General features: G+C 50.3%; 1 protein-coding gene across 4 annotated transcripts; it reads left to right on the top strand.

Moving 5' to 3' along the window:
• Positions 1-37,945: 37,945 nt before the first annotated feature.
• STK35 (serine/threonine kinase 35) lies at positions 37,946-102,859 on the top strand. Of its 4 annotated transcripts, XR_003967661.1 has the most exons (6): positions 37,946-38,275; positions 38,866-39,463; positions 51,929-52,678; positions 77,591-79,638; positions 89,910-89,913; positions 102,849-102,859. XR_003967661.1 is itself a non-coding variant. In XM_030309919.1 (4 exons), exons 1-3 carry the CDS (start codon positions 37,970-37,972, stop codon positions 52,639-52,641), a joined length of 1,617 nt encoding a protein of 538 aa, XP_030165779.1. In that variant the 5' UTR covers positions 37,946-37,969; the 3' UTR covers positions 52,642-52,678; positions 77,591-82,127. The 4 variants fall into 4 exon arrangements, 3 of the variants coding, with proteins under 3 accessions (XP_030165779.1, XP_030165780.1, XP_030165781.1); XM_030309919.1 differs by lacking the exons at positions 89,910-89,913; positions 102,849-102,859 and having other exon boundaries at positions 77,591-82,127; XM_030309920.1 differs by lacking the exons at positions 77,591-79,638; positions 89,910-89,913; positions 102,849-102,859 and adding an exon at positions 52,846-55,380.
• The last annotated feature ends 39,954 nt before the right edge of the window (positions 102,860-142,813 follow it).

The raw sequence follows: 142,813 nt of genomic DNA on the forward strand, positions 1-142,813 counted from the left end.
TTATTTATTTTTTAATGTTTATTTATTTTGAGAGAGAGAGACAGAGCATGAGTGGGGAAGGGGTAGAGAGAGAGGGAGACACAGATCCGAAGCGGGCTCCAGGCTCCGACCTGTCAGCACAGAGCCCGATGCGGGGCTCGAACTCAAGAACCACAAGATCATGAACTGAGTCGAAGTGGGACACTTAACTGACTGAGCCACCCAGGCGCCCCCCCCCCTTTATTTTTGTTTCATATACAAGTTTTTGAAACTTAATTTTTCAGTTGGGCCTTCAGGTGACAATATTCAGTGGGACTGTGACAGAATTGGGGGACAACTAATACAGCTTAGCAATGGATACACTGCCTGTTGGGATGGTGCCTCTCCTCTTTTGGGAGAGAGGGTGAGAACTTCTTCACGTGTAATAAGGATAGCTATATCTTATCAGATGGAAAGTTTAATCCCATTGGGGATTTCTGGGATGCAGTATAGAGCCCACCTCTCAGGGTTATCCCCTCCTCCCCCTGTCGCCCAAGGGTCAACACAGACTCTCTCTGCACAAACTCCCACCAGTCAGTGGTTGAAAGCTGCAGGGGACTGTTAATGTTCCACTGTTAGCCTGCCAGGCCAATGGCAACGGGTAACGCCCAGGCAAAGAAATGCAGGTGCCGGCTGTGGGAAGGGGCGGTAAGGACAGGTGGATGCAGGTGAGGCCCTGAAAATGTCTGCTTCCCTGCGGTTTCCTTCCATCCAACACAGGGAAGAGAATTCCTGCCTCGCAAGGTCGTTTCTGTGCCGCTGACTTGCAAACTCTGGGAGTTACTATCCATGTCTTGGGAGTTACTATCCAAGTCCTTGGACGTGACTATCCAGGACTATCAATCCCTGAATTGCTGGGAAAGCTGAGAGAGACGGCGTAGAGAGAGCAGCTGACAAAGAGGCCGTCCTCAACACGAGTCTCTTCCCTCTCCCTTTTCATTTTAGTCATCGCTTCCCTGTATCCAGGATTTACTCTGGGCCAGGCACTGTGCTTGGTGCTACACGCTTCTGACATCCAGGTGTCAACCATCCTATACAGAAGAGGAAACAGAAGCTCAGAGGGTTTGAGTCACTTTCTCCAGGTCACTGTGCACATGAGAACCACGACTGTCTGACTCCAGCGCCCTAGCTCTTAGCCTCGTGATGCACTGAGCTGCCGGGGGCTGATTTCTGACATGCTAGCCCATGTGCTTATTTAGGAGCCTGGGTGCTGGATGCCTCAGCCAGCATCTGCCCTTGCCAGACGCGACCCAGATTAGCTCTGCTTCTCTTCCTTCGTAATTGGTGTCCCACCAAGACAGCTCAGGTGGGTGGGAGAAATTCTTCTTTCTCCCTGCCTCGGGCTTTGTCCCCTTCTGCCCACACATGGCCCAGAGGCATCACATGGCCTCACCTTTTGAGGGCCTCCTTGGGGGAAATTAATTTTGAGTCCGGGCTTCCAGGCTTGCGTGGGCAGGCTCTACGTTCTGTCAACTGGTTCGTCTGAGCACAGAAGAAATAGACATGCTACCTACTTTGTGTCCTGCCGCTTTGGAAGGCCCAAGCTGTAGCTGCTAACCCTCTCCTCATTGGGTTTGGAGCCTAGCGGAGGAGGCCGAGCGTGTGCCTAGGGTACCGGCAAAGTAAGGTGCCGAAAAGGGATCGGAGATAAGTGCAAACCAATGCAGTGAGCAGGAAGAGTGGTTCCCATATATCTGCCGTGTGTTTCTGACAGCGTGGGTTGGCTCGTCGAACCCCAGGCCCCGCTTTGTGCATACTTTATCACATACCAGAGGCTGGCAAACCCACGTCTACAGCCTGGGTCCTTGACTAACCTGTCTCCCAAAACTGGACGCGCTGTTTGGACGCTAGAATTGACGTGGAATTTGGATTTCCACTCCCGGCACTACCCAGCACGTTCTTGGAGCATTCGGGTTTTTTTCTTGCAGCAGTGACAGCAGGGGTCCAGTGACCGGGGCTTCACTTTGGGTTGTTGAGAGGAAGGTCATGGGACATCCGTTTTGTTGCCTTCAATCAAGGCAGAGGCACTGTGGCCCTGGAACCCAGAGTGGTGGCAGTTTTCTGATCTACGCATCTTGGCGGAGGCAACGTGGCCTTGGAGCCAGGAACTGAAACAGAGACTTCCCGAACCTTCATCTTCCTGGTCGTAGAAGCTCCTGTGGCGGACCGATCCTCCTAATACATTCTGGGAGACGTGCCTGGAAGTTCTGCCTACATCTGGGAGGCAGAAATGAGGCAGAAGGCACATGTTGTCTCTCTGTATGAGTGGGCAGACACATGTCAGGCTAGTGGGCAGACGCTAGTCGGCAGATGACCACAGAGGCTTCTGCAGAAGCCTCTGGACATTCTCTTACAACTGTGGGACGTACAGGCAACTGGGGAGTTACAGGCAATAAGTCTCATCCTGGGAGGGGCTCTGGAAAACACATACGTCACCCCATTTGATTTTCACAACAACCCTGTGAAGAAGAGGCTGTTCATAATCCCACTTGATTAAGTAGAGGTTAAATAATCGCCCTAGGTCACAAGTCTATGTGACTGCAAAGCTCACGTTCACCATTCCCTACCCTTGACATCCTGCCCTGGACACCTCCATCCTTCATTTGCAAAGCAGAGGGGGCAGAAGGTACAGGAAAGGGGAGAGTGGGCAGGAAGGGCAGAGAGATCTCCCAGAGCCAGGCCGTGGTCAAAGCACAAACTATCCTTGGAATGTCAGAAAGTGTTTTCAGAGGGGCGCCTGGGTGGCTCAGTCAGTTAGGCATCTGACTTCAGCTCAGGTCATGATCTCGAGGTCTGTGAGCTTGAGCCCCGCGTCGGGCTCTGTGCTGATGGCTCAGAGCCTGGAGCCTGCTTCGGATTCTGTGTCTCCCCCTCTCTCTGCCCCTCCCCCACTCATGCTCTGCCTCTCTCTCTCTCTCTGTCAAAAATAAATAAACTTTTTTTTTGTTAAAAAAAGTGTTTTTGGAAAGTCCTTCCTAGCCTGAGGTACGTTCTTCTACGGCACTTTCTTCATTGGAAAAATCCAGTGCTTTGAGGATGGAACTGAACATGTGGGAACAGCCTATGGCCACTGGGTGTCACATCGGAGGCAGATCAAGCTAGGGGAACACCATCAGAGGTCAGAGCCAGCCCTGCTCACACAGAGACGGGCCCCAGAGAGCAGTCAACACTGTGAGGACTATGGCAGCTCCAATGGAGGAGCCTAGCGGATGAGTTCCATAGGCACTCATTAGTTGTGCAACCTTGGGGAAGTCACTTTGCCCCTCTGGACTCGGCTTTCTCATCAGCCGTCTGCCTGAGAGGCAGAACGCTACAGTGGTTAGCATCACTGGCTTTCAGGTCAGACAACTGAGCCCCCGCCTCTACCACTACTTGTGTGGTTTCTCGGTACCTGTTTCCACATCCGTGAAGTGAGGATAAGAGCACCTATGGAACGGGGTCACTGGGACAATTAAATGAATTGGCATAGGAAAAGGATTTTGAGCTGCGCTAGGCAGATAGTAAGCACTGAATAAACGTTAACTGTTGTTTTTCTTACCTTAGAGAGAAGCGTGAGGACAAAAGCAGACAGTATGGGTGTAAGGTCTCACATAGCATTTGCCTTAGAAGATCAGCCCGGAAAGTGGTGGAATTCTGGTTATCTAACACTGCATTAAAAAAACCATTCCGAAACGTCATGGCTTAAAATGACAACGATCGGTTACTTTGCTCACAATTCTGCAATTTGGGCAGGGCTCAGCAAGGTTGGCTCATCTCTGCTCCACACAGCCTCAGCTGGGGAGGGGCAGTGGGGGGCTGGCGGATTCACCTCCAAGATGGCTCACTCCTGCGGGCACCCAGTTGGTGCTAGCTGATGGCTAAGCGTTCCACGGGGCTATAGACCAATGGCCTATATTATCTCTACGGGTGCTTCTCCATAGGGCTGCTTGGGCTTCCTCACAGCATGGCAGCTGGGTTCTAAGAGCAAGTGTTCCAAGAGACGGAATGGGGAGCTTCCAGCCTCTAAAGGTGTTGGCCTGAAAATGGGCACAACTTCACTTCTCCTGTGTTCTATGAGTCAAGCACTCCCTGAGCCTGCCCCGTCTCAAGGGGAGGAAGATAGACTCCTCCTCTTGAATGGAAAGAATGTCAAAGAATTTGCAGCCATCTTTCATCTACTACAGAGAGTTTGTGTTTTCATTCCACGGACTGGCCTCAGGTCCACAAACACAGACATACGTGGTAAGCTCTTCTTCCCCACACCACACCCCAACCGGGAAGTGGATGATCAAAGGGGGACAGAGGGAACCCCTCCAGACTGGGTAAGTCCAATCTGTTGTTCCAGATTCAGGGGGAGAGGGTCCCGCATCTCCCAAGATCCCTGGGTCAAGCACCCGCTGTTCATCCCCAGGGTCCCTGCTTCCCCCTCCCCGGAGCCGGTCAGGGAACCCATGGTTGCCTTCAGGGCCGTAAAGTCAGAATGGTGAGGCGCACAGGCTGCGGAGCCTTTGGGTAGCTTCTTAAGCTCCCTCAGCCTTAAGTATCTCATCCAGAAAATGGGTATGATATGCCGTACATCACAAAGTCAATCTGAGGATTAGCTGAGGACCCAGCAGGCTCATTTTTTTTTTTAATATGGCATATTTTTCACTTCAGAAACAGATTTCTTCTTTCTGTCCAGCTCCCCACCCTACTAGGTTGTGGTGAGTAGGCAGGAGTCAGAAGCCTTTAAATAACCAGTTAAAAGTAGGCCTTCCTAAGATAGAAAATGCGTATAGATATAAAATGCAGATATAGATATATAGGATAGTACAGAGAGAGAGTGTGATGTCAACCCTATGAAAAGATAGAAGCCAAAGGAAATTTACCAAAACGGTAACCGTGGTTGACTCTGGAAGATGAGACCATAGGTGATTTGTTTCCAGCTTCTCCTTTATAACTTTTCTTGTGGGCCTCCCCGTATCTTCCCAGTTTATGTGTTACTTTTGTAATAAAGACATACACATAAAATGAAGAAATAGATGATAGCACCCTTCCCACGTACCTCCCCCCACCCCACACACACACACACATCCTCCCACACAAAACTTGTCTTTCTGTAGAGCAGGCTTTGCACAGGATGATGCTATCAGACCTTTGGGCTGACAATTCTTTCTTGAGCTGAAGTAAACCACGCATCACAGGACACTTAGCCTCCCTGCCCCTCGCCCACGTAACTGCCAGTAAAGCTGCCCCATGTCGACTAAGAACGCCTCGCGTGATGCAGGAAAATTTACTTTAAACTACTTCAAAAAGTAGGTAAAACAATTATGGGGAGAAAAACACAACAATCGAGAAATCTAGATGATGGGTATATGTGCGTTTGTTGAATTACTCTCACTTTCCTGCTTGGAAATTTTCATAATCAAGGGGCACCCGGGTGGCTCGGTCGGTGAAGCCTCGGACTCGTGGTTTCGGCTCAGGTCATGACCACACTGGTTTGTGAGTTCGAGCCCCGAGCAGGACTCTGCACTGACAACACAGAGTCTGCTTGGGATTTCCTCTCTCCCTCTCTCTCTGCCCCTCCCCTGCTCGCTCACGGGCACGCTCTCTTTCTCTTTGCCTCTCTCTCAGAATAAATAAATTTTTTGAAAAAAAGAAAATTTTCATCATCAACAAGTGGGAGGAAACACCCCACCCACTTCCAAATGCCCCCGACCGGTGTGGTACCGCCCCTTGTTGAAAAACCTAGGACTTCATTTTATATCAGCCTCTTCTTCAATGTTGTGTCGAGTTACAAATTGAAAACCCCTACAGCGATGCTCTTTTGGTCTTCAAATGTTTCCTCTTTGATGATATCTAGATGTAGGAGAATTGTCCTCCTGGCGACAGGAAGAAGTGGCTCTTATCCTGTCCTTTGGGGCCCTGCTGGTTCCATGAGGGGCCCCTCGCCCTGCCTGGTCAGTGGCGTCCTGATGGCATGAGCTGAAACTCGTGATCTGTTCCCACTGGCACGGATTCAATGTCTCCACCTCTCTCCTGGGCACCTGAGCGGCTCAGAGTCTCAGCCTGCCACCTGGCCCCTCTTCAGGCTCACTATTTTTCGTGCTTCTTCCCCACTCCTCCCTGGGGGCACAGAGGGGACCTCTGGGTCTCTCTCCCGTGCTGTGCATACCCTGAGATGATTCCTAACACAGGCGACAACACCAGGATGGCAGTAACAGGGGAGCCCCACCATCCACCCATACCTTACTTGTACAGATTTCATGCACACGCTCCTTTCAATCACAAACCCTTCCCGACTATCTACTCTGCGCCAGGCACGATGCTAAGGGTCTGGGCCCCTCACCCCACTATATATACACACCAGGGGTCTGCTGATACGTGAAAAGGCAAACGGATCATGCAGCAGCCATCCAAGTGAATATCAAGCAGCTGTTACAAAGAATAAAATGAACTGATATGTACCGATAAGGAAAGATATCCAAGAAACGTCGTTCAAAGAAAAGGCAAGTTTTAACATAATAGGTGGGGTAGGCTATGAGCCCTTTTCCACGAAAAAAAAAATGTCTAATAATGAGAACTGAAAGCAAGACACTTTTCTGTCCCTGCATTAAATACTACTGCGACCAAGTCATAATTTAGCTGCTTGCTCTAGGAAGTACCTGCTCTCGGAAGATAAGACAGAACCAACAAAACGCTTTACTTATCGAAACAAAAGTTGCTCATCTGGACTCGCTCCAAGTCCCTTGCCTCCCTGGGCCCACCCGTCCAAAGCTCTGAGGTCATAAATTTTGCCCAGTCTTTTAACCAGTCACCTGCCTTATATGACCCACCTTAAAATCGCCCAGCACAGCCTTGGACCCCTGGTCAGGATCCTTCCTTCGTGTCATCACATTCAGAGGCCACCAGAACTCCCTCAAAGTGGTGTTCTCCCTTTCTGCAGGAAGTTTCCCACACTCAGCTTTGTTTAATCAACACGTTTTCCTGGTGGGCTTTTAGGGAATCAATGATCAAGGATTATAATAATATGTGCTGGGAACTGAACTGATTGTTTTATACACTAACCTTCCTCTTTGAGCTGGTTAATATCATTGTTCCCATTTTACAGATGAAGAAAGTGAGAATTAGAATTTGAACAACCTGCCCGATACTACGCAGGGAAAAAGTGGCAGAAAAGAACTCACGAAGCCTGACTCCAGAGCCTGAGAGTTTAAAAAAAAAAAAAAATTTTTTAATGTTTTATTATATTTATTTTTGAGACAGAGAGAGACAGAGCATGAACAGGGGAGGGGCAGAGAGAGAGGGAGACAGAATCCGAAACAGGGTCCAGGCTCTGAGCTGTCGGCACAGAGCCCGACGCGGGGCTCGAACTCATGGACCGTGAGATCATGACCTGAGCCGAAGTCAGACGCTTAACCGACTGAGGCACCCAGGCGCCCCAGAGCCTGAGAGTTTAACCCCCTAACGTGACCTCTGTTCTAGCTAGTATGACTACCTAACAAGTTACTCAAACTCCCAGTGGCTTAAAACTTCTTTTATCTTGCTTACGATTCTTCAGTTTGGGCAGGGCTTGGGAGAGATGCGTCCCTCTGCTTCATGCAGTGTCGGCTGGAAGCTGGAATCGTCTGGAAGCGCATTCTTTCACTTATCTGGCAATTAATGCTGACTATCAGCCGGGACCTCAGCTGGGCAATGAGCCACGACACTTGCACGAGGCCTCTTCATGTGACCACGGCTTTTCTGCATAATGTGATGGCTGGGTTCCCAGAGTGAGCATCCCAGGAAACAGAGATCTCCAGGTAAAGCCGTATTGCCTTTTATAACCTAGCCTTGGAAGTCACGTAGCATTACTTCTGCCATATTCTCTCTGTCAAGGTAATCACAGAGCCCTCTCCAGATTCTAGGGGAAGGGAGATAGATTCACCTAGCGATAGGGAGTGGCAGGGTCTGCAAGAGCATACGGGACCAGAAATATTGATGTGGTCATTTTTGGAAACACAGTCTTCCGCAGACCCACCTATTCAATGTGCATGGGCGTGAGACCTGAAAGATTATGTCACAAGTTGTTGGCTATGGTTATTTCGGAGCTAACAGGGCACTTTAAAAAATTTCCTCTGATGTTTGGATTTTCATGACAGGTGTGTAAAACACTATGACAACATATTTTTCAAAGACTGGTGTCCAATCTCAAGAGGTTTATGCTGAAGGTGAGCATACGGAACATTACCTGTTTCTTCTCCCGTATCCGTTTTCTGCCTTTTGCTTCTCTGCTTTGTGCCCCAAGAGGGTGCCCTCTACACACTGTATCACCTGGATTCCTTTGCCCTCTGTTCTGGTTGGTTGATCCAATGGAAGGGCCAATGGGAGCTGAAGTCAGAGGGTGAGGGGAGAATGGAGGGGGTATTTACTCTCCCCTCCCCATCTACCCATGGTTCTCATGATGGCTTTGTTCCCTTATAGCCCAGAATATCTGTTGGGCAGCTCCTCTTCCATAGCTACAGATCCCACTGGGTTCCAGCAACCTTTCCTTTGTCTCCATTCTTCAGAGATAATGGCTTGCCTCTGTGGCTAATCCCTGGGACGCTTCATCATCCCTTATGGGTTTCCTTAATCCCTCCAGTCCTCTATAATCATCTCTTTATTCATCTCTCCTCAGTTAAGCCCTTTAAGTGCGCCCTCTGTTCCCTACCAAGCCTCTGACTGATTCAGTAAGGCACTGATGGAGATATACACGCAAACAATGACATTACAGTGTCCCGACTGCTTTGAAAGGTGTATGTAGGAAAAGAATATCTAGGTTTAAAAATTTTTTTTCAATGTTTATTTATTTTTGAGAGAGAGAGAGAGAGAGAGAGAGAGAGAGAGAGAGAGATGGAGCATGAGCAGGTGAGAGGCAGAGAGAGAGGGAGACACAGAATCCCAGGCAGACTCCAGGCTCCGAGCTGTCAGCACAGAGCCCAAAGTGGGGCTTGAACTCACGAACTGAGTGAGTTCTGAGCCACCCAGGCGCCCCCAAAATCTCTAGGTTTAAAATTTTTTTAATGGTTTTTTTTTTTTTTTTTTGAGGGGGGAAGGGGCGGAGAGAGAGGGAGACACAGAATCCAAAGCAGGCTCCAGGCTCCAAGCTGTCAGCACAGAGCCCGACGCAGGGTTCGAACTTGTCCACCGCAGGGCTCGAACTTGTCCACCGCAGGGCTCGAACTTGTCCACCGCAGGGCTCGAACTTGTCCACCGCGAGATCATGACCTGAGCCGAAGTCGGATGCTTAACTGACTGAGCCACCCACGTGCCCCCAAAACATCTCGGTTTTAAATGGAAGAATCAGAGAAGCCTTCCCAAAGAAAATGATACTTAAACTGAAACAAAGAAAGATGAGTCCGTGTTGGCCAGTTTGTGAAACAGAGAAGAACTTTCCAGCCTCGTGAGCTTCCATGGATAAGAAGACTGGCCACCAAAGGTTAGGTGACTTACTCGTGGCCACACAGGGAATAGCACTGACTCAAGCCTTCTGCTTAATCCATCACACTACAGGACAAGTTTATATTAGTTATATTAGTTGAGATGTTTGGGGCTGCAAATAGCCAGGGGAAAAAAAAATTACTTAAGCAGCAAGGAAAATATTTGTATAATACATTTATATAATCTTGTTATATAACAACAAGAAGACTAAGGCAAGGTAACTCCGGGGTTGATTAAATAAAATCAGATGTTCAACAAAGTCATCCACAAGATCTCAATAGAGAACTAAACCATGGATTGGAAGACTGAATATTGTTAAGTCAATCCTGCTTAAATTGATTTATAGAGTTAATACAATCATAATCAAATTCCCACGAAGTTTATGTGCGGAAATCATCAAGCTAATTCTACAATTTGTATGAAAACAAAAAGGAGCAGCTTAGACCATCTTGAAGAAAAACATACACTACCAGATATCAATACTTAACATCAAGTTATAGTAGGGGCGCCTGGATGGTTCAGTCGGTTAAGCGTCCAGCTTTGGCTCAGGTCATGATCCCGCAGCTCGTGAGTTTGAGCCCCACGTTGGGCTCTTTGCTGTCAGCGCAGAGCCTGCTTTGAATCCTCTGTCTCCCTCTCTCTCTGCCCCACCCCCACCCCCTGCTCGCACACACGCGTGCACACGGTATCTCCACCAAAAATAAACATTAAAAAATGATAAATTAGTTTTAAAAAACATCAAGCCATAGTAATTAAGTCAGTGTGGTATTGGCACAAGGATAAACAAATAGACCAGTGGAACAGAATAGAGAGTCCAAAAATGGAACCAAACATGTATGTTCATTTGATTTGATTGAAATCGGACATCCATATGAAAAATAATCTGTACAGGGGGAGAAATGAATCTTTACCTCACACCATATATATAACAAGGAATGTGATGTGGATCACAGACCTAAATGTAAAAGTTAAAAAGAATCAGGCTTCTCACGGAAAATATTAAAAATAGAAACTATTAAAAAATACTTTCACGGGGCGCCTGGGTGGCTCAGTTGGTTAAGCGTCTGACTTCGGCTCAGGTCATGATCTCGTGGTCCGCGAGTTCGAGCCCCGCGTCAGGCTCTGTGCTGACAGCTCAGAGCCTGGAGCCTGTTTCAGATTCTGTGTTTCCCTCTCTCTCTGACCCTCCCCTGTTCATGCTGTCTCTCCCTGTCTCAAAAATAAAATAAACATTAAAAAAAAATTAAAAAAAATACTTTCATGAACTAAGGGTAAACAAATATCTCTGAAACTGAGCATATGCACACACAAAAAAAACCACTATCCTGATTTGGACTTCATTAAATGTAAGAATGTACATTCATCAAAAGACATTATAAAGGAAGGGAAGAGGCAGTCTACAGACCGGGAGAAGAGATTTGCATTTCACGTATCTGACAAAGAACTTCCACCCAAAACATAAATGAACACCTACAAGTCAATAAGTAAAAGACAAAACAACTCACTTTTAGGAAGGGAAAGAGACTTGAACGGGCACCTCTTAGAAGGGGAAATGACCAAAAGGCACTTGAAAAGCTCATCAAAGAAATGCAAACTAAAACTATAAGATACCACTACTCCCCCCACTGGCAACATCAAGTGTTGAGGAGCTTCTAGAACACTTCTGGTGGGAGTATAGGTTGGTTAAACCTCTTTGGAAACTGTCAGTATCTACTAACTAAATAAAGTGTTATTTATCTTATCACTTAGCGGTTTCACTCCTAGGTATACACACAAGAGAAATGCGGACACCCATCCACCAAAGATGGGCACAGAGAATGTTTACCGCACCTTTTTTCCCCATTAATAGCCAAAAACTAGAAATAGCTAAAATGTCCATCTGCAGGAAATGGATAAACAAAACTATGGTACCATTGGAACACTAGACAGTGATTTTTTTTCTAAAGATAAACTACAGATGTACATAAAAACATGAATGGATGTCAAAGAAAACATGCTGGGCAAAAGAAGCCAAACACAAAATAGTATGTACTGTGTGAATCCATTTATATGAACTTCAGTTAAAATAATTGAATAATTTATGGAGCTAGGAATCAGAACAGTGGGTGTTGGATATTGCCCAGCAAGGAGCATGACAGAACCCTCTGGAGTGCTGGAAATGTTCTGCATCTTGATCCAGTGGTGGTTACTTGTATACGTACATAAAAATTTGCCAAGCTGTACGCTTAAGGCTTATGCACTGTATTGTATGGGAATTACACTTCCGGTTTAAAAACACGCTACCAGGGATTTTCACTCTGACATCCTCTGGGCGTGGACTTTGTCCCCATATGATCAATCACAAGATTGTGGCTCCAATGTCAAGGCATCACACAGAGTCAAGAATATGGCTGAGGGAAGAGGAGACCCTCTTTTTTTTTGGTCTCTTTGGAAAGTAAAGAAACATTTCCCAGAAACACACACCATGCCCTCAGCAGGTGCCTCCTCACATCTTATTGGTCACTATTGGATCACATGCCCTGGCTTCACCCAATCACTGGCAAGGGGACTGTCCTGATCAGAGTTTCCCTTCCTCCTGGTCACATGGGAAGAAAAAGAGGAACCCTCAGTGGGTTAGTGACAAATTCTAAGCTCATAGCAATCGATTCTTGAACAGGGAACTTCCCCGCCCCACAGAAGTTACCTCACAGGGATAAAGCAGCATTTCAGCCCTTACAACTTCGTGTTTCGTCTTCTTTTAAACGTTTCCCCCCAAGACGTATATATCCTCATTGGTAGTCTGTGTAAGTGATTAGTTCGTTGTAAAAGTTCAACAAGTAAGTGAAAACCAGCTGTAATTAATTCTCCCCGACCCCACACCGTGATAATCACTAGTACGAGTTTGGTCCATGCTCTTCCAGACATTTTTTTTTCACGTATATGTCATTTTACAAATTTATATGATTTTTTGAACCTAAAGAAACAGAAGCCCACCATATTTGTCAAACACTATCGTCCATCAGTGCAACAAACGCTTTCCATCATTTTCTCTGCAACAGGCCTGATTATTCTTCAGGTGTCCAGTGGCGAAGTGCTTCAGGGAAAATAGCCCCTTCCCTGGTCCCAGGAGATGAATTATTAGCGCGAAAGAATGGTTCTGATCCCTGCTGCCCACCATAAATACTTAGTGGATTAAAAGATACGTGTGAAGCCTGGGTCCCACCCCCAGCGAGATACCACAGACTGGGTTTGCTGTGGACTCGGGCACCCAGACCTGGCAGGGATTGCTAATAGTCACTTTGGGTTGAGATCTGCTGGTCTCAACTCTTGGTGATATGCCCATTCCCCCCCGTGGGCGTTGATTGGCTTAAGAATGAGGCACATGGCCCAGTTCTCGCCACGACCAATGAGGGGAAACTGATGGATGTTCTGGGAAAGTTTCCTTAGTCTCAGAGAAAGGCATCCTAAGGTCTTCTCTGCCTCTATACATTGCCATTCCTGGCACGACGGTAGTCACCCGGGGACCAGGACGGGGAGCAGACTCAGAGGATGAGCCAATGGCCTGGAGGTGGCCAAGTGGAAACAGGGAAAGAGCTTGCGTCCTTGAAGATGTCATCGTGTTGCCACATCGGAACTTCTTGAGTGAGATGATAAGACTTCCTTCAAGTTTTTCAGCACTTTTTGAGTCACATACAGCCAAAAGCTTCTTCCTGGCGAGCGCAACCGTTCTTTATAACCTGCTTTTCAACTTAGTTGGCTTTTGGTTTTGAGTTTTATTACAGTTGTGCGTTTGTTGCTGGTTTGCTCCCAGGCCCCCATTCTGGTTGCTGAGGAAGATCCACTGCCGGAGGCGAGGACTGGAAGCTGGCGAGGCAGTTGAGAGGCTCCAGCCTGGGACCTGAAAAGTAGCTACTCTCCCCAGGTTTGGGAGTAGCCGGGGGGGGGGGGGGGCAAAGTGGGGAGATGCTTGAAGGGGGGTTGGCTGAGCTCAGCTTCAGCAGCGAGGGGTCCAGGGGCTGTGCCACATGTGGTCAATCGGGGTCAGGAGCCCCTGCAAGGATCAGCAGGTCAGCAGATCCCAAGCCCTGGGGGCAGAATGGGTAGAACGGGAACAGGGGACCAGGGAGCCCGTGGAGGTTGCAATTGGCCATCAGGCAGCCGGGTCCCCTACCCAGTCCTGGCATATCCCACTTCACTTCACTAACCGGGTCCTAAAACACAGATGGCCTTAACAAAAATACCAAAAGGGAACCTAATCCCATTATATTAAATAGGAAAGATTAAACACACATTAATTCAAAACCCTCAACCAATTTCCTGAAATTTTACTGAGGTAAAAACTCAGTAAAATGTATGCATGCATGTATGTGTTTTCTGGATATACATATACACATATGCATATATATACATACACACACAGATATTTTTTTAAACCATCCTGTTAGGAGCTGGACAGTCTGGGTCGCTTGGTTGAGTTTTCAGCACTTGTACGTGAGTGTCTCATCTATCTGTTTTATTTGGAATATTACATATGAAACTTTTTTCTCCCAAATAATTTTGTTTCAAATGTCCTAATGAATTTTAGGATCTAAATATAAATGTTTTCCTGGGGCGCCTGAGTGGCTCAGTCGGTTAGGCGTCCAACTTAGGCTCAGGTCATGATCTCGCGGTTTGTGAGTTCGAGCCCCGCGTCGGGCTCCGTGCCGACAGCTCGGAGCCTAGAGCCTGCTTCGGATTCTGTGTCTCTCCATCTCTCCTCCCCTCCCCTGCTCACGCTCTGTGTCTCTCTGTCTCTCAGTGATAAATAAACATGGAAAAAATTCAAATATAAATGTTCTCCCATATAAATATTTGCCCCCCAAAAGCATTGTTACCGACAGACACATCCATGCTATCGATCACAGTCATTCTAGTGGGAGAACATTCCACAGGACACGCCTGAATACTGTGGACGCTCCTCCTTACAGCTGACCCCATCTTTGGCAACAGTCCCACAGTAAACATGCCATTGTGGGTGCCATAATTGACAGGAACTGTCCTCTCTTGTCGCACATTTAGAATGTTTCCCATTTTTCACAACCGTAAACAAAGCTGCATGAAAGCGTCTTTGTACAAACCTCCTTACCCACTCGTCCAATTACCTCTTGGAGATCAATTAAATCCTTGAAATGAAATTGCTGGGCCGAAGGTGCTGCACATGTAAAATTTTTGATACACGCCGCCAAATCGCCCTCCAAGAAAGGTTGCACCGACTCCGTCGCTGGAACAATGAACATGCATCACTGGCCCACCTCGCCGGAGAGGAGAACGGGTGGCTTTGTTAACACAGCCTTTGGAAGCGGAGAGCTTCGTCATTCAGGTACCAATTACATTTGGAAATGAGATGAGCACGTGGCATCTCCCCCATTCATCTCTCTGGGAGTTTCAAGGCTCCGCTCCCGGGCAGATGAAACAGTGAAACAAAACCGGTGAGAGGAAGTCAGTGTGGAGCCAGGACATTTACCCTGATGAGTGTTTTCATTTAGGACTGACTTCCAGGGCTTGCTTCGCTCTGACTGGAAGGAGCAACCGCTGGTGACGCTTCCTTCCTAAACCAGGCACACTGAGCCCATCAGCCGGCTTCTTAAAAGCCAATCGAGGGGCGCCCGGGTGGCTCAGTCGGTTAAGCATCCGACTTTGGCTCAGGTCATGATCTCACAGTTCATGGGTTCACGCCCTGCACCCGGGTCTGAGCTGACAGTGCGGAGCCTGCTTGGGATTCTCGGTCTCTCCCTCTCTCTCCCCTTCCCTCTCTCCCTCTCTCTCTGCCGCTCCGTCACTCGCTCTCTCTCTCAAAATAAAAAAATCAAGCAAATCACGATGCCCCACCCGAAACATGCTCTGGAGAATGATGCCCGACCTACCCACACAATTGCAGCCCTTCACTGCATGATAATAATGATAACATCAACCACAGCGTAAAAGTTAGCACTTACACTCCAGGGCGTTACTGTTTAATGGGTTTCAGTTGGGATGATAAGAAAGTTCTGGAGACGGGATGGTTGGTGATGGTTGTACAACAATGTGCATGTACCTAATGCCTCTGACTTGGACACTATAGGATGGTTAAAACGATAAATTTTATGTTATGTATATTTTACTACATTGGAAAAAAAATGTAAAAAAAAAAAATCCCCGACTTCCCGTTTCCGGTCCAGCACCGAAGACACTTGGAAGTCATCACTCTGTCCCGACAGCAAGGACAAAGCTAAACAAACCGAAAAATCAACAATTCTTCTTAAATCTGTAAGAGACATGAGGTCCCAGGGGACACTCCTGCCCCCAAATTGCACCGACAGGCAGATCCAGAGAATCACAACTTGCCGAAGCAGAGAAACTTCTATGGGAACCAGTGCCAGGGTAGGAAAACCTGAGCGATAATCGACAACTTGCAGCGGGTGTGAATAAGACTGAGAGATAAAACCTCCAGGGGCGCTGAGTCACGGGGAGCCCCGAGACTCTTTACAAGTTTTTCCTCCAGCAGCTTGACCAGGTTCTCAGGGTGAATATTGGAATTTCAGTGACTATGGAAGGAAAATCCCGTCAAGCCTCTGCCAGGGCAAGTAGGAAATACGCCAAAGCATTCTGTTCTTCCTCCCAATGCCTGACCTCAGGAGAAACTATTTCTTCCAGAGCTTTACCTACTGGGTTTTATCAGAGCCTAACTGACCCAGGGGAAGGAAATATCCAGCTCCAGCAACTGTCTAGCCATCGTGTCCCCTCTCTGGGAGGGAAAAACTGAGAAATGCTTGTCAAGTCCACAGCCCAGAGACACAGACTCATTTACAAGACTGAGACCTCATCACGGGACAATAGCATGCTGGCCCTCCCTACGTTTTATCACCACATCACTAAAGGTCTATTTACCCGGGTTTCTTTTATCCAGTAGGGCTTTCAAAACAAACAAACAAACAAATCACAAGGCATACTAAAAGGCAAAAACACAGTTCAAAGAGACAGAGAAAACAGGAGAACCAGACTCAGAGATAGCAGGATGTTGAAGTGATCAGACTGGGAATTTAAAATAACCGTGATTAAAAAATAAGTAAAATAAAACATGATTAATATACTAAAAGCGCTCATGGAAAAAGTAAACATCATGCAAGAACAGATGGGCAATATAAGCAGAGACGTGGACATTCTAACAAAGAACGGAAAGAGAAAGGTTAGAGTTTAAAAACCCTGTAACAGAAAGGAAGTCTGCCTCCCTTCAAGACACATAACACGAGGGGTTATGTGAACAACTATAGCATAGGGGTTCAGATGCGGGGTGGCCCCCAGATAATAATTCTATTCAACACATCATGTGTTCACACTCTTCTCCTGGTAGATATTAGTATCTGGTGCTGAACCAGAGGGGTCAGGTGTTGCCCTGACCTCGCCTGCCCTTTACCAAGTTCAGGTTCAAGTTCACAGGATTCAGAAGAGCCTCAGTAAACCCAGCCCTAGTAGGTAACCTAAGGACAGAGACAAAAAGAGTTTTAGGGATTGCCCTGTCTTCCCCTTTTTCTTTTTCCAGTCAGCTCACTCTGCCTTCTGCTGAGCTTTGAAGTATAATTCAAAGGCCAGAGCTGATTTACTCCCAAGCACCTGCCCAGCCCAGCTCCCGGCCCAATTAACAAGCACTTTATCCTGAGACTGGGCAAGTGGGTGCTGCTGGGATATTATTACTCGGTTCTCCAGCCAGCCTGGGCTTCTGCATCCAGGGGCAGCAGATGTATTCCTCTAAAGGAGGTGAGGAAGGCGTACAGAGGCCCAGGGAAGCACCAAGGGGGTCACCCAACCCAGACAGGAGGTTGGGGGTCAGGGAAGACTTCCTGGAAACCCAGTATTTCAGATGAGTCTGGAAGGAGGGGCGGGAATTAACCCTATTGACAAGGAACAGATGCTCCCCAAAGTGTCTGTGTATGCAGAGCCTGGAGGTGTGAGAAGGCAAAATAAATACACTTAGGAAACAAGCCCAGGGTGAGAGCTTAGAAATCCAGTCGGTAAGCGGCTCATCTCTTCTCGCACCTCAGACTCCCCCCCCCTGGAGAACCTGATGCGTTCTAGCCCCGTTGTGAGCTCAAATATACACGGACGCAGAAACTGGCACCCAGCGGCAGCAGGGATCCCAGGTTCAGGATCAGTTCCTTAGGTCAACCCCGGTCTGTAGCAGTTACCCAAACAGCCCCCAGAGAAGGCCAGCAACCCCCTGCCTCTGCAACATTGTTTTCTTTCCTCTCTGTCGTCCAGCGGACACTTAGTGACTCATAATCTTTATTTCAAAGGGAGGCAAGGAAAAGCCGACTGAAAGCTTCCCGAGCTTGGAGGCGGTTTGACAACTGATGTGTTTCGCTGTAGGGCAAACGAGTGCCCAGCCAGACTTCGAGAGGAGGCCCAAATGTCATGACTGCAGGTCTTTTCTTTGGGGCAGTTGGGTTTCTTCATAAAAGGAAGCTCCAAGCCACTGCTTGGGGCAAGGGAGCCGCAGGGGGTGTTGCTTAATGAGCCTCAACGCAAATATTCTGAAGCCCTTTTTTAGGCAACCCCTGTGTCTAAATTCAGCACCCCCCTCTCTTCCCATATGCTGGGACTGTGGTCCCGAAATCTGGAACCTCTCTGGTTAAAGTCCTCCAGAGACTAAACCCCTGGTATCCTCCGAGGAGAGAAGCACCTGACGACATGGGTTCCAAGTGCCCCACGACAAAGAATTTCAGTCCGTCCTCTTCGTTTTTGGCAACCCGATTTCCCTCCACTTCCTGCAGGACTTGCTTCTCTGGCAATTCTAGAGCCTTCCAGGATTCCGGGGTGAATCGGCTGCTCCTTTACATGTGTTCCTCCTTCGGCAGGATGGTTGACCCTCCTCCACTCTGCCAAACCTTTTGCCCTCCGACAGCCCGGTTACTGTCTTCCTATTGTGTTTCACGCTTAGAGGTGTCTCCTGATCTCATCAAAGATGTAGAGGGTGTTTGCTTATTCTTCTTAACGTCTGAAGTGGAGCTGATGAGCGGAGAACAAGAGAGAAAGAAAACCCGGCCACCCTTGAATATACTTAACGCTACTGACCTGCACACTCGCAAATGGTAAACAGACGATGCACGCACTGTCATGTGGTTTTCACTGCCACGAAAAGCAAAACAAAACTGAGCCATCTTCAAACCCGAAGTCTCCCCGCTGAGTTTTCTATGGATTCTGAAAACCAAACACAACAAGCCATCTCCTTGAAACCCTATTTACCTGCTGCACGCGGATATTTTGATTCTGTCTACACAATCGATGGAGACAGTTACTGGGAATACCCACGGCAGTGGTCCTCAAAGTGTGGTTCCCCAGGCCAGCAGCCCTGGCGTTACCTGGAAGCTTGCCAGAAATGCACATTCCCAGGTCCTACCCCAGAACTACTGACTCAGAAGGTCTGCAATGTGTGTTTTGAGGCCCTCCATGACTAAATATTGCCTATCAGCTTTGTGACAGCTGACATATAAAGTTTGAGAACCACTCACTTCAGCAATATGGGGGGAGGGGGGCGGGAAAGAATGAAAGCAAGTACAGGCTGGGGCGCCTGGGTGGCTCAGTCGGTTAAGTGCCTGACTCTTGATTTCGGCTCAGGTCATGATCTCACGGCTCGGGGGTTCCAGTCCCGTGTGGGGCTCTGTGTCAGGCATGGAGTCTGTTTAAGATTCTCTCTCCCTCTCTCTCTGCATCTTCCCCCACTTGTGCTCACACTCCCTCTCAAAAACTAACAATAATAATAAGTAAAAAGGGAATTAAAGAATAAAAGAGAAATCAAGTATAGGCTGAACATCAAAGGAAGGGTCTAACTTCGTAACACAGATAAAATGTAAAGGAAATCATGAACTAGGGAGAGAAAGTAATTCACTGAGTGCCTCCCATGTGTCACATACCGTGCTTTCCAGTTTCCATACTTTTTTTTTTAATTTTTTTTAACATTTTTTATTTATTTTTGAGACAGAGAAAGACAGAGCATGAACACGGGAGGGGCAGAGAGAGAGGGAGACACAGAATCGGAAGCAGGCTCCAGGCTCTGAGCCATCAGCCCAGAGCCCGACGCGGGGCTCGAACTCACGGACCGCGAGATCGTGACCTGAGCCGAAGTCGGACGCTCAACCGACTGAGCCACCCAGGCGCCCCATCCAGTTTCCATACTTATTTAATCCTTACAGTTTCCTTAAAAAGAAAGGATTATTCACCCCATTTTACAGATAAGAAAACTGAGGCTTGGGAAAAGTAAGTAACTTAGCTGACTAAGAAGGATCTCAAACAAGGTCTGCCTGACTCCATTGGCCCTTCTCTCTGTTTTCCTCAACACCGAGAATATTGCTGGCTATGGAAGACAGAAATGAAAACAAGGTTTCTCCTCTGCTTGGTAAAATCCCATTCACCCTCCAAAGCAGAACCAAATTTCACCTCCTCTGGGAAGTCTTTAAGAACTGCCTCACTGGGGCACCTGGGTGGCTCAGTGGGCTAAGCATCCAACTTCGGCTCAGGACGTGATGTCGTGGTTCGTGAGTTCGAGCCCGGCATCCGGCTCTCTGCTGTTAGTGTGGACCCAGCTTTGGTCCTCTCCTCTCTCTCTACCTGCCTCTCTCTCTGTATTACCCCCCTCCTGCTCACACTTTCATTCCTTCTCTCTCTCTCTCAAAAATAAACATAATCACTACAAGAAAAAAAAAGAAAAAAAAAGACTAACTGCCTTGCTCAAAGTTAACCTTCCTGTAGCATTTTGCACATACCTATCTTGAGTACCTCCTACGCCTTATTATCGAAGTTCTGAAATCTTTTGTCCCAGGATCCCTTAGAATTTATTGATTCAGAGGCAAATGAATCTCGAACTAAACCCCACAGTTTGCACAAAAATTTTTCATCAAAAAAGGATTAGATGTAAAATGTAACACTTTTAGGGAAAAAAAACACACCTTTTCGGGAAAAAAAAAAAAAAAAACTTACAAAAATCTTTGTGACCTAGGGCTGGGTGAAAAGTTCTTAGAAAAAGCATGAGTCATCAAAATGATAATAATAATACATCGGACCATGCAAAATGAAAACCTTCTGCTCCGTGAAAGGCCCCATAAAGAGGACAAAAGCACGGGGAGAAAATATGTGCAAACCACGTACATAAAGAACTCTCCGCACCCAAGAGTGAGCACAAACAATCTGATCAGAAAATGGGCAGCAAACATGAACAGACACTGCACTGAAAAGGATATACAGATGGCAAGTAAGCACATAAAAATATTTTCAACATCATTAGCCATCAGGAAATGCCAATTCAGATCGCAGTGAGATTATCACTACGCAACTATCACAATGGCCAAGATAAAGCACAGTGATAACACCAAATGCTGGTGGAGATGAGGAGAAACCAGATCCCTCATAAACTGCTGGTAGGAATGTCAAACGGTACAGCCACTCAGCAAAAAAAAAAAAAAAAAAAAAAAAAAAAAAAAAAAAAAAAAAAAAAAAAAGTATGGTGACTTCGTACAAAACGAAACGTGCTTACTGTACTACCCAGCAATTGCATTGGGGGGCATTTACCCCAGAGAAGTAAAAGCTTCTGTTCACTCGGAAACCTGTACATGAATGTTCATGGCAACTTTATCTGCAACAGCCAGAAGTCAGAAACCATCCAAATGTCCTTCCAGAAGGGGAACGAGGCAAAACCATCATGTATCCACGGCATCGAGCACTCAGCCATAGTACAAGGGGGCACCATTGATATTCACAACCCCTCAGCTGGACCTCAAGGGACTTATGCTGAGTGAAAACGCCAATCTCAAAAGGTTACACGATATATATTCCACTTACAGAACATCCTTGAAATAACAAGATTACAGAGAGGGAGACAGGGGTCAGGGAGGGGAGGGGGAAGGAGGGGGCTGTGGGTCCAAGTAGGTAGTAGGGGAGACGCCTGTGACGGAATTGTTCTACATCTTGACTGTGGTTTGGGTCACACAAATCTCTGCATGGGGTAAAGTGGCGTCGATTTAAGCGCACACGCTCGTAAAACTGATGCAATCCGGATCAGGAAGCTGGATTGTATCACTGCCGATCTTACACAGGATGTTAACCATTGGGAGAAACTGGGTGAAGAGCACCCAGGCTCTCTCTGTACTTTCTCACAACCCCACGTGAACCTCCCATGGTCTCAAAGTGAAAGTTTAAAAACATATATGGTCCGCAAAGGGATTTTGTTGACGTGAGCCATGTTAACTGGCATTTACTATATTAGACACTAAAATGGAGATTTTTCTTGTTTTTTTTTTTTTTAATTTTTTAATGTTTATTTATTTTCGAGAGAGAAACAGAGCACGAGCGGGGGAGGGGCAGACAGTGAGGGAGACGCAGAATCAGAAGCGGGCTCCAGGCTCTGAGCGATCAGCACAGAGCCCGACGCGGGGCTCAAACCCACGAACCATGAGATCATGACCTGAGCCAAAGTCAGACGCTTAACCGACTGAGCCACCCAGACGCCCCTAACTTATCTTCAAAACAATAATAAGCCCATCTCGTGTTAATGTAGACAACCCACTTTTCACGAAACACAAGCATAGTTTTCGAAACATAGCGAGAAGAGTGACCTTGTTTTGCAAATTTACAAATTCTCTTTCATGTCTGCTTCACAGACAACTGATTCTCCTGTCTGCTTCTGCATTAAAATATGTTGTGATAACACACTTCATGCAGCCCTTGGAAAAGTCCACCTTACCCACGTGAAAAATTGCGAGTGAAAAAGGACATACGGCATCTTAGTGTTATGATGAAAATAGTTTGGGCCTCATGGACCCCCTTAAAGGGTCTCAGGGGCCCCCCAGGTATCCTGGGGCCACACTTTGGAAATTCTTGTATTATCGCGATCATTCTTTGCCACATCCACACCGGTGCTTAGTGAGTGAGGACAGGGAGACTATCTCTGTCGTCTTTGTATTCCAAGCACCTTATACCGTGCCTGGCAAAAGGATGGTACCCAATAAATATTTGATGAACCACTGGAATATTAACAGCTTGTCAGCCCTTGGAGAGAGAGAGAGAGAGAGAGAGAGAGAGAGAGAGCAAGAGAGAATGAGCGAGATCACCAATCTGCTTGACAATATGTGCTTTAGACTTTTCAGTTCTGAGTCAGAATAAAGGTCAGACTGTTCTAGCAGAGCTCGGTCCCAAAGAACAAACATTGTTCTGAGAAACCAGGAGCCTCCTGGGGCATGAAACATGGGTTTGCAAGGACTGAGTGGCCTTTGGAAAAAGGTCTCGCTGTGTCAGAACTTCTCACAAGTCTTGACCTTGAAGCCTTGCCACACCACCCCGAGTAAACCTGGGGAGATGGGGGCTTTGTGGGTTGTGCCGAGACATAACGAATTCTCTTCTCCCGCTCTGTTATCCTCCTACCCCTCAGTCCCTAGGTCATCCCTGGAGCACCCACGGGTGACCAGTCTGTCCACTTGGTCCACAGCCACCCGTTCTAACCACGGCTCCAGGTTACAAGTTGGTTCTCATTTCTCATCCCAAGAATTCACCAGAGCATAGAGCAGGGAGCCTAGAAAGACGCAGAAGCGGACTTCGAGTCGCCACTGAGAAAGGTTCGTTAGAATCCACTCTGTGTCAGACACTGAGCCAGGCATGTGGGCTCTTCCGCCATGACCAGGCTCATGCCCCGCCCCCAGCAGGAAGTCCTGCTCTGGTGGGGAGATAGCTTGGCTCCATGTGAGGAGGCACCAGGGCTCTGAAGCGGAGACAGAAATCCTCTCTCCTAGGATCAGGGACAGGAGGTACATTTGCTTTTGCCTTAAAAGGAAGGAGAGGGCTGTTGTCAGGCAGAGGAAGGGTCAGCACACCTAAAGGTGGCGTGTTAGGGAAGTTGTGTTGACACAGACCTCAAGGAACAGTGGGCTAAATAAAATGGAAGTTTCTTTCTTTCTTTTGTCACAGTCGGGGCTTAGATGGTCTAGGGCCCCGATGGTGACCCCCACAGCATCAGGGGGCCAGGAACTCCAGCCAGTGGATTTCCAAGGGGAAGCAGAAGGGAAGACAAGTTCTTTCCTAAGGAGGGCACGCGTAGGAAGTCGCTCACCTCCGGCTTCACCTCTGCTCACCTCCCGCTGGGCCAGAGCACAGTTGCAAGGGAGGCTGGGAAATGCGATTTCAAAACGCCACCTCCCATTGCTCTATAGAGACCAGGGGACAACTGGAGGTCTCTGCCCCAGGCACAGAGGGGAGAAAGTGCAGGGAGGTTCGAGGAGCCAGGAGCTAGGTGTGTTTTGAAGTTGCGGGCTGGAAAAACGAGAGATGGGTTGGGGGCCTCCGGTGAAGAAGGGCCACTTCATTCTGGAAGTCGGTGGGGCCCAAACTTGAGCACACCCATCAGCATCACCAGACGGCCTGTTGAAGCCCAAATCCTGAGCCGCCCCCCCCCCAGTGTCTGATTCAGCAAATCTGCCCCGGGGGGGGGGGGCACAAATGCACATTGCTAATCACTTCCCCCGGTGCTACAGGAACTGAGAAATGTGGGGTCGCAGAAAGTTTTAAAGAGAAGAACGAGACGACAAGATCTGTACTTCAGAAGGCTGTTTCTGTCCAGGGATAGAGAACGAGCTGTACTGGAGCCTCCCCAGAGCACTAGGACTTCTCACCCTCTTGTTCCTGCGTGTTCCTGAGAAATTTCACTCAAGAAAAACCGGGATGATAAAGAGCCTGCAAAGCAGACTTCACAGAACGCCAGTGCTCATGGGTCACTCCCTACTTCCTGGCAGGGCTGATGGCATCGGTACCAACCCGGACCGACCCGCTCTTGGCATTGAGGGCAGGAGCCTGGATAGGGGTGAGGGTAGGCAAGTGCCTTTCCTCCCTGGCCCTGGGTTTCTTCACCAATAATACTCATGAGGAGCATTCACCTATCCGGGGTGCCGATGACTGTCAGGTGGCACAGATCAAAAAGTTGGCCAATGTCCTGAGGCTGTGGGGACTCACAGACCCATGGCACCGTAGCTTGGAGAGTAAAATGGCATGCCCCCCGAAAGGCAACTTGACAATCAAGCCAGAATGTAAGATGCCCATGCCCTTTGATCCAAGAGCTACATTTTCAGCAAATAAGCCCATAGATATGCTCACGTTTATGTGCAAAAGACAGGTTGTTCAACACCCATTGTTTGTACTGGCCAGAGGCGGGAAACAACCTAGATGTCATCCAGAGAGGGCTGGTTAAATAAACCATGGTGCATTCACAAATGGAATAATGGACAGCCCTTCAAAATAATAAGTTAGGTCTATACGAGCCAGTTTACCTGTCAGAGATTGATGATGGTGATGATGATAATCATGGATAAATATATATAGGCATGTGTGTGTATCTCTCAATATATATGTATATTTCATATATATATAAATATATATATATATATATATGAGAGAAAGGGAGATACACACACGCACACACACACACACACAGATACAGGAAGAGGCTATATGTAATATATATATATATGAGAGAAAGGGAGATACACGCACACACACACACACACACAGATACAGGAAGAGGCAAAATACTGCCATGATATCCTGCATTTAAAAAATATACACGTGTAAAGAAGAAAAGAGCACATCTATATACACACACACATATACATATATATATATATGCTTACCTATCTCTGGAAGGATTTGGAGAAACAGCTTGCCTGTTCAAGACAGGAATTGGAACGGAGGTCAAGGGTGAGAAAGAAACTTACTTTTCACTGCAACATTTTTTTGTCTGTTTTTTCAACCCTCAGTATGCATTATTTATTTAAATAAATAAACATACAAACAATGCCATATGCTTTACATACTTTATCGAACTGAATAACCTAGAAGGGAAGTACTCTTACTATTTCCAAGGCACAAGGACGTTCACTCATTTGGGGGAAGGATGGGGGTGGGGAGGTGGCAGAAGGAGCCTTGATCTGTAGGGTTTGCCAGTTCCCATGGGGTAACTTCTCCCACCGTGGCTAATTTCAAGCTGCCAATGGGACAGCACCGACCAGAGCTGGGAAGACACACACGCACACGATCAGCTCTAATGGGCCTGGAGGAACCAGTTCCAGCACACGTCTGTCGGAGATCTTGCCAAGGAAGGCACCCATGGCTTCCCGCTTCACACCTGAAAGGGCTGCTTTTCAAGAGCAAAACAAATGTAAGTAAAATACACCACTTCAGGACCTAAGGGCAGCTTCCGGGGGTCTTGAGACATAGATGCTGGAGCATTTATTTGTAGTGTAAATAGCCTGGCTTGTTCTGCAACGGATTTGAAACAGACACCCCAAAATTAAAATTAAGCATCTGGGTTTTATAGTTGCAAATTGCTCTGCCATTCCCTTTATGAAATACTGCCACAGCCATACCAGCAGAAGGCAATAAAAGAATAATAAATTAATCAGTGTTAGCATTCTGTCAACACAGCCCCACAGACTTACCAGGGCCAGCAATCTACATTAGGAAGTTGGCGTAGAAACTTTCCCAGGGCTTTAATGGCAGAGGTGGGGGCGAGAGGTCCAGACAGACTTGGATTTGCGTGGTGTCCTGGCTTTGCCGTCTGCTAGGCACCTTGGGTAAGTCACCTTACCTTCTGACTCCCGGTTTGCACATGGGCTACGTGAGGACAGTGGCATCACAGATTTGAGCAGACACGTTCACCACGTTTAATAGATGAGGTTAACACGTGGTATATACTTAGAGATGAGGCAGGGTGTTCCTCCCTAAAAAATCACCCCACAGCATAAAGTGAGAGCTGTCTTCTATTTAGGATCTTATGAAGGCTCATAGAATGTTCCATGTTCCCTAGACTCTCAATTACTTGCTTTTAAACAACAAAGTATTCTTCCAGGAAGACCCATTTATAGAAGTCACCTGATGAAAGAAGTTTTTAAAAAAAAAAAAAAAAAAGCAAACAGGGCGCATGGGTGCCTCAGTCTGTTAAGTGACTTTGGCTCAGGTCATGATCTCACGGTCTGTGGGTTCAAGCCCAGCATCGCGCTCTGTGCTGACAGCTCAGAGCCTAGAGCCAGCTTTGGATTCTGTGTCTCCTTCTCTCTCTGCCCCTCCCCTCACTCACGCTCTGTCTCTCAAAAATGAATAAACATTAAAAAAAATTAAAAACAATTTTTGATACATTATACTGCGGTTGGCCTGATACCCCCTATAATGAAGCAAGCCTTATAAAATGACTTTGAAAGCAATAAATTAAACGTTAAGATGCTGTGATTGCAAACAGAAACCAATAGAACAAACAGAAAAACAATAGTGTCCTAAGATTAAGTGAATCAGGACTTCGAGATTAAAATCTTTCAGCAAGAGAATCAATAAAGGCTCAAAAAGTGCTGCATCACAGACAATTTAAATAGGAGGGAAATTTATGCGATCCAGGAAGCAATCCAGGCGATTCAGAAACCATCCCCAGCAATAATAAAGATCCTGAAATATAAGACGCACAGAAAGAGATGGAATAAAATCATTTTGTAGCTGTAATCATCAAGGCGGGGTGTGGTACTGGCACAAAAACAGACACATAGACTGATGGAATAGAATGGAGACCCCAGAATTGGACCCACAAATGTATGGCCAACTAATCTTTGACAAAGCAGGAAAGAGGATCCAATGGAAAAAAGTCTCTTTAGCAAATGGTGCTGGGAGAACTGGACAGCAACATGCAGAATGAAACTAGACCACTTTCTTACACCATACACAAAAATAACCTCAAAATGGTTGGAAGACCTAAATGTGAGACAGGAAACCATCAAAACCCAAGAGGAGAAAACAGGAAACAACCTCTTTGACCTCAGCCCCAACAATTTCTTGCTCAACACGTCTCCAAAGGCAAGGGAATTAAAAGCAAAAATGAACTATTGGGACCTCATCAAGATAAAAAGCTTCTACACTGCAAAGGAAACAATCAACAAAACTAAAAGGCAACCAACGGAATGGGAGAAGATATTTGCAAATGACATATCAGATAAAGGGTTAGTATCCAAAATCAATAAAGAATTTACCAAACTCAACACCCGAAAAACAAATAATCCAGTGAAGAAATGGCCAGAAGACATGAATAGACACTTCTCCAAAGAAGACATCCAGGTGGCCAGCAGACACATGAAAAGATGCTCAACGTCACCCCTCATCAGGGAAATACAAATCAAAACACACTGAGATACCACCTCACACCTGTCAGAATGGCTAAAATTAACAACTCAGGAAACAACAGATGCTGGTGAGGATGTGGAGAAATGGGAACCCTCCTGCACTGTTGGTGGGAATGCAAACTGGTGCAGCCATTCTGGAAAACAGTATGGAGGTTCCTCAAAAAATGAAAAATAGAACGACCCTACGACCCAGCAATAGCACTACGAGGAATTTGTCCAAGGGATATAGGAGTGCTGACGCATAGGGGCACGTGTACCCCAGCGTTTACAGCAGCGCTTTCAACAATAACCAAATTATGGAAAGAGCCTAAATGTCCATCAACTGACGAATGGATAAAGAAGTTGTGGTTTATATATACAACAGAATACTAGTTGGCAATGAGAAAGAATGAAATCTGGCCATTTGCAGCAATGTGGATGGAACTGGAGGGTCTATGCTAAGTGAAAGAAACCGGGCAGAGAAAGATAGATATCATATGTTTTCACTCATATGTGGAACTTGAGAAACCTAACAGAAGACCATGGGGGAAGGGAAGGGGAAAAAGTAATTACAAACGGAGAGAGAGGGAGGCAAGTCATAAGATACTCTTAAATACAGAGAACAAACTGAGGGTTGATGGGGGCATAGGGGAGAGGGGAAAATGGGTGATGGGCATTGAGGAGGGCACTTGTTGGGATGAGCACTGGGTGTTGCATGTAAGTGATGAATGATTCACTTTGGGGGGAATCTAGCCCCAAAATCAAGAGCACACTGTATACACTGTATGTTAGCCAACTTGAGAGTAAATTATATTTAAAAAAAAAATCATTGTGTAAAATGTGAGAGTGGAAAAAAACCCAGTACGTCTCAATTAACATATTATTTCTTAATATATATTTAAATATTATTTAAATAATATATTAATAAACTTAAAAGTACGTGTATACCTAAAATGATAAGTTAAATATCCTACATGGACATTTGATTATTTCATCTACAGCCTTAAGAATTTATGTATTCAAGGAGCACCTGGGTGGTTCAGTGGGGTTATTTAGCGTCTGGCTCCTGATTTCAGCTCAGGTCATGAGCTCACAGCTCGTGGGATCAAGCCCTGTGTTAGGCTCTGTGCTGACAGCACAGAGCCTGCTTGGAATTGCCTCTCTCCCTCCCTTTCTGCCCCTCCCCCACTCATGCCCACGTGCACACTTGCTCTCTCTCGAAATAAATAAATAAACTTAAAAAAAAGGAATTTGTATATTCAAGTTGACCCCCCAAATACTTTCTTTTTTGCAATCTTCTCGTTGTGAAAAATGGGAGGGTCGCCTTATATTTACAACTACTAAATACTGAGGTAAGAATGTGCAAGCACTTAAAACTCAACATAGCTCTGTGTGATCTGCAACAAGAAATATTACGGTTGTTAATACTATTTTTATTCTGAATGTTCCACCACCAGCTGGGATCTTTGGCGGTGCTCCTCAAAGCACTCACCTGGACTGAAATTCCCCAAGCTACTTCCTAGCTGTGTGATCTTGGGCAAGTTGCCTAACCTCTCTGTGCCTCATCCGTAAACTAGAGATCATAAGAGTATCTCCCGTGGTTAGAACTTCAACCAATCGGTATATGTAAGAAGTGTTTGAACCAGTACCTGGTAAGTGTTTCTTAAATGTTAGTTGTTACCATGACGTTCAGCAACGGAGAACTCTATTGATGAACATGGCAGCTTTCTTCACAATGCAGCGAGATTTCATCATCAACAGGGAACCCGTCTTGCTCATCAGGATTCCCAACTCACACACAGGCAGAGCTGTAGACCGGAATGGGTGGAACCACTCTGGAAAACAGGACAAAGATTCCTCAAAAAATTCAATATAGACCTACCATAGGATTCAGCAGTTCCATTTCTGTGTGTTGATCTGAAGAAAATGGAAACACTAACCGGAAAAGATACGTGCACCCCTAGGTTCATGGCAGCATTATTTACAACAGCCACAAGATAGAAACAACCTAAACGTCCGTCAGTGGATAAACTGATAAAGAGAATGTGATACATGTATAGGAATATCACTCAGTCGTAAAAAAGAAGGAGATCTTGCCATTTGTGGCAACGGGGATGGACTTTGAGGGCATTATGGGAAGTGAAAGAGGCCAGACTAAGACAAATACTGTATAATCTCACTTATATGCAGACCCTACGAAAAGAAACAAAACAAAACAAAAACAAAAACAAAAAAATATTCCAACAACCCAAGCTCTCAGATACAGAGGACAAATTAGTGGTCACTTTCAGAAGCAGGGGGTGGGGGAAACGGGTAAAGGGGGTCAAAGGTACAATTTGAAGTTAGAAAATAACATGGGGATGTAATATACAGGATGGTGACTATAGTTAATGATAGTCTGTTGCATATTTGAAAGTCGGTAAGAAAGGAGATCTTCAAAGTTCTCATCACAGGGGCGCCTGCGTGGCTCAGTCGGTTAAGTGACCCACTCTTGATTTCAGCTCAGCGATCAACTCTTGATTTGATCTCGTGGTTCGTGAGTTCTAGCCTTGAGTGGGGTTCCTCCTCCTCACTGACAGTGCAGAGACTGCTTGGGATTCTCTCTCTCCCCCCTGCATCTCTCTCTCTCTCTCTCTCTCTCTCTCTCATAATAAGTAAACTTAAAACTGTTATTTAAAAAAAGTTCTCATGGGGCGCCTGGGTGGCTCAGTCGGTTAAGCGGCCGACTTCGGCTCAGGTCATGATCTCGCGGTCCGTGAGTTCGAGCCCCACGTCGGGCTCTGGGCTGACAGCTCAGAGCCTGGAGCCTGTTTCAGATTCTGTGTCTCCCTCTTTCTCTGACCCTCCCCTGTTCATGATCTCTCTCTCTCTCTGTCTCAAAAATAAATAAATGTTAAAAAAAAATTTTAAGAAGTTCTCATCACAAGAAAAATAATTGTGTAACCATGCGTGGTGATAGATATTAACTAGACTTACTGAGGTGATCATTTCATAATACACGCAAATAGTGAATCCTTATGTTGTACCCCTGAAACTAATATGTTATGTGTCAGTTACACCTCCATTAAAGAAGAAAAAAAAAAAAAAAGCCTAGACTGGATATTTCTTTACGTCCCTACAGTGAGTTCTTCACAACAGGAACTGAATTTTATTCATCTCAGTCCCCAAATGACAAACAGTAGGTGCTTAATCAGTATTCATTGAGCAAGTGAGAATGAGGTGCAGTCTACGTTACTGCACATTATTTTTCACTGAATTGTATTGTTTTTTTTCACATCTATAAAAAAGTACTTAAAAATTAATCCCAAAAAGGCATACATTAAAAGTTCAAATCATACAAAAATGTTGAGAGTAGAAGGACCACCTGGAGAGAATGCTTCTCGGCATCTAGAGTATTCTTTATCAAAATGTTTCCTTTATGTATGCATAATCTAACATGTAAGTACCAAGGCTATATCATGTACTGGTTTAAGACCACGAGCTTTGGAATCAGATATGCTGGGGTTTAAAATCAGGCTTTACCTTGGGGCACCTGGGTGGCTCAGTCAGTTAAGCGTCTGACTACAGCTCAGGTCATGATCTCACAGCTTGTGAGTTCAAGCCCAGCATCGGGCTCTATGCTGACAGCTCGGAGACTGGAGACTGCTTCGGAGTCTGTGTCTCCCTCTCTCTCTCTGCCCCTCCTCTGTGCGTTCTCTCTCTCTCTCTCAAAAAATAAATAAACATTTAAAAAAAATTTTTTTAAAAATCAAGCTCCACCTTTTTAGTGGCATGGTCTTGAGAAAGTCACATAACCTCCCCATGCCTCATGTTCTATGGAAAATGAAGATAATGAAACCTACCCTATAGGCTTATAGGCTATAAGTCTAAATAGAGCACTTAGGACAGCAACAAATACAGAGAAACAACTCGGTGAAGGTTAGCGATTACGTACGTACATATATTTAAACAAAATTTGAAATCACACTATAGATCCTAGTTTACATTTGCTTTTTTTAATGTAACAATATGTTGCAAACACTTGTTCTGTGGTAGTACATACGGGAGCCAATTCCTTCTTTCTGATGCCTACATTATATTCAAATGTGTATATAAGTAATCTCCTGTCTCTGCCACCTGAGTATTTCTAATATTTTACCATTACAAACAACCACAATAAAAATCCCCATTGCCTATATATTGCTTTATCCTTGGGTATTTCTATAGGATAAGTTCTAGAAATGGGATCGCTGGATCCAAGTATATGAATTTTTAACTATATTAATAAACAATGAGTTATCAAATTGCCTTCCCCAAAGGCTGTATCCTTTACACTTTGATCGACGAGTGTACTTTGTTGCCTTGTGCCTGTGGATGTTTTAACCGGGTTCCCCCAACCATTTACTTGGACCGTCCCAGTAGTTAACCAGAATCAGGGACTTCGCCCTGTTACTTCTGCGTTATATTCCCTCATCTTTCCAAAAATCATAAACAACTCCTAAGAACCTAGCAACCAGTGTTCTGCGGACACACAGCCTGACAAAGAATGTTTACGCTATTCTCAGATGGGAGAAGAGAAAAGGTTGGAATTTCTGAGCCTCCTCTGCGGCCAATAGGAAGACCATTCGAAATTACAACAATCCATTAAGTTTGGGAAACAGGTGCCTCTAACTGCTTCCATCTTTATTTTCCGTGACTCGGACCCTCTTTGTCGAGTCGTACTGGAGATGCGATGTCTCCAGTGCAGCGTCCCCAGGGTGTGATTTGAGTACCTAACTTACTTGTAGCTCTTCTGATGCTTTTAGGTAATACCAGGACGACAGGTGGATGTCAGAGCCAGAAGCTGAACAGCGCCACCAAGCTGACAGGCTGCTTCAGTGGTAGCTAAATTCCATGCCCATGTTTATTTTTAATTTCATTTTAATCCAAGCAGTAAATATATATAATGTTGAAGAGTTAGTTGCTACTGCAAACTGGACCCTACTACAAGGCTTATAAGAAGAACCTCCCGTGCTACCCCCAGTCACAGCCATGAAGCAATAACTCATTCTGTAGTTATCTCTTCAAACCTGATTATGGGGTCACTTCCAAGATCTTTTCATTTTAGGCTTTTTGTATTGATCTGCAGCTACGGAGAAAAAGAATTTCGTTTTCCTCTCTCTCGCTCTCTCTCACTCTCTCTTTCTCTACACACACACACACACACACACACACACACACCCCCTCTCCAATTTTCCCCAAATAATTACATCATAATTTTTGGTTAAATCAATGTGCTGTTTTCACATTATAATGACAATGTAATATTATCTCCAGCTAAGTGTTGATGCTTATGATAATTACAACGTTTTTCTTATGAATCGCTTTTGTTTTCTTGGCTTTAATAATCACTGTGTGTCTTATTTGCTTAGTTTTCTCTATAATAGCTCCAATCCATCTCCAACTTCTTTGCCAGAACTCCAATCCTTTATAATTGTCTCAGCTTTGTGCTCAGTCTAGGGGCAGCGTAATGTAATGTGGTTCTTCACGTGTGGTCCCTGGACCAGCAACAGGAACAGCATCACCTGGGACCTAGCTAGAGATGCAAATTACCAAGCCCTACCCAAGACTTACTGATGAGCCACCACTCTGGGGCTGGGGCCCAGCAATCTGGTTTTTTGACCAGCCCTCCACCTCCAAGGGATGCCGACGCGCACTCACGCTCGAGAGCACCAGGACAACGGTTACGAGTTCGGATACCCAAACCCAAGGCCACTGGGGTTCGGATCCCAACTGTTGCACCCGTTTGTGATGGAACAGCTTCCAGGGCCCAATCTTCCCATCCATAAAATGGGGACAAAGCGTCCCTCCCACATAGCTGGGCAGCATAACCGGCTTCAGCATTGCTTTTTTCCTTTTGAGATGGAGCGCAAGCAGGGAGGGGCAGAGAGAGAGAGAGAGAGAGAGAGAATCCCAAACAGGCTCCGTGCTTTTGTCAGCACAGAACCCCATGTGGGGCTTGAACTCACGAACTGTGAGATCATGACCTGAGCCCTACCCTCCCTCTGCTTCCCCCTTCCCTCCTAGCCCACCAGAGCCAGCTCTCCCCCTTCCCCACCATTCCTTCCACACCCCTCCACTCCACCCAACTCTCCCCTCCAGGCCCAGAGCTCTCCACTGTCCCAGGGAGTCACCCCTAGGGTGGCCCCTGGGGTGTTCTCCTCCCCCTGAAATACTACAGGATGGGCAGGAGCATCAGCACTCTGCCTCCTCCCCCTGGACATCTGTGACCATCTGTGAGAGTAACCATCTGTGAGAGCCTCAGCTCTCCCCTCCCGCTCCCTCGCTTTCCTTGAGGTTCCGTATATCACAAAGGCTCAATAAATCCCAAGTCCTCATAGGGCCCATGCATCCCTGCCTCACGACCCACCTACCACATCTCTCTCTTTCCATTTCCGGCTTCTCCGGTTCCCTGCGCTCCAGCCACGCCGGCCTCCTTTGCACCCGCTGTTTCCCTCGGACACAAATGCTCTTCCAATAGATACGCATTTGGTGGATTCTATCAGGTCTCCGCTCAACGGTCACCTCCTTAGAGAGGGTTTCCCAAGCCGCCATTCGACAATAGCACCTGCTTGGGGCGCCTGGGTAGCTCAGCCGGTTGAGCCTCTGACTTCGGCTCAGGTCATGATCTCCCGGTTCATGGGTTCGAGCCCTGCATCGGGCTCTGTGCTGACAGCTCGGAGCCTGGAGCCTGCCTTGGGTTGTCTCCCTCTTTCTCTGTCCCTCCCCTGCTTGCACTCTCTCTCTCTTCCGCTCTCAAAAATAAATAAAACATTCAAATAAACAAACAAACAAAAATAAAAAGGCTCAGTTGGGAAACTAGCTGGAAGAAAGACTCCATTGGCCTTGTTCAGCTTCTGGGGCCAGGAACAGCACGAACAGGGCCAGCCCTGCCTCAGCACTACACAGCCTTCGGTCCTGAGAAGTGCTAAGTAAGGACACTGGTGTTCATGGCCTGGCGGGATTTGGGTTTGTGTATTCACCTTTTAAACCAATTTCATTGCCATACAATTTACATCCCATAAAAGTCCATCACCCAGAAAATTCCCTTGCGCCCCTCAGCAGTCCAACTCCCACCCACCCCGAGGATAACCACCGATAGGTTTTCTGCTGCAGGGGATCAGCGTTGCTTGCCTGTATATTTAATGGAATCATCTAGTGTACTCTTTTTAACTCATTTTTTTTTACGGCTTTAATGAGGTTAAGCTGTAAAACTGATGTACAAAAAACCGCACTTATTCAAAGTGTACAATTTGAAGTGATGTTAACATATCCCTCCCCTGAAACTACCACCAGATAACTTCTTTTTTTAATTTTTTAATGTTTATTTATTTTTTAAAACGTTTATTCATTTTTTTAAATTTTCTTAACTTTTTTTTTTAACGTTTATTTATTATTGAGAGACAGAGCATGAGCATGAGCAGGGGAGGGGCTGAGAGACAGGGAGACAGAATCTGAAGCAGGCTCCAGGCTCTGAGCTGTCAGCACAGAGCCCGACGCGGGGCTCAAACTCACAAACCGCGAGATCATGACCTGAGCTGAGGTCGGATGCTTAACCGACTGAGCCACCCAGGCGCCCCCATTTATTCATTTTTTGATAGAGACAGAGCGTGAGTGGGGGAGGGGCAGAGAGAGAGGGACACACAGAATCCGAAGCAGGCTCCAGGCTCTGAACTGACAATACAGAGCTTGACGCGGGGCTCGAACTCACAGACAGCGAGATCATAACCCGAGCTGAAGTGGAAAAGTTAACCAACTGAGCCACCCAGGTGCCTCTACCACAAGATAATTTCAAGATAATAAACATATCCATCACCCCCAAAACTTTCCTCGTGTACCTCCCTCCCCACCCCAACTACTAATCTGCTGTCACTGTATATTAGTTTGCATTTTCAAGAACCGTATACAGAATCATGCAGTATGTATTCTTTTGTGCCTGGCATCTTTCATTCAGCATAATTACTCTAATTCATGCATGTTCTTATATCAATACTTCAGGCCTCCCCACCGCCCCACCCCCACCCCCAGCAGCATCTCATGGTATAGGAAGACCACAGTCTAGTTATCCATTCACTTACTGATGAACATTAGAGTGTTTTCTAGTTTGGGACTCTTATGGCAAAAGCCACTATAAACATTTTTATGAAAGTGCATTTGTGAACATAAACTCTCGTGTATCTTGGGTAAATGCCTAGGCATGAAGTTGCTGGGCCATCGGGTAGATCTGTATTCAACTTCCTAAGAAATTGCCAAACTTTTTTTCCCCCAAAGTGGTCGTACCACTTTACACACTCACCAACTGGCTAAAGTTGAACATCAAGCTTGTTCCTTCCTGCCTTTGGGCTTCTATACTTTTTCCTTCTTCCTTAAATGCCTTACCACTAGTTTTTAGCATGGCTGACTTCAGGTCTGCCCCCTAAATTCATACGTTGAACTTTGATATTAGTTGATACTAATATCACTAATATTGCGACAAACCAATGTCCTGTGCCTTCTGATGTGACACACTCAGGACACAACTTTCTTTCAGTGGCATTCCTGCCAAAAATGCATAATCTGAATCTAATCATGAGAACATATCAGACAAATACAAATTAAGGACATCTACAAAACAACTCCGTACTCTTCAAAAATGTCAAAGTCGGGGCGCCTGGGTGGCGCAGTCGGTTAAGCGTCCGACTTCAGCCAGGTCACGATCTCGCGGTCCGTGAGTTCGAGCCCCGCGTCGGGCTCTGGGCTGATGGCTCAGAGCCTGGAGCCTGCTTCCGATTCTGTGTCTCCCTCTCTCTCTGCCCCTCCCCCGTTCATGCTCTGTCTCTCTCTGTCCCAAAAATAAATAAATGTTGAAAAAAAAAAATTTAAAAAAAAAAAAAAATGTCAAAGTCATGAAAGACAAAGAAAGGCTGAATAATTGACTGCTTCTCCAGATTAAAGGAAACTAGAAAGAGGGGACAACTAAAGGAAACCTGTGATCCTGAATTGGATCCGGGGGAATGGCTACATTATTGGGCCAGTTGGCAAAATTTAAATATTAAAGGGGTGTTAAAAGAATCATACCATTGTTGAAATTCCTGATTTTGATAATTATACAGAGATTACGCAAGAGAATGTCCATGTTTCTAGGAAATATACACAGAAGTATGTGGGAGAAAGAGGCATAATGTCTGAAACCCACTCTAAAATGATTTGTGGGGAAAAAAAGTGTATGTGCATATTATACACACATACACAGGAGAGAATATGGTAATGCAAATGTAGCAAAATATAACAATTTGTTATTCTGGTTAAAAGTATATGAGAATTCTTTACTATTCTTGCAATTTACATGTAAATTTGAGATCCCCCCCCCCACACACACACACACAATTAGTCTTTTCGATGGATGCCCACATTATCAGAAGTGGCCTATTCCCAAACCCAAGGCACTCTTTCACATTCTCCATCATACTTACCAATGTCAAAAATTATTCTATTGTTTAGTTAATAATATCTAACATTTACTGCGTGTAAGGCCCTGTCCTGTTGTTTTAACTGTATAACTACAGTGATTCCTCCAACTACGGTTCCTCCCATCTTACAGATGAGAACTAAAGACACAAGAAAGTTAATTAACTTGCACAAGGTCACCCATATCGTTTGTCTCCTCCAGGGGCCTAGAACCTCAACTAAGGTAGAGATTGACTTGTTCACTGCTCTTTCCGCAGCGACTTACAACAGTGCCTAGCACATTACAGGAGTTTAATTAGTACAGGTTCAGCTTAAAAATAACGAGCACCTACTAGGCACTGGAGTACAAACCAGTGAACAAACTAGCACTTTCAGCCTTGCATCCTATTAGCCACCTTATATATATTTTGCTACTCTTAATATATGCATTTAAATTATATATATTTCATTTGGCGCTATCAACACTGGCAAGGTAAGGTCCAATCACCCATTTTGCAGAACAGAAAACTGAGGCACGGAACGGGCCCATGATTTACCCAGAATCAAGGGGCTATGGGGGGCAGGGTGTGGATTCCAACCCAGGCCGGGCGGTTCCCAGGCACTACCTATGAATCAATCAAACCGACCAATCCAATCAACCAATCAGTATTTATTAGGCGCCTACTGCGCGCAGCCCCACTTCACCAAGCGAGGGCGAGGAGGGAGGGGGCTGCGGCGCGCAGTCGGCCGCGGAGGCCAGGAGGACGCAGCGGATCGCGGAATTTGGCGCCTATTTTTTGTCGGCTGGGTGTTCTCGCCTGTGATTGGGCCCCGGCGCGGCGTGCCCGGTGCGCCTGGCTGCGGCTGCTCTGTCGACCTTGGCAAGACCCAGGCGACGCGGTACTCGACCGGCCTCCCGGGGGATGGGCCACCAAGAGCCCCCGCTGGCCCGAGTACGGGCGGGAGGTGCGGCTTATATAAACAGGTTATGTAAAGGGCTCAGCTGGCGCGAACACGTGGAGAGCCGCGGGAGCCCGGACACCCGGTTCTCCCCCGCCAGCGCCGCTGCCACCCCCCGCGCGGCAGCAGGCTTCGGAGCACACTCGGCCCGGGCCGCCGCCTCTGGCGCCGCTCTGTACAGGAGGCAGCCCTGGCCGGGAGCGGACCATCCCCAGCCCGGGACGCCAGGGGGGAAACGGGCCGCCCGGAAGTGGAGGGGCGCCGGCCAGGTAAGGGCGCAGTCTGCGGAGTCACAGCAAGCGCCGAGGCTGGAGCCACCCCCATCACCTCGGGCGCTTGGGGAGGGCAATCGGGCCCCCAGTTTGGCGGGCTCAGGGACGCGGAATTTTTAACCCAACCCGCCGCCCTAGGGGACTTGGGTCGGTCCGCCGGGCTCAGCTCTGGCTTAATTCAATGGACTGTTTACACCCGGGAGAACCTAAAGCGGGATGCGGGGAGGGGTATCCCAGAGGAGACCAGGCAGGGAAGAAGATTTCCACAGTCAGAATTGCTTCTTAAGGCAATTTTCTTAAATTGTAAAGACTGCTGGTCCTTGTTTTTTCTGTTTTTAGGCGACAGTTTAGCTGAGAAGACGGGGATGTTTTGCTTTTCTTTCCGGTTCCCCCTCTGAGCCACAGTCTAGTGGTTTCGTCTTTCCCGCTTTCCCCTCCCCTCCCCTGTTCAGTCATCAGCGGCAGCTTCCGTCTTAAAGGGGCCGCGGCGGCCGGAGGAGGAGAAGGAGGAGGTGGGACGCCCTGCGGCCTGCGCTCCTAGCCTCCCTGCTTCGGCCTAGTTGGTTAACCAATCCTTTCGTCCGCAGGTCACAATCCAAGGTCCCGCTCCTCCACGTCCCGGGGCCGGACGGAGGGATGAGGCAGGGGGGACCCGGGCAGCGCCGTTGCTGCTCCCCCCGCCGCCCGCAGCCATGGAAACGGGGGAGGAGGACGGCGCCCGCAGAGGTACACAAAGCCCCGAGCGGAAAAGGCGAAGCCCTGTGCCGCGGGCGCCCAGCGCGAAGCTGAGGCCGGCAGCGGCCCAGGCCATGGATCCGGTGGCAGCCGAGGCCCCGGGCGAGGCCTACCTGGCGCGGCGGCGGCCAGAGGGCGGCGGCGGGTCGGCGCGGCCGCGGTACAGCCTGTTGGCAGAGATCGGGCGCGGCAGCTACGGCGTGGTTTACGAGGCAGTGGCCGGGCGCAGCGGGGCCCGGGTGGCGGTCAAGAAGATCCGCTGCGACGCCCCCGAGAACGTGGAGCTGGCGCTGGCCGAATTCTGGGCCCTGACCAGCCTCAAACGGCGCCACCAGAACGTCGTGCAGTTTGAGGAGTGCGTCCTGCAGCGCAACGGGCTAGCCCAGCGCATGAGCCACGGCAACAAGAGCTCGCAGCTTTACCTGCGCCTGGTGGAGACCTCGCTCAAAGGTAGGAGCGCCGCCGGCTGTCCCGCCCCCATGGGGCCTGGACCCGCTCCCCTGGATGGCTCGGCCCCGGCTGACCCCTAGACCCGTAGGCCCTGGTCCTGGTCCTGTCACCCTGGGCCCAGACACACCCTCCTTCCCAGGGCCCAGGCATTTGGGCCCTCTTCTCCTCTCAGGACCCGGGATCAGCCCCTGGTGCACACGTTAGCTGGTATTGTCGTAAAAAGGGCCCCTTAAGTGCTAACTATTATCTTAGTGCTCAATAAAGGCGAACTGTTATTAAACTTATAGCACTTGGAAGTTCCACAGGGCCAGAAGGGGATTGGGTTCAGAGTTGGTGCAAGAACTTCACAGCCCCCTCTCTAGGGCCTCTTCTCTTTCCCTCCCAAAGCAAACAAAAAGAACTTTACTGGACCCACCCACACCTCCTCCCTGTCTGGTTCCAAATGTCCTGACACCCTCCAGCTCCACCCCCAAACTCTTAACTTTCTAGTGTTCCATTTTCCTTGGGGACCCCCCAGCCCATCCCAGGACAGTCAAACACACTGGTGGGTTTCCCTGGCTAAGTCCTCTGGGTCCTGCAGAATAATAACCCCCTTGGAGGGCCTAGAGCTGTCACCTAACTTGTAACACCTTTTTCTTCCTTTCCTCTGTTTTACATACTTAATCTTTTTCTTAACTCCCTAAGACTGGCTGTCTGGGGTATTTTTCTTCATAGTGAAGATGGAGCCCCAGGGAGGCAAGGGAACTTTGCCGTCATGGGAGGGCTAATCCTAATTTTTGGGTTTTAGCTGCTGTTAGGGCGTGAGTTCATGCTGAGTGTTCAGGTTCAGACTACAAGTAGCCAAGGATCTCTTCAGAGGAGAGAGCAGCTGGGCTAGAAAGGTCTTAGGAGACCTTCTCAAGGGAGAGGTCACCGATCTGGGTCCTAGCTAGGTGCTAGACTTTGGGTAATTTTAAAGGTAAACCCTTTCCTCTTTCTATAAATGAAGAAACTAAGGATTAGAGGTGAACAAATAGAAGTTGATGAGGTTAATCAGCTTGTACAGGAAAGTTGGGTTTCTTCACAGTTTTTCAGAGCTTAAGTGACAGTGAACCCAGATGTGTCTCGATTCAAGGCCTAGATTCTTTGAAATGGGTAAAGATGCCTCACTTCCCCAGAGAAAAAGGTGGAAGTGACCTTTAAGAATGGGTAGGATTTGGGGTGGGGCTGGATAGGGCATTTTATTTGAAGCTTTTGCCTGATTTTAATCTCCTACAGCCCATCCCAAGAGAACTCTGTCCCATTTCGGTTGTTTGACAGTGGGTTGAGGGACATGATCCGTATCACCTGGGGTCCTATTTTTCAAAACAGGTTTTCACTTTTTATGCCCAGCCCTGCCTCCCACCTTAAAAAGCCCACCCTGTCTCCCCAGGGTAAAGACATTTGTTTTGAAAAGACTTTCCAGGAGATTTGAGCTCACCTGTGTTCTGCTCCCTCTTCGCTTCCGTTCTGAGGCTGTCTTCTCCCCTGCCTTGGGATGTGGGATTTCACACTTGGCCAGTGGTCCCCTTCTACCCTCAGTTCCGCGACGCCAATCTCGAAGTTTCCACCTGGGTGTGGAGTCTTGACTTCCTCTCCTTGCCTATAGATACTGTTCGAATTCTCTCGCATGTCGGATTTGTCAAAACTCCATGGTAAACGGCCGCAGCCTAGTCTGGTGGTTAATACCATAGGCTTTGGCGTTAGGCTCGCTTTCAGTCCTGGCTTGTCTGAACTCACTACATGAGACCTACAACAAGTTGTTTAAAACCTGTGGGGAGCATTCCTCTATCCGGAAGATAAGTGTGCCTATGTCCTGAAGCTTGCGGTGCACTCTGGGAATGTCCCTAAGTGCTCAGGTCAGGAGGAACTAGCAGCCTCAGCAAGTTCAGTCCACACTTTGAATTCTCTGTCATCATCCCTCTTGAGATTCACTGTGTTCAGGTTCAAGTTTCTGAAAAACTTGTCTGACCATGGAACCCATCCTGTTGTCTGCCTTGACCGTAACACCAGGTGGAGGGAAAAACTGGTATTTTCTACCTCTTTGTGTGAATTAAAACCGGTCTAGAGAAAGGAAATTAATTTTGCTTTAGGGCACACACTTTAATTGTCCCTTTCAGTTGTAGGGAGTCTTCTATAAAGTGTGGGAGCCTCTACTGTGGGTCGGGTAACCCTCTGGGCTCAGAGCAATAAAGGAAATGTAGACAACCTAGCTGTTGAAACTAACATTGACATTTACATGTCAAATGTAAATTTAGCAAGCTGTAAATAGGCATTGTTTTCTGCTATTAGTATTAAAGTAAAGAACAAAAAGGCCCACTTTACTCTAGGTTAAGCTTTCCTTGCCTTCAGCTTCCAAAATTTGCAGTCTTAAACTGCCCTGGGGCGCTGCAGTATGCTGTTATCACTCAGAAATGTCCGAGCTGGAAGGAATCTTACAGATAATCTGGTTCAACCCTGTCATTAAACAAACTTCTGCGGTCACCTTTTGCCCAGTCTCCTGCAATTTAGACTAATTTTGAAATAGGCCAAAAAAGTGTTAATCTGATTTTAAAGCCTCAATTGAACCAAATCTACATAATTTTACTTAGTCCCCATAGTAGCATTTCTGGGGATTGCGGGGGGGGGGGGGGGGGGGGGGGGGAAGGACAATCTTTGCCCCCAAAGCAACCTAAATTGGGAAAGTTTGAGGACCTGTAGAAGACTTTAAGTGCTAATCAGGGTCACCTGAGGAAAAGGTAAGTTGGTTAACGAGGGCTTTCTACAGAGTGTTGCACAGGATTAACAGGAATGATAATCTAGAGTTAGCCAGGAGTTGGCTGAGAAGGTAGGCTTGAAAGAAGGATGCGTAGGACCGTGTAGATAGGTAAAGAAAGGGGATTTATTTCACAGTTGGGCCAAATAGAGAATAGTTTGGGTTTTTTCCCCCTTCAGTATCTGCTGTCTAGTGAATACACGGTAGGCATCTCTACAGTCTTAATCATTTGACCTATAAATCCAATGTCGAAAAGAGAAACTTAATGTAGTTCTTGGTTCTGTCCAACTTTTTTTGGTAGCTTCTGTGTCTTATGTCGTTCCCTTCTCTCTGAACATGGACCAAACAAGTCTCTGTGTTAAGTAGAGAACAGAAGTTTCAGAGTCCGTGGACGGAAACAAGCCTAGAAATGAGGATTTGCCCCCCTACAGAGTTAGTGGTAGCATTCAAACCAGCCTCCCAGGCTTTTGTAAACCAGATTAACAATCCTGTAAATTATTTGGCTGATGAGTTGATGTCTTTGTTTAGCTTTTTTAGTACTTTTCACAAAAAACAGGAGTTAAAACATCAACAGCTTGCTTTTATCCCCTGTTCCCATTGCCAAAGGACCCTGTCCCAAATGCACCTAAAACTAAGTTCAAGGTAGCTGCCGCTTAGGAGACGGCAGACAAGTCTAAGACTTAAGACTCACTGTCAACCTAAACTCAAATTCTGGCACACTCTAATGCACATGCTGATCCTTCTGACAAACAGCAACAAATGATGTATATATAAATATATTTATATATATAAATTTATATATATAACATATGTAAATAAATATATTTATATATATAACATGTAAATAAATATATTTATATATAAATTTAATATATATAATTTATATATGTAAATAAATTTATATTTATAGATAAATATATATATATATATATTTATATATATAACATATAATCTCCAGGACGAACCCAAGGCTTGTTAAACCAAGTAAGTTTGGAAAAGCTGGGGGTCTGGCTTATGCCATCTTGGTAAGACACAAGTTCTGCTTCACCAACTTTCATGTTTACTGTATCAAGAGATCTTTAGGTGGCTTCACAGGGGTGGGAATCTAGGTCCTTGGGAAGTCTTGTCTGTGCATCTATGCCCAGTGGTGACGGTGAGTCAGGCACTGCATTGGGAGAGGCTTTGCAAAGTTCCCTCCACGGGGCGTGCAGAAGACACAGGCCCAAGTGACCGCAGTTCAAGGTCGTGAGTGATGGGTAGCCTAGCAAACGGCAGAGGTTCCCTCTGGAGTGGGGAGACACGGGGGAAACAGAGAAGGTAGACTAGAGTAAGTAAGTTGAGGCCAGAGTTCCTGTGGGATGGGAAACCAGGGTCTTAGCTGCCCCCGCCCCAGCCTGTTGAGTGCCTAGGAAAACCTTAGGCCAGACCCCTAGAAAGCAACTCTGAATTCTCTACTGTAGAAGTGAGTCCTGCAGTTACCCCTGTTTTACCAGTGGGGAGACTGAAGTTTGTGAACTTGAGCGGTGTAAAGCAGCCAAGCAAATAACCAAGCACGGGCGTTAGGGCTCGACTCCATTCTCCCGACCAGCTGTGCCGCGCTCTTGGGACAGGTGGCTTAAGTTCTGGGTGCGCTTCTGTTTTTCTTGGTGGTTAAATGGGCATAATCACATTTTACTCTGAAACTAATGGCTACTGTTTGTTTTTAATTATGTACTAATCAGTACTTGGCACTGCTGACTTCTGGGGCCTCCCCTGTGTCTCAGCTGCCAGGGACCCTGTTACCTCCCTTCTGGTCTGCTCGTGAACGTCCGGAGACAACCACGCAGACTTCTCTCACTACTGACTGCCTTCTGTGTGCACTGGGAATTGTAGATATCGGCCTCGGGAGACGGGAACAGCCCTTGCTTAATCGAGAGTTTTGGCTAATTGAGTTGCACTGGGTAGGCTTTTTATAGTGGAAATTCCTAAGAATTGCTCAACCCCCTATAAAACATCCGTTCACTTTCAACTCCGATTTGGCCTTTGGTAGAGTCCTTAGCGACTCCAGAATTCTGGACCCTTACCTAGTTGTCTTTAATGTACATATTCTGGGGGCGCCTGGGTGGCGCAGTCGGTTAAGCGTCCGACTTCAGCCAGGTCACGATCTCGCGGTCCGTGGGTTCGAGCCCCGCATCAGGCTCTGGGCTGATGGCTCGGAGCCTGGAGCCTGTTTCCGATTCTGTGTCTCCCTCTCTCTCTGCCCCTCCCCCGTTCATGCTCTGTCTCTCTCTGTCCCTAAAATAAATAAACGTTGAAAAAAAAAAAATTAAAAAAAAATGTACATATTCTGCATGCTTCCTACTGGAACTTTCCTTGCTGTTGTTGTAAGCCTCTCACAGTTCTCATCTGGCTTCATTTCGCCCAATTACTGAGCACCTACTGTGTGTGAGGCACACCGTGAGGAGGCCAGAGACTTGGTTTCCTTCTGCCTTGAGTGCCCAGTCTAATGGAGGAGATAAACAGAGCACAGCAGAGGTTACCTCAGGATGGCCTGTGAGAGGGGCTCTAGATGAGTGGCGGCCAGGAAGGTGGACTGTGTTTAGGGGAGGGAAGGAGGAGCTGTGAAAGGGTAAACAGAAGCAATCTTGGCAAGAGGTGAGGCGTGGGGAAGCGGTAAGGCCCTCACGGGTGGAGAGAGGAAGGAGTTGGCCGCCAAGGGTTATTTCCCACTCCCTGCCTGGCTGGTGGAGTCTGCATTCTAACAAGACCCCTCTAATGTTCTAGAACTAAGAGCTGGCCTCAGTATTTTCATGCTCCTTGTCTCCTTTAATCCTCCCACTTGCAAGTGTGTGTGTGTTTGTAGCCGCGTCTCCTACGTGGAAAGATCCGGATCTGGGAAGGTCAAGTAACTCGTCCAGTACTATCAGCGAAGGGTCAGCTGTAGATTTACATCCAGATGCTCTTTCCAATCTCCGCATCCTTGACACGCTGCCTTATGACTGTCAGAGGGCCACCAGTGGTGTCCAGACACAAGAACATAATTAATGCCCAGTAGTTGTCTGTTCTGGCATCCGGGTACCGTGCAGAATGCTTCCTGTGTCACAGTTAAGCCTTCCAATAGCCTCAGGAGGTAGAGGTCTCCCAGTTGATGGAAATGAAACCAACTCATAGGGTCTTACAACACTCGCCCAGAGGTCACATAGCCATGTAAGTGGAAGAGTGGGGGCGTCGACCCTGGGCCTGGCTGGCTCCACAGCCCTTGTCCTTTTCTGTTAGGCCTGCGGCTTCTTGGGTTCTTGGCCTCTTGGCCTCTGTAGGATGCTGTGTCTTGTCTTGGCAGCCACCATCAGGGGTTGATTGTCCAGAGCACAATGACATTTGACTAATCTTGTGAAGTACTTTGAACACACCCTGTGTGTTGATACTGGACCCAGCCTCCTTATAGTAACCTGACACAGCCCAAGGTCATTGAGACTGGGAGTTCATCTTTCTCGATTTTTTTTTTTTCCTAACCCTTTTTCTTAGAAAAAATTATAACTTTTTATTTTTAAAATTTTGTATTAAACTTGGCATCCGACGTGGTATGTGACCTCCTCTTTTGACTTATTTAAGTAAATTAGAAGTATAACACGACCCTTGAAAGCATTCAGCCAAGCGGCAATACCATAATTATCCACTAACCCTTCTTGGGCTCTTTCCAGTCGTTCACTTTTTTTTTTTTTTAACGTTTATTCATTTTTTGAGAGATGTGGGGGCGGGGGGGAGGAGGTGGGGGGGACACAGAATCCGAAGCAGGCTCCAGGCTCTGAGCTGTCAGCACAGAGCCCAAAGTGGGGCTCGAACCCACGGATCGCGAGATCACGCCCTGAACCGAAGTGGGACGCACGCAACCGGCTGGGCCACCCCTGGCGCCCCATCCAGTCCTTCACTTTTACTTTGTTGTATCAAATACCAGTTCTGGTGCTTTGGGCGCTTGCTGTGCCCTTCTTGTTGCTGTCGGCCATAGGATTTTTTTTTTTTTTTTTTTTGTCTTTTTGGTATTCTTAGAATAAATTCCTAGAGTGATCACGATTTTTTTATGTCACATGGATGGAGCATCTTGAAGACTTGTCAAAATCCTAATTAGTGCTCCGCTGAAAATTGCGTGGTTGGTCTATCAACACTAGGGACTTGGTGAACGTTAAACTCCTTGGGGGCATACGTTCCTGAACTTAACAGGGACCTTGCGCCACAGGGGGTGTAGAACGGCTAGGGGTTCCATTCAGCTCGGACCCCGGAGCCTGCTTCGGATTCTGTGTCTGTCTGTCTCTCTCTTTCTCTCTTTCTCTCTCTGCCCCTCCCCCACGTGTACTCTTTCTCTCTCCCTCAAAACTGAACTTAAAAAGGAATCCAGGCTGTAGAGACTGGGCCCTGCCTCTTACTAGCTGTGAGACCACAGGCAAGTAATGTAATCGTGAGCCTTAGTGTCCTCACCCAGAAATGGGGATACAGTTATGGTCTAAGTAGATAGGGGTTTGGAGTAAGAAGAGGGTTGGCCAGGGCTCTCTCTCAGTTCTTCCTTTCCATCACAGAGGACAGGTGATGTTCCTAAGTTCTGTTGATTCTAAACCTCCCGAGACCTCCCCCTCTCCCCCTCCGTGCCCTTCTCTCCCCTCCCCTGCCATCTTGGCGGTCAGAAACCAGCTTCAACAGTCGCGTGTGGTAGGGTTGTCAGCAGCCTGTACGTCTTAACGTAAACGGTATGTCTCCAAATCAGTGACTTAAGATTCAGGAAGCAGTATATCCTTCTAAAATATGCCAACAACTTTTATGGCCTGTTTCTTTTTTTTTTTTTTTTTTTTTAATGTTTTTATTTATTTTTGAGACAGAGCATGAACAGGGGAGAGGGGCAGAGAGAGAAGGAGACACAGAATCCAAAGCAGGCTCCAGGCTCCGAGCTGTCAGCACAGAGCCTGACGCGGGGCTCGAACTCACGGACTGTGAGAGCATGACCTGAGCCGAAGTCGGTTGCCCGACCGACTGAGCCACCCAGGCGCCCCTTTATTGCCTGTTTCTTAGAGCCGAAGTTCAAATCCTTCAGTCGGCCAGACACCGGTTCTTCGGACCCAACTCAGGCATCCTTCCCAGCCTCATTGCTGCCCACCTCCTCCTCCGTTTTCTGCGTTGACCCCCAGATTCCTTGGGTCCCTCTCTGCAAGCTCACACCCGCCCTGTGCGATGTGTTCGTTCTGCATCCTTGGAGACCCAGCTCAGGGGTCACTCTTGAGTGATTGCAGCCTGCCTTTCTTCTCTCCTAACCACCCTTCCCGCTTCGCTTCCTCGGGCACAACTGTGGCCTATTCCTTGCTCTCTTAGCTGCGGTTGGTCATTCCGCGTCGAAAGACCAGAATCCCTTGCGAGGGCAGAGACCACTGGTTATCTCGGGGCTGGTGTCTGACCAGCAGTGTGTGCCCAGGAAATGTTTAAATGGAATGAACTAGAGCAAGGAGATCCAACTTCTGGAGGCAGCTTTGGGTAGAGGCTTCTAAATCCCTGGGGATTTTGTATCCCTTTCTAGGAGGTTGCTGCTGTCCCAAAGCTCACGCTGACTTACCCTTATGCTGAGCCTACTGGCCTCAAGTCTCTGAACAAAGCAGGCCCCATTTTTGTTGGGAGATGCCAACAGTACCTATTCCCCTGAGTAATGAGATAGGAGACACCTGCTTGACTTTTTTTTCCCCCTCCCATTTTCTCTGTCTTCCTGTGAGCTGTGGCTTAGCATACGTTTTGACGTAGAGTTTATGTGGTGGTCTCCTGGCTGTTGGCCTTGAGGGGAAGGTAACCAAACTACCCTGAAAGTGGGCCTGTCTCGCTTTAATCAAGCTGCATTTCTTGGGACCCAGGCGACAGCCTTGGGTGGTGGAAGGAGTTGGCAATGGAGGTTCACATCTTACCCAACCAGTCATTTCGGGGATCTTGGGCAAGTTACTTAACCTTCCTCTTAGTTTCCCCACCTTATTAAACAGTGTCCGGAGAGATGAGACTGCTCCCACGTTGACGTTTAAATGGTGCCTGGGACCCAGAGGCCAGTGGCCTCTCCCAAGTCCTGAACAGTTCCAGGTACCAGTCTTTTCTCCCGCCTTGGGGAAGCTAAATTTTTAACTCCTCACCTTACAGAACTGTCAGGCTGCACCAAAGGAATTATAAAATTTACTTTCGTTTCTATCCATTCAAAGAGCTGTAAGCTTCATGTGGGGTTTCTACTAGACGGCGCATGTGTATTCCACTTATACATCTTGAAATTGGGGATAAGCATGGGGTGGCTTGGTGACCGCTGGGCCCGCCGGGAGATGGACGGGCGCCGAAGCTCCCTTGGATCACCTGACCTTCATGAGCCCCCTGCTGACTGGTGGACCCCAGCAATGTGTCTCCGGGAATCCGTGCTTGGTAATCCCTGGAGGTTTGAGCCTTTTTCCTTCCCGGTGTGCAGTCACCTTGGTAAATTACAAGGCTAGGGCGGTGGCCGGTGGGAAGAAGGAAGTTACTGGGGGATCAGGCAGGCATCCAGTCGGTTGGCATTCAGGCAGGACCCAAAGGTACGCATTCAGATGCACCTGCAGAGATCTGGGAAGAAGGGAGGTCTTATAGGGAGAGAGCACCTCAAAACCGTCTGGTCTGGCTAGAACATGGGTTTGGCTCGTAAGAACCTGAGCAACACGACAGAATCTTCCACTTTTCATTTTCTGATTCCAGGGTCCTAACATGTGGGAGCTTCACTCTGGTCTACAGCACCGGGGTTGTTGGAATCGGTGGCTTCCTCGGACTTGGCTGAGGCCCAGGAGGGATGTTACTGATGGTTAGGATGTCCTTTCCCCAAAGTATCTTAGGCTCTGCGAAGTGTATTTTTTGCCTGAGACTTAACTCCCAGGAATATGTGGTGTAGGTGTCCCTCTCGTTTGGCAGATGAGGCAGAGGCTCAGAGGGGTTCGGCCATCTCTCCCAACCTTTGCCCACGGTTCTAGCCATCTTTCCATGGTATCTCCGGCCCTCCTTGTTTTCCATTGAACTAATGAACCACCTAGTTAACCAGTGGGCAGAGCTGGTGTCTAAACCAGACTCCTCATCTTCTAAGTCTCCCCTCCTAACCTTTCCCATTTCTTTGCCCGGCCTTGCATCTCCACAAAAATGCATCAAGTGCCCTGTCCCCTCCCTCCTCCCTCTTGCTGTGAGGTAGGTAGGGGCTCAGGTAGGCAGTCTTCCCGGAGGAAAGGACTGGAATTCTCACATGCCTCTCTTATGTTTATGAGTAGGTAGCTGGGGATTCCTGCGTGAAAACACATGCTGTGGTTTTCTTACGAAAGGAGCCCACGACCCCGTGCCTGTGCAGGGAAATGGCTTCTTGCGTCTGGGACAAGTAGCCGCCTTCCCCAGTTTTCCATTCTGTCATGCTCGCTGATGCTGTCTGTGTCTGATTCTGAGACTGCTTCGTCCTGACCTCTCATCCAGCAGCCCCCCCTGTAGCACCTTCTGGGCTTCAATCATTCCCCCCAGTGCTAGCTCTTCAGTCCTGGGGCCCGTCTACCCCCCTCTCCTCCCCCCCATTCCCTGCTTAGGGCACTTACGTACCCTTCTCCTCCCCGCCCCCCCCCCCCCCCCCCCCCGCCCCGGGTTCTTCCAACCTGGACCTACAGTGTAGTCTGTTTTGCCGACTTGTTTTCTTTTGCCTTTAGTTGCCGTGGTTACCAACTTTGTATATAAAGTAATCACCATTCCCCACCCTCTATTTCCCCACTTTCAGTGAAAAAGTTTCACTGTTTTCTGATGGTCGCCCTTGCCGAGGGAATTTGATGGCTTTTTAATCGCTTCCTTTCTGGCTGTACCACCAGTAAACCTCTCTTGCCCTCCTTTTTATGAGTCTTTACTCTGGAGTCTGGATTGATTTGGGCTTCAGATCACTGCATCATCTTGCAGTGTTTTCAGATAAAGAACCTCAGCCCATCAGAGCCAGTGACCTAGAAAGAGGATGAGGAGGTGGGAACAAGCTAATTTAAAAAAATAATAATAACAACAACACCCATCTGCCCTAAACTGGTTCTACCTGTATTGCTTTGATTGTGAGTAATCTAAACAAATTATATAATTACAGGGGAAGTGTGGTCTGACAGATCGTGGTCAGAAACCTAGAGCTTTTTCCTTGTTCATCTATCGGTCTTGCCTCACCCTAGAGCACCCAGAGTGGCGGCTTCTGGAGGACTCTGCCTTGGTGGAGGCTGCGTGAAGAGGTGTGACTCTTGCTTTCTGGGGGAGTGGGGACACTGGTAGGGATCTGAGGACTGTCTTCGGGCATTGGCTCAATCATGAATGACCCATATGCCCACCCCCGGTGGGCCCAGCCTTTTCATCAGCAACATAAGCCATCTGCCTCTTTAGACTCTGGGGGCAGTTCCAGTCCTCAAGTAACTTCCACCAAAGGACTCCATGGGCCATTAATTGCTTTATAAAGAACATTGGGATTTGTCCGTAGATGCCAGTCACCAACTTTCCTGGAGTTTCTTTGGGTCCAAAGGAAAGACTTCTGGAAAGGCAGAGCCGGAGTTTCCGGCCGACACAGTTTGATTCTAACCCCTTCGTCTACTTTGGACCCCACTGTTCCTCCAGACTTCCTGTTTACGCCTCTGGTCCGTTTGTTCCTGTGTTCCATTATCCATCCCGTCTCGCAGCCTAGAATTCTCTTGCTTATCCCCACTGATCTGCCTGTCCTTTAGGTGTAACTCCAGTCTTCCGCCTCCCTCCTGACTCCCAGGTCTGGCAACTCCCACCCACCCTTCCCTGTTCATAAAAGTTGACTTCAATGCAGATGCTTAAGATACTTGCCGTTCTAGATACCTGTTATGTCCCTGAAGCTAAACTTTATGGAGACAGGGGCCTGTTATATAACTAGCTTGTGCTGGGCAGATGTGGGTGAGCAGGAAACTCTGGTTGGAGTATGCCTCTGAAATAAAATTGTGGTGCCATTCTAAGTGCATTGACAAGAGACTCACTGGTTATAGGAGAGCGGGGTGGGGGGAAAGGTCCTTCGCTTGGAGTGGATGAACAGACCGTTGATGGCCTCCGTGCACACTTGCCCTTGTCTGGCCTGCAGCCCCGCAAGCTGTGGGGGCGTGCTGCTGTCTGGAGGCACGGTAATGAGATACCATGGCTTCCTAGTCACGCATTTGAGTCCCTGGACTCTTAAGTCTCTGTGAGCCTCAGATTCTTCATCTTGTAAGATGGGGCTGTTTCCTCCCACCTCCTGGGCAGTGGTAAATACCGAATTGAATGGCAGGTGCCGGTATAGGTATTCTGCGAGTGATTACATGTGGCCGTTTACAGGTGAAGCAGCGGAAGCAAACTTGGACAAGTGGACCGAGGGCAGTTGCCTCCTGGTTATTCATCCAACCAGCCAGCAGTAAGCCCCTTGGTACCCAGGCGCCGGGTGATTCCAGAGCCAGGTGTCTAACACCCGCCCCTGCAGCCCGTGCCGCTCCTACCTTGTTGACCCTGATTTCCTCCTGCGTGCTTAGAGATGGGCCTGCTTGTGCGGTGTTGGCTCAGTGCCAGTTTGGCGGGTCCTCCTGGACCAGAGCGTTGTCACCCGTGTCACTCTTCCCTTCCCGAGCCGCGTGCCTGTCGCCTTACTGGTGACGCGAATGTGTCCATGGCACTCAAGTTCTTTCCGGTCTTCTTTGATTTAGGAGAAAGGATCCTGGGTTATGCTGAGGAGCCCTGCTATCTCTGGTTTGTCATGGAGTTCTGTGAAGGTGGAGACCTGAATCAGTACGTCCTGTCCCGGAGGCCGGACCCAGCTACCAACAAAAGCTTCATGCTACAGCTCACGAGCGCCATTGCCTTCCTGCACAAAAACCACATCGTGCACAGGGACCTAAAGCCAGACAACATCCTCATCACGGAGCGGTCTGGCACCCCCATCCTCAAGGTGGCAGACTTTGGACTAAGCAAGGTCTGTGCTGGGTTAGCCCCCCGAGGAAAAGAGGGCCATCAAGACCACAAAAATGTGAATGTGAATAAATACTGGCTGTCCTCAGCCTGCGGCTCCGACTTCTACATGGCCCCCGAAGTCTGGGAGGGACACTACACAGCCAAGGCCGACATCTTTGCCCTGGGCATTATCATCTGGGCAATGATAGAAAGAATCACTTTTATTGACTCTGAGACCAAGAAGGAGCTCCTGGGGACCTATATCAAACAGGGGACCGAAATCGTCCCTGTTGGCGAGGCGCTGCTAGAAAACCCAAAGATGGAGTTGCACATCCCCCAGAAACGCAGGACTTCCATGTCTGAGGGGATCAAGCAGCTCTTGAAAGATATGTTAGCTGCTAACCCACAGGACCGGCCTGATGCCTTTGAACTTGAAACCAGAATGGACCAGGTCACATGTGCTGCTTAAAATTCAGGGCAAAGCATCTTGAGTGTTTTGAAACTAGGTGAGTGTACTCTTTTTGCTCTGCATGCACGCTTCCTGGACTGGTTCCTTCATCCTGGGCCCTTGAGGGAGCCCCGTGGAGTTGGGGGGGGGGAGGGGCAGATTGTAGGGTGAAAGGCCACAAAGTGCTTGTGATCAGAGACCCCCCCCTGCCCCCACCCCCCACAGGTCACGAGGAGGAGATCTGTGGGGTGGAGGAAGAAAGAGCCCGAAAGTCTAGCGAGGTTTTCCGAGTGGACGTTGCATTTGCGCGGCGTCTCGAGGTTTTTAGAAATCCCTTTTCCTCATCCATTGATCAATAAATGTACAAAAGAGGTACGGACAGTTTTTTTCAGAGAATACACGCTACCCCTGATGGTATCCCTCCTGGTCACACGTGCAATTCTGCACGGTTTAGAGCGTGCTATATTTAGGCACCGCTTTGTTTCCTGCCCTTTCGGTGCTAATCTGAGCATTTCCCCATGTGATCCTTTGAAAGTACAGTTTTCCAACATTGGCATTCCGTTACATGTGCCATAACGTAACCTTTCTCCTGCTTTAGACATCTGATGGGTTTTCTCCATTTTAGATCCTGTAAATGACGTGCGAGTGAATAGTCTTATGCGGAAGTCTTCGCTTATTTAAGGAGATTGATTCGGGCTTTCGTTTGAGTGCTGTGCTGGGCCCTGGGGTAGCAGTGGTCAGCAAATTCAGAAAATGGCCCCATCCCCATGAATTCTGCAGCTTAGTTGGGGAGAGAAACATTGATCGGTAGTTGCTTTCCCACAAAGGAGAACTGATAGGAAGGGAAATGAGCCTTTTAGGGGAGTTGGGGAATTGGGGGTCAAGGGAGCATTGCAGGGAAAAGGACTAGCCTCTGCAGAGGACCTGAAGACAGGCAGCCTTGCGCCTTTGAGTACCTCCCCTGGTTTGGGGTCGCAGAGACAGCAGACCGGTGGTAACCAGAGAGACTGTGACCTGCCAGGAGAGCAGACGGAGCTGAGGTGGCAAATCCCAGAGTGCCAGCAGTGGCAGTGGGAGTTCACCTGGACCAGAGTCTGAGGTGTGAGCGAGGGAAATGAAATCAGAAATCAGGTGGCACCAGGGACCCTGGAATTTGGCCTTGACTTAGTAGGCATCTGGGAGCCACCCGCGGAGCAGAGCAGCGCAGCAATTAAGAACTTCCGGCACGTGCGAGTTGAGTTGAACTGGGGCCTGGGAGACCAGACGGACCAATTAGTTTATTCCCACCATGAGGGATGTCGTTGAACCTGAAATTGAGTAGCCGTGAGGATGGAACGGTGCCTGGGTCTTCAGGGCAGGCGGTTGGCAGGACAGCTGGCCGGATGTGGAAGCACAAGGAGCTCCTAAATTTGGGGAGATTCGTGGCAGCAGACACAAGTGCTGGCTGGTGGATTGGTCAGATGTGAATTAAGCTCACTTCGTCCAGCCTAGTTTTGTAGGAAGGGAAAAGAACGTCAACCGCCAGATGTGCCAGGGGGACACAGTAGCATTTTGCTTCACCTTTGCGACTCCGCAGGGGGTTAAGTCATTTCTCCACCGTCCTAATTTAAGTTGCAGGTGTATTTCTCCCTCACTCCTACCTTCTTTTTCTTACGAGGGCAGGTTGGAAACGAGCTCCTCTTAAATTCGCTGCATCCTTGAGATGAGGCGATGAGGGGTGGTGCTAATCCCAGGGGTCACATTGGGCACAGAGCCGTCGGTCACCCGGGTTGGTTCTTAGTCCCTTCCTCCCCCTTCATCACCCTCAGAGTGCTAGTTGGTGGCGGTGAGTGCCGAGTTGAGCCTGGTCACATCTGTAGTGTTCTTGAACTTCTGGATTGAGTCACTGGGTTAATCCTTTCCAAAACCCCTGAGCACTTTCCAGATGCCAGGCCAGTTCATCCCCACTGCCCACCGAGAAAGAGTGCTCCCTAAAGCTCAGTAGGAGACAGTGCCGGGTCAGAGCCCAGAAAGGGTTGGCTAGACCAGGTTTCGTTGTATTTCACGCCGTCACATCTCCTCCCTTCCACTTATAAAAAAGCTCTTAGAATTCAAGTTTGCCCTGGAGTAAGATGACGGTTGTCATTGGAAGAGAGACCTGAATGTGGGTTAGAATCATGGGGTTGTCGCAACTGATTGAGATCGGGGCTCCATTTGCACAGCCACGGTTGGGATTTGTGCTATTTTGCAGGGCACAGTTTTAGCTCCTATAGGGGTGATTCCTTCAGGTAGGAGAAATAGATGACCTTGACATAAGATAAGATGGGGCATGTAGCCCTGCAAAGTGCCCCAGGCTCTGACTGCTAGTGAGGACAATAGTTGTGAGCTGTATCTGGCCAGTTCAGGGATCGGAGGCTTGAGTTGGGATGAACTATTGTGCAGCCTCCCCCTGCTCCCCACTTAGGTTTTATAGACAGAGAAGCTAATTCCACATATTCAACATACTATTGGGAAACTATTTGCCCGGAACTCTTTGGCACCAAAGATACGTCAGTAGATAAACTAGACAAATATTCTCAGCAGTCGTGGAGCTTATATTCTGTTGGGGAGATGGACTTATAAGTGATATGTTCGAAAATACTCAGTACTCTGGGGGCCTTAGAGCAGGACAAGGGACATCAGACTACTGAGAGGTGGAGGGCGGAGGTGTACTTTTCAGTGGAAGAGATCGGGGTGGGTCTCTCAAGACAGTGACATTTGAGTAAAGGTTAGGAGTGGAGGGAGTGAGTCATGAGGATTTCTGGGGGGGGGGAAGCATCCCAGACAGGGAGCAGTCAGTATAAAGGCTCAGAAGCTGGTCAGAGCAGGGAGGGAAATGTATGAAAAGAAGCAAGAAAGGTGACTGGGAGTCAACTAGGGTAGGCCTTGGAGGCCATTGTAAGGATTTGGGGTTTTGTGCCTGGGTAAGATGGGAAGTCCTGGGTATGTCCTTCAGCTGTGTGAGAACTGATCTTTTGAAAGGATCATTGTGGCTGCTGCCCTGAAAGGATAGGGGATAAGATAAGAGGCTACTGTAGCAACCCAGCTGTGAGAGGGAATGGTGGCTTGGAACCATGGAGCCAGGGAGGGGAGATTGGATTGGGGATGAGTTTTGGAGTCAGCCAACAATTTCCTGCTGGAGCGAATGGTACGAGAGAAAGGGATCCAGGATGACTTAGAGGTTTCTGGTCTTGGAAGCCTTTGGAAGGATGGAGTTGCCACCAAATGAGATGGGAGGGGCATCGAGAGGAACAGGTTTGGCTGGGGAAAGTTAGGCTTTGCTGTCGTGTGAAAGTTTGGAATGCCTAAGTGGAATCCAGGCACAGAGGCGGGACAGGTAGCTAGAGGAGTCTGGGGTTCACGGGTGAGATCTGGTCCAGAGATGACAAATTTAGAGACTGCCAAGGCACCGCAGCGGGCATAGTGATTTCCAAGAGGGACTGAGCTCTGGGCCATCCCACAGTGAGGTTGGGGAGAAGGAAAGGAGCCAGAGAGGAGACCTGGGTCTGGTGTCCTGGAAGCCGGATGAAGACGAGACATCAGGAGGGGGAAGTAATCAGCTGTGGTCCTTGTGGCGGTGAGTTGAGGGAGAGGAGGACCGAGGATTGACCTTGGGCTTCAGCGATCAGGAAGACATTAGCGCTCACCAGCAATTTTGGTGGCGCATAATGGGGAGAACCCCTGATGAGGGTGGGTTTGAGAGGAAATGAAAGGAGAGGAGTTGGAGACAGTGAGAGAATAGACCATTGATTCTCCCAAGTTTTTGGTTTAAAGGCTCGGTTATACTCATGAAATTGAGGACTCCAAAGAGGTCCTGGTTTGGGTTCTATCTGTGGATACTGGCAGAATTAACAATTAAAACTGAGAAGCGTTTTAAGTGTTCTTTTCAAATGAATAAAAATCAGCTACGCTTTAATGTAAGCATCATAGTTGATGAAAAATATTTAAAAAAAAAATTTAGTAGAGTGGCCGTGCTTTCTATCTATTCTTACAAGTGTTTTTACCATCTGCCTTAACAGTCAGCTGGGTTCTCCTGTCTGCTTCTGATGTTTAACCTGGTGCCACGTCCCTCATCACATAACCTCCAGAAAACTCCACGGTACATGCAAGAGAGGAGGAAAGTAAAAAGGCAAACGTGTCTCGGTGTTACTAAGAAAAGGGTTGGCTTCATGGAGTCCCGCACTCCAGACCACACTTTGGAGAACCGGGGGTGTAGATGTCTCTCCCTGAGGAATTTTGTGTGGAGGGCAGCTGGAGACCTAGAAAGAAGGAATTATTCAAGGTCCCAAATGAAGACAGGGAACTTGTGTGTCCTTAGTCCTTGCCAGCTTTCCCATTAGACCTGTTGTCGTGTGTCAAACTCCCACCACGTGTAGGCAACACTCTTGTGCCCGGTACCAGCATGATGGAGAACCGCCTCCGTAATCTGGGGTTGTAGATTTCAGAGTAATGTCCAAGTCAGGGTCCCCCTGGCTCTAGCTCTCTGCAGCACTGAACACATGCACTTGGGGTTGACAACACAGGGCTCCTCTGAAAAGAGCCTGGTGGACCATCTGGGACCAAGTGGTTCCGTTTTTGTGGTTGCCTGGCTGTGGGACCTCAGGCAAGTTATTTTACCTCTCTGGATTTTATCCTCCATTAAATGGGGTAGATCATAATTACCTTATTGAGGTTTTACTGTCCATAAAATGAGATAGATATTTCTTGTTGAGGTGGCTGGAATCACAAGAGGTTGTCCAAGCGCCCTGTGTAAACTGTGTAAGTGCAATGCTAAATTTTAGATACACACTTTGGCTCGAGGCGAAAGTATTGTCTTCTGTTCCTCTCTGAAGACCATGGTTTTTAGTAGCCTCGCCTCAGAGGATTACCAGATTGCTTTTTCTTTCTTTTTTTTTTTTTTTTTTTTAAACAAAGCTGGGCTCAGAGGCAACTCTGTCCAATTGCTTGTTCCAGAAAACTTCTCTATTTTTAAAGATTACTCAATGGTGGGTCTTATCGCTCCCTTATTTGTCATTTTTTAAAGATGTTTAATAATTCCTAACGTTTCCTCCCAGCTGGCCACAAACCTTACCCAAAGTGGGTAAGCCAGACTGGTGTTCTGCGTGCCACCGCCCATGTTACCAAGGGAGGGTGCTGCAAGATGAGGGAATCCACATTTGTGTCCAAGTTTGCTGTCTCCTATACAAGCCTCGGTTACTAGGGCCGGACGAAGCCAGGGCCCTTGAGTGACATTTACTTGGAGCCGGTGGCTCAGGCCTGCTGAAGGAAATCAGATGTTGCTGTGACCTGAAGGGTCATAGAAAATACTCTTTGTTCCATATGTGATCTTGGTAGCTGCCTAACATCGGAGAAAAAAGAATCCGGCTTAAGTTATTGTTGAAGTAATAAAGGATATATTTATCCTTGGCCTGTGGTCCAAAGACGTGGCTCTGGGCTCGCATGCTGGATGACCTGAGTTGACCCCTTGACCCGGGCTTCAGATTTTTCTTGTTTTGTGAGATTTGAGAGGACGGTCCCCCAACCTCTGGCGGGGCCCCTCACGGTCTTCTGCAGATTCCCAACCTTTTCCAGATCATCTAACAGGCAACGGCATGTTCGTTCGCATCGGAGCTATAGAAATCTCTTCAGATCATTTGTTTGCTTTTGGCAGAATCCTACCCAAATTCTGTCCCATTCTGAGTGTCCAGTTAATCAAAAGTGATGCTGGAGACTAAAAGATGGGAAAGAAATGCTTAACGTGGTTCGTTTTAAACAGCTGAATTTCCAGAACAGGATCCCTGGAGGGTAAATTAAAACACAGGTTGTCGGGGAAATTGGGAACCTGGGACAGATAGGCATTTGGGTCCCCTCTCAGTTGAGGGTGACTTCCTGCCCCAGCTGTGAATCCAGGAGCACATAAGCCCTGCCCTTCCCTCACAGGACTGCAGGCCCTGTGGGAAGCACACACATGAAACTGAGCTTCCCGGCCATGGGACCCCCACCTGGAGACCCTGTGCATGTGAGGTTAAGGTTAAAGGAGTAGGTTTTGAAGGAGGGCGACAGTTCCAAAGGTGGCCAGGATGGGGGTAGTCACTGGCCATCCGTGGGCCAAGTTTTTTTTTTTTTTTTTTGTTTTTTTTAATTTTTTTTTTTTTTTAATTTTTTTTTTTTTTTAACGTTATTTTATTTTTGAGACAGAGAGACAGAGCATGAACGGGCGAGGGGCAGAGAGAGAGGGAGACACAGAACCGGAAACAGGCTCCAGGCTCCAAGCCATCAGCCCAGAGCCCGACGCGGGGCTCGAACTCACGGAGCGCGAGATCGTGACCTGAGCTGAAGTCGGACGCTTAACCGACTGCGCCACCCAGGCGCCCCCCAAGTGTTTTTGACCATTATTTCATTTATTTCTTTTCATGTGACTTCCCAAAGGTCACCGCTGGTCTGGAGCTGAGTCTAGACTTAAACCCAGGTCTAAGTCCCTGGTGTCAGCCGATATGGGGTATTGCCTCATTGAATCATCTATGGAAATCATGGGTCTTTGCATTTTTCTTTTTTTTAATGTTTATTTTTGAGAGAGAGACAATGCAAGTGGGGGAGGGGCAGAGAGAGAGGGAGACACAGAATCGGAAGCAGGCTCCAGGCTCTGAGCTGTCAGCACAGAGCCGGACACGGGGCTCGAACTCACAAACGGCGAGATCGTGACCTGAGCCGAAGCCGGCTGCTTAACCAACTGAGCCACCCAGGCGCCCTGAAATCATGGGTCTTTGTAATTGTGTTCGGCAAACGGTTGAGCACCAAGTGAAGGCTGAGATGAGTAATATGGGTACTCCAGGAGCACCTAGTAGGTTTCTAGTTGGGAGCTAGTTTCTTCTCCAGGAAAGCACTGCATGCTGGTGAACAGCTAGGTAGCCCAAAGAGGGATAAGAAGGACACTTTGTCCGTGAAGCCTTAGCTGCTGAGGGGACTGGAGTCCGTTTGATTCCTCCCACCCCAGAGGCTCATCCCACTTAGTCTCTGGTGGAGCCTTGACCCTTCCAAAGAGAGGGTGGGAGGAGGGAAACGCCATCCTTGCCCTAAGTAGATGACCTAGATCCTTAAAGAGTGGGGGGTCTTATTTAAAATTGAGAGCTCAGGGGTGCCTGGGTGGCTCAGTCGGTTAAGCGTCCGACTTCAGCTCAGGTCATGATCTCACGGTCTGGGAGTTCGAGCCTCGCGTCAGACTCTGTGCTGACAGCTCAGGACCTGGAGCCTGCTTCGGAGTCTGTGTCTCCCTCTCTCTCTCTACCCCTCCCCTGCTCATGCTCTGTCTCTCTCTGTCTCAAAAATAAAAAAAATAAAAACATTAAAATTGAGAGCTCACTGGAAGGGGAATAGATTGAGTGGGTGTTTATCAATCCTTTGATCCAAGGAGATCTGTAGTCTTGAGCCCCTCTTGAGTCCCCGTCTGTAAAATGGAAATCTCCCCGCTCACACTCCACGGGACTGCGGGGCTGCGTAAGAGTGCAGGGGTCAGGAGCAAAGATCCAGAAGGTTCGCTTCTCCTTTCCCCTGGAAATTAAAGCTCAGCCTTCACTGTGAGGACCTGGCAGCCCTGGGTACCCGCTTATAGGGAGGCCGCAGGGCCTGGTCCGTCCACTCATGTTTTCTGGAGGCTCCCCCGGGTCACAAAGGCTGGTGTTTGTGAGACCAGACAGTTCCCTGGGAGGGGCTGGCTTCTGCCCCTGCTGTCGCCATCCCTGCTCCGGCTCCAGCTGTATCAACGGGAGGAAGCTAAGCTGAGCCGTGGGTTATGTCATGGGGCTGGTGGCCCCCAGGGATAATCTGTCCCTTGAAGCTCCTCAGGACATCAAAGCCTCAGTGAGGGGACAGGCCTGCCCCAGGGCTGTTGTTCCTCACATTCTGCTCCTCCCTGGCATCCTTGGCTCCTCTGAGCCCAGACGCATCCCTTTGGGCAGCGCACAGCAAAATCGCTTTTGTAATCATCCAGCTGTAAGCGGGCCTGCCTGATGGTTGGGGTCCTTCCAAGTCCCATTTCCTGCCCACCCCCCCCCCCCCCCGCCCCGCACTCCAGGACACAGGCACTCCTACCCACGATCGTAGCCCCTGGTTATCAAAACCTGCTCTGAGGGGCCCCTGACTGGTGTTGAGCAGAGGTTTTGTCCTTTCTCCTCACCTCGGAATTAAATACTTCCCACATCTTTTGTATAGTGGACACTCCGTATATAATCGGCCCATAGCACCTGCGTACCTGTCCCGGGGCGGCCGTCCTTCTGCAGTTGAGGAAGCAGAGAACCACTTTTACTAAGTGCTGAGAGCCAGGATTTGAAGCAGGGTGTCCGACCGGAGGTTTCCCTGCTCCATTCGGCTTCCTGTAGCCTCTTCAAAAGCGGCTTTCGATGGGTTGACGTTTTCAGGCAGATGACAGGGTCCCTCTCCAAGCAGCACCGCACCGGTGACCCCTAAGGCATTCGTGCACGGTGCCGCCCGTGGGCAGCGTTCAGTCTGAAAGCCGATCTCGGCCGCCACCCGCCCCTTCGGGTGACCTCACCTGTGTGCGGATTCCTCCTGTGTCACACCGCCGCGGCCTCCAACGTGGGCAGGGGGAGGCGAGGCTGGGAGACGGGAGGCACCCACCTAACCAGGGGTCGGGGAGCGGGAGGCAGAGGCCACATGAGCAGGCAGAAGTGAGAATTAGCCAAAGGTTGGACCGTGGGAGACCCGAAGCCCACTGCCGCTGATGGCCGCCAGGAGGGCGCTTGCGCTGAGGGAGTGCCGGAACCGTCTGTGGCACCAGTGTGCTGAAGGGGCTCCGACGTGACCCGAAGCAACCTGTTGCCCGTTCCATCTGCCAGGTATCCTGGTGGAAACCCGTCCCAAGTAAAAGCGGAAGTAGCCTGGGCAGTTGAGGCTCTGGACCCAAAGCAAAATGGCAGTAGTTGTTGGGTTTCTCCCCGACGAAACTTCCAGTGCATTTAGTAAATCTTGACTAAAGCAGAGGATGTCATCATTTGGTGCCTCTCAATGGGGCCTCGTCACATATGGTGTTGATCGTATGGCCTCCAGTGTTGCCCCCTGGCGGTTGACCCGTGTGGCAGCGTGGATGAGACACGGGTGCTTAGTTGTGGTCGCTGTGGCTCCGGAGAGCTACAGGAAGCCTGGAGAGAGTGGAGGGAGGGCTTCCCGGAGGAGGTGGTACCTTGAGCTAGTTCCCGAAGGCAAGTTCAGAGGCATCTTGTAAACGAGTAGGTCACAGCTCAGGGCTTGCCAGAAACTCGCCTTAGCTTTACCGAGGCTTTGTTGGGTACAGGACCCAGCTGGCGAGGAGAGAGGATACGGTTCTGGTAGCGAAACCCCAACCAGAGATGCGCTGTGGACCCAGGACCTGGGGAGAACGCCCAGGGTGCTGTCTTGATAAACTAGGGCAGCAACATACAGTATCACAGCCCTTCCTTTCATTTCCACTAGTGAGTCCTCTGTGGTATTACCGAATCAAAGGAAATGGAGACCTCCTCCAGCATTTCTGGGATTCAGAGGCATGGCAGGCCTTAAAACTGCCAGCCAAGTTTAAAATAAATCAATACCATAAAATACTGCAATGAATTTCCCAACTTTAAAGGAATTTCACTTTCAGTTAGAGGTGCCAGGGGAAAGCTATAACTCAGCCTGCATCATACACAGGTCAGATTTCTGTGTTTTGTTTCTTTGTAAAAGAAAATGATGTCTAGGGACTCGGGAGGAATGGATTAGAGCCACCCAGGCACACCATAGGGCATAGTGAGGAAGATGAAAATGCCTCTATTTTTCCAGGCTGCAAAAAAAAGGAGCCTGGAAGGCACCTGAGCAGGTAACCTCCCGCGTGGTAAACCTTGGCTCTTCGTCATTCCAAGGCCTGGTCGGTACTGTAGCAGTGATGGAGAGCAGGTCAGCTTTGGTATATGATGTGGGATTTTGGCATCGGCCAGCTGCTCCAACGGGAAAGTCACAGCGATGGACTCGTTCCAGTGGACTCGTTCTGCGTTTACGTCCATCCTTCTGGAAAAAGGAAACCCCGAAATCTCACGGACAGCACCCTTTAGGTTTTGTTGTTGCTGTTGTTGTTGTCTTTTCCTTTCTGCTTTTTTCAGACATGTCTCAGACATGTCCTTCCAGAAGGCTCTGGTCTAGGGCACATCTGAGGCCTGGGCTGGAAGTATGATGCAGTCAGATCTTGGCAGAGTACGTGGGCCTTCGCGGCCCAGCCCAGCCTCGCGCAGACATAAGGAGAACTGGAAGTCACAAGTAAAGACTCATTTGTTGTTAGTAACCAGATTGCATACTCGGTTTGACGAATGTTTGGAAGGAACCCTTGGTTCGCATGGGGCAACAGAAATGAGGGTGAGTATACCACACCCCAGACAAACAACAGAGTGGCTTTTACCTTCTAGAAAAAAAAAAAATTGTTTGGGAGGTTAGGCCAGTTGCCTAAGCTGAAATCCAGATGTCCCCGCTGATGGGATCCAGACATCCACCCCTCTCCCCTGCCCCTCAGATGCTCAGGGCAGGGGCACCAACCAGGTGTAGCACGAGGAACCTCGGCAGAGCACCTCGCTCCAGCCCAGTGTTTTGGAAGCCCTGTGGCGGTAGGACAGCTGTTCTGGAACTCTGGCGTCCTGCCCACTCTTAGAGTGTCCTGGAGTTGGGCGTAAGCTGGTGGTGCCGTAGGCAGACCCAGATGTGAGTCTTCAGGGTCTGCAGCCTGATTACGTGGCCTTGGGTAGGCTTTAACGAGGGTCCGAAAGATTGCTTCCATTGTAGCAGTGGCAGGAACTGTGAATGACCTAAGTAAGAAGTCTCCTACTTGATAGATCGAGATTCTATCCCGTGGACTTGAAGATATTGACAAGCTGTTGCCACACTCCTCCCCCCCTCCCCTCACGAGCTCCCACACCCCAGCACACACGGCATTAGTGACCAGTCTTCTCAAAGTGTGGTCCCGAGGCTGGCGGGATCCCCTGGGAACTTGTTAGAATGCGGATCTCTGGCCCCACTTCGGTCCTATGGAGCTGGAAGCCAGGGAGCGGTATTGGGCAAGCCCTCTGGGTGAAGTTGATGCCCGCTCAGGATTGCGAGCGGGCCGCACAAAAGAGGGCTACGGCACGGCCTGCCTACCTTGCCGTCTGTTGCACCTTGCCTCTTAACCTTTTGCCCTCAAAAAGCTTAGATTTAGGCTTAAGCACTAGGAGGAGGGACCCCACCGGGTCCTGATCCCGTCTCTGCCTTCCATAATTACCTAGCATTGGGACTTCAGGCAAGTCACTTCTCTGTGGGCCATGGTTTCCTCATCCAGAAAACCAGGGCAGCTGAAGGACCGCTGGCGGCCCCCCTCTCCCGCTCCCTCAGCCCTGGCGCACTCGTGGGCTCCAAGGTGGAGGAGTTTCCAGGACTCAAGACTCCTGATTCTTTGTCGGTTTCTCCCTCTGTGCAAGTGTCCTTAGGATGAGGTTGAGTTCCTGCAGCCACCTGCTCCTGGGAGGAGAAAGGAAATAATTGAACTTCTCCATGGGCTTCCGTGGCCCTGGGAGACTAGACTGCTGAGCCATAATAATACAGTGGGCCTCTTGGGAGGATCCCCAGCAAGTACCGCCAGGGGAATACGGCGCCCTGTGAGGTCTCTGTGGTAGGACGGGCGATCGCTCTTCCAGAAAGGGGGGGAATTTGAGAGGCAGCTGGACCGAGGGAATGGGGGAGCAACAATATGCAGGTGGGGCTTAGATGTCTAAGTGGAGTCTTAGACGTGGCTTTGAATCCGGACTCGAAACCTTCACTTGTTCATCCCCCAGGCGCGCATGGAGCCCCTGCTCTGTGCCCAGCTTGGGCCATGGAGATGAAGCTAATCCCTGACCTCAGTCCGGCTAAACCTCCGGCACCTCTCTGAGCCTTGGAGCCCTCGTTTATAAGATGGCCTGCTAGCACGTCCCCTATAGGGTTTGCATGTGGATTAAAAGGAAAATTAATATACAGCTAGCCTAGGAATGCTAGGCATGCGTTAGCCACTCCATAGCTGTTGGGTTCTGTTGTCTTTCCATACTAATTCTTGGCCACGCCAGTAACAGCTAGAAGCAGTCTCAGAATGTGTGTGCGTTCATGTGCTTCCCACCTGCGCCCACCAATAAAAAGAAAACACACACCCCAGAGGGGCTCTTTAATTTCTTTTAAGTTTGCTTATTTTGAGAGGGAGAGGGAGGTGGGGGGGGGGGGCAGAGAGAGCGAGAATCCCCAGCAGGCCCTGTGCTGTCAGCGCATGGGCTCGATGTGGGGGCTCGATCTCACGAACCGTGAGATCATGACCTGAGTCGAAGTCAAGAGTCAGACGCTCAACCAACTGAGCCACCCAGGCGCCCCCCCCCCCCCCCGTTAAATTTCTTGATAGCCTGTAGGTGTTGCAGTATATTGGGGACAGCTCAGATCTGGTCCCCACCCTCCAGGTACTTGGACCATGGTTTGAGAGACAGGTCAGGTCCCTAGGGAAAACTAGAGCTACGATTTCAAGCATGTACGGGTAGAGGAAATAGCAGAAGATAGGGGACCTGCCCGAGGCGGTCTGAGAAAGTCTTGTAGAGGAGGTGACATTGAAACTGAGACCTGAGAAATGAGGTGTCTGCCAGGCAGGGGGGCAATGAATCGGTAGGGGCAGGTGGAGGAGACAGGAGCCTGATCTGTGAGGCTCTGGAGGTGGTAAGTCCCTGCACCAGTAACCATCGGTTTCCGTGTTTACAGGAGCACTGTGGCTCTGTGGCCAGGGTTGGAGAGGGCAAGTCCAGACCCGGGTGGGACAGGGTGGGCAACTGGGAAGTCGAGTTTCCCAAGTTAGGGTGGATGGTGCATGGGACGGGGAAGAGTGAATTCGGGGTGCATTTGGAAATCGCCGGAGGCTTGCAGGTGGACCGAATGAGGGAGACGAAGGTAGGGGTGGCTCCGTGAATCTCTGGGCTGGGGGTCAGAGCCATGTACGAGACCATGAACCCTGCAGGAGGAGAGGGGCTCTGGGGGGTGGAAAATACACAGATATATCTTGGAGCTGTGGCCATAAACCCATCCTCTCTCCTCTAGACAGGCAACTGGTAAGTTGTATGTGATTTTCTGGGTCTTTTTTGAGGTGCCATTGGATCCCAAATTTGGGGCTAAACACGGGATACCTTCTTGAGCCCCGAGAGCCCCCCTGAGACCCGAGGCTGCCTTCGCAGCCCTCGTTTGATTACCGTGCCTTCCTGTGATCTGTTCTTTTGTAATCAGCTTCTCATTAGGTGACTGATGTGTCTGGCTCTTCTGTCTTGATTTGCATATGCACTCTGCTATAATTATGTCCCAAGAACATAGCGTTTTGTTGTTTTTTGTATTTACTTTTGCTTTTTCAGAGCTGAAAACCTGTGCAGCGTCCTGTCACATGGGCAGGCTGCTGGTTCTGCCAGAGAGCAGCTTTCTAGCGCTGGCATCTCGCTCTTTGTGGGTGTGTGTGTGTGTGTGTGTGTGTGTGTGTGTGTGTGGTTATATAACATCAGGACCATGATTGCTGGCTATAAAATTGATTTTGAGAGCTACTTTAATTTGTAAACTGGGAACTACTTTCTATTTTGGGTTAAGGACAGGAGTACAGGGGGAGAAGGTGCGGGGGAGTCCTCTGCTCTTGGTTGCCTTTGGGCATGTCTGTGCAAGAACCAAGAGCTGCGGGGCGGCCCCATGGCCTGAACTTGACACGGGGAAAGGGGCTTCAAAGTCAGTCCTTCAGCTGTCCCCAGACGCCTTGGTTTTCAAGGCATGTGGGCACAGGGTAGAAGCTGGCCCTGCCTGTTCACATCTCTTTCCCTGGAACCGTCCGTTTCTTTACTCCTTTACAGATGCTTCCTGAGAGCTTTTGCAGCTAGCTGGTGGCCTTGCATTTGCTGTATTTGTTTCTGCGTAGGAACAGGCCTGGTACAGCCTGGAGTCTTTATTATTATCGTAAGGCGTGAGGGCAGGGGATGGGGGGCTCTGTCTCTCTCTCTCTCTTTCTGTCTCTCTCTCTCTCTCTTTCTGTCTCTCTCTCTCTCTTTCTGTCTCACTCACTCACTCGCTTACTGAGCACATGCCGTTGGCCAAACTTCGTACTCTCCCACTATGTTTATTATCTTGTTAAAACCTCATGTGCATCCTGGGTATGGCGTCCTTTCCACTCCAGAGACAGGAAGTGACTTGCCCCACTGGCCACGTGGCTAGCAAATGCCACCTCCAGGGCTAGAGGTGTCCCTGCTCTTTTCCACCCGCTTCTGAAGACAGGTCACGTTAGCAAGTCTAGCGGCCCGGTGCTCAGTGCTCCTGGGAGCTCAGCAGAGGTAGCACTGGCTTTTGGTTGAGAAAGTGGGTAATGGCAACACGTGGGACCTGTGACTTAAGGTAGCCATTGAAGAAAGGAGGGCCGACGGGTGTTCTCAGCAAGGGACACCGCATGAGAACATTGAGAATCTGTCAAGAGCGGGTCTTTGGGTTGGTTCACACAGCGGTGCAGTGGGAGAGCGAAATAGCGTGAGGTTGCCGAGAGCCTTGAATGTCAACCTAAGGAGGGTGACCTTCGCCCTGGAGAAAAGGTGGGGGTGGGTGGCAGTGGTTGTATACAAGGCTGTATTATTCTCGGCAGATGAGCCAGTCCGCACAGGGGGAGGGAGGAGATGCCACACCCGACCGTGCCAGCCTCCAGAAGGTGCGAGACGGCACAGCCCTTTCCTGAGCCCGTGAAGGGCGATGGGGCCACACCCGGGGAAGCCATCGGGAGCCCGGCGCTTCCACACTGGTGCCAGGAAGGCACCTGCTTGGGGATCTGGTATGCTGATAAATCTAGGTTTGAATTGCAGCCCTCCCGCTTCCTAGCTGGGTGACTTTGGTCAAGCCCCCTAACTTCTCTGGGTCCCCACTTCCCATCTGCTCAGTGGTACCCGTTGGACACGGCCATTCACCGTCCGCTGTTGCGAAGACTCCATGCACGAGAAGCAGGAAGGGCCCGACGCAAGTCGTAGCACACGGGGAGAGCTCGGTTAACCGGCAGCTCGGTGCGTTGGCCTTCGATCCGCCTGTTTGTTTTCGCCAAATCCGTACGGGCTAATCATTCGTTTTCACGTGGCTTTCCGCTAGCGATCCGCAGGGCTCTTCTTTTCGCTGAGAGAGCGCCAGGCCCCTTAGCAAGTGGCCCCAGTGAGTTCCCCTGGGCACGCCGGGCCTCGTTCCACCTGGTGGCTGTAGCCAGAAATCCATATGGTCTCCTTTTGCCCAGACCACTGTGGGCATGACCTCGTCGGAGTCTTGCCTTTTATAACCACCAACTGTCCCATCACCATATGGAAGAACCACCTCTTCCCTTTAGCTGTGCCCGCACCTTAGATCTCCTCCTGGCAGGGGGCCAGCGAGGAGAATTCTCCCCGGAGCCCTTTGTCTGTTCATCACAGCAGCCACAGCTGCACCTCAGTCTCTTCGGGGACCGATTGAGGCCCTTGGCAGCGATCGTTTCATCCCCACGCTTAATCAGTTGAGGAGGGGAATTAGTCAGGGTGTCCCTGTAGCCGACTGCCAATTACCAGGGCTGTTTCTGCAGACAGAAAGTTCCCCCTTAGTTCATCTGGAGCGCCAGCCGGTACCTGTCTACCAGGTCACGTGCTCCCCGGCTCCTGAGGGTCTCCCGAGGTGACTTCCCAAGGCCAGGAAGACCGGCTTTAAGTGGGTCTGCATCCTCAGATTGGACCCAGGTGGGGGTGATGCGGGGTACAGTCCTGTGGTTGCTGGTCACCAGAGAACCTTCCAGATGTCCGACTCTTGGGTCTTGCCAGTACTTCCTTTTGAGAGGGGCGCCTGGGTGGCTCAGTCGGTTGAGCGTCCGACTTCGGCTCAGGTCATGATCTCGTGGTTTGTGAGTTCGAGCCCCGCGTCGGGTTCTGTGCCGACAGCTAAGAGCCTGGAGCCTTCTTTGGATTCTGTGTCTCCCTCTCTCTGTCCCTCCCCTGCTCATGCTCTGTCTCTGTCTCAAAAATAAATAAAATATTTTTAAAAAATTAAAATACTTCCTTTTGGGCATCTGGCAAGCTTTGGGGCCGTGCACTTGGAGGAATGGGAAGGTTTGAAACACTATTAGGCAAGTCCACAGCGGTGACGACAGGAACACTGCTGTAATCCGTCCCGGGCTCGGAGTCTGCAAGCTTCCGTGGTACCTGCTGGCTGCGTCGTATGCGGAAACGCTCCCTGCCCTGGACGACCTGGCTGACATCCTGGGGATGAGGCTGCCATCTGTTTGCAGCCGCTCGCCATCTTGGCTCCAAGCTCCGCCTGCTCCCCTTTCGCTCAGCAAACCAGGCCCTGCCAGCTGTTGCCGCGACAGTGTGTGTCCTCACTGTGGTAAGTGGGCCACCGATCGAGCTCAGCTGACTCGGCACAGAGCCTGTCTCCTCCCCACGGCCTTTGTCCGCTCTAAGAGTCTCAGGTTTGGGGCTCCTGGGTGGCTCAGTCGGGTAAGCGACTGACTTTTCGGCTCAGGTCATGATCTCACGGTTGGTGGGTTCGAGCCCCGCGTCGGGCTCTGTGCTGACAGCTCGGAGCCTGGAGCCGGCTTCGGATTCTGTGTCTCCTCTCTCTGCCCCTCCCATGCTCGTGCTCTGTCTCTGTCTGTCTCTCAATTATAAATAAACATTAAGAAAATTAAAAAAAGAGGAGTCTGTGGTTTGCCTTGAACATCTGCAGGGAGGGGATCTTCCCCAGCCCACCTGGAGGAAGGGCTCTGGCCCAGTAAAGCCGGAGCCTGCCCCCCAGCAGCGCGCCCCGCAGCCCTGAGCCCCGGCCTGGCTTGTCGTGCTCACCTGTGCGGTGGGGAACCCCAATAAGCCCTCCAGCATTGCTTTCTGCTCAGAGTTTTTGCTCTGATAGATAGGGAGCCCGCAGAGGTGCCCATGGTTCTCAAGATTCCTTGCGTCACGGGCCCTTCTCTGAATCTGAGTGTTGGAGCTGTCCCTCCAGAAAAAGGCCCAGGACCGACACGCACTGTGATACTTCATGTGGCTTCAGGGCATTTGCAGTCCCCGTGCATCCTTGGAGTTCCGAGGACCCCAGATTTAGAACCCCTGCCCTGCTCCCAAGCGCCCTGGTGGCCCAGGAAGAAATGAGGTCCTCGGCAAAGAGCAGGAAAAGCTAGATGACCGGAAACGGGTTCCCAAGGCCAGGCGAGGTCCTGTATCATTTTTCCACATTTTACCTTAGTGTCTCTTAGCGGATTGCAGCACAGGAGTAAATTCCTGTAGTTGGGTTTGTGCCCGTTACAGCCTGGGTGACGGTTTGCCTTTCAGAATTCCTGGGGCTGCTTCCTCCGGACATGCAGGAGTGGGTAAAGAGGATGCCGAAGACAGGGCAGGTGGCCTCTGAGACAGAGGTGGGCCGCTGGCTGCAGGAGAGCTGGTGTTTGGTTCCTCGGGAGGGGGGGAGGCTGCCCTGCCCCTCTCCGCCCTGCCACCACCTGTTGCAACAACCCGCGTGCTTCGAGTGTAGAGTGTGGGTGTCCGCCCTGCCCGACAGGACCCCGGCCGGCTCACCGCCACCCCCTCCCTGGCCGGCTAAGGCGCGTCGTTGAGCATTGTTGCATTTTCCAGGTGGCCACCCCTGGATTTCAGGCTTCCCTCTCTAGACTGAACAGAAGGGCAGTAAGGGAGGGGATGGGGGAGAGGGCCGAAATCGGCCGGGGAGCCCCCCGGTCCTGTAAGGGGTAGGCGATGTCATGTCGGGGAAACCCGTCATCCCCGTGCGCCTGGTCTCTCCACCCAGCTCGGAAGGTATGTGGGGGCGGCATGGTGTGGCCCGCTTGCACAAGCAGCATCCCAGCTCCTGCCTTGCCACCTGCTGGAGCCTGGACAAGTGGCCCGGTTTTCCAAGGTGAAGGCGAGCATCTCTCTTGACCCAGCTTGGTGGGGGACATTAAGTGGGACCCCCACTACAGGCAGGGATTTCAGAACCATATTTTCACGTTAAGATCTTGTCACGCTGAATGATTCTGTGGAGTTTGTAAATTAATTCTCTTACTGCCTCGTGTGAACTCCCAGTTCCTGTCCGTCAGCCAGGATTGGACTCCTTCTGGGCTTGGCAGCCCGAGAGGCTCAGGAGAAGCACAGGACGGTCCTGTCCTTTAAGGCAGCTTGGGGTTAGCGGTGGAAAGAGGGGAGCACAACGGCTTGGCTCGTGGGGGTCTGTGGTCCCTCTGTGTCTGCTCGCCGGAGCGCAGGGACTGGGGCCTCCGGGAGGAAGCATGTGGAAAAGGCCTGGAAGGGTGAGTGTGGTCTCGGGACAGCGAGGGGGCAGGTCGAGGGCCAGGGGAAGACGCAGCCAGACCAGCACTTGCTGAGGCCCCAAGCAGAAAGGAGGCTGTCCCCTCGAGAGAGGGCTGACTTGAAGCCAAGTCGCCTTGCCAGGCATTTTTGCCTCAGCTGGTGGTGCCGTGAGGTTTTGGTTTGGGGTGTGGTCTCACGCGGCCATCCCCTCACGTCCGTGACCTCCCGCACCCCCCACCGTGCCCGTGTACCCATGCGGGCACGTCCACATTGTAAGTTGAGAAAACCGAGGCTCCGGGGCCCCGACTAGTAATGGGAAAAGGTGGGGTGTCCATTTTAGATCTTCTCCCTCGAAGCCCAGACCCTCGACACAGCACCAGCCTTTTGCCACTCTGTAACAGTATGCTCCACGAATGGTCTATCTTCTCCCCACGTTTGGCACCTGCTTCTAAACTTGGCGCCTCCGTTGGGCCTCCGGGTCGGGGCTCAGAGACCGTAACGCATGCCAGGACCCCTCCCGTGTGCTGTGCCATGGGCCGCTCGTGGCAAGGTTTTCCCTAGTGGAACAGCCCCGCTCCGAGCCCCACGGTTGCTAACAAAGCCTTAGATAAATGGTACGTCAGAAAGCTTCGCTCCTGGCCTCGGTCCCTCTGCCAGTGAGGGGACAGACGGTGTTGCCGTGGCCGCTGAAGTGGGGCGGGCATGTCGATTGCTGAATAGGAGAAAAGCCAGCGGCTCTGGTGTATTAAACAAGTGAGGAATGACTTGGTTTGAAGCTGATCCTACTTGGGAGGGGACTGCCCCTCTGTGACCCTGCTGTCCTCTTGCCTCTGGTGCCTCCGCGGCATATGATAGGCTGAAAACGAATCCCTGAGCCTTGGTTTGCCCATCTGTAAAGTGGAGACGGTTCCTACACGGCCCCTCGCTGGGGGCAAAGGAAACATTACTGATGAGGCCTTGCGTGGTGTGTAGCTGTCAGAGGCATCATTAACTCCATGGTGACACCACCACCCCGGACTGCGGGGAGAGCTTGGGTAAGAGTTGAGTTCTTAACACTGCAACTTGAGTTTGTGCTGTGTTTAGTGTATGGGCCTGCCAACCAGATGGTTTCCTTTTCTGTTGAACAGATGAGAGGAGGGGCGCCTGGGTGGCTCAGTCGGTTAAGTGTCCAATCTCACGGTCCGTGGGTTCGAGCCCCGCTTTGGGCTCAGTGCTGACAACTCAGAGCCCGGAGCCTGCTTTGGGTTCTGTGTCTCCCTCTCTCTCTCTGCCCCTCGCCCACTCGCACTCTGTGTGTCTGTCTCTCTGTCTCTCTCTCTCTCTCTCAAAAAATAAACATTAAAACTCCATCTTGAGGCCTGAGCAGGTTGAAGGGTGCCAAGGGTACCTTTGCCCGCTGACACTCCTTGAGGCAGGGGCTCGCTTTCAGAGAAGGTGCTTGGAAAGCGCCCCTCTCCTCCACTACTCCATCCGCTGCCTTCATGTTACATCTCCATATGGAACTTATGGGGCAGAAAGTTCCTGAATTAAGCCCCATCTCTGGATAAGCTGTACAGTTGGGTCTGAGAACCGCAGTGACTGTTAACACAGCTAACAACACGGTAGCCCGTCCCGGTGTCCCGCCCGGTGGCGAGTGCTGGGACGGGCAGTTCCCTTGAATCCTCGCGGCAGACCCTGAAAGGGTAAACCCCATCAGCCAGTAAGGAAAAAGGAGGCTCAGATGATTAAAAATGGCTGGTAAGCGGCAGAGGCAGGATTTGAACCCAGGACCGCCCACCTCGGCCTGTGCTGTTTCCCCGATAGAGCATTTGAGTGAAAATACAGAGTTAAAACGTAGGCGTGGCTCCTGGAGGCTTTTAAATCCTGCGGCTCCCAGACCTGCGCATTTTGAAGGACCCCCATGCAGTTTGAAAGGAGGAGGTGGAGTATAGGAGTTGGGGGATCACCAACCAGTCCCAACTGGTTCCATCAAAACATGACCTTTTGACATCAACAGAGTAGGAAGGCCGCACCTTTGGAGTACTGGACAGGCCCCTCTTCACCCGGGTGTTCCGCGTCTGCATCCTGGGGAGCAGGGCGGGGGGGACGTGGGAGCCCATCCATCCTGCACCGTCATCCTCGCTGCCACCACGCTCCCCCCGCCCCCACTTCCGTTGTCCAAACTGCTGGTGGCATTAATGGGAGCACTTTGCTCCCCGGTCTCCTTGATCAGACCAGACAACCGCTTTGCTGGCAGAGGAACACCGCATCCCGTGATGGGCTCTGGACCCCAGGCCTGTGCAGCGGTACCTGAGCCAGGCCGTCCGTGAACCCTTTCCTGGGTGACCGTGTCCATAAATGAAGGGATTACATGGGTTTTAAGCTCCACGTAAGCGCTCCAGGAAGGGATTTCCCGTGACCGTGACATGCTATGGGCAGGAGGGGGGGGGGGGCGGCCGACCTAGGCCCAAACCCTTTCCCCTCCTGCCCCCCTCGCCGTGCAGTCCTTGTTCTCTGAGCTTCTCTGGAACCGGGTGACGATAGGTCCTGCGTCACCGGGTGGTTGGCTGAGGGCTCCGCGAGGGGACACGCTGGGTGGCAGCGTAAGAGAGCTGAACACCGCCCTTGATAGGTTGTTCCCTATAAAACCCGTAGAATGCATGTTAGTGCCCGTGAGTGATTGCTGTTACGATAAGTACAGGGAAATAAGGTTGGATGTGCTGAGGGGCCCTCATCCGAGAGCCGAAATAAGAAAGCGCAGGATTTGCCAACACGCCTTCCCGGATCACCGGCCCCTCTCTCCCCGACCCAGGACCATCGCAGACTCGGGCTGTCGGAAGCCACCGGCCAGGCAGCTCTGGGAGCACCAAGTGCGGACCGTCAGAGCGGAAAGATTGGGCAGGGACACTGGGGAAGTTTGGATTCGGTGCCGCGTCTGCTGCTCAGCAGCTCTGTGGCGGGGGGTGAACTGTGGCCTCTCTCTGGGCCTGTTCCCTTGTTAAAATGGGGCAGTCATCCTCACCGAGTGAGATGGCCAGGGAGGCGAACAGCGCAGTGTGCTGCTGATGTCATCTGTAGGTTAATCACACACGACTCTTCGTTGTGCCCCAGCCTCCTCCCAAGAGGGCTCTGTGGTCAGAGGTAAGCTTTCCACTGGGAGGGATGAGGCAGCCCCTGGGTGAAGCTGAGAACGGAAGGGGCAGTCAGGGATCTGGGTCTGACGTCTGCTGGGATGAAGCCCGGGGGCCCATTCGTTGTTCCAGCAGGTGCCCGGGAGGGTCCGCTGCTGCTTTAACCCGGAACTGGGTGGTCTGAGCCATTCCCACTCGTGACTGCAGATCCTGTGTTCTGATGTGGCCGCTGCCATTGGCTCCATAAGAGGGTCGGAGGACCTTCTGTCATGGGAGATGGGAGAGAAACCCAAAACCAAGGTCCTCTTCCTGGAAGACAGCCCTCTTACTTTCATTGTCCCTGCCCCCGCCCCACCTCCCCACCGCCACCCCAGAGAAGAAGCAGACCCTGACCTCTAGGCCGTCCTGGGACCTCCTACCCGGAGGACCAGACCCAGTGCCAAAGCAGGGGGAGGGGGGAGGAGCCGGTGGGAAATGTCCGCCTGGCTTCCTGGCAAGGGACCCGGTGATCACAGCGGTCCTTACACGCTGGTGTCTCGGGAGCGCTTGCGGAGAGCTGTGCTGTTGGTTTGACCTTCCATGGGCACACTCTGGTTCTGCTCGTTCAGTGTATACAAGGGAGTCCCGGGTTCTGAATCTCTCCGCCTCCTCGACCACTGCTTTGCTGCTGCCGTGGGCCACCTCTCTGCTGATGGGCATCCCTTCGAGCAGGTTGTCCTCAGCTTGCGTCCTGCCAGGGGAGGGAGGAAGGCAGGGTTGAAACTGGTCGTCACTGGTCCCAAAGATTATCTTAGGAGATCACACATGAGCCTACAATTTCCCGGGCTTTTCTTGTCCTATTTTACAAGGACTCAGGATGTCCTGGATGGTGAGATTCCCCCCAAGCCCTCCGAAAAGTGCCTTTATAATGCACTCTCCACTTGACTCATCTACAGACCCCGGGAGCCCCCTCCCTCGCCTTGAACTAGAGGAGGAATTGCACGGTCTAACCGCACCTGACAGATGTGGCAATTTCTCGCCGTGCACTGTGTGTGGAAGAGCCCAGAAAAGAGCCTGGGTCTGGCGTCTTGGGCTGCTCCTCCCCAACCTTCCTTGGGGGCTGCCCGCTTTTCTTATCTGTTAGAGTGCGAGATTTTTCCCATCACAAAGTAAAGCATGAAAACGCGACGTGTCCTCTCTCCTACGTGGGGGTAGAAGAAAACACACCTGTGACAAGTACCACGTTTCGACGTATTTCGTGCCAATTTCCATCCACTTGGAGGTTTTTGGTTGTTGCACAGCGATGGCCGTACCGTCTGCCACGGAACTTCGTAACCTGCTTCTTTCTTAACCCTGGGAAGTATGTTCAAAACCCCACGCAGCCTCATTTCCTCTGTAATTATATCACTGAGTAGATGGATCATTGGCTTCAATCTTTCATTTTTGGATTTGTGTGTTGTTGCGTCAAAATTTAAATAACACTCCAGTGAACATCTTTATTCGTAAAGCCCTTTTCATGTTTTAAGATGATCCGTTAAACTAGGTCTAGAAGTGGAATTTTGGGGTCTAGAGGTCTTACACCCATCTGAAGCTCTGAGAACACGTGGCCAGATGGCTTTCCAGAAGGCGCCGGTGCACTTCTCCAGCAGGGACTCCCCTGCTCCCCTCACCCACAGCTAGGAGCAGTTCTGGTGGTCACAGGACTACAGCCTGCTCAGATCTCACACATTCGCGATTTCTGGCCAGCGACGAGGACAGGTTCACGGAGTAAGTCAGTCCCCACCGTGGGCAAGGTAGTTTTCAGTCATTACTCAAGTCAGACCTTAAAGAAGCACCCCCCCACCCCCATTTTGCCCAGGAGGAAACAGGCTGACAGGAAGCAAATTGTCTAAAACTGCCGGACCCCACGGCCTCTCGTGAGGACTAGCCAGGCATCTCCCCGGGACCTGAGGACGACAGGCCTGTGTGGTCGGGCTGCACGGGCAACGAGAGACGGTGGGCAGGTCGCTGGGCGGGGAGGGCAGACCTTTCAGGCCGGACGGAGCGTATCCAACAGTGAGGCCCGTGGGGGGGGATTTGGAGGGATTTCAAGCGTGCCGTGGAAGACTTGTGTGATTCAGTTGTTCAGGGTGAGAGCAGGCACTCCAAAACCCCGAGATGAGGCCGTGTGCCACACAGATGGAGCGTTGCTGCCCTGGGTGCCCGGCCTGCCTAGGACAGGGTTCTGCTTAGCTCAGACGGGGACGGCCGGGCTGGAGCCAGGGGCTGGCCCAAGGCTAATCTCCGTAGGCTCTTGTATTCTCAGCCTCCAAGAAAACAGGTCCCTGAAAGGCTGGTGGCTGGTTTTGCTCCCGAGACCTGGCACCAAGGCCGTTCCCAAACAACAGCTAATCATAATAGGGCCAGGCGCAGTTTCTTTCTTTCTTTTCTTTTTTAATGTTTATCTTTGAAGGAGAGAGAGGGGACGCAGAGAGAGAGGGAGAGACAGAACCCGAAGCAGGCTCCGGGCTCCGAGCTGTCAGCACAGAACCCGACGCGGGGCCCGAACCCACAAACCGCGAGATCATGACCTGAGCCGAAGTCGGACACTCAACCGACTGAGCCACCCAGGCGCCCCAGGCACTGTTTCTAATGTCACGTGTATTCGTTCATTTGGTCCTCATCATAGCCTGCGATTTGGTACAGGCGATGGGACCACAGGGCGGAGGACGTAAATCTACCCCATGGTCAAGTGGCAGGACCTGTTCACCACTGCAGGTTCTGGCTCCAGAACCTCATTCTTAAACCACGGCCCCGAGTCACCCCTGTTCGTCCGTGGCTGTGGGATGCTGTATCCTCTGGAGACCTGAGAGCTTCGGCTACAGGTTCTCAGACCTCATACAGGTTCTCAGGGACCCGAACCTCACTTGTCTGTGAGATAGGGTAAGTCAACTCGAGAGCATGGCCACGAGGCACAATCAGGGCGAGGAGGACAGTGGGCCAGGGCCTGCAGGGACAGACAGCTGGGGTCCCGTGGCAACTCTTCCTAATAGCATAGGGAAGGAGTTCGTGATCGGAGTTGTAGCTGCAGCCCACAAGCCTGGGTTCCCGGCCAGGGCCTGCCCCTCGGTCAGTGCGTGATGTCAGTCATGTAATTTAACCTGTGCCTCATTTTCCCTCTGTGAGAAAGAATAATGTGTCTCGGGGCGCCGGGGTGGCTCAGCGGGTTGAGCGTCTGACTTGGGCTCAGGTCATGATCTCGCAGTTGACGAATTCGAGCCCCGCATCCGGCCCTGTGCTGACAGCTCAGAGCCTGGAGCCTGCTTCGGATTCTGTGTCTCCCCATCTCTGCCCCTCCCCCACTCGTTCTCGGTCTCAAAAATAAATAAACATTTAAAAAAAATTAAAAAGAAAGAAAGAATAATGTGTCCCTACAGCAGGGTGGGTTTATAGCATAACTAGATTTACTCCCTAGCAGGGGGAGAATATAGGAACCTCCCCGGCCCCCAGCACATGACAGGTCCTGCCGTCCTGTGGTCGGATGCTGGAGCCTAAATCCCCAGCCTTGGGTCCACTCATCCCCTGCCTTCTGTCCTCCAGGTTGATCCTCGGGACCCACAGTCTCATCACGTCTCACACAGAGGACGGCAGAGCATGCAGGCGGCGGCTTGGTCGGTTGGCGATCTCCCAACAGCTGGATCTCCGACAATGTGAAGCTTTTGTTTGGGATTTCCCCCCTCCTTTTAGTTTCGCTTCATTTTTTTTTTTTTTAATCTTATTTCATTTTTTGTCCTTTTTTTTTCTTTTTTCTTTTTTTCTTTTTTTTTTTTTAATTTAAACGATTAAGACTTCAGAAGAGCAAGAAACTAATGCTGTGGAGAAACGACACGGACAAAGCATATGTGTAAATTTCATTTTTAATTTTTATAAGGGGTTAGGGAGCTATTTTGTTTTGTTCCTTTATTTTCCCTCTGTCTTCTTGGTTTTACCCATCCCCCGGTTCTGCTTCCAACACCTCACTTCCTCAGAGCGGGGCGGGGGGTCGGTCCCACCGCGGGGGCGTGAAGACAGGAGGCGGCCTGCGGGCTGTCCTTCCGTGTCCCCCACCAGACGCGGGCACTGCCGTGCTGCTCCTCGCTCGCCCTCGGGCCTTAGAAATGATCAGAGGCGAAGAACCACCTGGAAGAGGAAGACAGGGTTTGGCCAGGAGAACTCAAGAAAGTCCAAACTGCGGGTTTGTTCTCTTTCGGCTTCTGGAAACTCTGGGCCACGCCAGGACACGCAGTGGTGGGAGTCCGCGGGCGGCGGGGGCAGGTGGGGAGATGGAGGTAACTCCCCCCCTCTCCTCCCTCCCCCAGCTTCCTAGTGGTTGAGTGTCAGCCCCGCCCAGCTCGACAAGCCTACCTTTCTGTTATCGGGTCTCCCTCCCTGAGGAAGACCCCCCCCCCCCCCAGGAAAAAACTATTGTGCCAAACCTCTACCTGGGACACGGCCGGGTCTTCCGCAGGCAGCTGTCACTCCTGTGAGGTCAGCACCCGTCACCTCCTGCCTCCTGGATCGTCCCCCCTTCCCACATGTGCCCGCCAAACGTCCCCGTTGTCACAGAGACTGCCTGAGTCCCTGAGATCCCGTTGTGACCATTGCCATAAGAACAGGGTGTCCTGAACTGCCTGCCACTGTCCTCTCCCCGTGAAGGGTGTGCCCCGCGTGTGGGCCTGTGGTATCACGGCCGGAGACCGGGTCAGGTGCCGTCTTCCTCACCCCTAGGGACTTACTGTTAGGTGTCCCCACTCAGCGTAAGCGTGTCTGGTGAGGAAAGAAGGGACCTGCCGAGAGCAGAGAAGGGGACAGGGTAGACCCCCTGCAGCTGTCAGGTGCCCGTTTGTGACCTGCCACCTTAAAGCTTCCCCAGCGCCACCCCGTGGACCTCACCACCAGTGTCTGCTCGGGCTGTGGTCTGTCTGGCCGCCCATGCTCTCTGGCAGTGCTCTCGCAGCTCCCTCCTCTCGGGCTTCTGAACCCTGGCAGGGGCATGGGGACTGGCCTTGTGTGGTCCCTGTCACCCAGAAGCTGCTGGGGCCACTTCAGAGGCTTTTCACCCCCTAACGGCCAAGCAGGAAAGGGTGTTGGGGGAAGGGGAAAGGAATTGTCTCACGTTTGTTTTCTGTTCTCTCTAAACCAGCATAGGATCGATAGGGGGAGGTAGTTGGAGGGCATTCGGGTTGGTGTGTGACCAAGGTGGGGGTCCCCCCCCCGACCCCAAAGCAGCCATCCTTTGGCCCCGGGAGTTTGGGAGAGACCCACACGACGCCACCCCCCAGACTGCAACCCGCAACACATTTCGTACTGCTCCCCACGGCCCCCCCCCTCCCCGAGCAGGTGGTTGGCAGCTGGGAGCAGGGCTGCAGGTGCGAGCCGGGCCCTTCCCTTCCTGGTGAGACCCGTTGTGCCCACCTGCCTCCTCTCGGGCGCCTCGGGGTTGAGCAGCGCAGTGTCCCTAATTACAGCACACTCCCCTTCTCTGCCTGTCGCCCAGCCCCCACTTCCCCTCGGGGGGCTGCTGTCTCTGTGTGTGAACGGATGGGAAAAACAGTCCCCGAACTCGACCCCAGCCCTCCCTGCCTGCGGCCCCTGCCCTCAAGTCCCTGGTGAAGGCTCAGGCCTAACAAGGTATTTACCTTTTGCTCGACTTTTCCCCCTCTCTCCCCAGGTCCCTTCCCTCCATCTGGGCGAGGTCTCGGAGCTGCCGCGGTCCCCCTTTGTTACTTCTCTTGGCATCAGAGTAGCCCCTGTAGGTCCCAGGGTGTCTGTGCCCTTGGACAAGGCGGGTGGCCTGGTAGGGATAGCCGGCTTCTGCGTGCCCTTCCCTCGCAGAACTCAGCTGATCCTTGCTTGGTGGCGGGGCCTCCTTCCCTGGCTCAGGATGGCCCGCTCGTTAGCCCCAAGTGCCTGCCTCTCCACCCCGAAGAGAGCGCCGGCTCTGCCCGCGGCCAGTGGACCAGCTTAGGGTTGGACCCGAGGAGCCCCATCCTCTTCCTCGGCCACCTTCCCCCTCTTCCCCCCTCCCCCACCCGTCAGCTTCCTGCCTTTTCATCCTCTCCACCTGCGCAGCAGCTCAGGGGCACCTCATTCTCCATGCCACCGCCTTCGGAAGGCCCGTCCAACTTCTAGGAGTTTCCAGACCTTAAAATAGCAGTCATTCTCTTCTTGGATCTGTGAAAAGGTTAGCCCGGAGGACGGAGCTTCTGGGCCTGAGCCCTGTGGGTGTGGGGCTCAGTTCCCCCCTCGGCTCGAGGACTCAGCAAGACAGATCATAGTGCCTTATTCCACTGCCCTCCCTTGACCAGACCTGCTGGCTCCGCCTGAAGCCCGCGGCATCCCTCTCCCTGTCCGTGTCCATGTCGTGCCCGTCTGTCACACTCTCATTCCTGCCCACAGAGAGCCACGAAGGAAGGGTCCCCCTGCTCCCTCGCCCCATCCCACCCCGAGGGTTGCGGCCAGGCATAGGGTGTCCTTTAGCTGAGGACAAAAGAACCACCGACTGGACTCTGGCTCTCACCCCCCCAGCAGGTCCCCTCCCTCTTACCTCTAGCCAGGAGGATGCCGCCATCTGTTCGCTCAAGACCGGCTCCGTCTGACCCCTTTCTGGGCACCGGGGACTGAGGACCAGGCCTTAGCCTCCTCTCTTCCCAGAGGCATCAGGACAGGAGGGTGGGAATTCTTTCCTCCCACCTGGACGTGGCTTGCCCCCGACGGCTGCCCTTCCGAGGAAGTGTGTTCAATGTTTACTTGAGAAATACCCTGTTTACAGCTGGAGGAGAAACGTGCCCAACGCTGGCGGAGATCTGCCTCCTGACGGGGCCTGGCCTCCTTTACGGCACTGCCAGGGGTGGTCCCAGAGCAAATGAGGGCAGAGACGGCCGGGCGCGCACCCTGACCCCGCGGTGCTAAGACTACCCACTCACCACCTTCCTCGCAGCCTTCTTGCCCCCTGGACATTCCCCACCTCGACCATTCCCTTCCTCCAAGGTTCTCTGCTCCTTGACATATCAGCTGGCTCCTAGAAAACCAGTGTTAGGTTATTTTTTGCTTGAGTCTAAGAAAAGGTAGAGCTGGCATGGTGGGAACGTTCTTTCTATGCTGTCACAGTTCACCTTTTTAGAAGACGGATCTTAATAGGCTGGATGTCTGGGTTTCAGCCTCAGAGTCTCTTGTGGAAAGTTGGAACCGCAGGAGTTGGGCCTCTACCCCGTAAGGAGGGGACCCCCCAACTCTCTGCCCTCAGCTTGCCCCTTGCTGCCTGGGCTTCCGGCCCTGCCCCCGAAGTGCGCCTCTCACCTTCGATCCTGCTCGCGCCCCCCTTCCCCCCAAAACACATCCGGGGACTCCTGGGCGATTGCTTCCCCCAACTCCTCTCCCCTTCTTTGGCCTGTCCGGTGGCCCCCAGACAGACACAGCACTACTGGAGTCACCTAGGAACCGGTCAGCCTGACCACAGCCAAGCTTGGGGCTGAGGCCAGGCCTTTGGGACGCTGGGCCGGTCTCTGCTCCTGCCCGCCGGGCTTGGTGGGCAGGGACTCGACTCCTGTCTAGAGCGATGCCCTCAGAAGGGAAAGCAGGAGGGATATGAGGGTTTCCTCCACGGCCACCCATGGAGAAGTGAATCCAGCTGCCGTCGGTTGCCCCAGGGGGGAGGGGGTCCCCACTTTCCGCGAGAGGCCACAAGAGGAAAGGAATGTTCAGGAACATTGTAAAGAAATCCTTCGTGCCCCAGGGACGTCTTTCAGCAGAGCAGGGGAGCATTTGCGGGCGATTTCACATTCATGTGGGGCTGACTTGGGGGTGAGGGAGGCACGAAGTAGCCCAGGCACAAAGTTAGCTTCGAATACTAGTTGATAAATCTATTTTTCTTTATTTTCTTGTTTTGCACAGAAGCTGGTAATCTAGGACCTACGTGTGAACAACTTTATATGACTATTTTTTGTACTTGGTTTACTCGGGTTGGTATGATACATTATATTTAAGTTCCTTGAACACTGTGGATCCCCCTAATGTGTATGAATGACTGAGGCTTTGTAAATTAAGGGACGTTTGTGTGAATAAAGTTATTTGATGGGGTCAAAGAAGCCATACGTGATTTGGAAACGAGTGCTTTGTGGTTTTGTTGCCACCTGTTTGGGGGAGGGAGAGGCCAGCCTGTGCGGTGGCTCCCCGGGCCCGGGGTCGGGGTCGGGGTGGGTGTGGGGGGCGGGGCACAGCACCAGACAAGAAAGAAGACCTTGGCCGCTGGGTGAGAAATCTCCCTGGTGGCCTGTGAGCGGGCTTCCCACCCCACCCCATCCAGCCTGGCCAGCCCGCCACAGGGGTTCCAGGGGATTCCAGGGCCGCGGCCAGTGTTACCAGGCCCTCAAACGCCCTTCCAGCCCCCAACACTGCTTCCACAAAGTTCTGTCCTCGGGATTTCCTTTTTTTTTAATGTTTCTTTTTGAGAGAGCGGGAGAGAGACTGAGCTTGAGCAGGGGAGGGGCAGAGAGAGAGGGAGACAGAATCCGAAGCAGGCTCCAGGCTCTGAGCTGTCAGCACAGAGCCCGGTGTGGGGCTCGAACTCCTCTGAGCCGTGAGGTCATGACCTGAGCCGAAGTCGGACGCTGAACCGACTGAGCCACCCAGGTACTCCGGCCCTCAGGATTTTTAATGTAGAGATAAGGAGGGTCTTGCAGGGGGAAGGGGACAGGGGACTGTCCTTGAAAAGCTCTGGGGGGGTGGGGGGGGGAGGTGTGCTGACAGAGGAGCACAGAACACCTCTGCGAGCTGAGGGGGTACCACACGCGTCCGGAGAGCAGAGGGCTCTCTCCGAGCTAGGCCGCACTGGTTGGCCATAGAGCCGCTCTCCCTTTGCCTGGCCAACAGCAGCCAGTTAATTCCACGGGACTGGCGTTAATTAAAAGCCAGGTGCTTCGGGGCGCCTGGGTGGCTCAGTCGGTTGAGCGTCCGACTTCCGCCCAGGTCATGATCTCGAGGTTCGCGAGTTCGAGCCCCGCATCGGGCTCTGGGCTGACAGCTCAGCGCCTGGAGCCCGCTTCCGATTCTGTGTCTCCCTCTCTCTGCCCCTCCCCCTACTCACACTCTCTCAAAAGTAAATAAACATTAAAAAAAAAAAAAAAAGGCAGGTGCTTCAGTCGCCACCTTGGTGGCAGATTCGGGGTGTGTGCCCCTCTGCTGACGAGGACACTGAGGCCCAGAATAATCCAGACTGCTGGCTGAGTGCCTGGCGCACCGGGGAAGAAGGGAACTAATGCCACTTGGCGGGCAGGAACGGGTGATTTCGTCTGGCCGCACAAGTGAGGTCCGCAAGCAATATGGAGGTGATGATCGCTACCTCCAGGGCACCCGAGACTAAATAGGAACCTCGTACTGGGCCCGGCACTTAGGCTCCCAGCAAATGCTTCTATAGTTCCCTCTTCCCAGGGAGACAGGTTTGGGATTTTCCCGGAGTCGGCCGACTGATAAGGTACCATGCGGCCTCCAGAAAGCTTATCAATCCGTACGGGCCGGTGGTGGTGTTCGTGGGGCCCACGACTCGGCCTCCGACTCGGGACGGAGGGACCTTGTTGACCCAGGAATACTAAAAGTGCTGGAGGCTGAGTCAGGCTTCTGGAATGTGCGCTAGAGGAACAGATAAGTCAGGCTTCCTGCCTGATCTGAGAGTGGGCACGCTGCATTCCAGGCCCAGGCTTTGGTGTCTGAGAGGCTGCGGGGGGGGGGGGGGGGGGGGGGGGGGGGGGGGGACAGAGCTTCCTGCAAAGGATCCTTCCGTGCTTAGCCTGCAAGCTTCGGAGAAGAACGACCCGCAAGTTCTTTCTAATAACTTGGTCGAGATAATTCACCCTTCTGAAGCGCACGAGCCCGTGGCTTCTCATATATCCAGAGCTGCGCAACTTTCGCACCGGCCGATTCCGGAACGTTGTCATCACCTCAGGAAAGACATCACACCCGTTAGCAATCACTTCTCATGCCCCGTCCCAAACGTGAGCCCCCAGCCCTGGGCAACCGCTGATCTACCTTTCGTCGGTGAATTTGCCTATTCTGGACATTCCGTGTGAGTGGAATCAGACACCCGGTGGCCTTTTGTGCCTGGCTCCTGTCACTTCCCAGTGTTTGCAGGGCCCGTCCGTGTCCTAGCGTGCATCCGGGCTTCATCCCCGCTTACTGTGGAATCGTGTTCTGTGGTCGGGGAAACGTCGCGTTCTAGAATGTACCCCTTCGTCCTCGATGGCCATCGGATTGCTTCCGTCCGGGGGCTCTTAAGAATACTGCCGCCGTGAACGTTCGTGGACAAGGCTTTGTGCAGACCCAAGGTTTTAATTCCCCTGGGCACACGCGTATCTCGCAGAACTGGTGGGGCCTGTGGGGCCTGTGCAATTGTTGAGGAACTACCAAACTGTTTTCCAAAGAGGCTGCGCTATCTTACGTTCCCGCCAAGGACGCGCAAGGGTTCTGCTCTCCCCATACCCTGGCCCCCACTCGTAACCCTCCTTTTTTTATTGTGCTTCTCCTAGCGTGGTAAAGACGTCTACGCCCTTGTGCGATTTGTTGACGGCAGACAAGGGGAGAAGAGCAAATAGGTAGTTCGGTCCTGACCCAGCAAATACGAGGTGCCTAGCAGAGTTCAAAGAACGCAGGCTGACTCTGTTTACTGGCTCCCTTGACCTTGAGGCAGATGACCTTTCTGCAGAGGAGTAACTATCCCCTGCATAGGGTAGTTGGCAAGACTAAAGTTTTGTCCAGCAAGCTACATGGTGGGCACTCCTCAGGGCGCCTCCTTGGCCCTGTGTCCCCGGCACCGGGGCTAACTAGGGCAGGGCTCACAAACGAAGAGGCTCCCGGGGCTCCCAGTGTGTCTGCGTCACTGGCCACACGAGCAGAGAGAGGCGTGTCCCCCCCGGTTCCCCCGCGGGGCCTCACTGACCTTCCCCTCCAGACCTGAACCTGATGGGTCCTGACGGCAAGGCGCTCCAGGGCCAGAGGAAGCAGGGCGCAGAGAAGCCGGACCGGGAAAGAGGGGAGCTCCGGGGGCCGTGGAGCCAGGCCACGGAGACCCACTGAAGGCAGGAGGCCACGCTCGTCCAACCTGCCCGGCCTGGGCCCTGAGCCTGCGAGGCCCGGACAAACCCACCGCAGCGGCACGGCACCCTCGCCCTTCGCTGGTCTTTCCGCTTGAAGAGTTGCAGCACCTCCCTGGCTTGGGAGGTCCCTGCACCACGTCCCACCCAGAGGAGCCCAAGGAGGGTCTATGGCATTTGAGACCGAGCCCTCAACCCAGCCCCCAACACCACAGATTTCCTTTTAAAGCATCAAAACGGGCCAACGCGCAAAACTCTCTGTAGTTCTCCATTGCCCGTAGGATATTGCCCAGACCCTCTCCTTGGCCTATATAAGGCGCTTCTCCACCTCCTCCCCTTACTCCTCAGACCTGCTTGCTGCCCAGCACCTCCCACCCCCAGGCTCTACCCTCTGGCGGGCTGGGCTTGATTGCTGTCCTTTAAGTGCACACACACACACACACACACACACACACGGGACATTTCCACCTCAGGGCCTTTGCACCTGCTGTCCCCTCTGCCTGCAGCACATTATTACCTCCTCGCTTCATATCGGTCTCTGCTCACACACCTGAGAGACCTTCCCTGGCCTCCTTATTTAAAGAAACACCTCACCACTGTCACCATCTCTTTAACATGCTCTCTGTTTCTGGGTAGCCCTGTCACTAGGAGGAAGCTTTCGTATAGCATGCATATATACATCACCCATGCAAGTGTGTGTGTATATGTAAATCATCTCTCCTGAAACAGTGCCTGACACGGCCCATAGTAGGCCTTCAATACATATTTAGTAGGTAGATGGATGAGATCAGATTGCATCAGTACGAACACAGCCCCAGGGGAAGGAACCTGCTTGGGCGCCTACAGTGGGGGCGAGCGTCTGTGAGCAGGGCCGACGGTGGACAGCATGGCCTATAACCGATGGAACCAGTTCAGGGATGTGTCCCTGGATCCAGACCCAGCAAGGTCTCCTGCCGGCTGTGTGGGGTGTGGCAAGTTCTCCTCTCCGGGGCCGAATTGTACGGTAGATGCTAGGAATCGGACAGAAGCGTCTGGATCACTGCTTTAACACGTACAGGCTCGTGACCTTGGCGTGTTACTCTCTGAGCCTGTTCTTACCTAGAAGATGGCAGCGACACCTGTACCCACTTGATAGGTGTTTCTGAGAATTAATGAGATAATGCGTATGTCATCCATAGCGTGGTGCCTGACGTGAAATAAAGTATCCGTAAATGGTATCTATCGATACTATTTTTTACTGTTCTTTACTTTTGAGAGAACGTGCGGGAGCCTTGAAGGAGGGGCAGGGAGAGAGCGAGAGAGAAGGAGACAGAGGATCTGAAGCGGGCTCTGCGATGACAGCAGAGAGCCCCCCCTGTGGGCTCGAGCTCAAGAACTGCGAGATGGTGACCTGAGCTGAAGTCAGACGCCTAACCGGCTGAGCCACCCAGGCGCCCCTTGATAATATTTTTTGGAGGGGCAAAAAAACATCCTTTTTAACGTGCTTCTCCAAAGAAAGAAAGCACTCAGAGTACAGATATTGTTAAGGAATGTTGTGTGTCTCATACCCCCTCCGTGTCCCAGTGCCCACTAAAGGCCCTGAGAAGGTCCGTATGAGCCCAGCTTCTCAAGCTTCGCCGATGCCCCCACATCGAACACCTACTAACGTCTCCTGACGTCAGGGTTCTGGAGAGCTAAACAAGACCATTTCTGCAGCTCTCAGATCCTAATTCCCCATCAGGGGACTTTAGCCACCCCATCCGGTTTCCCATGGGGCGGGAGTGACTTCCCTCTGCAAAAGCCTCCAATAATTGCCTCTGCTTGGTCTGCTGGTTCCTTGAGGGCAGATCGGAGTATGAGGAATTTAATAACCACGGTCCGGGCCCCCTGCCAAAATGCTGTAGGGCCCTGGCCCGGACGGCTCGAATGTGGTGAGAACACAGAGAGCAGTGGCCCCAGCCAGCAGACCGGGCCACTGCCAAAGCCCTCTCGCTCCTGGTGCCCGTCTGGCCGGAGCCCAGGCACTCTGCGGCCAGTGTTGATCCAGCACAGATCTAGCACTCCGCTGGGAGGCACCTGCAGTTTGGGGGATACGCCCGCAGGCCCCCCGGTGAGACCGCCTGGGGTCAAGTTGCTTTACCTCTTCAGGACTCAGTTTCCTCCTATGAAAAGCGGGCGTCGTAACCACACCGTGGCTGTGAGGACTCGGTGTGGCTGCCTGAACAGGTGACCCCAAGCAGCAGCCGCCAAAGCAGGAGAGAAGCTGGGTCTCTCTGTCCCGTGAAGGAAAGGGTGAGGCGGCAATCCAAGCGCTGTCGCGCTGGCCACGCGGTGAAGTCACGGGGGATCCCCTCTCCTCCTGCCTTCCCGTCCTGACCTCTTCAGCAAGTGCCTCACCCTCAAGGTCACTTCCCAGCCCAAGATGGCTGCGGGAGCGTCCTGTTCTCATCCCGGGCAACGTCAAGGAGGGAGGGAGGAAGAGAGCTTGCCCCCTCCTTCCGTGGAAACTTCCCTGAAGTCCCACACCACCCCCCCTTCTGCTTGAACTGCACTGGCTGGAGCTTAGCATGCCCACCTCCGGTGCCAAGGAGGCTGGGAAACAGAGGCGGCCGCCGTCTTGTTACTGAGGTTGAGGGAGGCTGATGCTAAGGAAGGTCAAGTATTACCATTCTGCGGACCTGGGTTCAAAAGAAAAGAGATAACCAAATTAGCCAGCGGGCGTCTAGGGAGGCTCAGGCAGAGCTGGGGTGACGGCCATGTGGTGCCACCAGCACAACTGCCCGATGCGGAAAGCTGTAGCCTTGCGTTCTTGTCTGCCGGCCTGTCATTTCTTCAGCGCGTGTGTATGGAGCGCCACCCTCTAGGGCTGGGGACCCAGGGGAGACGGGCGGAGAGCCAGTGTTTCTTTTAAAGGCGATGGAGAGCGGGCTCTGAAATCCAGGGCCTGGGTTAGAGTCCCACGTCTGCCACTTCCTGTGTGTTGCTGGACAATGTCCTTAACCTCTCTGGGCTTTGTCGTCTTCACCTTTAAGATGGAGAAGACGAGAAACACCATCACAGGGTGATTCGGAGAGCTAAAGGAATGAATACAAATAAAAGGCTTGGAACCCTGCCAAAAAAATCCCTCCGATCTCTTCAATGGACCCAGCAAGCCTGTCCATACCTTCTCCACTTCCTTCCTGCCCTCACTGACCATTCACTGAGCACGTTCTCGGCTGCTCCCTGGAGATTCAGAGATGAGATGCATCCAGACCTGTCCGTATTCCTTCGCCGCAGGGATGTTTCCTGAGCCCCTACGGTGTGCCAAGCTCTGTGTCACAAGCAGACCGTCCCGAAGGGAACGGGGCAGAGGTGTGGCGTCGGGGCAGGACCCGCAGAGGGCATACGGTGGGCACCCTGGCTCAGACACGGACCTAGGAGACCCGGGGTCTGGCCCCGGCTCCGTTGGTGGGGCGCCACCTGTGGACGCCTGTGTCCCGTGACTCTGGACGGGCAGCCCAGCCGGGCCTTGTGGACAGGGCCTGGGAGAGGAGGCTACCGATTCCAGCACAGAAAAGTCGTCCTTTATTTTCCTGGGTCATCGAATGAGCAGTAATCAGGGAACAAAAGGTGATTAGCCCTGGATGCCTGCGAAGTCCAGCCAGTTCTCTGCTCTCAGGGCCCCAAGCTCGCCTCCCGGGACAGTTCCTGTGACCCCTCGCCTACCCCTGCCTATTCTTGAGACCCTCCCACCCCAGCCAGCTTGGGAGAGTGGTGAAGATCATGAGTTCTGCCCACTCATATCAGGTTTGGTTTTTGTTGTTGCTTTGGTTTTTTTTGTTTGTTTGTTTTTTTAATTTTTTTTTTCAACGTTTATTTATTTTTTGGGGGACAGAGAGAGACAGAGCATGAACAGGGGAGGGGCAGAGAGAGAGGGAGACACAGAATCTGAAACAGGCTCCAGGCTCTGAGCCATCAGCCCAGAGCCCGACGCGGGGCTCGAACTCACGGACCGCGAGATCGTGACCTGGCTGAAGTCGGACGCTTAACCGACTGCGCCACCCAGGCGCCCCTGTTGTTGTTTTTTTTAAGTTTCTTGTCATTTATTTTGAAAGAGAGCAAGAGAGCAAGGGGGGGGAGGGGCAGAGAGACAGACGGAGGGGGACAGAATCCCAGGCAGGCCCCGCACTGTCAGGACAAGAGCCCAACCCTGGACTCGAACTCACGAACCATGAGATCGTAGCCTGGGCCGAAACCTAAGAGTCAGACGCTTCACCGAGCCACCCAGGCGCACCCCCGCCCGGCAACCCGTATCAGTTAATTCACAGCCCCTCGGTTCCGATGGCTCCTTCCATAAATACTCTACAGTGAGCAACAAAATTCCTTTAAGTATTTCTCCTGCAAAGTGAGCATGATTTTAAGATCTCAGCAGAGGACTCCAGGGGGCCGTTGTAGAAGGAAAAGAAAGGCCTCTTGCAATTTCAGCTTGGGAGGTGGGGCTGGGGGTCCTGCGGTGGATTCTTACCTGACATAGAACCAGAAGGTGATCCGCCTGTGCCTTGCGGCCTCAGCCCGGTGATAACCTTTCTACAGCCCTCCTGTAACCAAAGCCCCTCCGTGACCCACACACAGTCGCCTGTGGCCTGGAGAGTCTCCCAGACACAACAGTGCTCTCTCTCCAAGCCCATGTGCGGCCCAGGGAGTCTGGAGGTCACCCGCCCGGCCGGCGCCCAGTCTCCCGCTGTCCTTGGCAGTTGGCTGAAGGCCTGCTCCCCCCTACACATACCCTCTGGAGCGTGGCCTGTGGCTTCCCCCCAGAAATCCCAGACCGGCTCCAGCCTGGTGAGGCATCGCACGTTCCCGCTACCTGGTGATGGCCCTATGCCTTTTCCAACAAGGTCTAAACCCCGCCATCCTCCCTTGGGCATTTGTGAAAAAAACCTACAGCCAACATCACCCCTCAAGTTGAAAGACAGGATCCTTTCCCTCTTACATCAGGAACAAGAAGGGATGTCCCCTCTTGGCATTCCACCTTTTCTGGAGTTTCCGGCCAGTGCCAGCAGACAAGAACTACAACTCAAGACGAGGCACGAGATGAGAAAGAGGTAAAACCATGTCACGATCAGCACACGACATCACCATCTCTGGAGCACATCTGAGGGAATCCATGAAAAAAAACCCACTAGAGCTGATCGAGTTTGGCGGGGTTCCGGGACACGAGATCAATACACAACAGTCAACTGTATTTGTACATGCCAGCGATGAATAATCGAGGATTGAAACAGGAACAAAAAAAAAGAAAAATAGCATTTACGGTATCATCAGAAAGTCCGAACTACTTAGGGATCGATCTGACAAAGGATACGAAAGACTTGGGCAGTGAAAACGACAAAGCACTGTCAAGGGAAATGAAGGAAAGCCTAAATAAGCGGAGGGACATAAGTCAGTGCTCATTATTCGCAGATTCCACGTTTGCGAATTCACGCGCTCGCGAAGACGTACTCGTGCCCGCCAAATCAATAATGGCGGTGCTGTCGCAGTGAACTCCCAGACACGCGCAGGGCAGCAAAACACTTGAGGAGCCCGATGCACATTCCTAGCTGAGGTCAGACAAGGCAATGCTCTCTGCCTTCTCGTCCCTGCTGGCAAGTGAGCCAGGGTCCTTTCCGTAATCTCTTTAGGGGTATGCTCTTCACGTTTGTACTTTTTGTTCGTGATTTAGAAACGGCCACCGAGTGCTATCTGAAGGTCCTTTGTGCAAGAAGGCTGTGACGTGCCTTGCTGAGAAAATGTGCGTGTTAAACTTCACTCGGGCGTGAGCAATAGCGCTGTTGGCTGAGAGTTCAATGGTCATAAATCAACCACAGATGTTACCTAAGTTCCCTTGAGACAGAAACACACATAAAACAAGGCTGTTTATCGATCAATTGGCAAAAATGGGACCGGAGGCTCCAGGGAGCTAACGTCATATTTCCCCAGGAAGCCACGGTTCGGTATCCACTAATTCAGCATTCACGGAGACTTTTTAGACCGTGACTACTGTGAATAATGAGAGTCCACCGGACTTTGTTCGGGAATGAGAAAACTCAATGTTAAGATGGCAGTTCTCCCCAGATCGATCTATGGATTGATTCAGTGTAATCCCAACCAACATGCTAGCAAGCTTCTCTGTAAACATTGACAAGCTGATTTTAAAATTCATGTGGAAATGAAAAGGACCTAAAATGGTCAAAAACAGATCTGAAAGGGGGCACCTGGCTGGCTCAGTCAGAAGAACATGTGACTCGATCTCAGGGTTGTGAGTTTAAGCCCCATGCGGGGTGCAGAGATTACTGAAATAAATAAACTGAAAAAAAAAAAAACAGATATGAAAAAAAAAAAAAAACTTAGAAGACTAACACCGACGGCTTTTAAGAATTATTATGAAGTAAGGGGTGCCTGGGTGGCTCAGTCGGTTAGGCGGCCGACTTCGGCTCAGGTCACGATCTCGCGGTCCGTGAGTTCGAGCCCCGCGTCGGGCTCTGGGCTGATGGCTCAGAGCCTGGAGCCTGCTTCTGATTCTGTGTCTCCCTCTCTCTCTGCCCCTCCCCCGTTCATGCTCTGTCTCTCTCTGTCTCAAAAATAAATTTAAAAAGTTAAAAAAAATTAAAAAAAAAAAAGAATTATTATGAAGTTATAGTGATCACAACAGTATGACATAAATGCAGACATATAGATCACAAGACAGAACAGGGTCCAAAAATAGACCCACACAGGAGCGCCTGGGTGGCTCTGTGGGTTAAGCGACTGACTCTTGATTTCAGTTCAGGTCATGATCTCATGGTTTGTGGGTTCGAGCCCAGAGTCAGGCTCTGCACTGACAGTGTGGAGCCTGCTTGGGATTCTCTCTCCACCCCCTTCTCTCCCCCTCCCTGCTCTCTCTCTCTCTCTCTCTCTCTCAAAATAAATAAATAAACTTAAAAAAAATAGACTCACACATTCGGACAACTGATTTTCAACAGTTACAAAGGCAATGCAGTGGAGAAAGTACTGCCTTTTTTTTTTTCCTTTTTTAAATTTGTTTTGAGAGAGAGAGAGATAGAGAACAAGCAGGCGAGGGGCAGAGAGAGAGAAGGAGACGGAATCCCAAGCAGGCTCTGTGCTGTCAGCGCAAAGCCCCATGCAGGGCTCGAACTCACCAACAGCAAGATCATGCCCTGAGCCGGACGCTTAACCGACGCAGGAGAAAATCTTTGTGGTCCGTGGTTGGGCAGGAATCTCTTAGATCTGCCACTGAAAACACAATCCATAGAAGAAGAAGCACTACATCCAAACGTGACACTCCCGCAGCTCCAGGGACACTTCGTAGAACGTGAAGACAGCACACAAACTGGGAGAAAGTCTTTACCCAGATGTCATCAAGGACTCGCATCCGGGATATTTAAAGAACTCTCACAACCGAAGAACAAGAAAGCAACCCAGCACAAAACTGGCCAAAGATTTGAGTAGGCGTGTAACAAGCGAGAGCAAACATAGGGTGAATAGCGCGTGAAAAGGCGCTCAACATCCCTGCTCGCTGAGGGAAGTTGGAGTATTTCAAGTTTTCAACATGCGAACGTGACACTTAACACTGCAGTGAGATGTCACTGCACACCGAATAGAATGGCTGCAATTCTGTTCATTTACGCTGACCACGACAGTCTAGGGGGGGACATATATGCAGGAACCAGAGCTCAGACACTGCTTGGCAGGAATACGAAATGGTAGGACCACCTTGGGAACACGTTGATGGTTTCTTCAAGATTAAATGCACACCTCCCAGATGATTAAGCCATCCCACTCCTAGGTGTTTATGCAAGAGGAAGAGAAGTATATGCTTTTGCAAAGATTTACACGAATGTTCATAGCAGCTTTATTTGTAAGAGTCCCCAGCTGGAAACCGCTAGAATGTCGATCACCATAGCGACACGTGGGCACATTGCGATATATCCATCCGACGGAACGGATGCCACACAAGGGATGAAGTCTGGGGACCCACGGGAACAGGGAAGGAGCCCGGCGATGACACTGAGTGGAAGGAACTAACGTGAAGGAGCACAGAAGGGTGCTTCCATTTCTAAAATGCTCTAGAAACTGCAAGCTCATTGACATGACTGAAAGCAGATCAGTGGTGGCCTGGGGACGGTGAAGGGCTGGAGGGGAAGGTGACCAGATGAAGACGGAAAGGCACGAGGAAGCATTTGGAGTGTTCGCTCCCTTGAACACGGTCATGATTTCATGGGTGTAGACATATGTCAAAACGTATTAATTGTACACTTTAAATACATGCAATCTATTCTATGTCAGCTATGCCTCAATAAAGTTGTTCGTAAAAAAATTGTTGGGGGACATAAAGAGTCAGCTTGAAGGGACTTCCACCGGCCAAACTCAGGACATCAAAAAGAACAGGGATCATCACAGATTTTTAAACCCATTGAATAGTAACGATGATAAAAGAATCTATTGGGGCGCCTGGGTGGCTCAGTCGGTTAAGCGTCCGACTTCAGCTCAGGTCACGATCTCGCGGTCCATGAGTCCGAGCCCCGCGTCAGGCTCTGGGCTGACAGCTCAGAGCCTGGAGCCTGCTTCCGATTCTGTGTCTCTCTCTCTCTCTCTGCCCCTCACCCGTTCATGCTCTGTCTCTTTCTCAAAAATAAATAAACGTTAAAAAAAAATTAAAAAAAAAAAGAATCTATTAAGTGCATCGTAATACTACAAGAAGGTGGGGGAAGACTTTCCTTTACCGAACAATATAGAAAGGTTAATAGAACTAGAAAATTCTCCACATTGCAGCCCCCCCCCCAAGGCCCTCATGGATTCAGGCAAGGTCTCAGTAGCTGCTAAAAATCACGGTGTGAAAATTTGTGGGGGAATTCGCACAGGACATTCACACAGTCTCAGACATCATAATTCATTACACAGACGGATTCTTATTTACAAAGGGAAAGATTAACTTTACAATGGAGAGATCTGTTGGAACCACTTTAATCGAATGATCACATTTAACAACACTAAAGATAGGACAAGCTGGCATGATGCCTCCTTATGTAACGCCCTGGCCTAGGGGGCGGGGGCGGGAGGGGGGGGCGTGCTGTGACCTCACCTCTGTGTTATTGCCCCAAATGTTCCGCCCGAACCTAATCACGAGGAAACAATCAGATACGCCCAAATGGAGGGTCATTCAAGACAACTGGGCTGTCTCTTAAAAAATGTCCGTGTCACGAAAGAAAAAAAAAAGAAAAAAAAAGGCGGTGTGGGCAGTACAGTGGGCACTATTCATTCTTGATCTGACACTAAAAGAATGTAACCAGCAAATGAAGGGTCTGCTCCTGGATGGAATCCTAGATTGAAAAACAGCTCTAGAGGACATCGTCGAGCCATTTGGAGAACTCCGGATACGGGCTGTCTGATGACAGACTGCATACTGAGTGTGACGATCGTATTGGGACAATGGTCAACGTTTTGGTTATTTCGGTGTTTTCGTTGTATAGAAGAATGGCCTTATTTTTAGGTGGTAAACGGGTACGTGCCGAGGCATCTAGGGATGAAATGCTATGATAGCTGTACCTCTCTCTTTGACCCCTGCAGAGACAGAGAAAGGGAGGGTGAAGGAGAGGGAGAGCCTATGGGGCCACGTGCAAACAACTGGGGTCAAGGGTGTGTGGGTGTTCGTTGTACGAGCCTTTTAATAAACTCTTCTGTCGGTATGAAAACACTACAGTTTAAAATAGGAGGGATAAAAGGGGGGTGCCTGGGGGGGCTCAGACTTTGGCTCCAGCCATGACCTCCTGGTTCATGGGTTCGAGCCCCGCGTCGGGCTCTGTGCGGACAGCTCGGAGCCTGGAGCCTGCTTCGGATTCTGTGTCTCCCTCTCTCTCTCTGTCCCTCCCCGCTCACTCTCTGTCTCTCTCCGTGTCTCAAAAATGAATAAACATTTTTAAAAAAAAGGGAGGAGAGGGGCTCCTGGGTGGCTCAGTGGGTTAAGCGTCTGACTCTTGATTTCGGCTCAGGTCAGGAGATCGTGGTTTGTGAGATCGAGCCCCAGGTCAGGCTCTCGGCCGACAGCACGGAGCCTGCTTGGGATTCTCTCTCTCCCTCTCTCCCTTCTCCTCCCCTGCTCGTGCATGCGCGAAATCTTTCTCTCAAAATAAATAAACTTTTTTTAAAAAAGGGAGGAGAACCGGTGAGGGTAGGTAGCCCAGAGGGTCTTGCCAGCTGGAGAGACAGCTTAGGGCTCAGACCTTTGAGCACCAGGCCATACCTGGGCCTCTCCCGACTTACCACCCTCCTGGAGGCCCCTTTCTCCTCATAGCAGCCACAGCCCTGATGGGTCCTATCAGGCCACGATAGCGGGACAAGACGGTTATCCCCTCCTGCCGGGTTCTTCCCTGTGAGAGCTCCCTGGAGCTCAGAATAAAGCGTGGGTGAGTTGGGGGGGAGGGAGGGGCGGGCAGTACAAGGGCAGGCTGCGGTGTCCTCAAGAGGTACCAGGCCACCAGCTGTGTTTGTACATGAGTGACATTACGTCTGCTTCCAGGACTATGTTTACCCCAAGATCCATTCACTAAAACCTATCCAGATGGCTTCCGTCTCATGGAAGGTGACAACCAAAGTCCTCTCTACAGCACACAGGCACTGACAGGCTTTTGGTCGGCTCCCGTCCCCATCCTGCCCCAAGTGCTCTCCTCACCTCCCTCATGCTGCGCCAGTCCCCCACACTTCTGCATCAGTTTTGAGAACACACATCCCAGCCACACACCCCTGCCCCAGGGCCTTTGCACCTCCTCGTTCTCCTGAAATTCTCCCCCTCCCGTAGCCGATATCCACTCAGCTCCCTCCCTCCCCTCTGGTCCCTCTTGCTGGCTTTCTTTGTATATTTCTCCTGAGCACCTGTCACCACCTCACCCTGCCAGGGGTTTGTCATGCCGTCTCCCTGCTAGAGTGCCCGTTGCCCGAGGGGAGCCATTTTGGTCTGTCGTGTTCACTCCTGTACTCCCCGCACCCGGAGAAGGCCTGCTGTCACGACAGGTGCTCAGTACAGGTTTCTCGAGCGACCGCGTCTGAGGCCAGGTTTCCCCTCTCCTCCGGACGGCGGTGTGTGCGCGCGTGTGCGTGTGCTGGACGGGCTGGGGGATGGTGAGCCGGGAGCCATCTGGGTCAGTCTCTTGAGACTCATTTCCTGGGGTGTGGGCAGAGTTCTCAGAGGGTTGGGTGGATGCCACTCGCAGCATCAACACATTACATAATCTGGCACTGGGCAGGGGTGACGGGGGCAGGCAGGGCCTTTATTCTGTGTCTGCCCAGAGAAGCTTCCCAGGCCACGTCCCAAGCTGCCAACCCTTCAGCTTTGTGCCCTCTAATCGCCCCGACAGGACCCACCGCCCATTCAGCCTGCCCACTGGCTCTGAAAAGAGCCTGCACGGATGCCTGGGGCGCGGGAGGAGCTCGGGTCCCGGTGTGCCCCACCTGGACACTGATGACCCTGTAAGACCCAGCTCACCTGTCCACCTGCCCACACACGCCCCGGGTTCCATGTGCTCGCTTGGAACGCAGCCCAAGTGCCCGCTGACGTTTCCTGCACTGGGACTCAGGCCTGAGCTGCCTCAAGGGGCGCAACCCAGCGCCCCAGGCCTCTTCTTCCCCACAGAGTGACCCAGGTCAGGTCAGGTGGCCCTGCGGGCCTCGGCGTCCTCTTTTACCAGGAAGTTGTGCGGGTAACGGACCTCACAGAGTTACAGGTCCCCCTCAGAGGTCAGCGAGTGAGAGCTACTGGTATGGTCCCAGTCACAGAGGGGCCAGTCGGCCGGGCCCAGACCAGGTGCTGGGGATCCAGAACCATCCATGCCCTCAGCGTCTGCTTTCCCGGCACTTAACAGCCCAGAGCAGGGAAACAGAGACAAACAAAAGCATGCAGCGAGCGGTAAGCGCTTTAAAGGCGAGAAATCAGGGGCGCCTGGGGGGCTCAGTCGGTTAAGCGACTGACTGCAGCTCAGGTCGTGATCTCACGTGAGTTCAAGTCCCACGTCGGCCTCTGTGCTGACAGCTCAGAGCCTGGAGCCTGTTTCAGGTTCTGGGCCTCCCTCTGCCCCTCCCCTGCTCGTGCTCTCTCTCTCTGTCTCTCAAAAATAAAGATTTTCAAAAGTTAAAAAAAAGAAAGAGGAGAGAAATCAGAGCAACGGGACAGAAAGCATGGGGCTAGCAGGGCAGGCTTCCCCGCAGAGGGGATGGGGGGGGTGGGCAAGGCCTACCTGAAGGAAGGGGTGAGCCAGGCCACAGCTGGGGAGGGGTGCGGCAAGTGCAAAGGCCCTGAGTGGCGGGTCCAGGTGGGGCGGGAGCTGGGGGGGCTGCAGCAGAATAAGCAGGTGTGGGAATGAGGTGGGACGCGACAGACCACGCAAGGCGTGTTGTCGGTCATTGCAAGGTCTTTGGCTTTTCCTCCCAGTGGTACGGGGAGACTCTGGAGGGCTCTGAGCCAGGTGACAGGACCCGGTTTCCATTTTCAAAGGGTCTCTCAGCTTCCACGCTGGTAATAGATTTGGGTGAGAGGCCGGCGGGGAGGGGGCGGGGAAGCAGCCGGGGGACCCAGGAGATCCAAGAAGTGGTCAGAGTCGGGGGCGATCCTGAAAGCAGGGCCCCCGGGATCAGCGGATGAGACGAGACGGTGACAAGGTGCACTAATGACATCTATTGGCACCTCGTCCCCGCTCCCGGGCATGCCCTTACCTACGGAAACATCTCAGAGGGCCACAGTGCCCTGAAAGCTGTGTGCTGACCTCATTGTAAAGATAGAGAAACGGGGGCTCCATGAGAGGGGAGGACACGAACCCCGGGGCAGGGTGGCGCAGAGTGGTCTCTGTTCCCCACCCCCCGGAACAGGTTTCCTCTCCTGGGAGGCTGTGGCCCAGGCCAGGGCTTGCATACTCTCCCTCCGGCCACTCACAGCCCTTTGCTCTGAGAGAGCTCCCCCCATCTCATTACAGGGCTAGTGAAACCTCCGTGCGCCTTCTGTGTACCAATGCCACAGCCACCTGCCCAGCACCTCGCCCTGCACCCTGGTGTTCCCCTAGCCCCACCCACCCACTCAAGGGCACCTCCAAAGAGCTTACCTGCTCTCCCACGCACACCCACACTCTTCTTCCCATCCCTGGGTGGGTGAGGACCCTGCCCCTCCCTTGCATCTACTCTTGGAAGGAGGTACCTTGTGGATGGCCCCGTTATACAGATGACAAAACCAAGGCACAAATAAGTGAGCCGGCTTGCCTCTCAAGTCCGCTGGCTGGTGAGCGGGCTCTGAAGCGGGCAGTCCTACTCCAGAGCCTAACCTTACCCTCCACTGTCCGCCAGCCGGGACTGGGGAGGGGCTAAGACTCGAGGAACATGAAAAGTGCTTGACGAGCATCCACTGCCTTGCCCTTGCCCTTGTACAAAGTGCCGCCACCTGGAATGGCTCCTCACGACACCCACCGCTGTGCCCGACTCTGTGACGCGCTGTGACTGCGCCCATTTTACAGATGAGAAAAACCAAGGTCCGGAGCAGTGGAGGCATTAGCCAATTTCGCATCATTAGAAAGCGGCAGACGAGGCTTAAACGCAGGTCTGTGCGATGTCAGAGCTTGTGCAGACGCAGAAGAAGGCAGTTTCTTCCGAGCCTGTTACAGGAGACGGTTGAGTGTTTCTGGGAGGGGGAAGGGGGACAGAAAACCCTGGTCGATAGCAGACCGGGCGGAGGGCGGAGGATCCCAACCCAAGGCTTCTTTTACACTTCGGGGTTTTCTTCTGGATGAAAAAAGCAGTTCATTATGGAGACGGCCACTGCGTTTTGCCACCTGAAACGTCGATAGCCAAGGTAATTGGGGTCCTCTGTCTGGCCGCTCGGTCCCTGAAAAGAATTTTCAGGTAGATTTCAGCCGGGAGCGCTGAATTCTACTTAGAATGTAAAATGTGTGTGTGAAGTGTTTTCTCTGAAGTGGGAATAGGTAATTGATTTTCTTAAAGAAGGCGACCTTTCTGGGCTCTGGAAAGCGCTTTCAGGTTCCTTTCTTATTTTTCTGTGCATAAAGGCAATTATCCCAGGTCAGCACTCCACACGGGAAATGGGACCCGCTAATTTTACACAACAAATGTTTCACTGTAGCTTTTCCTTACTGCGAGAAGGATTATTAAATCAGCTTGTTTCACATCAGGGAGGTAAACCTGGCCCCTGCCTTCACCAGGGAGGCTGAGGTGAGGGATTCCAGAGGGTCTGGAAAATCCCGCCTCTGCCGCTACCCCACGGTGTGCCCCCGGGACAGCCACGGTCCCCTCTGCCCTCAGTGCCTCGTCTGTGCAAAAGCGATCGTCACAGTCACAGCACCCGCCTCTGAGGAGCATTCCCGCCACTGGTAGATGGTGCAAATGGCCACACACATATCCCCGCCCTCCCGTCCGTGCCCTTTTGCAGTCCTCCCTCGCCTGACTCCGGGCATGGCCTTGTCACTTGCTTTGGCCAATGGAACAACAGCAAATGTGACACACGCAGAGGCTTGCAGAGCGCGCGCTCCTCTTTAGAACTCCAAGGCCACCACGTGATCGAGCCTGAGCCAGCCCTGCTGGAGGATGGGAGGCCGCACGAGACACATGAGCTGTCCCAGCCTCGAGCCCCCAGACCAACCAGCCCGTCAACTGCCAGGCAGGTGCAGGGGACCAAGCGAACCATCTAGTCCCAGATGAGCTGGTCCAGACCAGAAGAACTTCCCAATAACCTATAGGATTGTGAGAAATAATTGCCGGCTGTTGCATCCACTGATTTTTTAGGGGCTGTTTTGTTCCACAGCAGCAGCTCACTGCTACATCAGCTGTTGGTCCCGTATCTGGTAGGTCCTTTGGTTCGGGGGTAGAAGGAGAATTCACTGGGAGATTACAGAATTGAGGGGAAGCCCGGAGAACCAGGCTTGGTCTGAGCAGGAACCGGAACGGTTGCTAGAAGATTTGTCAGGGCCCTGAGTACAGCATGAGCAGGTCCACCGTCCCTCCACCCCTGCATCCCCCCCATCCTCAGAGTCACAATCCCATAGGGCGGAAGGAGGTCACGTGTTGGGCCTGGGCTGTAGCGTCATAGTGAGAAGCCCAAGGAAAAGACAGCCACGGGGCAGAGATAAAGCATGAGGCCCCCGGAGCCAGCCTCCCTCCGCTCAAATCCCAGTCTGCTCCCCAGGAGCATGTTAGTCTTTGAACTTGCTTTGGCCCTCCGGAAACGAGCTGGGTTAACTGCAAAGATGCAATGACCTGATGCATGTCAAGCCCTGAGAACAGCACCTGGCATTCAGAAGGTCCTTGATAAGTTAATTCGTATTATTATTATTATTATTATCATCATCATTATATTCTGCGTGCTGCAGTGGGAGACGAGAACTGCAAAAGTCATCCTGAGGGATCTGTCACATGACTAAGACTCCATGTGTTGTGGGAAAGGTAATCCCCCAGAGGGGATAGGGGCACTGTTAGGGAGGGGGGACAGGTACTGGGCCAAAACCGATAGATGCCCCCTTTGGGGATGTTGTGAGGACCCGACATCATCATTCCTGATGCCGTCGCCCGGCGCTGTGTGTGGGGACAGAGACAGAGGCGAGGTGGACCTAGTCTCTGCCCCCCTGGGGCCGGCCTTCTGGCTGGGGGGCAGGAACCCTGCCCTTGCTGGGCTCCCGGAGTGAGCCCCTTCCCCTCTCTGGGCCTCGGCTTTCTTGCTGATGTGATTGAGGTGCTGGAAGGGGTCAGGGATTTTTCCGAAACGGTTTAGGCTCCCTTTGTTCCGCGCAAGAGCCAAATAAAATGGATGAAAGGGGCAGGGGGAGTCTCAGAGTCCCACTGGTGAGCCCAGCTGCTCTGCGGCCTCCCCTCCGAGGCCCCGGAGACGCCGCCGTGCAGACACCTGAGGCTCTAAGGAGACCCGCCTGCAAAACAGAAGCAGCAGAAACGATGCCTCGGAAGAGAAACATGGGACTGGAATTCTCACTTTGCCCCTTGTTTGCTGTGCGGTCTTGGGTCGGTCCTCTGACCTCTCTGTCCCATCTGTATCATCTCTGCAGTAAGGATGGGAAGTAGAAGGTAGACCTGGGTTTCCAGGGCCTGGGCCCCCTTGCTGCCTCGCTCTGTGCCTTGGCAAGCCCCCAGCCCCCTCCTTTCACTGGTCCCCAAACCCGATGGCAGACTGGGAGTCCTCATCCCCGCCTCTCCCGGGTCTGCCTCTCCAGGGGCATGACGGCTTTACGGAGTCCCCAAAGCACAGCCTGCCCCCTCCTCCCTCCCGGCCGATGGAGGAGAGAAATCTGGAAGGCCCCTGGCAGCCCCCACGGCCCAGAAATAGCAGGCCAGCTGGTGGGCGGCTGACCTTGGGACTCAGGGCCGGAACTGAGGCTTGTTGCCTAGCAACAGGCACCGTTCACACACCGTGGGTGGCAAGGGGTTCTGGCTGTGGCCCACGTCACCAGCCCAGACCAGCTCGGCCCCCGGGGTGTGGGACGAGGCCGGCAGCGTGTCCTCGGAGGCTCCGAAGCCAGGCTTCCCCCCTGCAGGGGTATTTCCGTGAGGTCCTCCCCGCCCCCAGCCTTCTAGCATCTCCTAGAAGCACCCAGGTACGACCGTGGAGTCCTTACTACCTTTCATCCTGCCAAGACCCTCGGCAAATAGGGACTGTCATCCCTTCTGTACAGGCAAGGAAAGCGAGACCCAGCCCGGCCATGTGTCTTGCCCGGGAGCGGGTCAGCGGACAGCCCCTGGACTGTGGCCCGAGGAGGGGAAGGGGCAGAAGGGCCAGAGGCCAAGACGGGGTTTCAGCGAAGCTTTGGTGGCAGAGGTGGGCTGAGCCGGGACACAAGGTTACTCGTCTCAGCAACCTGTTGCCGCGCGACCGCGGTGACTTAAAACAGCAACACTCACTGCGTGCAGGCGTGTGGGAGGTAGCCAGGATGCGGCGGAGACCAGCGTCCCCCCTCCTGACGGTGTTAGCTGGGGGAGTTTGGGGGCTGGGGCTGGAATCTGCCTTCTCCACCCGCGCGTGGGGTGTTAGCGGTGACTTGGGCCGAGCGGCTCGCCGTGGGGCCCGGGCTTCCCCACGACACCGGGCCGGGGGTTCCGAGAGTCAAGTCTCGTGAGTCTGTCTCCAAGGCCCGTGTTGTCCCCCCACCCCAGGAGGGACTGAAGGAGCCGGAAATACTGGGAGGGGGGAGCTGCCTGGAGCTGATGACCCCCAGCAGGATCCAAGCAGAATGTTCCAGCCCCGAACCTCCAGCCCCAGGAAGTCTCTCTCGCAGAGGCAGAGGCGGGAGGAGGGCCTGGAGGAGGGACCGGCCCCTGGAGGTCTGAGCTGGTCAGAGGAGCCAGGGAGCGAGACCCCAGGCAGAAACACGCCTTTATTTATTTATTTTTAATTTTTAAATGTGTATTTATTTTTGAGAGAGAGAGAGAGAGAGCACGGTGGAGGGACAGAGAGAGAGGGGATACAGAATCTGAAGCAGGCTCCAGCCTCTGAGCTGTCAGCACAGAGCCCGACGCGGGGCTCGAACTCACGAACCGCGAGATCATGACCTGAGCCGGAGTCAGACGCTTAACCGACGGAGCCACCCAGGCGCCCCAGAAGCAAACCTTTAAAATGCAAAGCTACTGTATGGAAACCAATGTGACAGTAACTTATATTTAAAAATAAAATAAAATAAAATAAAATGAAATGAAATGAAATGAAATGAAATGAAATGAAATGAAATGAAATAAAATAAAATGCAAAGCTGCCCCTGCCACAGCTGCCCCCCACTCAGGGGTCCGGGCCAGTCCAGGCCGAGAGCCCAGGGGTGCCCCTGCTTCCTCCTCTTGCCCCACAGTCAGCGAGCACCCCATCCAAAGTGCGTGGGTCTGTGTCCTTCTGGTCAGCTCCACCGCGGTCCAGGGGCCCAGCCGCTGTAGCTCTTGCCTGGACTATTGCAGTAGCCTCTTTACTGTCTACCCTGCTCAGTTCCAAATCATCTTCCACTCACTGGCCAGAGAGTTTTAAAAACTGTAACCCAAACATCATATCACTCCTGTTTTGAACTCTGAGGACTTTCTATGTTAGACTACAATCCAAACTCTTCAAACTCAGACTCATACCAGCCAGCCCTTGGGCCCTCTTGGCTCCCTCTGCTGGGAACCGTCTCTCACAGCTTTGCTCGACCCGATTCCTCCTCGTCCTTCTGGTCTCAGCTCCAACGCCACCTCCTTGGAGGGGCGCCCTCTGACCTCCTGGTCCAAACGCATCCCTACCCTTCACCCGAGACCTTTATCGCCCTCTGACGTCACTCTAGTTATTTGCCTTTTTTGATTTGTCTCCCCTCTACCCAGCCTGATCTCATGGGAGCAGGGACCATATCCGTCCGGCTCACTGCTGTGTCCTCAGCATCTAGAGCGGGGCTGGGTGCAGGGTTGACACAAATACTTGAGAAGGAGTGAGAGAGGCAAATGAATAAATGCACTATATAAGACACACACATTCTCACTCCGGGCACTCAGTCACACGCCCAGACCCTCTCCCGCTCTTAACAAACACACACGCCCATCCACACGTGGCTCACGCATTCAGACACTCCCAGACTCATCCTGCCCCAGAAACTTGGGAGATGCTCAGGTCCCTGTAACCAGGGACGCTGCCGCCCCCTCCTGGACAGATCGGGGGAGTGCAGGCAGGGTCTTGCCACCGACCTGAGCCTAACCCTGAGTCTACATCCTTGCGGATACCAACCAGGGCCCTCCTGCCCGCTTGTCCCCTGCCAGGCGGGTCTCTGTGTCATTTCCGAGCCTTCCCTCCCTACCCTGGCATTTGCCCAGGCCTGGACCTCAGGGTGTTCTAACCAAGGGTGCGGGGAGAGCTCACTCACTTCTATTACCGCTCCAGGCCAAGTTTCAGGATCATTATCACAGGCCTGCTATGGTACGCGTCTCTACTCTCTCGAAGGTTTGGAATAAGACGCAACCGGCTTTGAATGCTGGGAGGAAGCTCTGGACTTCATCCTGCAGTTCATAAGGGGCCTCCGAGAGTTTCTCAACAAGAGAGGGATCGCAGCAGATCTGTCCTTCAGAAAGATAAACCAGACCATGTGCATTCACTTATTCATTCATTCATTCATTCATATAACAGCCTCTGGGAATCCAGCAGTGACCAGACAGAGGTGAGAGTGGCCTTCATGAAGCATGGTCTGGTCCATGTGGGAGGGGGGGATTTGGCCCCAGAAGGACATCCCCCCAGTCCTGGGTATGGTGAGTTCTGGGGCAAAGCGAGACTCACATAGGAGCCTCAGCTCTGGCCCAGGGCAGCCCTGTGGAAGAACACAGGGGAGGGTTTTCTCAGCCACTGACTGAGTGCAGATCCTGGGGCAGGATGAAGCTTGGTGTTCTTCCGGTCCTTTCCCGCTGGCCTGACTTCAGGGCTGCATCTGTTGATTTTTTTTTTTTCTCTAGTTTAATCAAATAGATGCAAATAGCATGCAAATGTATGCGAGAGGTCCTAACTCAAGGTCTGTTAAATAAATATATTGTGGTCTGCTCGCTGCGGTCATAGTCAAACTCAGCATTTAGGATGTGACCAACATGAAATATGGAACTGATTTTCGCGTCAGACAGCATAATCGCTTCGGAGACCAGAGGAGGCAGAGGCCCAGAGACCCAGACGCGCCGTATGGAGAGAGGCACCTGTAAGGCTCAGGTGCGTGGAGAAGATTCGCTGTGTTCAGGAGGTAAGAAGAGAGGAAGGAACAAATCCCACTCTCAGGCAGGGCTGGCCTTCAGTCCTTTTGAAGGACCACGGATGAGGAGCTAGGAGTCCTGGGTTCTAGTCCCACCGGCCCTGCTTGACAGCTCTGTTCACTTCCCCAACCTGTTTTCTCTTCTGTGTAATGGGTACAATGTCAGGGAAGCACGAAGGAGACCACGGAAGGTGCCCGAGGTTCGGGTTCGCAGAAGTTGACCCCGAGACAAGGATTCCCGTGAAAGTAAGGAAAGAATTCCATTTACGGCAGATCCTTGGAGGGCAAGTGACTTGTGCTGCGAGAGTTTCACAAGACGAGCGAACATTTCCAGAAAATTCTAACTTGATAAACGAGCAACGTCTAGCCATACGAGTAGTACGGATACCGGGTATCACATGATCACAACTGAGCCAACGATTCTTCTCCCTCTTTCTCCCTCCCTCCCTCTCTCTCTCTCTGCCGAATTGTGGGTGATCGTCTCCCCTGCTCAGGTTTGGTCTCAGGCCAAGATGTTTGGCAGAAATCAATGATTTTCAAAACACCGGAAGTTGCCCACAACTAGCTCTAATGTATTTTTTGCCACTTCAAAGCGCCTTTGCTTTTCCACAAGAGAGTAAGCTTAGGAATGCTTTGACTCATTCTAGGTCATTGGATAAGTGCCTGGTTAAAGTTGCCCAAAAAGAAAAAGATTCCATTGAGCCAATAAATAGCAGTGATTCCATTAGTGATCGTGAAAGTTGTCCTACCCAATAACCCTCCTCTCTCTTTTCTCCCTCACACCAGCCGCAAAGGTTTCAAGGGTCAAATGCAGGTTAATTTACTTTTCGTTTTGTATTTCCTTTATTATTTTGTATTATATTACACTATTAGAATCATTTCTACCTGAATATTTTGGGGTTGTGGAACGAATCATCTGAGGTTCCGTCATTTCTTACGGGGGAATCCGCTTTGATAACACAAGTGCTTTGGATTACAAGCATGTTTCCGGAACGAATTACGCGAAATTACGAAACCAAGGTTTCGTGGCAATCCCACGTATTATAATGATACAGAATAGAATATACCTTGTTGTAGAGCCTTCTTCCCAGGAGAGCCGGTGGGAAATCGAGCAGGAGAGGGACAGAAGCCACGCCAGGGGCATCATCTTAAAGTCCCACTTCCGGTCGATCCTGCAACAGTGCTCGGCAAAGAGCGTAGGGCACGTCTCAGAGTTGTCGCATTGGGGGAGCAGCGATGCTGGGGTATTTGTACTCCTGTGCTCATCGGTGATCGGAGGAAGACCACTGCCCTCAGGAGGACGCTGCCAGTGCTTTTCCAGGCACTTCCTGCTCTCCATAAATGCGGGCCAGGTGCGCTCCTCTGAAAGAGACAGGTGCTGGCTGCTGGGGGTGGAAGCCTGGTGGGAGCCGGCACCCAAGGGGTCATCTACTACCGGAGGGGAAGTGCTCTGAAAACAGTGGAGGGCTTTACCAGGTTTGGGCTCCTCTCCCAGCTCACGGGCGACCTTAGGGAAAGTCATGTTGCCTCTCCGAGTCTATTTCTTCCGGGGCCAAGGAGAGCGACCACGCACGTGGACTGACACAGGGTGGGAGGGGTTGAGCAATGGTGACTTTCTGGGTGGTGAGCCCGTGGGGAAGCAGGCCCCATATCATGGCTAGGGAGGGCCAGGGGGCAGTATGTGTCAAAATCGTAGATGCCCAGGGGCGCCTGGACGGCTCAGTCGGTTAAGCGTCCGACTTCGGCTCAGGTCATGATCTCACCGGTCGAGGGTTCAAGCCCTGCGTCTGCCTCTGTGCTGACAGCTCAGAGCCTGGAACCTGCTTCGGATTCTGTCTGTCTGTCTGTCTGTCTGTCTCTCTCTCTCCCCCTTCCCCACTCATGTTCTGTCTCTGTCTCAAAAATAAATGAATAAACATTTAAACATTTAAAAAAAATCATAGATGCACAAATCCTCAACCTTCCTTTTATTTCTAAAATATGATCCTACATTTGTACTCACGCACACTTGAAACAGCATATCTACAAGTTTATCCATCGCAGCATTGTTTGTACGAGCAAAGAAATTAAAATAACCGAACTGCTGAGCAAATCATGTACACTCATGCGATGGAATATTCTACAACCAAAATAGATAGATAGATGATAGATAGGGAATGAGAGTGTGCTCTCTGTACTATTGTTGGATGATCCCCAAGCTCTCCAGGGAAATTATAAAAAGGCAAAAGAAATTTAAAAATCAAGATAAAGAGCAGGGCGTATGCTATTTATTTAATGAATTGTGCTGTACACATCTGAATCCGCTTAGTCCGAACAATTCTGTAAAATAGGTGTTAGTATTCCGTCCGTTTTGCAGATGAGAAAACGGAGGCACAGAGAGGTTAAGGAACTTGACCAAGGTCACGAAATGAGCGAATGGCAGGGCCAGGGTTGAAGGGTGGAGGGGCTGGAAAACCTGAGCTCTCTGTCGCTCTGCTGTCTTTCCCGTCGGAAGCTGGAGATGACTCCCCATCGATCATAATCGCTCTCTTTTCCCCGCCCCCCCCGACCAGTGATTGCTTTGGGAAGGGCACACGGCCCCCTGTGGCCGATGCCATGTCGGGGGGGGGGGGTCTGGTTTCCTCGTGGATTAAGAGAGACGTGTGGCATCCTCCTCTGCCTCCTGATGTGACGGTGAAGCTGTCAATGGAGGCAGCCACCCAGTGCGTGGGGAGAGCCGAGCCTGAAGACAGAGCCCTGTGCACTACGGATGAAGGCCTGGAAAGACAGACAGCGTCCAAGGGTCCTCACAAAGCTGTCAAGCCACTGACGTCAGCAGCCCTGAGGCCTCTTGGGAGATGATAAACGTCACTGCTTCTCAAACCGCAGTGGGCATTAACGTCACCTGCTAAAACACAGGTGGCTGGACCCTGCTCTCAGAGTTTCTGATTCAGTAGGCAAAGCCAAGAATTTATATTTCTTTCTCTCTTTCGCTGCTTTCTGTAGTCTGGGGGAGGGAGGCGGAAAGACGGAGGGGGGGGGGGGGAGGAGGAGGGGGGGGAAGAGGGAGGGGGGGGGAGTGAGGAGAGGGGGGAAGGAAGGGCTTTTCGGGAGAGGGAGGAAGGAAGGGGGGGGAGGGGGGAGGTAGGTGGGGGGAGTTCGTTTTTACTTCCTGCTTTTTTCTTTTTTGCCTCTTGGGGGGTCTCTCTTCGTTTTTCTTTGTTTTCTGCTTCTTTAGTTCTTCTTTCTTCTTCTTTTCTTTCTGTTTTCTTTTTCTTCTTCTGTTTTTTCTTTCTTCTTCTTCTTTCTTCTTTCTTCTTTCTTTCTTTCTTTCTTTCTTTCTTTCTTTCTCTCCTTCCTTCTTAGTAGGTTCCATGCCCAGCACCATACAGGGCTTGAGCTCAAGACCCCTGAGATCAAGAGCCAGATGCCCAACCACTGAGCCACCCAGGGGCCCCCAAGAACTTACATTTCTAACAAGTTCCCAGGTGATGCAGATGCTGGCTGGTCTGAGGAACCACACTTTGAGAACTACTGTTGAAAGCATTTTGAGTCAATGTTTTTATTCTAGGAAGCCCAAAGCACCTTGAGACATCCTGTGACCTGGAGCTGTGTGCCTCCCAAATCGTCTAGGGCAGGGGAGGCCAGGGGTCACGGTCAGGGAGGCAGCCTGGGGGGATGGAACTAGCAGCAGAACAGAAGTCAGGAGCCCAGGATGCCTTGAGCACTTCCTTCCCTCCCTGTGGGGTCTTCTCCATCCATACATGGGAAGGAGGTTGGGTGAGGTTACAGCTAACTTTTCTTCTGGCTTTGACACTCCAGGATTCACCAGAATGGTATCATCTGACCTTGAAGACTCAAGTGGTGTCAAGCCAGTCCCCTTTGTACCATCCGCTCCTCTCTCTCCCTCTCTCACACCCCGGTTGGGGCCGGGGGTGGGTCCTGCAGCATCAGGTGCTGGGAGGCAGACACAGACTCCACGGTCATTTTTAACATATTAAAGTTCTGGGCAGAAAGCTCATTTGGAGCGCATGTTTGAGCTGCAAGAAGAGAGGCTGGAACCAAGCCCCGCCTGCAGGGGTTTCGTCTCCGCAGCTGGAGCTGGGACGCATCACAAGCCAGCATCAGGAGGGGCGCGATGCCCAGGCCTCTATGGGAGCCCCTCCCCGGGGTTCTCAATCTGAAGGTGTTGGGTAAACATGGACTTGGCACGATTTCGCTCTCCATATCCAGTCACTGAGTACCAGCTTCCACTTCCTAAATGCCATTCAGATCTGCCAGCTTCTCCCTGTCTGTCTGCCCGGGACTCTTGGAAGCAGCTGACCGGGCTCTCTGCCTCCAGTTTTGCCCCTGCACCCTCCCCACCCCTGCTCTGCAAGCAACACCTGATACGGCCTCTGGACACCCGCACAGCCCTTTACAGCCTGGCCCCCGCCACCCTCTCCGGCACCCCTTTGCCCTCGAAACTCCAGCGGGACCAGAGTACTACCGTTTCCAGAATGTTCTGGGATCTCTCCCACCTCTGAGCCTTTGCACGTGCCACGGGCCCTGCATGGAGCACTGTACTTTTTCTTCCCCCTCCGTCCATGCAGCCTCTCGGGTCTCAGTGTGGATCTCACACCAGAAAGTACTGGATGGGCACAGTGCAAAATGGAAACATGGGACCGTGCTGAAACTTTATTAAGAGTTTCCATGGGCGCCTGGGTGGCTCAGTCAGTTAAGCGTCCGACTTCGGCTCAGGTCATGATCTCGAAGTTCATGAGTTCGAGCCCTGCATCGGGCTCTGTGCTGATGGCTCGGAGCCTGGAGCCTGCTTCAGACTCTGTGTCCCTTGCTCTGCCCCTCCCCCACTCATGCTGTCTCTCTGTCTCTCTCTCTCCCTCTCTCTCTCTGCCCCTTCCCCACTTGTGCACTCTCTCTCTCTCTCTCTGAAAATATATATATAAACTTAAAAAAAAAAAAAAAGAGTTTCCAGATGGCAACAGCAAAGCATGAAACCAAGTTTTGGTCCCTCCTAAGCGTGGGCCCTGTATGACCGCACAGGTGACACATTCATGAAGCCAGGCCCGCTCCTGTCCATCACCCCAGTGTCTCCACTCCGGGCCTCTTCCGTGCCCATGGTCCTCTGCGCATCCAGTCTATTTTTCTCCTCCCCCTAGACTGTGAGCAGCAGGGGGCAGGACTTAACGCCTGTCCTGTTCTCGGAATGTTCCAGATGCCCGGCACAGAGTTGGCAGCGGGCACTCTGCCGACACCTGGGAGTTGTCATCCCGTGCATCAACACTCTGTTCAACAAATGTTTCTGCAGGGGCCCCAATGCGCCGGGGATCTGCATCCCCAAGCCAAACAGACACCCTTGCTCTCGTAGAATGTACGTTCCAGCAAGGAAGACACACTGTCTTAGGTTGGATCCGGCAGAAGCAGGCCATGAGGCTAGGATCTGAGTGGTTCCAGACAGGAAAGGGAGGGGGGTTATACAGGGAAGTGAAATGCAGTTACCATTGCGGGCTCCGGGGACTCAACTCCAAGGGGGGATCTGGCCTCCTCCTCCAGGGAGAGGGCCACAGAGCCGTGAGGGGCCTGGCGCCCCCCATGCACGATCAGCAACAACCACAACCGATTTGCACCAGGTGTCTGAGGCGCGATGTGGTATGTGGGGCAGAGTAGGTGGGGCTGGATGTGTGTGTGTGTTTTGGGGGGGGGGGACTCTGCAGAATCCACTGCATCTGGAGCTGAGCCTTCCCCGCCTTCAGCCCACCCTCAGCCCCTCTGCCTCCCTCTCTCCGGCCTGATCCCACGCCACAGTGTTTTGCTTTCAGTCTTGAACTTGGACCGTATCTTACAACGTCAGAGGCACGGATGGCATGAGAACTGAGGACCCAGATCGCCAGAGACTTCTAATTGGGCTCCTGACAGTTCGTCCTCTGGCCCTGCTGATCTTCCGCTGTCCCCAACCTGCAGCCCCAGGGCAGAGGTTGCTGGCCCACTTCTTCTGGAAGGAGCTGCTAATGAAGAGAGAGGAGGAGACCCTGGCCTCATCTCCCGGTGGCGGTGCCCCAGCCCTGACAGATGGCAGAGGGAGGCGGCTAAGGCCCGCGACGTCGGCAAGGGTAGCGGTCAGCTTCCACAGAGAGCATGCCCGGAGGGTCAAGACGGGCCACCCCTGCCAATAATTCGTCTTGGCTTTGTCTCGATGTCGCCTTCACTTGCTGCCCTCATCAGAAACAGGATTTTGGAGTTTGCTCCTGGGAGGGATTGGATCCCTGAGTCCCTTTTGAGCTAACGCCTCACCCCCTCCCACTGCCCCCGCCCCCCACAAAAGGAGAATTATGAGAGCTCAAGTGGAGAGCAGAAAACTCACACGTCTGTTTTTAACGTTCTTCCACATCCACAATCTCATTTGTCCTCAAAACAATCGTATGGACTTAGCAGGAAAAGTATTAACATTCTCCTTACAGAAATAAGGCATTGGAGGGCACCTGGGTGGCTCTCGGTGCAGCATCTGACTCTTGATTTCAGCTCAGGTCAAGATCCCAAGGTCATGGGATCGAGCCCCGTGTTGGTCTCCCTGCTGAGCATGGAGCCTGCTTGGGATTTTCTCTCTCTTTTTCTCTCTCTCTCTCTCTCTCTCTCTCTCTCAAATTAAAAAAAAAAAAAAGAAAGAAAGAAGGCATTGGACATTGAGGCAGGTTAAGATGAGGTGCGGGCTGGTCTAGAACCGAAATTTCTGAAGCTTTAATGCAGTGCCTTCCCATCAGGCCAAGCAGTGTCTACCCTTCTATGAGCCCTGTAGTGGGGATTAGATCTTGGGGAAGCATTTGAAACACATTTTTTTTAAGTTGCAATATAACACAGATTGAAAAACACGAAGTTAAGGGGATGAAAAAGTACAGCATAGGGAATACAGTCAATAACATCACAATTGTGTATGGTGACCCACGGTAACTACACTTACCGTGGTGAGCACGGTGTAAGGGACAGAATCATCAACTCACTATGTTGTACGCCTGGAACTAAAATGATGTTGTATGTCAACTATACTTCAATTAAAAATTTAAAAAATAAAAATTGGGGCGCCTGGGTGGCTTAGTTGGGTTAAGCGTCCATCCCTTGATTTGGGTTAAGCATCCATGCCTTGATTTCTGCTCAGGTCATGATCTCAGGGTTGGTGGGTTCAGGCCACACTGACAGTGTGAACCCTGCTTTGGATTCTCTCTCTCCCTCTCTCTCTCTCTCTCCCTCTCTCCCTCCCTCTCTCAAAATAAATAAATAAACTTAAATAAATTAAAAAATAAAAATTAAGGTACGACCACGAATCATAACCAGACGGTTCAGTGAATTTCACAGTATTTTGGCAAAATTCCCACGTATCCGATATCCAGGTCTAGAAACGCTATGCTTCCCCGGAAGCTCTGAACTTTGGTGTCACTGGAAAATCCAGGGAGACAATGGGCATGAAATCCTTGTGTGAAGTCGAGTTTCATGTGTGTGCGTTTGCACACAGATATATGTACAAATCGGCGTGTTGACTCATGCATGCTCCTTGCACATAAGCAAGAAGATGAAACCCTCTACAATCTCTCCTTGAGTAGGTGTCTACGGAGAGAACATCGAGACAGAATGGAAGCATGATAAGCCTGTATGAGGGGCTGGCTTTGCCCCAGATATCAGTGGAGAGAGCCCAGTGAGTGACGTGGACCATAAGGAGTCCCTCCTGTCTCAGGGTGTCAGAATAAAATAGCTTCGAGCCAATGCATTCTGGTCTGGCCTCACCCTTTCTCCCTCAGATGCTCAAATTCAGGAATTAATTAAGACCTCTATCACTCCACACTACGGTTGGGCATGACACAAAGTCAAATGCTGTTAATCCTTGGCATTTCTCTGGTGGGGAGTTGGGGTGGGGGATCGTTCATCATTTGGAAAAAAAACACCTCGATAAATCACTAAAGGGTAGAAGACGGGGAGGGGGGTGCTCCAGTGTTGGCAGGGTCGGGGCACCAAAGCGGGGAAAAGCTGGAATGGCTCTGCCTGAGGTGTTCGTTTTGCTGAGAATCGTGCTTTCGTCCAGGGAGGGAGAAGGGAAGGAGGGAAAAGAAAGCAGAGACGGGAAGGGGATTAGCCGCAGAGATGTGGTGCCCTGCACTGTGTGGGGCAAAGTGCCTGAAGGAAGCCCCCCGGGAGACCAGATGGATTTTAAGAACAGGGTGGGCAACGCAGGGTGGCGGTGCCTGATGGATGGATTACAAGGCAGGTCCTCCCGGTGACTCTCACACATCATTAAAGTCTGCCATTTTCACTTTGTGTGGTTCGGGTTTCTTTTGTTTGGAGGGACTCAGGTGAGAATGGATAGGACAGAACAGTATGGGAACATGTGAAGGGACCCAGAGTGGAGCAGAGACAACCCTTGGGGAAATAGGAGTCCAGGGCTAGAACTGACATCCAGAGTGTCAGCCATATTCCTACCTCTCCTGCCCCGCCCTGGAAATCCACAGATACTCCAAAGGACTTTTGGACGGGGCTTGGGGCGAAGGGTTCTAGCCAATCTTATGTAGACCCCAAGAGGCAGAGAGGCCCAGCCGAACACAAGAGTTGAATAAAAACCTAAGGGATTACAACTCCAAACATCGTCACCCAAACACAACAGCAGCAGCGTCTGAAGAAGGCTGAGGTAGACATTACCCGGGAAGACTTTGGGTCCAGACCAATGGCATGGATCACAATTGGTCGAGGCCAATCTCTACAGTCCTATTTCCCACTTTCCCAGCCAAGGGTGGCCTCATGACCCAGTTCTGGCCAAAGAGACCTAAGCAAAAGTCTGCTGGGTTGCTGACGGGGTTGAGGGTTCTGAAAACTTTTGTCTTCTTCTTCCTTGAACACAGACATGATGATTGGCGTGGTGGCAGCCATCTTGTAACCATGAGGGAAATGTCAAGAGAATCATGGAGGTATATATCCTGAGGTGGTCGAGCTGCTGAACCAAAATCAGCAGCCAACTACCTCTGATCTTGTTACATGAGAAAAACAAACCTCTCTTGGATTGTAACCACCAGAGCCCAGTTTTCTATTTCTCGCACTAAACACATTTCTAAGTGATGCAGAGGTAGATGAAGGAAACTGTTCCCCAAATGACTTGATTTTACTCATCTATGAGAATCAAAGACAAATTCAAAGGACAATTTAACCAGACGCCTGGAACCAAACAGGCTCAGCTCCAGCCCCAGTAGAGAATAGCAAAGAACTGCCAAATCTCATTATTGAAGGCACAGAACAGCCCTCCAGTGAAGCATCAAAGTTAATAGTGTATCTCAATCTCATCCACAGGCAAAGCCAAGGCAGCAAAATGAAGCCAGTGATGGATGCTGCCACATCAGCTGTTAGCTTGCTGTGCTTTTAGTCCCTTAATCATCAACAGCTTCAAGATCCCAGTGGAGAAATGGACAATCCAACAGGAGAGCCGAGAAGAGATGTCCACTTCTGGTTTGCGGGAGCAGGAGCAGGCGTTCACGGGCAGGAAAAAGCAGCCAGGAGGAGGTGACTCTCGTCCCTACTTTATGTATGAGAAGACAGAATGAGAGTTTAGAGGGCTTTGTTTGGATTTAATTTTTTCAAAAATGTTTATTTACTTATTTTGAAAGAGAGCGCGCGCGCGCCTGTGCTCATGTGAGTAGGGGAGGAGCAGAGAGAGAGGGAGAGAGAGAATTCCCAGCAGGCTCCACGCTGTCGGTGCAGAGCCCAATGTGGGGCTCAATCTCACCAACTGTGAGTGCATGACCTGAGCTGAAATCAAGAGTCAGACGCTTAACCGACTGAGCCACCCAGGCGTCCCTGTTAGAATTTAAATTAATTGATTCATCCGTCAAACACTTATTAAGTACGTACTGTGTACCGAGCCTCATGCCGGGTATCAGTAAGATACTCTGCGTGTAGTGGGGACAACAAACCAAGGACACAAAAAACTACGACATAAACCAAAGCCATCTCGGGAATCTTGATAGAGGAACAGAATGTGCCGGAGTCTTGGGGAGTGAGACAACTCTGGTTTCACAATTCCAGTGGACGAGAGGAAGATTCCATTCGGTTGTTCAGTTACTGTTGGGGCACATGTGGCATCAGCATGTAAAAATAAAAAGGGGCGCCCGGGGGGTCCACTCAGCTGAGCGGCTGACTCTTGGTTTGGGCTCAGGTCACAATCTCGCAGTTTTGTGGGTTTGAGCCCCACGTTGGCTCCACACTGGGAATGCGGAGCCTGCTTGGGATTCTCTCTCCCCTCTCTCTGTCCCTTCCCACTCTCTCTTCTCTCTCTCTCTTAAAAAAGATTAATTTAAAAAAAAATAAAAGGGAAAGGAAAAGGAGGGAAAGGAACAGACATGCATGAGGCAGGGTGTCTGTCCCTGATTGGTCTCCAGCAACTAGAAGATGCTAAATAAGCATATTTATTAGTCACCTACAGTGTTTGAGAGGAACAATGCTGGGCACCTTTGGTATGTGGGTAGAGGGTTTACTGCCATGTTTCAGAAGAGGACTGGGTCCTAGAAAGGAGAAGTATTGTCCATGGCCTCATAACCCATGAGTGCTAAGTCAGGATATAAACCCAGATATATCTGAATCCAAATCCAGACTCAATCCACAACACTACCACTATACTAACTCCTTCTACCGGTCAGGATACCTTCAGAAAATCTACCTAAGACTGTCTTTAAAATTTTTTTTTAAATGTTTTTATTTATTTTTGAGACAGAGAGAGAGAGAGCGTGAGCAGGGGAGGGGCAGAGAGAGGGGGAGACACAGAATCCGAAGCAGGCTCCAGGCTCTGAACTGTCAGCACAGAGCCCGACGCGGGGCTCGAACTCACGGACCGTGAGATCATGACCTGAGCCGAAGTTGGACGCTCAACCGACTGAGCCACCCAAGCGCCCCTACCTGAGACTGTCGTAAACAGAGAAGGAGATTTTCAGGATCACATAACCAAAGAGCCTAACGGTAGGTTCAGGTAAGGTTTGATCCAGCAGCCCAAATTATGTCACCAAAGGCCTAATTTCTTTTTATCTGACAATGCTGGGGTTAGTTTTTTCCTCTGGCTCCATATTTGTCCCATCCTAAAATAGGCCCAGATTCTCTTGTGTACACAGTGGTCCCATTTTTGTAGATTTCGTATCATCTCCGTTATTGACTAAGAGAAGAGAGAAGGTATGCCTTGAGAGCCCTTGTAGAAAGGAGGAATAGACAGCTTCACCTTTCCAGAAATCCTGGCAAACATTTTCTGAATGGGTCTGGTGGGTCATGTGCCCATCCCTGAACTATTAGTGTGGGTCCCCTGAAAATGACTTTTATACACAGAAAAGACCATTTTTATTTACTTCAAGTTTTAAATTTTACATTAAATATATTAAAATTATAAATTAAAAATGTAGTTCCTTAAACTTTTAAATCCAACTTATACATCTTTATTCTATCTCTAGATCTAGCAAACTTTAATAATCAAATTTCAGGGGGCCTTTGCAATTAACTTAACATTTTAAACTGCATTATTAAATTTAATACAGTTGATTTTATTTTTAGGTGTTTCATCTGCCCACGAAATAAAAACTTTGAAATACTTTAGTAACGCTTATCATATGGGCTTCTTGCATGTTTCAAATCAGTTCACAAACTTCATAAAATCACTTACACTTTTTAATGCAAAATCATAAATCTAAATCCATGATTCAGTTACTCTCATTCTTTTTAAACAATTTTTTTAAGTTTATTTATTTTGAGAGAGAGAAAGAGCGAGCAGGGGAGGGGCAGAGATAGCTGGGAGAGAGAGAATCCCAAGCAGGCTCTGCACTGACAGTGGGCTCAAAATCACGAACCGTGAGTCCACGACCTGAGCTGAAGTCAACACTCAACCGACTGGGCCACCCAGGTGCCCCTTATTCAGAGTATTTTCAATCTCCCCTGTGATTCCTATACTGTTCTATTTTCACATATTTATGTAATTCCCAGACATTGATTTCTACTTTTGTTTTATTGTTGTCAGACAGCATACTCTGTATGATTTAATAAATGTAAAAAGGTTGAAATGACCTGATACATGGCGTGTCCTGTAAAACGTAGAATGTTTCATGTGCACCTGAGAAGAATGTACATTCTGTTCTTGTTGGGTGCAGTGTTCTATAAATGCCTGTTGGGTATTGTTGGTTTATGTATTGCTCTTCATTTTCCTTACTGAACTTCTATTGAGTTGTTCTATCCACTATTGAAAGTGAGCTACTAAAGTATCCGACTATTATTGTTGAATTGTTTACTGCTCCCTTCAAGTGTGTCAGTTTTGCTTTGTGTATTTGGTGACTATTTTATTAGCTGCATATGTGTTTATAATTGTTATATGTGCATCAAAGAATGACCATTTTGTCACATAAATGTCCTTTCCCCCTAATAACAAGTTTTATCTATAGTCTTATTTGTCTCTTATTTTAACGACCACTTCGATTCCCTTTTGGTTGCTGTTTGCATGGGAGATCTTTTCCCAGCATTCCACTTTAAACTGTTTGTGTCTTTGTATCCAAAGTTTGTCTCTCATAGTCAACATAGAGTTGTTTCATGGAGTCAGCATTATATTTATTCATCCATTCTTCCAATCTCTGCCTTTTATTTGGTGTGTTCAATCCATACACATTCAATACCGTCGCCGATAAAGTAGGCTTTACTTTTGCCATTGTGTTATTTTCTGTATTTCTTATGTCTTTTTGTTCCTTTATTATTCCATACTGCCTTCTTTTGTTAGAACTGTTTTCTAGCATACATTTTAATTTCTTTCTCTTTTATTATATATATATATATATATATATATATATACACACATGCATACATATATGTGTGTGTGTATGTGTGTATTTTTTTAAATTAATGTATTTATTTTGACAGAGAGAGCACCAGTGGGGGATAGGCAGAGAGAAGGAGAGACAGGATCCCAAGCAGGTTCCACATTATCAGTGCAGAGCCCGATGCAGGGCCTGAGCTCACAAATTGTGAGATCATGACCTGAGCCAACATCATGAGTTGGATGCTTAACCAGCTGAGCCACCCAGGCAACCCTACTATATTTTTGAGTTATTTTCTTAGAGATTTTCCTGGGGATTTCAATTAACATCTTAAATTATAACAATCTACTTCAAATTAATGCCAATTTACTTTCAATAGCATGTAAATAAATGCATGCTCCTTTATAACTTTACTTTCTCCCTCGCTTGTGCTATTGTTATCATGCAAATCACATCTTTGTACATCGGAAGTCCTCAAAAGAGTTTTATAGTTATTGCTTTATACAATCATCTTTTAAATCATACAGGAGAAAAAAGTTACAAAATATCCACTTTCACTGTCTTTTATGTTTACCATGTACTGGTAATTTGTTTTCTTTGTGTGGGCTTGAGTTACTTTTTGGTGTCATTTCATTGCACCCTGGAGAACTCCCTTTGATATTTCTCATAAGAAAATTCAGTTAGCAACAACTCTTTCCATTTCTGTTTATGTGGGAATGTCTTAACTTCAAGAAAATTCAGTTAGCAACAATTCTTTCCATTTCTGTGTATGTGGGAATGTCTTAACTTCTTCACGGAAGCACAGTTTTACTTGATACAGATTTTTTTCCCAACATTTTGGGTACGTCATCCCACCGGCCTTAGTTTCTGATGAGAAATCAGCTGTTAATATTATTGAGGATCCCATCTGTATGATAGCTTCTCCACTGCTGCTTGTAAGACTGTCTTCAATTTTCATACTTCAACAATTTTATTACAGTGTGTACAGTGTAAATCCTTATGAATTTATTTTACTAGGAATTCACTGAGCTTCTTGTATTTTAGATAAATAGTTTCCAACAAATTCAGAGAGGTGTTGGCCACCGTTTCTTCAAATATTCTGTTTGCCTTTTCTGTCCCTTTCTCTTTCTCTCCTCCTGTTCTGAGACTCCCATTATATGTACATCGGTAGGATTGGTCTCTGAGGATCTGTTCATTTTTCTTTCTTCTTTTTGCTGTTCTTCGTTGCATAATCTCTATTACTCTACCTTCAAACTCACTGATTCTTTTTTGTGCCGTCACTAATGTATTGAATCCTGCTAGTGAATTTTTTCATTTCCCTTATTGTACTTTTCAACCCCAGAGTTTCCATGTGATTTTTTTTTATAATTTATATCTCCCTATTGATATACTTTATTTGATGAGACATCTTTCTTTCTTTCTTTCTTTCTTTCTTTCTTTCTTAATGAACCAAACATATTTATTTAGAACTGTTATTAAATTACCACTTTAAAAAACAGGTTTTCAATTTTTTATTTTTATTATTATTTTTTAATTTTTTTAAATGTTACTTATTTTTGAGAGAGAGACATCAAGCATGAGCAGGGGAGGGGCAGAGGGAGAGGAGATACAGAATCTGAAGCAGGCTCCAGGCTCCGAGCCGTCAGCACAGAACCCGACACGGGGCTCGAACCCACAAACTGTGAGATCGTGATGCAAGCCGAAGTCTGACGCTTAACCGACTGAGCCACCCAGGTACCCCTCAATTTTTTATTTCATTTATTTTATTTATTTTTTATTAAAAAATTTTTTTTAATGTTTATTTATTTTTGACAGAGAGAGAGACAGAGCATGAGCAGGGTAGGGCAGAGAGAGAGAGGGAGACACAGAATCCGAAGCAGGCTCCAGGCTCCGAGCTGTCAGCACAGAGCCCGACGCGGGGCTCGAGCTCACGGACCGCGAGATCATGACCTGAGCCGAAGTCGGACGCTCAACCAACGGAGCCACCCAGGCGCCCCTCCATTTTTTTATTTTTAATGTGAAGTATGTCTCTGCTCTTGTTTCATTGATTAGAACGGGACTTTCCTCTTACGAGTGTTTGTCACATACAAGGAAAGGTGGCCAGCAGAAAGAAAGTTGTCTTGTTTTCAAATAGAACTTGTTTTTCTTGGATGACTTTGCTTCCAACCCAACAGCCAAATGAGGAAATTCCCAGAAAACGTGATCATCAAAATATTTAGCCACATGAGATGTCCTCCGCATTTTGAGATATGGGAGCAAACGTGTAGCTCAAAGCTGCAAAATGCTCTTGATGGATTTATTGATGTCTTTTTAATGATGATTGCCTCCATTACTAAATGGTAAGAGTAATGAGAATAGGGATGTGTTTAGTGAAATTCATATTTTTCTCTTGTACTACAAGCCTTTCTCTGATATTGGCAGAGGGGGTGCAGCCATTACAACTCATTCACAGAGATCTATCAGATGTAATCCCTGTCGCCTGTGTGAACTTGGCAGATAGCTAAGTCTTACTCATCATGGAAGAAAATCCATCTAAAACATATTATGTTTTCCTGTCTTATGAGACAACGTTGAACACATTTAGACTTAAAAAAAAAAAAAGAGAGAGAACGGTTGAAATGTGCTCTATAAATTGGAGAAGGTATGTAGCTGTTGAAGGTAGTTGAAGGCCATTCTCTCAGAGGCCCGCCTCTTCCCATTGTTGTGTCTCCTGTTAGGAATTTCTTTTCCTCTGTTAGGCTCTCAGCTGTCACTTCTCACTTCCCTCAATGTGCCTTGGCCCCATTCCTTGACTTCTTTAAGAATGGCTTCCTTTAGTCCTTTGAATATATTTATTACGTCTGCATTGGTGTCTGCAGTCTGGTATCTGGGCCTTCTCAAAGGTGGTTTCTGTTGCCCGCTTCTGTTCTTGATTGGCCACGCTTTTCATTTCTTCGTTGTATATCGTGATGTTTTGGGAAAACTGAATGTTTTGGATAATATACTGTAGCAACTCTACGTAGATTCCTTACCCTCCCCTGGACTTGTTGTTTGCTTATTTATTTGGCTGGTGGCTTTGCTGGAATATTTTGGGAAAATCTATTTCCCCTATAGGGTTCAGCCTGTGGTGTTGCTTCTTAGAAACGCAGCCTTGGGCATGAGCATGGTCACTCTTCAATGCCAACGTATTTAGCAGGACTCTCTTAGACTGTTTTTTTTCTTATCTCTGTTTAACTGTCTTCCTCTCTTGGTATCATACCCGCCTGTTAGCCTCCATTGATTGATGACTGGTTGTTCTATTGTTTTTGGCAATGATCTGGAGCATAAATTGCTACACAGTCTGCTCCAATGTCATTTGGACTTCTTCGCAGGGATCGTCTCTAAGGCTCGTTCTGATCCCAGAAGGGCTATTCTAGCTGTCTCTTTCCCTGACTCTCTCTATTAACCTACTGGATGGTCTAAGGCTTAGCTTGTTGCTTTCAAGGAGGTACCAATCTCCTGGTAAGTGCTTACACCAAAGTCTTCACTGTTTTTGAGAGCACCCTTAGGCCTGAATTTCCCCTCATTCTGTTCCCAATAAAGTCCGTTCTTTTGCGGAAAGCGTCCATGTTTTCTGTGTTTCAGGCCTCCCTTCTTCCCCTGAAATAAACCTCTGCACCACTCTTCCAGCAGCCTACTTCTCTGGCAATAATATCCCTACTGCGAAGTAGGGTGCTGGGTGGGGTCACAGCCTTGGTCTTCCTGACTTGCCTCTCCTGGTATGGAACCTCTGCCCTCAGATCGAACAGGAAGAAGGGCAATCAGGGTCCCAGTATACTCGACCTGCCATTCCTGGGGTGGAGCTTCTGTCCTCTGCATGGGGGCTGGGTAGAGGAAGGGCATCCCAGATATCTTAGCCATTCTATCTTGGAATTCTGCCACATGGAACTAGGTGGGATGAGAACTCCAGGTGGCCCACAGTATTCTAGCCCTAAGCAGGGATCTGGGGGAGGAAGGAGTCCTGTGTTCTTATCTGCACCCACCTGGGGCAGAGCTTCATTGTGCTGAGCTGGGAGACAGGAGAGGGGACCAGCCATGGCTCAAATGGCATTGACTTTTGCTGTTCTTACTTACCATGAAGTGTTGCTTCATTTTCTGTATGTCGATAAGACAATTTTAAGTATCTTTTTAAAAAATACTTTTTGCTAGTTATGGTTGTTTCACTGGGAAGATGTTCTGCAGAGCTTCTCGTGCCACCATTCTGGAAGTTTCTTTCTTTCTTTCTTTCTTTCTTTGAGACAGGGAGAGAGAGAGAGAGAGAGAGAGAGAATCCCACAAGGGGCAGAGGTGGGGGAGAGAGAGAGAGAAGTGGGGCTCACCCAAAATGGGGCTTGAGCTCACCCAGTGTGGGACTCGAACTCACGAACCATGAGATCATGACCTGAGCTAAAGTTGGATGCTCAACTGACTCAGCCACCCGGTGTCCCTGGAAGTTATTGCAAAGACGAACTTGTATCTTCACTTTAGCCAACCGTGCTAAACCCGAGATTCCCCACCTTGACTTCTTGTTTGCATGTTTCTGTTACCTATAGCCAATAGCATCCAGATTAGTCCTAAACTTATCGAAGCCCAAGCAAAGGTTGGCAGAGCTTTCTCCCTCTATGAAGGTGACATCACATAAGATCTAGCGTAAAAGGCACCTGATCACAACACCTAGTACACCTTCATGTTATTTTTTTCTGTTTGTTGGCCTGTCTCTTTCACTAGAATGTGATCTCTTTGAGTCAGGGTCCGTGTTCTGAATATTTCAGTATTCCTGCTTTCTGGCATTAGGCGTGGTGCTTACTCTGGATACGGAAAACTAGCAATCAGTGAATGGCTATTAATAATGGTCACATAATTACTCTAGGAACATTCACCCTTGGGTCTGTCCCCACAAACTTCCCAGATCTATTGTAAAATAGAATTTGGAATTTTGCTCTGAGGACTGACCTACCCATCTTGGTGGCTGACATGTCTGAGAATGCAGAGATTAGACAGGGTTTGAATTGCTTGCTATCGCTTTGCCTAACAACCTTGGACATGTAGCTTCACTTCTCGGTACTGTAGTTTTGCATCTGTTCCTTGGGGGCAACAATACCAGTCAACATTACATTTTACGATAGTAATAGCTAACATTATTGAGTGCATACCGTGCGTTAGACACTGTCCTGAACTTTTTACACGTATTAGCTGATCTAATCCTCACCACAACCCTATGAGGCAGGTACTATAATTACCCCCATCTTGCATGTAAGAAAACTACAGTCGTGTCTGTACCCGGCCAACACAGCCGTTTACTTCAGCCAAGCATATCATGAGGACCTCGTTCATTCATTCATTTATTCATTCATTCAATAAAGTCCCAGACCCTATCCTGTTCTTGTTCTTGTTCTAGCAGCTGGGGTTTTAGTGGGAAGTGTGGCATACAATGTGAAAAATAAGCCCACCAACCCAACCAAAGGAGGGATGTGGAGATTCGGGGCGCAATGAAATGAAGCTTTAATCAAAGTTCTTGCAAGAGCGAGTGTCTAATGGACAGGCACACTTGGGGCACTTACAGCAGACAATTTATCTCCGAGTGTGAAGTCCCTCCCCTGGTTCCTCATTGGCTGAGTGCTACAGAGGTTACACCCTTACCCGGATGTCGCCTATGCCCATGGAAGGCGAAAAGTAGTCTGATTGGAACAAATGTACATTTCCTGAGATGACGCAGACTTTCAGTCCCTCCTTTGTTCTTTGGTGCATGCTCATTGCAAAACCCATGAAAATAACCCCGCGAAGAAAACATGAATAGACACTTCTCTAAAGAAGACATCCGGATGGCCAGCAGACACATGAAAAGATGCTCAACATCACTCATCATCAGGGAAATACAAATCAAAACTTCAGTGAGATATCACCTCACGCCGGTCAGAATGGCCAAAATGAACAAATCAGGAGACTATAGATGCTGGTGAGGATGTGGAGAAACGGGAACCCTCTTGAACTGTTGGTGGGAATGCAAACAGGTGCAGCCGCTCTGGAAAACAGTGTGGAGGTTCCTCAAAAAATTAAAAATAGACCTACCCTATGACCCAGCAATAGCACTGCTAAGAATTTACCCAAGGGATACAGGAGTGCTGATGCATAGGGGCACTTGTACCCCAATGTTTATAGCAACACTTTCAACAATAGCCAAATTATGGAAAGAGCCTAAATGTCCATCAACTGATGAATGGATAAAGAAGCTGTGGTTTGTATATGCAACGGAATACTACTTGGCAATGAGAAAGAATGAAATCTGGCCATTTGCAGCAACGTGGTTGGAACTGGAGGGTATTATGCCAAGTGAAAAAAACCAGGCAGAGAAAGACAGATACCATATGTTTTCACTCCTATGTGGATCTTGAGAAACTTAACAGAAGGCCATGGGGGAGGGGAAGGGGGAAAAAAAGTTACAGAGAGGGAGGGAGGCAAACCAGAAGAGACTCTTAAATACTGAGAATGAACTGAGGGTAGATGGGGGGTGGGGGAGAGGGGAAAGTGGGTGATGGGCAGGGAGGAGGGCACCTGTTGGGATGAGCACTGGGTGTTGTATGGAAACCAATTTGACAATAAATTATATCCAAAAAGAAAAGAAAAAGAAAACAGAAAAGAAGCCCGCGAAATGGAGAGGGGGGAAGAAGAACCAGGAAGTGAAGCGTCTAAGGCGGGGGAGGGGTTCGTATATATTTCCAATAGGTTGTAAACCTGCTGTTAAACTAGACAACACAGCTTTTATTTGGTATTTCTGCAAATGAATCATCTCCTTTACTCCTCACATATAATAAAGAGATAAATATGTCGAACAAGGTCGGGTGGGAGAAAACGAAAAGAGGATATGTGGAATGGGGGTTACACTCCGACCCCTGAGGACAAGCAAGCTGGCGGCCGCCCTTAATCTGGTAGAGGACCTGCCGGACGGACGCCTGCACTTGGGGGGTTGACAATGAGTCGGCTTAAGAGGCCACTCGTGCCCACTCGCCCACGCCATCGGAAGGGCCACACTTTAGGACGTCTCTCTTGTGGAAGTGCTTCTGGCCCCAGAATCATCGTTTTCCAAACCGAAGCACCTTCTGAATCTAGCTTTCCTCCTCCTCCACTCCCCTTCGGTGTGTGGAACGAACTGGAGAAGTCAACCGGCAGGCTCAGAGGATGCCCGTGACACCTCGAGGCCGGGAGGAGCCTGAACCGGGGGCTGCGGGAGCCTTACCCCCACCCGTCCCCTTGAGATGGTTTAGCTCAGTGGTTCTCGCACTTGAGCGAGCATCAGCCTTCCCCGCGGCGTGTGTTGACCCCCAGGTGGCTGGGTGCCACGGCCAGAGGTTCTGCTCAGCAGGCCGCTCTCCTCGTCCCCTGTCCCCCGTGTCCTCTGCCCAAAAAGGCTGAGGACGACCTCCATGCCTCACACTCTTCCATCCCTACCCTCCCGCAGGCTTTGGTGGCGTGGGGACACCTTCTCTTGCACTGAATTGAAGCTGGGCTGTGAATTAAAGGGCACCAAACAGCTTCTTTGTTCCCTAGATTGCGCAAGAAGGAGACATCTGAGGTTCTCAGCTGCAGTTGCCCTGCACACCCTGACTGGTTTCCTGAAGAATGAATGACAAAGCTGATTGCTGCTTCACAGAGAAGAGGCAGAAAAGGAAAATAGGACACACGTTTTGTTAAGGCTTTTCAAGTGTCAGTGACTTAACATCAGGGAGCTGTACGCTGGGGGGGGCCTTTGGGGATTCTGCTTCTGGGAGCTTCCATGCCTTCCTTCTGCTCGTTTAAATTCTACATTTCAGCCCCCTCCGCCTCTATGGATCTGCTTCCGTCTGACATTCCTAATCTGAGCAGCTCTAATTGGCTCAGAAGGACTGATGCAAGGTGGGCACCCTCCAGGGATAGCACACATTGGGGACTTTGTCCAAGGACGGCATGGAAAGACCACAGCTTTGGAGACAGACAGGCGTGACCGTGAGCAATACCGGGCCACGCTGAGCCTCAGTTTCCCTGCCTGTCAAACGGGGAGCGTGCTCATGACTTCGTAAAGTCACTGCGGGGATAAACGAGGTCGGATGCGGTGGCACGGGGAGGCAGACGTTTTGACAATAAGCATCTGCACCGTCACAAATAATTTTATTACATCTGAGAAGATGTCTGAGCACCGAAATGCAAGGTGGCACGGACGTCTCTGTGAGCAACACGGTGCGGGTGACATCTGTTGTCAGATTTCAGAGATTCACTACCTTCCTCCGGGTCATTACAAATCCAGCCCTTGTTCCTGAGGTCTGCGGTCTAAATTGAGAAAATAAAATGCGAACACGATGTCTGGGAAACGACTTTCTGTTCTGGCGCTTACATTATAAGGCAGGTTCAGTTCTCCGGCTTTCGACATCGGTGTTTCCATCACTTATAAGAAATAAACATGCAGAAGCAAAACCGATCAGCCGTTTCATTGCTTTTAAGACACAGCGAGACGAACGGCTTCCCTAAGCCAGTGCGTCACTGCATTTAATTTGATGATGGTGTTTAGAAACTCTACGTACTGTTTTCCAGGCCAAAGCATATCAAGCATTTATGAGAAGAAAACCAAAAGACAAACGGCCAATTCCCCGTAAAGAGGGAAATTATTGTGGTGCTTGATTATAAGGATAGACTCTGCTCCCAGGGGAGGAGGGCAGGTGCTCTTTCTTGCAGGATTCACAGGCAATAAGGAGAAAAAAAAATCCTGTCTCTGCCACGCAGGTTACTTGACCTTGAGCAGGTCACTGCCCACCCCCCCCCCCGCCCCGACTGGGCGCATCTCCTCACCCTCAAACGGACAATGGCCTTTCCCGTTCAGCCGGCCCCCGGGTTGCGGTGAACATCTACTGAGTAAGCCAGAAGCGCTCTCCTTACGTGGGATTTCATGTAGTCGCCACAGAGACCAGTGACATTTGTGACTTGCCCACGGTCACAGAGCTGAGAAGAAGAGAAGCCAACGTTGGAACTCTAGTCTAGATGCTGCCTCCGGAACTGTAAAGAAACAAAGCAAGAGCTATGACAAATATCGTGGCTGCCAGGGCCACCAGGAGGCTGCAGCAAGAACCGAATGACATCATTCAGTCATTGACAAATATGTGTTGAAGAGTGTGGACCAGGCATCCTTCTAGGCATCGAGATTATGGTGGCACGTGAGCATGGTGGGGGAGACATAACAGTAAACAAGCAAACGAAATAATGTTAGATCGGTAATCGCTATGGGGGAAGTAAAACATGGGAGGTGGGGGGTAGTACATTTACTTGAGATCAGGGAAGACATTTCTAAGGAAGTGACTTCCGGACAGAGACTTTAGGGAGTGAGCCATGGAGGGCCATCATCAGGAAGGTCAAGATGCAGGGATCAAAAGCCCAAAGTGGCGACTGTGCTTGGCCTGTTGAGGTTCAAAAGGAGGTCAGAGGGGCTGGACCTTGGTGAGAAAGTGCTGGAAAGCTAGCGCAGACATGGGGCAGGGTCCCACTGGGAGGCTTTGTTCGGCAGGATGAGGAGACTAGATTTTCTGTTAAGTGAGATGGAAAGTCAGATCAGAGAGTCCATTAATTAATTCACATAAACAATGTAGTTCAACTGACTTATCGTGGGACAGGTAGTATGGTCATGCGATTCAAGATTCAGAAGTACCAAAGGTAAGCCGTCTCCCTCCTCACCATCCCCAACCTGCCCTGATCCTCCGCCTGGACGTCATCTGGGTGCCGGTGCCTTGTGCTTGTTGACAAGAGATATCACACAGTCAAATGCTCACCTACTCTCCCTGCCCCCTTGTGCTTTTGCAAATAGTCACACGTGGCTTTTTTGTCTCCTGGATGCAGCTCATTTGTATCCATTCCAGTAGGGCCTTCTCATCACCGTGCTCTTGGCATGCCTGCATAGTATCTCATTACATGGGTGGAACGGAAAATAAGTAAGCATTCATTAATTAAAAAGAACGGTTTATTTAACCGGTTGTTCCTGGAGTTTTCCACCGAGGACTTGGACACTCGGCGGCTTGCTTGACACTTGTCACCTGGATGTCTAACAGACAGCTCACATGTACGTTCCAAACAGAGCTCTTGACCTTCTACTCACAACCTTGCCTTCCCGGGTCCACCGCCTATCTCAGTAAACGGCCAACCATCCGCCGTTCACCCAGATGCATGAACGGCGATCTCAGGAGTCATATTTCTCTCCCATCTTCGGTCCAGCAAACCCTGCTTGTTGTAACTAGAAGTATCATTCCGGGTCTGTCCACTTCTCTTCATCCCCCGCAGCCAGACGCCTCCCTCCCAGGCTCTGTGCTCCAGCCACGGTGGCCTCTCTTTCCGGAACACTTGGGACTGGGGCGTTTTCATTCACTGTCCCTCTGCGTTTAACACTCTTCTGTGGGTTCCCTGCATGGCCGGCCCCTTCTTCACTTTCGAGTTATCCTAACTTGAAAGCCCCCTTCTCAGTTTGATCTAAGCCCCTTTACCCCCTCCCTCTCCCCCAACCCAGGCGACCTTCATCAGTGGGAGCAAGACCGCTTAACAGTCGGCCAACCCTGAAGGACTCTTGTGTGAGGTTCTCAAGTCACCAGCCCCTGTTTCCCATGTGTCCCGCTGACATTTTAGTGCTGCTCTCAGAGTAGCGCTGTGAGCAGCTGTACAGATAACCCAGCCACCTCCAGCAGTAAACCGACGTTTCAATGTATTAGGAAGTGGTGGTTATTAAATTCTTTTATTAATGGGGCGCCTGGGTGGCTCAGTGGGTTAAGCGTCCGACTTCAGCTCAGGTCACGATCTCGCAGTCTGTGAGTCCGAGCCCCGCGTCGGGCTCTGGGCTGATGGCTCAGAGCCTGGAGCCTGTTTCCGATTCTGTGTCTCCCTCTCTCTGCCCCTCCCCCGTTCATGCTCTGTCTCTCTCTGTCCCAAAAATAAATAAACGTTAAAAAAAAATTTAAATTCTTTTATTAAATCCAGGTTTCAGAAAACAAACCCTCTTCAACGTGGCAAAAGCCACACCGAATCACACTAAATGACTTTAAATAACTTTACCTCGAAGATTGCCACACAGCACCCTATTGAACAGTCCCTCTGGGCACAATTTCCTTTAAGGACACCACTTGAGCCCAGCCCAGCCATTTCAAATGCTGGAATCCATGACTTGGAGAGACCTGGGACTTGCAGAAAACCAGTGGGAAAACTTCTCAGAGATCATCAAAGTCCATCATCTCTTTTCTCCAATAAGAAAACACCTGATAGTGTCGGTGACTCCTTTCTCTGGACGGCTGTGTGCTCTGAATCATACACAGTGGGTGTTTCATATACAAGATCGTATTCTAATTGCATAAACACACTGTTCTAACGAAGCATCACTCACTGCATTTGCAGAACGCTCTATCTGTATAGTGACTGGTATTGTCTCAAGTAGGGTACACGGGGTGTATAAGATTATCCCCCCGGGGTGGGAGCAGAGAATATTAGGATTTATGTTCCCGAATATGCTTGTTTTATTTTATTAAACAAATGTTTTCAATGCTTATTTTTGAGAGAGAGAGACAGAGTGCAAGCAGGGGAGGAGCAGAGAGGGAGACACGGAATCCAAAGCTGGCTCCAGGCTCTGAGCTGTCAGCACAGAGCCCAACGCAGGGCTCGAACCCACAAACCACGAGATCATGACCTGAGCTGAAGTCTGATGCTTAACTGACTGAGCCACCCAGGCGCCCCATATTTATGGATACGTTTGTTTTAAAAATAAGACACACACTGGGAATGCAAGCTGGTGCAGCCACTCTGGAAAACAGTATGGAGGTTCCTCAAAAAACTAAAAATAGAACGACCCTACAACCCACCAATTGCACGATTAGGCGTTTATCCACGGGATACAGGTGTTTCGAAGGGACACATGCACCCCCATGTTGATAGCAGCACGATCAACAATAGCTAAAGTATGGAAAGAGCCCAAATGTCCATCGATGGAAGAATGGATAAAGAAGATGTGGTATACACACACACACACACACACACACACACACACACACAGTGGAGTATTACTCGGCAATCAAAAAGAGTGAAATCTTGCCATTTGCAACTACGTGGATGGAACTGGAGGGTATTATGCTAAGTGAAACGAGTCAGTCAGAGACAGACAAAAATCATATGACTTCACTCATATGAGGACTTTAAGAGACAAAACAGATGATCATAAGGGAAGGGAAACAAAAACAATATAAAACCCGAGGGGGGACAAAACAGAAGAGACTCATAAAGAGAACAAACTGAGGGTTACGGGAGGGGGTGTGGGAGGGAGGATGGGCTGCATGGGGAAGGGGCACTAAGGAATCTACTCCTGAAATCATTGCGGCACTCGATGCTAACTAATTTGGATGTAAATTAAAAAAAAGAAAAAAGAAAAGTTAAAAAAAAAGAAAAAGAAAATGTTCCTGAAACAAACAAACAAATAAATAAAAATAAGACACACACACACACAATAAGACACAAGACACGATAAGACTAGTAAGCTTTACTAGTATTTATATGTGGTTTGACGGGACAGGTCCTCGTAACCCTCGGTTACGTGTCAGGGACAGTAAGTCCTTTCTTGGTCTTCACGTATTATGTGTTGTGGGTTTCCCCGCTACAGGAAATCAGCAACAAAGCTCATTCTGATGAGGGAGCATTAAGGCAAGCTGAAGGCAAGGCTCGGGCTAGCCCCGACCCCAGGCGGGATGTGTGTGACATTCCTCAGGCACCCCTGTCGGCCCAGGGACAAAGGAAAGGAAAGAAAACAAATGGTTAACTGATAGAGATCACAGTCATGCAGGACAGGGGTCTCCATGAGTTGACAACTATCTTAGTAAATTACAAGAAAAAGGCAATCTTATCAATAGCCTAATCTCCAGAAACCTGTAGACTCAGTTTCCTGGAGCCCCAACATCACCCCTCCATGGAGGGGGGGGGGGTGGGGACAAAGGCAAGAAGGAAATGGCAGGAAAAATTAAATTTCCTTGGAACCTGCAGCCCATCGACAAATACTTGAGGCTGGCAGAGTTAAACTGTCTCCAGGACCTCCCTACAGTCTTAATGGTAATGCTTTGTTGGGGGAAAAACAAACTTAGCTAGGCCTCCGGTAATCTGTGAGTCTTTAGCAGATGGAAAATCCCTTTCAGAAACTTCCTCTTGACGTTGCCTCCCCCTGCCCCATGGTATATAACCAGTCACTCTTCACAACCCCAGTGAGGCTATTCCTGCCCATGGGTCCTGTCCCCGTGCTTTAATAAAATCACCTTTTTGCACCAAAGATGTCTTCAAGAATTCTTTCTTGGCCATCAGCTCTGAACCCCACCATCACCCCAAAAGCCCATCAATTTGACGGAACTTAGATCCTTAAATAGTAGAATTTGTAAGGTATTTTTTTTCAATGTTTATTATTTTTTTTTGAGAGACAGAGAGAGACAGAGAATGAGCAGGGGAGGGGCAGAGAGAGAGGGAGACACAGAATCCGAAGCAGGCTCCAGGCTCTGAGCCATCAGCACAGAGCCATCAGCACAGCACGTGGTGAAATCATGACTTGAGACAAGGTCAGACACTTAATGGACTGAGCCACCCAGGTGCCTCTAAGGTATTTTAAAGGTGGCTGCATAGGGGTGTCTGGGTGGCTCAGTTCGTTGAGCATCTGACTTGGGCTCAGGTCATGATCTTGCAGTTCATGAGTTCAGGCCCCACGTTGGGCTTTGTGCTGACAGCTCAGAGCCTGGGGCCTGCTTCGGATTCTGTGTCTCCCTCTCTCTCTCTGCCCTGCCCTGTTCATGCTCTGTCTCTCTCTCAAAAATAAATAAACATTAAAAAAATAAAATAAATTGGCTGCATATGTTTCCAGATTTTTTTTCCCCTAATAGGTGGTTTTATTAAAAAACAAAAATTGGTTCATAATCAACATATTTTTCCCCCCACTTAACCATATGATTTGGACGTCTTTTCATGTCAGTATACAGGGCTCTACCTCATGTTTTCCCTGCCTTACTCTTTTAAATATTTGCATAGAATAGCTCCCCCCCGCCATTACAAGGTTACTTCATTCCTTAAAAAATTCATAGGGTGGAGGCGCCTGGGTGGCTCAGTCGGTTAAGCGGCCGACTTCGGCTCAGGTCATGATCTCGCGGTCTGTGAGTTCGAGCCCCACATCGGGCTCTGTGCTGACAGCTCAAAGCCTGGAGCCTGTTTCAGATTCTGTGCCTCCCTCTCGCTGACCCTCCCCTGTTCATGCTCTGTCTCTCTCTGTCTCAAAAATAAATAAAATGTTAAAAAAAAATTCAAAAAAAGAAATTCATAGGGTGAATTTTCATAAGTGGGAAAGAAAAGGACTATGTAAACTGATGGTACCCAATTACTGCAAGAGTTTATAAATTGAAAAAAAGAAGCAATAATAGAGACAAAGAAAGGCAAAAGAAACAATGCAAATGAAGCTTGGAACTGTTACTTCTAGAAAGTAGCAAATTCGTTCATTCATTCATTCATTTATGTTGCCGTTGCTGTAAAACAAAGCACTACTTTATTAAATGAGTTATTTTACATAGTACGAACGGCAATGTAATTACAATTGTAAAAAAAAAAAATTCATAATAAGGATGGACTGATTTTCAGACGTCCAAATCAGAGTCAGCTGTATCTTTGCACAGAATTGCCTCTGTCAGAAGCCCAAAAGCGGACAGTGTAGAAATGAGTGGTTCTGTGACCCCGTTATTTTTGCTGATCTACAGTCTGTTAGGAAAACAGCTGCAGGTACCGGGCGCCTGGGTGGCTCAGTCAGTTGAGCGACCGACTTCGGCTCGGGTCACAATCTCGCGGTCCGTGAGTTCGAGCCCCGCGTCGGGCTCTGTGCTGCCGGCTCAGAGCCTGGAGCCTGCTTCGGATTCTGTGTCTCCCTCTCTCTCTGCCCCTCCCCTGCCTGAGCTCTGTCTCTCTCAACAATAAAGAACTGCAGGTTTGTGACCTAAGGTCTCAGACAGTAGAAGAGTCAACGATACCACGGATTCACCTGTAAACAACTTTATGCCTGAACAGCAGCCGGTTCCGGGGGAAGTGGAGTCTTAGGATGTTGGCTTCCCAAATGCTGCTTGGAGGTCTTGGGGTCCGGCATCTGTGTCCTACGAAGAGTGCAGGTGTATATGAGGGTGGCTTTGGCAGGCACCTCTGCCGTCAGTCGTGTCCTTCTTGACTTCTTTTGTCCAGCTTGCTTTTTGGCATTTTTCTGCTGAGACTGAATCTCCTGCTGTCCACGAGCCCCATCCGCCACTTGTCCCAGACCCCTGGCCGGCTGCCGTGGCCCGGGGGCGGGGTCAGGCCCGAGCTCTCCCTCCTGCCCCAGGCCCCACCCAAAGTAGCCAGTTTAATCACAACCTGCACTCAAGAAGCCACTGTCACAATGACAGCCAGTGGCTGCTCTTAAAGCTCACTATGGGTCCTTGGACACGCAATGAAATTCCTCCAGCCGGAAGAGAGGGTATGAAGTGAAACTCCTCGTGAAGTCACAGTCTTGGATTTACACGGGCCAATCTTGGGGTGACACTCTTCTTCACCACACGGACACAATTTATTTCCCAACGGCCCCGTTATTTTGGACATTTGGGTTCATAGCGATCCGCTAGGGCCGCCATAACCAAATAGCACAGCCCCCGAGTGGCATACACACGACAAATGTGTTTTCTCGAAGTCCCAGAGCAGGGGATGGCCAGGAGAGCGGTGTAGACAGGTTTCTCCCGGGGCCTTTCTCTTTGGCTTGCGGAGAGCTGCCTTCCTGCCGCGCCCTCGCACAGCCTTGTCTCTGGTCCTCTTCTCACGAGGACACGGGTCGCATTGGAGCAGGACCCACTCAGATGACTTTGTTTCACCTTAATTACCTCTTTCCAAATCCAGCTGCGTTCTAAGGGACCGGCCACTAGGACCTCAACACATGAGGGTGAGGGAAACACAACGCATTTCATAAACAGGGGTGTGTCCGTACTTTTCGCTAGACGTTTCCTCCCCTCACACAGTCCCCCATCCAAACCAATCTCCTGCCATCCCAGCACCCCACTGAATACTTCCCTGTGCCAAGGACTGCCGGGTAACGATCCTTGCTCCCTCGGACAAGTGTAGGGGTCTCCTTCTCATTGGTTTTGCGCATTTATTATCCTCCCCAACTGCCCCCATCCGTTCTCCGCACCGACACTGTAAAAACATATATGTCAGATCGAATCATACCATTCCTCTTGACAGTCTTTCCAGCGGTTGCTTTTCAATTAAAATGCAAATGGCTTAATATGCTTGACAAGGCCTTGCAGGACCTACACCTGTCTTCTGGCTTCCTCCCCCGACCCCCTGCCCGGTCAGCTTTACTCCAACCCCACTGGCTATTTTCGTGCTTTCCAAAGAGCCAAGCGGCTCTCACTTGAGGCTATCGGTGGTTCCCTCTCCCAGGAACACCCTTCCAACTCATCCTTCACATCTCACGTTAAGAGTCACTATTTCGGGGCGCCTGGGTGGCTCAGCCACTTGAGCATCCGAGGTCGGCTCAGGTCATGACCTCACGGCTCATGAGTTCGAGTCCTGCGTCTGACTCTGTGTTGACAGCTCAGAGCCTGAAACCTGCTTTGGATTCGGTCTCCTTCTCTCTTTGCCCCTTTCTCTGCTCACGCACTGTCTCTCTCTTCCTCTCAGATATAGATAAACATTTAAAAAAACTTTTTTTTTAAGTCATTATCTCAACGAAGCCTTCCACGAACCCCCACTTCCTTGACCTGATTGGTGAGGTTGCCATTATCCCAGCTCCCATGGAATCCTAGGGTTTTCTCTGCAACAGTTACGACACACAGTCATCATCCGCGTGATTATTTAACGTGCATCCCTCCCACCGGACTGATTGCTCTGTGAGGGCAGGGGCCTCGTGGAACTTATCCATCCCCGTATCCCGATGCCAAGCACAATTCCTGGCAGAGGCGCACTCCAGGACCATGTGCTGACTGAATAAACATCTTGTATTTGGCTGTTCCCTCTGTCTGGAAGGCCTTTCTCCAGAGTCCAATGGACAAATTGAGGTCAGTCAGTTCCTACTTCTTCTGATTAGAATGCGAATTCCCCGGAGCGCCCGAGGGGCACAGTCTGTGAAGCATCCAACTCTCGGTTTTGGCTCAGGTCACGATCTCACGGTTTTGTGGGTTCGAGCCCGCACTCACAGTGCGGAGCCTGCTTGGGATTCTCTGTCTCCCTCTCTCTCTCCTCCCCTACTCGCGCCGTCAATTTGTCAAATCAAATAAACAAACTTTAAAAAACAAGGGGCGCCTGGGTGGCGCAGTCGGTTAAGCGTCCGACTTCAGCCAGGTCACGATCTCGCGGTCCATGAGTTCGAGCCCCGCGTCAGGCTCTGGGCTGGTGGCTCAGAGCCTGGAGCCTGTTTCCAATTCTGTGTCTCCCTCTCTCTCTGCCCCTCCCCCGTTCATGCTCTGTCTCTCTCTGTCCCAAAAATAAATAAAAACGTTGAAAAAAAAAAAAAAAAAAAAAAAAAAAAACAAGGACACGAGCTCCTTCACAGCAGGGTCTGTGTTCCCTGCGCCTGTACGGATATGGTGGCAGAGACTAAACCCGCCAGTTGAAGCACATCTTGGCTTGTTTCGCTTTGTAGCCGGGTCCCATCCCACTGCCTTTACTGATGGTTCTCGACTCAGGAAATAGATCCAAATTATCAATCTTCTGTCCAATTCATAATGACTCTGCCTGGTAAAAATAAATAATACAAAATAAAACTGGTAACAGTTAAGATGCACCTGCTAAAATTGTTTTGTTTTGTTTTGTTTTTTAAACAACTCAAAAGATTCCTATCTTGAGGGTAACACTGAAAACTGAAAAAAAATGAAACACTCAGATCTGATTTGTTAAAAAGAAAGCCACAAGGCCAAGGTGGAGTCACTTGCCCCCAGGACAGCAAACCAAGACTTAATTGCAGTTTCAACCTTTCCAGTAGTGGAATTTTACACCAATCAATCTGGAATTTTCTGGTCAGCACCAAAGAGGTAATCGGTTGTAGGGGCTCTTCATCCTTCAAAGGAGGACAAGGTAATCCACCTAATCAGACTCCTCCACCCTCCCCCACCTCTTCCCCTCCCCCTCCGCCCCCTCCCCACTGCCCTGCTCCCGCCTGTCCCCCTAAGGGCTGGTAACCTTGCCCTAAACGATCCTTTCTTTTCTCTTGCTAATAACTGCTGGTCCCACCCTCCTTCCTTACAAAAAAAAAAAAAAAAACCTTCCATTTAAAAACTCCTCTACTCGTTAGACGGGAGGCTCCTCGATTCTTGGATCGTTTAATAAAGCCAGAGCGATCTTAAAGTTCAGTCGCTTGCGTTTTGTTTTTTTAACAGGTTGAAATAGTCAAACTGAAATAGACTAGACAGCGCACGTAAAATGTGTGCTTTATCAAACATTGATAAAGGACTGCCATTGGGAAATTTTAGACTTGCAAAATTTTACCAAGGAAAACTTGCACTTGCTAGTGGCAGTGCCCTCTGGCCAAAGACCTGGGAACACACCCATCCTTGAACAAGTTGCACGCCGCGGGGGGAGCTATGGGGCATTTCAGTCAAAGGGTTAGAAAGAAATCTGTAGGAATGGAGCATTGGTTGAGTGATCAAGGAGTCTACGAAAGCAGGGTTTGCTCTAGATTGGGAGGAAAACTCTAATTGGTGAAGAAGTGGCAGTCACTCACTCTAGCCAAGAGAGGGGAACGTTTGGTATTTTGTACGTGTGACAGTGACCATGTTTTTGTCCGTGCTTAATCAAAATTGTAAAGTAGCCTTGCTCTGTCTCATTTTATCACGCTATCAGAGTAAGCTTGTTTGAGAATGATATTCTGTGGTTTATGTCCAAAAGGAGAGAAATATGGCCAAATCAGAATGTCAGACCAGCTTCTCGATCTCAGGAGTTTGTTTTGTTTTGTTTTGTTTTGTTTCGTTTCAGTAAAGTGATGTTGACATAAGATACTTCACCTTGATATAATGAAAGTAAAACTCGGTATACAGATTATTGAGTAAGTAAAATGTCTATTGATGAGGAAAACAAAGACAAGAGAAATGTAGCCACAATTAAATCTCCTTACAGCTTGCAGCCCACAGATAGACACCTGAAACTCGCAGAGCGTGACCTTCCTCAAGGAACTCATGGCTGCCTTGGTGTTGATGTTTAATTAAAGACTAAGAGTAACCTTATCTTCACAGCAGCTAGTCCCTCAAGGTCCTGAAAGCCTTGCTTCCAAATTTCTTAGAGACTTATGCTATCTCTAACCCCCACTAATTAAAAAGTATATAATCAGTCACTCTTCACAATCCCAGTACAGCTTTCTGCCCACGGTCCTGTCCCCATGCTATAATAAAATTACCTTTTTTCAACAAAACAGTCTCAAGAATTCTTTCTTGGCCATTCGCTCTTGAACCAAACTTTTTTTTTTTTTTTAACCTTTATTTATTTTTGAGAGAGAGATAGCATGGGAGCAGGGGAGGAGCAGAGAGAGAGGGAGACACAGAATCCAAAGCAAGCTCCAGGCCCTGAGCTGTCAGAACAGAGCCTGACATGGGGCTCCAACTCACAAACCATGAGATCATGACCTGCGCCAAAATCAGACGCTCACCGACTGAGCCACCCAGGCGCCCCTTGAACCCAACCTTTAAGTCACATAATTTATTATGACATTTCCAAGTAACAGTCATTTAAGGAAGATGATTTCCATGAAATAAAAATGGGATTAGATACTGTTTGACTATATTGTATACAAAAAAAAAAAAAAAAAAAAACAGGGGCGCCTGGGTGGCGCAGTCGGTTGAGCGTCCGACTTCAGCCAGGTCACGATCTCGCGGTCTGTGAGTTCGAGCCCCGCGTCGGGCTCCGAGCTGATGGCTCAGAGCCTGGAGCCTGTTTCCGATTCTGTGTCTCCCTCTCTCTCTGCCCCTCCCCCGTTCATGCTCTGTCTCTCTCTGTCCCAAAAATAAAAAAATAAAAAAAACGTTGAAAATAAATAAATAAATAAATAAATAAATAAATAAATAAATAAAAACAAAAAACGGATCAAAGAATTAAACTTGTGGGGCACCTGGCTGGCTCAGTCAGTAGAATACAGTGACTCTTGATGGGGGTGGGAGGGCTGTTGAGAGTTCTAGTCCCAGCTGGGGTGTAGAGGTTACTTTTAAAAAAGAAAAAAAAAAAGAAAGAAAGAAAGAATTTAAAAAATTAAATTGGCTTAATGACATTGGCTCTGGAAAAATTCTTTCACAACAGTTCATCACTGTTGATATAATCCCAATTGAAATGATTGCATTCCAGTTTTGGTGGGGATGTAAATTTGCTAATGTCTTTGGAGAGCAATTTGGCCACATCCGTGAAAATTAAACGTGCACTTGGCTTTTGACAGCAATGTGACTTTTGGAAGTTTATTCTACAGAGAACACCGCACATGTACGCAGAGGCATAGACAAGCAGGTTACCGTTGCGCTGTGTGTAGGAACAAAAGACTGGCTAAAAAATTAGTGTTCTCCAGTGGGAGAACGGTTAAACACATGATGGCACATCCATGCTAGGAAAATCAGGTGGCCTCACAAAGGTCAGCCGGTCTTGCAGCGACAGCGGTCAGCCCACCCTCGCGCACCCTCCCACAGCCACGCGAAGCCAAGAGGGTGGCATCACAAGGGGCCCCAGGAAGCAGGTCCAAGGCCACAGCGAGCGCCCCCACCACCACCCCACGACGGTCGTAAGAGGCTAGGTAGGGCCTTGGTGTAACTCCTTCGTCGCCGTCTACTGCCCAGAGCCGGAGGATGGGGTGCGGGGAGAGGGAGACGGCCCCCGCGGGCCGCATCACTGAGGCTCCCCCGCACCGACGGCGGGAACACGAGGCCCGATCCGCCGTGGAATTCAGAGCCCGAATGTGCCAGACAGGCCGGGGGCCGAGGAAGAACGCGCGCGGCCGCCTTTCCCGCGCGCTTCCTGGAGCCGGGGAGCGCGCCCGCAGCCGCTCGACCCCGCATCACCCTGGCAACCGGGGGCGTCCCGCCGGCGTGCCCGAACCCGGGCGCGCGCCCGGGGCCCCGCGACCCCGCCCCTTCCCGCGCCTCTCTGGGGCCCCGCGTCACCATAGCAACCCAGGGTCTGGGCCGAGGGGTGGGGGGCTGTCCTGGGGAGGGGGGTGGGGGAAAGGGACGGAGGGGAGTGGCGGGCTGCGGGAAAGGAAGGGCGGAGGGAAGAGCCGTGGCCGCAGGGGTGCGGTGGTCGTGCTGCGAGGGGGCGGGGGCCGCCGGCCAGGCTCCCCGGTTGGGCAGAGGCGGGCGGGGGCCTGGGCTCCGGATGGGCGGGCAGCAGGGGGCAGTAGCGGCTCGCAGTGCAGGAGGGATTGATTGGGCGCGGACGTCCCCGGGCTGGGCGCCGAGCTCTGAGACGCCGACGACGGCCTTCCTCGCTTTCAGATCCGAACCCCCCCCCCCCCCCCCCCGGTGCCGCCCCGGCCGAGGATTCCGCGTGACGCTCCCTGCTCCGGAGCGAACAGGCCTGTGCCCAGTGCGCGGTCCCCTCGCGCCCGGGCTGTAGCATCTGGCCCTGCACGCGGCCATGGAACTAAGAGCAGGGCCTCTGAGCTCAACCGGCTGGGAGAAGTTACCCTCCCGAGCGCCCTGGTTTCATCTGAAAGCGGGGATAATGATAGCATTTATCTTAGGGTTGCTTTGAGTGCTCAACGAGATAATGGGACTCGTACCGTTTCCGGGCTCCGTTCCTGGCACGTGGCAAATGCTCAATACATGTTAATTCCTATTAGCAATACAAGCTGGCTAACTTGGGCAGACGACTTACCCTTGCTGTCCTTAACCTCACTGAAAAAGGGAGGTGGTAACAGTTGTGGCGATTGTAAGAGTTAGTATTTATAAAGTCCCTAGGACGGTGCCAGGCACATAGTAAATGCTATATAAATGCTCCCCGTTATTACCATGATTATATTTGTTATCACTGTTATCATCTGTTTGCCTGTGGTTGCTCGGGAATGGGAGAGGACTGATTTTGTCCCTCTGCCACAAAGACCGTTAGCCTCTGGCTGCATTAGGGATCTGTTTGCCTGCATTTCTCCTTTTCCCTCTCAAAGTTTTTCCGCCTTTGTCGTGGCTAGGAGAGGTCCTCAAAAGACCACTGGGCAGGGATTCAGCGGGCTTTTGTTGTTTGGTATGCTGCTGGTTCTTTATGTGACCTTGGGCAGATCATCTACAGTTTCCTCAACCGCTTCGGGGCCTCTTTCCACAAAGGGTGCCTAGTATTATGTATTTGTATATGTTTAGCCTTTCCTGGTAGTGTATTCAGTAAAAATTAGCCCCTTCTATGTCAGGGAGTCTTAGTAAGAAAGTGGCAAGTGCCGTGAGGGTTACAGATGAGATGCTGTGGGGATTCTGAGAAGTAGATTCTGTTTCTACTTTGTATTTCTAATAGGTAGAAATGCCAAGAAGTTTGGGGGTAAAATGAGGATGGGTCCATCCCTCCATCTAACCAAAAACCTGGGAAGAACCCCCCTCCCACCGCCTGCCCCCCGTCTCCCTCCTGTTCTCAGTTGGCAGGGATGCCGCTAAATGCGCTTCAACTTGCCAGTCTAGTCTGTCTGCGGCTACGTATTCCCAGATTTGGACCCGGGGCTGACCTCCAATAGTTTTCTTCTTTTGTTTACAGAAACTCACCAGGAGGTCAGGCCTGTATTTATCCTCCTTAAGTGAGAACCCACTAGGTTAAATGGTGAGCCATGTTTTGTGGCTATTAGAGGGAATTGGCTTGGAAAGTCAGAAGAGACTTGAGCCCCTTGAGACCTCAGATAAGTCTCTGAGCCTCTGTTTCCTCATCTTCGAAACAAGGATACAAGGTATTGCACTTGAAGGGTCCAGCAGTCTCTGGGGCAGAGAGCAAGGGCTCAGAAAATGTTAGCTGCACTTTTTTTTTTTTTAATTTTTGTTAAATCTGTATTTAATTGAGAGAGAGACAGAGTGTGAGCAGGGGAAGAACTGAGGGGAGGGAGACACAGAATCAGAAGCAGGTTCCAGGCCCTGAGCTGTCAGCATAGAGCCCGACGTGGGGCCCGAACCCACGAACGGTGAGATCATGACCTGAGCAGAAGTTGGACGCTTAACCGACTGAGCCACCCAGGCGCCCCTGTTAGCTGCACTTTTTGTCACCATTAGCATTTGTATTCTGTTGTTAGCTTACAAAAGGCAGGGTCATCATTCATAGCCCTTTTCCTCTCTTTATTGCCGAGCACATAGTAGGGGCCCAGCAAATGCGTGCAAATGAATGACTAAATCCACCCAGGAAACTAGTAATAATCAATTTCACATTGCCCTAACAGCAGCTAGCGTTTATTGAACACTTGTTCCAGAAACCATATTACATCCCATTACCGCGTTTAATGCTCAAGTTCAATGACCTTGTCTAGCCTTCTAATTTGACTCCTGACGCATTGGTGTCATTGATTCGCAGTCCACAAGCTGACAGGGACATCTGCCGTGGATTTCTGTGTCATTTCCGTAATGAGGCCGACAGCAGCCTCGTTTCTGTAACGACGTAGCCTCTGCTAACATAGGAGTCTGGTGTGGTGCTGACGTCAGGCCCTGTGTTCTCATTTCCCCAAGGATGAGCTGGCTTCCTTGATGCAATTTCCTCATCTATTAGTGGATTGCTTGACATTACACTCCTGAGACAGCAGGACTCAATGAGAATTTGTCACTGCAGCCCCACCGCTTGCAAGGGCCCTAGTTATCAGAATGAGAACGTCACGTGACATCAGGTGTTCCATTCTACCTCTCTGGCTGTTTTCAGAGCGGTAGCAGCTCTGAGGGAGGCACAGACCCAGGGAAGGTATTTTTGCTTCTTCTAATCCCATCCCCTCACTGTATTTGACTTTTGGGAATCGTCTAATCCAGGGCTCTTTTTTTTTTTTTAATGTTTATTTATTTATTTGTGTGTGTATGAGAGAGAGAGAACTTTCGAGCAGGGGAGGGGCAGAGAGAGAGGGAGACACAGAATCAGAAGCAGGCTCCGGGCTCCGAGCTGTCAGCACAGAGACCAACGTGGGGCTCGGACCCACGAACCGTGAGATCACGACCTGAGCCGAAGTTAGACACTTAACCGACTGAGCCGCTCCGGCGCCCCTAGCATTTGTGGTTTTCATGTAATGAAACTTTTTGCCCTCAGCTCTTGATAGGTTTGACTGCTTCCCCTTGGAGACGGGGCCAACATTCCTTGTCACCATGGTTTTGCCGGCATCTAGCTGATGTGTGTTCCCCAGACTGAAAAGTTTGAAACAAATTGAAATAAAGATGTGTGTAACATTTCAGAACCTGGTTTTTTCCACCTTAAAATCTATTCTGCACCTTTCTCTGTGCTATTAAATATTCTTTTCAAATAGGATTTTAATCATTGTGATTGATTTAGCCTGGGGGGGAGTTCTCTAAAATTTTAAACTGGGTCTCCCTGTGGGGTTTTGACCTACAGGGAGCGGAAATTGTTCTATAACGGACATGAAATAAGGCGGGGGCGCCCGCACGAGCTGGAGAGGCGCCCGGGGAGAAGAAGAGCCCGGATGCAGCCCAGAAAGGTATGCCAGCTGTGGAGGCCACATGCTGTCCACTGAGGCCCAGAGGTCTGTCCTTTGGAAACTTAACCGTTGCATCAGTTGGGAACACGTACGAGTAACAGCATTACCCACACTGCCGGAAGTGCCTTTAAAAACCAGGTTTTTGCTTTTTTGTTTTTCGGGGGTTTTGTTTTTAAGATTCTTTATTTTTGAGAGACAGAGAGTGGGGAAGGGGCAGAGAGAAGAGGGAGACAGAGAATCCCAGGCAGTCTCTGCGCTGTCAGCACAGAGCCCGACACGGGGCTCAGACTCACGAGTTTTGAGATGATGGCTTAGGCAGAAACCGAGAGTCGGACGCTTCACCAACTGAGCCACCCCGGGCGCCCCAGGTTTTTTTTGTTTTTGTTTTTGCGTATGTTTTTACAAGAGATCGGAACTGGGTAGTTGCTGGCCTTGGCTCAGCTGCTGAATGTTGCTTTTGTGTGCCCTCTCTCTCCCTTCTTCCTCGGCAGGTTGGTTTGGATGTCCTGGCCACAAATACCTACCCTTGCTCCTGGCGTTAAATCTTCATTCAAGGCTGGGAGAAGTGG

Source organism: Lynx canadensis, chromosome A3, assembly GCF_007474595.2.
Source record: "Lynx canadensis isolate LIC74 chromosome A3, mLynCan4.pri.v2, whole genome shotgun sequence".
Taxonomy (NCBI): domain Eukaryota; kingdom Metazoa; phylum Chordata; class Mammalia; order Carnivora; family Felidae; genus Lynx; species Lynx canadensis.

Coding starts and splice junctions, on each gene's coding strand:
- STK35 (XM_030309919.1), top strand. CDS start 37,970: ATGGGCCACCAAGAGCCCCCGCTGGCCCGAGTACGGGCGGGAGGTGCG. Junction 38,276..38,865: donor AGTGGAGGGGCGCCGGCCAG/GTAAGGGCGCAG, acceptor TTTCGTCCGCAG/GTCACAATCCAAGGTCCCGC. Junction 39,464..51,928: donor GGTGGAGACCTCGCTCAAAG/GTAGGAGCGCCG, acceptor TCTTTGATTTAG/GAGAAAGGATCCTGGGTTAT.